Raw genomic sequence first — 105,519 nt, 5'->3', positions numbered from 1 at the left:
ACTTAATACTGATCCTATGCGTGGGTTAACAGTACAGCTGTAAGCTGTTTTATTAAAGATAAAAGCTGTAGCTTTTAAATATCTTAATGTGTTGCTCCACCAAGTTAATATGATCCTTGAATTGTGGTAAGGCCTGAGATCTGATTTTCACCCAGGTGTCATCCACATACCTGAACCAATGACTTGGTGGTGTAGGATAGCACTGACCTTTGTATGTGAAATATGTGGAATGAAGACACAGTTCTAAGAGTAAAACACGCTTGGTAGGTGCTGAGAGAGGTCCTGTTATCCCTCATGAGCTACCTCCACTTCAGTGACTCAAACGCAGGTGAAGAGAAATGTTACATCATACGAGACCATTGTTTCACCTGCCTCCATAATGATGTTCTGGATGTGGTGTTTAGAGCTGCCTACCAATGGACTGAGGATCAAAAGTCAATCAAAAGGATCAAAAGCCAGAAACTTTGAGATGTTATAGGTGACCGAGTTGATCATACAAACAATTGGTCTTAAAGGTACACATTGTTTATATATCTTCGGTGAACCATACTTGATGTAGCTTCCCCTGGGTATATCCTGTGTTATGAGGGCTGGTCAATAACATTGTCTTGTTCTAACTGCTACAGACAATCTATCACCCTCTTCCTGTAACCACAGTGACAGAATTTTCTCATGATAGTCTTTCTGGTTTAGTAAAACCGTGCACCTGCCCTAGCTTCCCGGAAAGATGATAACGCTGTTGTTTTTACTAAGCAATGTGAGTGCCTTCCTCTCCTTCATGCAGATGTTGGATGCTCAGCTGTTCATTGAAAGCTGGTTCTGTGCCTTCTGGAGGACTTTTTTTTAAACAGTATGTTTATTGAGTTTTATATTACAGAACAAGCAAAGAATAATAGTACAGTTAACATAAGATTTATATTAAACATCATAGTCCCCAAAATAAACAAATATAGATTTAAAAAAATAATAATAATAAAATAAAATAAAACCAATGCACAGCATGGGTAAAACAAACAAAGCAAGAAGAGAAGCAACAAAAAACAAACAAACAAAAAAACTCAGCACCAAGTATCATTTTCTAAATTAATTCACTTCATAATGTCTCAGAAACTCAGCTAAAGGTAACCCTATTTCTTCAAAATCTACGCCCTTTCCTCTGACAATATAAGTAAGTCGTTCCAATACAATATATGAAGCCATCTCCTTTACCCACATATGACTTGACGGTACATCAATTTTCTTCCATTACAAAGGTATTAACCACCTGGCTTGCAGGAGTCCAAAGTCAATTAATTTTAGCTGTCTGGAGCTAAAATCACAGTTCTTTGGATATATACCCAACACACACATTTTTGCTTCAACAGGTATATTTACTCCAACAATCTTTGATAGAGTTTGTGTGATTGATTTCCAGTTTTTACTGCAGCTATCTGGGATGACAGGCGACCAGCGATTCAGTTTGACTGGGGTTATGTAACTTCTTATCAACCACTTATATTGGAGGAGTTTCATCGTTGTATTAATTGATTGTCTTTGGGCTTTTAAACATGCAGTGTCTCAGTCCGCCTCCTGTATCTCCTCTTGGATGTCAGCCCTCCATCCATCTCCTTTACCAAACCCGGAGTGCTACTTAAAAAAGGTCAAGAAAGCTGGCATAGAAGAGTTCAGACTGAAGTGAAGAACAAAGACTCTCATACCAAGCGAATTGGGATTGTACAAATTACATTTTTGCTGTCAACGCTGTATTTACATTGACGTTTGCATTGTATTTGTGTCAATAAACTGCTGCACCTATTTCACATTTTACTAGCAAAACCAAAGCATGCCTCGCCTACTCCATGCCTTTACTTCCTTAGAAATAATAATGCATCACGCAAACCTCTCAAATAGAGGTTTTAGTTATAGTTAATCGGAGCATAGTGAAACAAAATAAGTACATTCACAAATAGTATCTACCCCACCTCCCCACCCCCGCCCGAAAAACAACAACAACAACAACAACAAAAACATAAACATTGTGTTATTAACTGAATGAACTGAGGGCTGCATCAGGTCCGATAGACTGTACCAAACAGTAGAGGGCGTCAACCTACGGATCTTGCTTCCCGTTAGCCCGTAAAGCTGCAATAACCAAGCCTTGACATTGCAAAGATGGAGGCTGTTATAGTTTAGACCAGGATATACAGAAAGCACAAACTGCGAGTTTCAGAGCTCTGTTATGACATCATTTCCAGCTGGTCAAGGTAAATGGAAAAAAGTACCTGAGCTATCCGCTTAGTAAACATTAGCGTCCTTGCAAAGTTGGATAGTTAGCTAGCACAAATGACAGCCAGCTAATCTAGCTAATGTCAACGAATAGGCTAGCGTAGTGAGCATTAGCTGAGCTAGCTAGCAAGCAACATCGGATCTACTGCAGTGTAGTTTGGGATAATCGATAAGTTATCGCAAGCGGTTTTTATTACCGTTAGTCTCTTGACTTGTTCATAGAGACAACCCAGTCGTTAATTTCATATAATTTCATCTACAATATGAGGAAGATGTTTTGGTGTCAATGCTAGCCTTCGTTAGCAATCTGCTCGTTTTCAGAACCGTTTCCTGGTTATTCCTCGGCTTGTTATTACCCAGCCGAAGTGTAGGGCACAAATGTTTCGTTCCTGTTGTTAGTTTAAGGCTTCAGTGCAAAACAAAACCCGCATCCAACCTTTGCAATGCTGACCGCAATACTTTTTGTTTTCTCTTACCGGAGAGAACGTAACATTAGCCAAAACATGATATATCTAGGCTGTTTGGATCTTTTTTCCTGTCACGGCACATATCAAGAAGTACTCCTTTTTTTTTTTTTTTAAAGAACTAACCCGCAGTTAGTCCACACTCATTTTACTTTCGCTAATACGTGTTTTGTTGTAGCTAACAAAACATTTAATTACAAATTCCAAAATGTGTGAACTACGCATTTTCATTGGTTGGTCAACTTGTTTGACAAACCAGTCAAACAAGTTAAAGCTGAAAAACTGCTGTGGTGGTCGAGACCTAAACAGTGAAAGAGGTGTGACCATTTCTCTGTTTGCAATGTAACAGCAGTTCACAAGTAGCACGACTGTATCCACTCTGGTATTATAGTTTGGACAAGTAACCGATTGGTAGTGTGCCTAACTTTCCGTATTAAGCTGCCCTCTGGATTTGTGTGTCTGCAGGTGGAGGCAGGAGGTGTGAGTAGAGTGCAGTAGACATCAGCAGCATGTACTCCGAGTGGCGCTCGTTGCAGTTGGTGGTGCAGAGTGACCAGGGCCACCTAAGTGTTTTGCACACCTATCCCCCAAGTGTGGGCACAGAGGTGGCAAATGCTGTGGTCAAACCTCTGGGCACAGCTGTAAGCCCAGTTGCCACAGAGAACATCCTCAAAACAGACAAAGAGGTAAGAAAAGGGTCAACTACGAGCATGTCATTTTAATGCTTTGGTAGTCTGCCATCCTACATCTCTATCACCGTGACATTTTAACTCCAGTTACCAGAGCTAAGTAAACACATGAGTACTTTTAGTGGTATCAGTGTGCTGTTTTGTTTTTTTTGCTGATGATTATTTACGTAGAAAAATAGAAATTAGAACATACTGTGGTCCATATATTTTTGTATGTGTGGCTCTTTAGGAGAGTGTGGGGGAAAACTGGTCTAAGATTATCCACTTAAATATGTAGCACCAACTACATTCATAGGTGATGAAAAGTGTAGTACATGCTAATAAAGTAATTATGGGGTTTGGGTCACCATATTTAATATAAAGGTTCTAAATACATTTTTATATCATTATCAGAATCTGGACTCCCTCTTTTTGTTTTCTTCATCTTCCACTATCATTCTGTTGCTGGTGTTGCTGCACAGTGCTCAGTAAGGGTGTCAGGACTATCTGTTTTGTAGGTACTCTTGCATATGCAGGCCTGACTGATAGTGTTACTTAGATGGTTTCTTCTATCTATTGCTTCTATTAAATGGTTGATGTTTTTGAACACATTAAGTGCACATTATGCAAGAAATGAGAAGAAAGTACTCTGCAAATAGTTTTTATATGACAAACCACCAAAGCACACACAATTAATCCTGTAATGTACAGTATTCGTGACACCTTAAGCTTTTGTGTAGGCTCTAGACACAACTTGACACGGGCCAATTTAAACAGTTAGCTATAAATGTAAACCAGACACAGCTCTGATCTCTTTCTTTGCATGATCCCCATAAACACTGGAACGTCTGCTGACACACACCGCTGTGAGCAAGTTAATGGCAGAGCTCACAGTAAAGCAGCTGCTTCAATTAATGATGTGACAGCGTGTGTCAGGAAGTGATGCGAGTGGAGCTGCGTTGGGTTAAAAATACATCGGCATTACTCAGGTGCACCATGCATCTGAAGTGCTGCTGTGGCTTTGAATGCTGCTTCTTGCTGAGGGTAGAGCATGGATAGGAATACTTAGCCATACTGACCTCTGCAGGATTCTTACACAAAACCATTGTGGGAAATTATGCAAAATATCACTGGAAACTGAGAGCACCTAAGCTGTCTTGTAATCTAGGCTCTTTTTAGTCGCTAAGTATGCAGGTTTATGTTGGGTGGGGGCGGGGGCATATTTTGATTGTATTTGTAGGATACAAGGAGCTTTTCTAAACTTAAACACTGTTGCCATTCTTCCTCTTTCATTAGGATTGGGTGATGTAGCTTCTCTGCAAATATAAGATAATTACTTATAATAAAATATCTAACAATGGTTTGGTTCCCAGGTGAAATGGACTATGGAGGTGCTCTGTTATGGCCTGACCCTCCCCTTAGAGGGGGACACTGTCAAGCTGTGTGTGGACGTGTACACAGACTGGATGATGGCCCTGGTGTCGCCTAGGGACTCGATGCCTCAGCCTGTGGTGAAGGAGCCCAACATGTATGTCCAGACTATTCTAAAGCATCTCTACAACGTCTTTGTACCAAGGTATGTCTAAAAACTTTATTTCCCATTAGCTTGAATTTAAGGATGAATGCATTTTCACTGAAATCTTGGACTGCTTATATTGCTTTCATGTTCCCTCATTTCAAACAAGCTGTTTCTCCCTCCAGGCCTGAGCAGCATAGTCTGAACCACATCAGGCTTTGCCAGCAGGTTCTGACTGCAGTCCAGAAGCTGGCACGAGAGTCCGTTTCCATGGTGAGAGAGACCTGGGAGGTGCTGCTGCTCTTCCTTCTTCGCATCAATGACACCTTGCTCGCACCGCCCACAGTTGGAGGTAAACAAACCTTGCTCTCCTAAACTGTTCCTTCGTTGTCTACTTGGTTATTATTTGTGATGATTAGTTATAATACCCCCCTGTTTTTCCCTTTTTCAGTGGGGGTAGCTGAGAAGCTGGCAGAGAAACTGATGGCAGTGTTGTTTGAGGTGTGGCTGCTGGCGTGTGCCCGCTGCTTTCCCACGCCGCCATATTGGAAGACAGCAAGGGAGATGCTGGCCAATTGGAGACATCATCCTCCTGTTGTAGAGCAGTGGAGCAGAGTAGCCTGTGCTTTGACCTCCAGGTTAGATTGGATTCAGTTCAACCTTTTGTGTTTTCAGTGGTAAAAGATTTTGTTAGAATTATGATATCTATATGTAGTTAGGTCCACAGGTTGTTGGACAGTGACAGTTTTTGGAGAGATTGCCTTCTTCAATGTAAAAGGCAGTCTCTCCATCTCAGACTAATAGAGCATGCTTTGCAGCTACTGAAGGCAAAGAAATTCACAAACAAGCAGCAACTGAAAGTGGCTGCATTAAAAGCCCAGTAGAACATCTCAAGGGATGAAATGTGGTTTGGTTTTTCGAGGTCTCTGTTAATGCAGACTGTGTATTCCTGTCTCATTTCTTCGTTTCAGACTCCTGCGGTTTACTCATGGACCGTCCTTCCCACCTTTTAAAGTTCCCGATGAGGATGCCAATTTGATTCCTTTAGAAATGGACAATGATTGCGTGGCCCAGGCGTGGTACCGCTTTCTACACATGCTCAGGTGCTTATTGCCTCAACTGTATAAAAATGCCTTTGCTTGAAAAAGACATGTTCTTTCCTCTTTCTAAACGACATACATGGTGTTTGTTTGTTTGTTTTATTTAAGGGGAAGTTGAAGTTGCCTATCTGCTCTAGTTCAAGTCTATTCAACTGCATCCAAACTTTCATGTCTGGCTTTTTTTAATGTTATTTCATTTGTCATTCCCTCCTTTATTTCCTTTTACTTCCTTCGTCTACCCAACCTTATGTCACATTTATTCAAGAAAGATTTAGCAACACTTTTAAACATTTGGCTTAATCCATTATTACGTTTGCTTTCCTTTTTGTTTCCAGCAACCCAGTGGACCTGAGCAACCCCGCAGTAGTAAGCACCACTCCAAAGTTTCAGGAACAGTTTCTCAATTCGAGCGGCATACCCCATGAAGTGGTATTGCATCCATGTTTGAAACAACTACCCCAGATCTTCTTCAGGGCCATGAGGGGTGTCAGCTGCTTGGTGGATGCCTTCTTGGGTAAGAGGAATCCTAAGTTAAGACGAAAAGCTCAGTTGAGTGATATTTAAGACATTCAAAATGAGGATATACTTAAGGGATGAATGATAAAGCAACTTCAGCTTGGAGACCATTTTTGCAATCCATTATTTAATGGATTATGTTTAAGAAATATGTTGTTCCTGCTTTTTTGGCAGCTACCTGCTTTAGGAATTTATCCCCATATATTATTGTTGCCAGAAATGATTTCAGAAACTGCTGCAAAAGAAAGCGTTACTTTGACAGAAGTGTAAGCAGCTGGTTTTTATTGTGATCTGTTTGGCAAAAAGTTTAAGTCGCTCTAAATTCAATTTCATCCTGTAATCGTAATCTGTAGAATCTTGTCTTTAACAAACAGTAAAGCCAAACACTTCTGATGGGTTTTATAGCGTAGATGAAAATTTGTGTTATTTGTGATTTATAGAGAGAAAAAGATTTAAAATGTATTTTTTTGCCAGTGTTGTTCTCTTACTACCTCTGAGTAATCTCAAGATGGAGGATGTCAGTCAGCAATACCTGTTTAAAGATTTCAATAGAAACATACCCGTGTGTATTTTTCTCTTTACACTGTAGGTGTCTCTGTTGAAAAGAAAGCTGTACGGGAGAGGGTGTTCACTTTTTGTCCAGTGCCGCTCTCTCATGGTACAGACATCAGCTGATACATGATATAATGTTTTGCTCTGGGCATGTTAGTGGATTGGTCCATTCACTGTTGGTGATGATACTCAGACTCACAAGTGATATATGTCAGATATTCAGACTAAACTGCAAGATCATCAGGGGGACTCCTGCAGGCATGAAAATGGAAAATCAAAGTGGAAATCTGTGATTGGTGATTTGTATCTAACCATTGTCTTGCATGTCTGTGAATCAATGCTGTCTATGATCAACTCACATACTGTCTTAAATAATACTGTAAATGGAAAACTGCTTCAAAATGATTATATTTACCCAAAACATGGTCTGTTCCCTGGGGGGGAAAACAATGGTTGCTGATTTATTTTTTTTACTTTTTCGCTGCCAGGCTAATCAGATGACACCGCCCCACCCCGAGATATCTGAGGAAAATTGGACTATTATACCCCGACTCATTTTACTTTTCTGTCACCAGGCATATCACGTCCCAGGGCTGACAGTGCCCCGCCCACTCCAGTCAACAGAATTAGCATGTCGCCGCCGCCCTCAATCACCAACACCACGCCTCCTCATAGCCGCAAGCAGCGCCACACAGTGGTCACCAAAACTACAAGCAAGAGTTCAGCTGTAAGTTCTGTAACTGCTACAGAGATGCAGAACAATAAGTGTAACTGTTAGATGTTTAGATCTTAGCTTTCTGTTGGTCTGTAGACAGAAAAGAGTTAAATACTTGAACTTGGCACATTATTCTTTCCATGCTGAAGCTGCACTATCTAGAATTTGTAGGCAGTATTTCAGTACACTTGTCCAAATCTTGTGATCTTTTAGTTGAACTAGTCAAGCTGTTTTCAGCCTATTGAGATATCTTCTATTCCCACCGCACCCTGTAGGGCAGTGGTGGTCAGCCAAACAAAACGTCGCAGCAGCAGCAGCAGCAGCAGCAGCAGCAGCAGACTTCGTCCTCCCCGACCCTTCTTTCCAGCCCCAACCAGAGCAGTTGGGAGTCTCGGCCCCTGCCAGCCCCAGCTCGACCGAAGGTCAACAGCATCCTCAACCTCTTTGGCCAGTGGCTTTTCGACGCTGCTCTCGTCCACTGTAAGCTCCACAGCGGCCTCAGCCGAGACCCCAGCATGACGGGTAAGAAGCGACGCGACGTCTCATGCTGTTTAAAATTATGCATGGGCAAGTCGGTGTTCATAAGTTTGTGTTCATATGGAGTTATGTGTTTTTTGGTCTTTATTTTATTTATTTATTTAATTTAATTTTTTGAAAAATTTGTACTCTGTTGTTGGGATATCTTTTTTGTTTTTTCACCATTTTCTCTGAAACTCTGTTGGGCCTTTCTGTGTGTGGAGGGCTTGGTTACAAGTGGCCTCGTATGAGATTTCCATCTGACTCTAATCCATTTGCATCGACCAACAATTTAGACCTGGCTCAAACTACATATAGGCTTTAACCCTATCCTAAGGAATTCATACGGTCATTTAATTGGTACAATCATTACTGGCAGCGGAGCTAAGAGTTAATGACAGCACATACACTTTTTAGCGTTTGCAATTGGCCCTCTTTGGCTCTTCTCACATTTCTCTTTTTGATGTAGTGTCCTGCACGTGTCTATCATGTCTGATTAATGTAAGAAATTTGTAATGGTCAGAAGTCATGAGCAAAAAAGAAAAACCACACAATTCATGCCTGATATGAATTGATCCCAAAATATTGGATCTGCTTTGATTTTTTTTCTCTCTCCACTATTTCTGTTATCTTGCAGCCTCTTTTATCCAAATTCTCCTTTCTTATAAATCTTGTAAGTAGGAATGGCAGCTTTTTTTCCCCCTCACTTGATTTGCGTTTCTTGACAAAATCTTCTTGCTTTTGAGTTGAGTTCCTCATGGTCATCGTCATCATCACCATCGTTTTCTGTTCCAACTCCTCGCCATATATAAAAGTTCACCAGCATTCTTTCAGCGTTTCTCCAGAGGTTGATGGAATGGGTTTCACCAAACTGACCACTTGTCTCGACATTAACGTTGCCAGTTTGTGACAGTACCACCCCATTTAAGTTACCATTTTCTTTTTCCTTTGAGTCACGCTAATCCGTACTATTGTGTTTCAGACTCCCCTCGAGTTTAGCATTGTTTCTTGTATTTTCTTTTTGATGTTGTCAGTTCACTTCAGTTTTGAATTATATATTTTTTTTTTTATTGGTTTAGTGCCTCAATGCATGAAGTGAATGTGACAGTCATATGATTGCAGCATTGAGGGATGCTGACACAGGGATTTTGCTTTATGTTCCTGCAGCAGTGAACGCCTGACACATTTTTAGTACGAGCACACTACAACTTATTCACGCTTTGTGCCGGTGCTAGGCGGAACTTCTATGGCAAACTCTTTGTGTCAGAGTTCCCTTTATTGAATGCTTTTATTAAAGGACGTGACTGTGTGTTTGCAGTTAATAAAGCCCTTCCTTTCTCTTGTTGTGATAGTGAGTTAATATCTGCTTTTTGTTGCTTTTATGTTTTTGAATTTTTACTGTTAACTTTTCGTTCTAGTGTGCATATAGTATATTTTTGTCTGCTTTTGCCTGTTTTGTCATACATGCATGAAAACTGAGGACTGCAATGGAATTCAGGGTTCTTTCATTCTTTTTTTTCACACTTTGTACAGCGATAGCCACTCAAGTGTCCTTGGAGCTGAGGAGGAAGGGTTCCCAAATGTCCACTGACTCCATGGTGAATAACCCAATGTTTGATGCCAATGAGTTCCCAGAGAGCTATGAAGCAGGACGGGCTGAGGCCTGTGGGACTCTGTGTCGCATCTTCTGTAGCAAAAAAACTGGAGAGGAGATTCTACCAGTTTACCTGTCGAGGTATATACTTTTTTTTTTTTTTGCCAAATTAAACTGGTTTTGTTGCCATCTTCTTAACAGTAGGAAAGAAAATGATATGGTTTTCTTATTTCCTTTTCTGCAGGTTCTACATGGTCCTGATTCAGGGTCTGCAGATTTCTGATTTCATCTGTAGACCAGTTTTGGCTTCTATCATTCTCAACTCTTCCTCTCTCTTCTGTACTGACCTAAAGGGCATCAATGTGGTGGTGCCCTACTTCATAGCTGCGCTGGAGACCATTGTGCCAGACAGGTTAGACTGGTAGTTTACTTTCATTTGAGACCATTATTTGTTTTTACTCAGTCATGTAAATGTGTTATGTTAGAAATCAATTATATTACTTAAAGCATGTCTCCATTATTTTTGTTAGGGAACTGTCCAAATTTAAGATGTATGTAAATCCTACTGATCTGAGGAGAGCCTCCATCAACATCCTGCTTGCTATGCTCCCACTGCCACATCACTTTGGCAACATCAAATCAGAGGTAATGACTTTGGCGATGTTTATCTTTAAGCTGATAGTAACAGTCTTGCTTACTGCTGTGTATTGTACACACATTGGTGGCTCTTTCTTCAAATATTAAACTCTTTAAAACCTGTTGATGATTACGTAATCATAAAACAAGCCCTGAAACCTTTTCTTGTTGCAGAGTTTAAAGTTAGTCAAGGTTGCTAACCACACTGACTCTGTGTTCTTTAGGTTCTGTTGGAGGGAAAATTCAACGAGGAAGATGGCTGGCCTCATGACCAGCCTGTGTCTTTCCTTTCACTGAGGCTGCGTCTTGTCAATGTCCTCATAGGAGCTCTGCAGACAGAGACTGACCCCACTAACACACAGCTCATACTGGGTATTTGCTGATAGCTTCATATATTTGATTGCAGTTATTTTAACTCTGTATATTGTTTGTACTTTATGATTGTGTAAAATTGTTGTTGTTTTTTTTTGTTTAATTATTATTTTTATCCCTTTTTTCAGGTGCAATGCTAAATATTGTTCAAGACTCAGCTTTATTAGAGTCCATAGGCGCCCAGACTGAAACAGTAAGCTTGTTTTCTGCTAATTAGTTAATATTTACGGTGCTACAAGCTGGACTGGGCATTAAGATTTCTGTGTTTTTCGGTGGCAGGGGAGCATAGATGGCAGCCACTCAACCCTGAGGAGTCAGGGTCACAGCCGTACCAACAGTGGCATCAGCTTCAACAGTGGAGGCAGCACGGAGGCCACCAGCCCAGACTCTGAACGCCCTGCACAGGCGCTTCTCCGTGACTATGGTAGGACATGCCGCTCCTGAACATACACTAATATTTTTGTGCTTAATGAATTAACACAATAATACTTTATTTGGTCAGATAGCAGGTTTGCTGAAAGATTATTTCTAATGATCCCTGGCTGATTTCTCATTAGCTTCCAACTCCTCTTGACTCGTTTGTGGGTTTTTTTTATAGCTAACGTGGTTAAAGTGGTATGCAGAGTTAAGAAGCGTTGGGTAAAATATCTTTGTAGGTGATGTAAAGTGTTTGCTGTGATGTTGTTTAAGAAGATTTTGGGATTGGGGTGGGTGGAGTTTCTGCTTTGATTTGCATTTTTTTTTTCTCTTAATGATTGGTTGCAACAATGTTGCCTAATCAAATGGATTTCAAATTTAGTATTTACTGTGCAGGGCTGAGTGATGTTTTGTTTTCATTTGATCGTTTTCTTTTTTGCACAAATTTATGTCTGTTTTCAGTGAACAGTGCTTCACATAGGCAGTCGTTTTCCAGCAGGAAACTGGGGGAAGGGATTGCTTGGTTCCTGTGAGACACATCTGTAGGACTATAGCATTGTGTTGTGAGGCTTAGTACAGGAAAAGCAATGCTTTAGAGTGGGTCATCTGTTGGTATAAATGCTGCAGCCATTTCAGTGTTATTTGGGTTTTCTAGTCAGTTTCTGTTCTGGTCCGTTCATTTAATTTCTTAACATTATCTCTTAAAAAAAACACTTGACAGTGCAGAGTTCTTTGTAACAGAGGTTGTAGTAAAAAACGGAAATAAAGAAGATTGTTGTTGTGTCACATACCTCACACAAGGTTGCGTTGCTTCCACTTGTAAAATTTCTTTTCTGGGACAAAGGTGTCCAGATAGTGGACTTTACATTGTTGTTGAAAATCAGTCTTAGGACTCTTTGTTTTCAAAGTTTTTAGCCCCTGTAAAAAGTAGCTCAAACTAGGAAAGTCTTTTGTCAGATGAACTGGAATTTTCCTTCCACTTACATATATTTAATGTAATTGGGTGATAAATGTTAAGTAATTCTTAAAAATTTCAGTGTTCCTCTGTTTTTAAAAAAAATCTCGGAATTATTTGTTAAAATAAAATTTGAAAATGCTATTTTGATGTAAAAATGCTAACATCACTCAGTTCTGTTCCTCAGCAGCTTGTTTACTGCTGTCTCTTTTTTACTCTGCCTGTATTTTGCTCAGGATTGTGTGTGCTTTGCTGTATTCTTTCACCTCTAATGCATGTTGTATGTTAATATAAAGCAATATCTGCTAACACCTGAGCATTCAGAAATGTCTTTCTGTGTGACTTTCTAGCTTTGGTGCTTTAATCCTGCATTGCTCTATTCTTTGCAGTGTTTGGTATTTTGGGGTGTTATATGATCTAGCTCTTCCAGATACTGCGGCAGGCCTGCTGGTGCGCAGCATCCACCTGGTCACTCAGAGGCTCAACTCCCAGTGGAGACATGACATGAGCATTTCACTCGCTGCCCTGGAACTGCTGGCTGGACTGGCCAAGGTAACTTGAACACCATAGAAGCTCAGTGTAAGAATGTGCAGTCATTACTAGCTGGACTAGCTAAGATAACTGTCGTGTTCCAGTACACCAATGTTACTCAGGCCTCAACAGCTTTAGTTACTGTAGTCTTTAGAAAAGAAAAAAAAAAAAAAAACTTTAAAAAATCAATTTAAAAAAAAAAAAGAAGAGTTTTTGAAAGAGCTCTATTCCAGGAACACCCTTAATAAAATGTCTGGGCCTATTATGGGGTCAAGCGAAACCAGCTGCGTTTAGGGTGTGCTAACTTATACCGATAGTTATTACGCCCCATTCCCAAATGACACAGTGCAGCTTCACAGAGGACTTGTGATACATTTGGGTGTTTTTTGCCACCTTCAGTCAGTTAATTTCCTAGCTCAGAATAAGGGAGTTGCCCTCACATTGTACCACAGATTACTGTAAAGAGAGTTTCTCTAACTTGTAATGACTGTGAAGTTTGTGTTTGCAATCACACTGCCAAAATGCAGGAACAATTAATATGTCAATATTCTACTTAATACAGAATTCCGAGTATAGAAAAGACAATATTCTTGTCTTTTGGCACAACCCACTTTCATTGTTGCACTTTTTTTGTTGCACTGTTGTGTCTGCACTGCCTTGTGCTTGTATCATTCTGTTCTGTCTGGTGTTGCACTGTTTTTGCTTTGTTTTGTCTTTTTGTTTTTTGCAACTTTTGCCATTTTTGCACACTTGCACTTTATTTAGTCATGTGTTGATCACCTGTTATATGTAGCACCAGGGTCTTGGAGGAACGTTGTCTCACTTCACTGTGTAATGTACCACTGCACATGATTGAAATTACAATAAAGCGACTTGACTTCATTGTTCCTTTACATACTTTTCTACTCATAATCAAATATGTTGTCATTTTGGAAAAAAAGGGCAACATTTTTAAACCAAATTTTTTCACAGTTGCATAAAACAAACCACTTTTAAAATGTATCTAATATAGAAGATTTTTTTCCTGTGTCTTTGTGTATGTCTTAATCAGGTGAAGGTGGGGGTCGACTCTGCAGACCGTAAACGCGCTGTCAGCTCGATATGTGGTTACATTGTGTTCCAGTGTAGCCGTCCAGCTCCTCTTCAATCCAGAGACCTCCACTCCATGATTGTAGCTGCCTTCCAGTTTCTGTGTGTGTGGCTCACAGAACACCCTGACATGTTGGATGAGAAAGTAAGTCTAAAGACCTTTTTCCCTCTCTCTTTCATGTATGTCGGTAGGTAAGAGAAAATCTATATATTGTTTTGTATTTTCTTTTGCTCCAGGACTGTTTGGTTGAGGTTTTGGAAATTGTGGAGTTGGGAATCTCAGGCAGTAAGTCCCGTCAGGAGCAAGAAGTTCGACATAAAGGGGAGAAGGAGCACAACCCGGCTTCCATGAGAGTGAAGGATGCTGCTGAGGCAACTTTGTCCTGGTGAGACTAAAGCCCCCTTTTTTTCATTAGTACCTACTCCGGTCAGCTTGCCATGCTTATCAGGGTTTTCCATTTGGTCATAGTACCTGGTGCCAGGTACTTTATTTAGCACCTACTCTGCCGGGCTTCCAAGCAATCGTATCCAAAAATGTGACATCAACAGACTGCATGCCACCAGTCAGTGGCATCATGATGAGTCATGAGAGCGTCTCATTCAGGAAAATCCAAACCAAGCAACGAGGGGAACGGCTACAAAAACACAACGCTGTGGTCCCCAAGTCTGACAAAAAAAGCCACAGACCGAGCACCAGGTATATCGTTGCCTCAACGCCCAGCTTTGTTGTAGCATTCATGTCACGCACTAATTACGCCACGGGACGCTCGGCTGCATTGCTATAACCACAACCAGGCACATTAGGTGGTAGTGGATTGTAATAGAATGGGAGTCCGGTCAAGATCAGACTAGGTACTAATGGAAAAAAGGCTTAAGCTCCATTGGCCGTTCAAACATTTTTCATTGTAAAATGGTTACGTTACCATTTCATCACCTGTATAAGTCTTGTGATGTGACCAGCAGTCTGCAGCAAACACCAGATTTCCTACTGTGGGATCTCCTTATCTTTAAACTTAAACACTTGTATTGCACCTTGGCTTTTTGATAAGCTAGTAAAAGTATGTCTACTGTAAATTGTCCTTTGTTTGCTAGATAAGCTAGACAGATTGATATCACCTCCAGTGGCAGTCAATCACACAATAAATTTGTATATAACTTAAATTTAGCTACCTGTGACAAAGCACAGGCACAAAGTCAGCCACAGCCACAGACTGAGAATCTCAGCTGCACACAAAAACAGCTGCGCAATGACTAAACTCTTCCTGTTTATAAAGGTCTATCAGAACTAGGTCCAAAAATGGAGTTTACTGAACAGTTTATAACAAAGTGTAAATAAAATCGCACTATTTTGCCCCAGATATTCATCCAGCAAACCTCTCGGCTGTGAGGGGAAACTCCCCACTCAGCATAGCCGTGGGTTGCGACTTGGCCAGTCAGCCAGAGAAATTCACCCCCATAGTGATGCTGATGACTTTTCCATCATTAGTCTTGGTGATAACACTGAAGTGGATTGTGACTGATTCTTATAAACCAAGTAGGGTTTTTCTTCAAAATCTTTTATGACTGTGCTAAAGTGTTGTTGCTTCTGTTGTTTATTTTTCTGCTTCCTCAGCATCGTAGCTGGCCCACTTTTTTTGCTGAACCTTCATACACATGACTTTTGGATAGTGAAATATGTTGCATTCATTGACCCAGTTTGCTTGTATTTATGTTCTTTCTTATATTTGTGTTTCCCTGGTGCTCCCTAGTATCATGCAGGTGTTGGGGGCCTTCCCGTCTCCCAGTGGGCCTGCGTCTACTTGCAGCTTGCTGAATGAAGATACTTTGATTCGCTATGCCAGACTCAGTGCCACAGGAGCCAGTAACTTCCGTTACTTTGTCCTGGAAAACTCTGTCATCCTTGCAATGCTGGAGCAACCTCTTGGCAATGAGCAAAGTCAGTAGCTTATTGTCTCACTTTTGATATTTTTAGTTAATAAATTTGAATGCTGGGAGAAAACAAAGTGTCTGGTATGCTTTTAATATGGGTCTGTTTTTGTCCTCACAGACCCTAGTCCTTCTGTGACAGTTTTGATCCGGGGAACGGCTGGTCGACATGCCTGGACCATGCAGCTCTTCCATCAACCGAGAGGGGCCAGGGCTAATCAGAGGGTGAGATCGCACTCTAGATTAATACTAATTAAAGTTAACACATTTTAAGCTAACTTTGCTAAAACATATTTTAAAGTTGCACCATTTTGTCAAACTTGTAGCACCACATCTGATAACACATCTCTGTTATATATCTGTTTTCTTCTCCCCTCCCGCAGCAGGTGTTTGTTCCTGAAGGCCGTCCAACACCCAACAATGATGTGGGGATTAAGTACAATGTGAAACAGAGGCCCTTCCCTGAGGAGGTGGATAAGATCCCGCTTGTCAAAGCTGATGTCAGTATCCCTGACCTGGATGACATTGTTAGTAAGGAGGTGAGAGATCAGCTTCCCGTCGAACCCTATAATTAAGCTTCTATCCACATTATGTCTGATAACACAAAAATTAAGTTATTCTCTTACAGGTATCGGGTAAACCATGATTTGTTATATCTTAAAGAGTATTGTTTGTTATTGCACAAACTTAGGTGTCTTGTATGGGCTGGGAGGAAGATTCGAGAGCTTCAGATTCACTGAACAGAATTTGCCCTCGTGTGAGTTGTTGGAAACAGGAGGGCTCATTGGGTGTTGTGTTAAATAGGTCAAATCATCTGGTTTAGTGGTGATCATTTTGTGTGGTTTCTCAATCCTTTGCCGTTTCTCTGTGAAACTACTGGTGCTTCTCTAACACTGTCTCAACAAACTTTTATAAGGGCTGGAGAATGCAAACCAGTACAACAGGCCTTTAATAAACTAAAGGGCTGTGTACTGGATTGCATTTGATGGTATGGGTGATCCATTATTAAATGTTTCCCATGGTTATAAAGTACAGATGACACTGTCATAACGTTTCCTCTCACCTTTGGGGGTCAGTATCTGTTTGGACTGTGAGGGTTCTGCTTCAATTCACGTTGAGCTCATGCAGTCGACGACTGTTCACGAGGCCCTGTTTTAAAGATGTCCCGCCCCCATCTTTTCAGCTGGAAGTTCAGCACGACAAGCTTCGTAATCTGATGACCAAGCAGATAGAGTATGAGAACGCCTTGGAGCGACACAGTGAGGAAATCTGGAAGTCCACTCCTTTTCCTGACCCACAGACAGACTGCAAACCCCCTCCACCCTCACAGGAGTTCCAGACAGCACGTCTCTTCCTCTCCCACTTTGGCTTCTTGTCTCTGGAGGCACTTAAGGTCAGTTACTTTTTAATGTCAGATTACAAACTCTTTGATTGATCGGTATTAAATATACATGCTAATTGGTAGGTTTCCATTGTCTTTCTATTTAAAGCCTTTTTCAGATAAATGATGGGTTGGTTCTTTTTGTTCTTTCTACTATTCCGTAAAAGTTGTGATGGAGATCTTAATATTTCTCATCTTGTAACATTTATGCATCACTTTAAATACGGCACAAGTTTGAGTGTATTTTATCGCATTAATGGATAGTATAGATCTTGAGTTGCTGAGCTAATATGAAGACATGTTTGCAAGAATGTGCTAAACTGCTGTACATGAAAGAAAGATGAACTTCTAAAAGCTCTTTAATTTGAAAAAAGGTCATATTAAAAATGTTGCCTATCTGATCCTGACAAAAAATACTTAAATCTGTGAAATAAAATGTATTTGTTAGAATAATGTTTACATAACCCTTCATAGGAACCCAACAACAGTCGTCTACCTCCTCACCTGATTGCCCTGGAGTCATCCTTGCCAGGATTTTTTGATGACATCAGCTACCTGGACCTGCTTCCCTGCCGACCTTTTGACACGGTCTTTATTTTCTATGTGAAACCTGGACAGAAAAGCAGTCATGAGGTAAGGGAATACAGATTGATTGATTATTGTTTACCTTTACAATGTACTGATGTTAACTTAGTTACTTCTTCCAGTTACTTATTTATTTACACACATAAAGAGGAACAGGAAGAAGAAACTCTTTCATTATCTTGTTCTTGTTGTTGGTGATCAGATCCTAAGGAATGTAGAGTCTTCGGCCAGCGTCCAGCCCCACTTCTTGGAGTTCCTGTTATCCTTGGGCTGGCCTGTGGATGTGGGACGCCACCCAGGCTGGACAGGACACTTGGACACCAGCTGGTCTGTGAATTACTGCTCTGATAGCAATGATGTACAAGCAGGTAAGACACTAAGATGGTCATCGCAATTGTTATTTATCTGTTTATATGTAATTAGTAACTCAATGAATCTTTGTTTGTTTTTCCAGAGGAAGCGGGTACACCGGAGGACACTGGTGGTTCGGTGTTCAACGGAGAGAAGAAAGTTTTGTACTATGCTGATGCTCTGACAGAAATCGCCTTTGTGGTTCCTTCTCTAACAGAACACTCAGGTCAGTATTCACGATCTTCAATATGAATTCAAAGATACTGAAAGCCTCTGTGCTGAATTGGAGTTGCAATTTGCTCTCATTTGGCAGAGGAGTCTTCAGTGCACAGTGACTCCACGGTGGAGGCAGACACCAACTCAGAACTCATGCCCGGTGTGCTCAAACAACCCAATCTCACACTGGAACTGTTCCCCAACCATTCTGAAAGCATGGAGTCCGCTAAAAAGGTAGATTTCAGCTTCTGTGAGTATATGTGGCCTCTAATGTTTGATGTAATGCTTGATCAAAATGAATTTACCTGTTTTATCTAGCTGAGTCCTTTAGTGAAGGCAAAGAGGTCATCGACTGGAAAATCCTTCCCCCAACTGGGGCCTGAAACAAAGGCGTTTGTGGTCTGGGTGGAGCGCTTTGATGATATTGGTAGGTATAAAGTCTCTATTCGGCCCACCACCCCTCCTCTCATACTGTAATTTAAGACTAGCCCCCTTCATAGATTATAGTCAGCCAGCAGGTTTATCCTCACAAAATATTTTAGTATAAAATACTTAATCTCTGCACTGTTAGATGTTGTCTGTAAGAAGGTGTTTGCCAAATTATCAATGTGCATGAAAGTCTTAATTTCTCTGTTTTTTGTTTGTTTTTTTAGAGAACTTCCCTTTGACCGACCTTTTAGCGGAAACCAGCACGGGCTTGGAAGCTAGCATGAGCAACAGCACTTCCTGCAGGTATTCACAAGTTTATGCTTAATGCACTTGCCTGCCAGTATAAAAAAAACATGTGGTTTCTGAATTGGTTTTGGTCAGGTGCAAAAAGGAAGAACGAAAAAAAAAAACAATGCTGCAAAACCCAATGTGCAAAACAGGAAGTGCTATGCAGCGGGCTGAAAAGAGGAACTGTGGCAGAGCAGTGACAGCAGTTGTCAAGTGACTTGAAAGAAAAATGAATTAAAAGCATTTTTGTAAACATTGCTCCTTTGTTCACCGTCAGCAGAATTACACAGTTATTTAAATAGACAGAGTACATGCATTTGAAATGTAGCTTTCTTCTTATCCTATCTTTGCCTCCCTTTTCACTTTATTCGTAATGTTGCAGGTCGGGGTTACTAGAAAAAGACGTTCCTTTGATCTTCATCCACCCTCTGAAGACGGGACTCTTCAGGATCCGCTTGCATGGTGCTGTGGGTAAATTTGGCATGGTGATTCCTCTGGTGGATGGCATGGTGGTCAGCCGCAGAGCTCTTGGTAATTGCTCATTTATCTTCCACTTACTTAACTTGTCCATCCTTACCTTACCACACTTCAGCTTTTTTCATGCATCACAAGGAATCATTTTCTCACTATTAATGCGCATGCATGAGTATTGCACAATGGATGTTTTTACTTGGAAATGCACAGGAAATAAACTCCCATTTAGAAAGTGTGTGGTGTTTCCCTCTGAAGTTCTGGTTTCTAATGTAAAAGTATTGCTCATCTGTGCATCAAGTTGCATCACCAGGCTTTGAAAGAACCCATTTAAGGCATTTATTTAACTTTCCTGTGTTGATGAACAAGTTTAACTTTGGGGGGAAATAAAAAAAAAAGTCTTACTCTGTTGAATGTGCTGCAACTCTTGGCCAGCAGATGGCACAGTTAAGTGTTTTGGTTTCATCTGTGGCTCTACACTTTCACACATAATACTCTTAATCCACGTAACTCACATTGGCTGTGTCACGCGTGAGTACTGATGAGCTTCTGTTTGTGTGTCTGCCTCTCAGGGTTCCTCGTGCGCCAAACGGTCATCAACGTATGCCGACGGAAGCGTCTGGAGAGCGACTTGTACAACCCTCCTCACGTGAGGCGGAAGCAGAAAATAACCGAAATTGTGCAGCGTTACCGCAACAAACAACTGGAGCCCGAGTTTTACACCTCGCTCTTCCATGAGGTGGGGGAGGGAAAGCCTCACCTCTAACCCTCCCCCCCTCTCCCCCGTCTCCTGTCCTAACACTGGCACACAAGCGCACACAACAATACACACATGCACGCACACACCCCCGTTATTCTGTACTCATAAACCACCTACAACTGTGCTTGTACACACACAGACACACACCACACATGCACACACAGAATCTTTATATTTATACTGTATAATTTTGTTATTTATATGAATACATATATCAGCACTGTTTGCCTTTGACTCTTAGATCAAAGTGTCAAAAACCATGCCAAGGTGGGAAAAAACAAACGACATTTCTGTGTTGCGGCTACTCACTGAAGATCTGAACGGCTGAAGTTCAACAGTGAACTTTGCTCCTCGTTTTTAGGTTCACGCTTTGTGGCAAAACAATTTCTGCTTGTCTTTAACCGCAATACAGTAGTTACACTGTTGGCCTTTCTGAACTTGTAAAAAGTTTGTCCGTCGAACCTTGTAATATGAATGAACTTCAAGAGGTTTGGTAATACAGAGTTGTGTCCAAAATCCAGATCTGCTCATCTGTTTTTGTTTCTAACAGATTTATGGTTGGATTATTATTATTATCATTTTTTTTTGCCAAGGAGATAAACATCTTGTATCCACCTTAAAATGTCGTAAACACATATATATGTATATATAGCTTCAATGCAGGTAACTTAAAAGTTGACCCGTCATTGGATCTGACGACAGACTTCCTCGACGTTCACACACATACACACACATGCAGACACACACCCTGCTTTAGTCTTCCTAGTGTGAACGCACACTTGGCCTCCGCAGCAGCTGACTAAGCACATGAGACGTTTATAGTTTTGTATCGTTTTCTTCTGGCTTTTACTGTATGTAGACGTCATTTTTGACACTTGCGCTCTGTGCCAGGCCATCCCATTGCGCAGCTGCCACTACATTTTGTGTGTGCATGTATGAGTAAGAGTGTGTGTGTGTACACAGCAACGTTTGCTTGTCCAGCCAGTCACTTGACACTACAAGGAGTCCGAGACCCCTAAAAGCCCAACACGTTGCATTTAAGGTTGAATCCTGTCACTTTAAGATATACAATTTTGAAAATGCCACGACATACGTCGATCGCGACATTAGATTTTAGTTTACTCTTAATGCTTGGAAACACAAGAGTTTACTAATAGTGAGAGGGGCTACAGAGCTCCTGGAGTTTGCGCTTGATGTTTTCAGGCCTAATTTGAAATCGCCACATTTTTAAGGTTGCAAGTATCTCATTACGAAGCAGAACCAGAGCACAGTTTTTAAGTGTCTCGCTCCTCCAAACAAAATCTATGTGATAGATTCAGAGGCCAAAATACTTGATGTAGCTAACAGGATTATGTGACTTTATTTTGGCTGATCAAAGCTGTATTTTCTTTCTTTTTCTCCTTTTCTTTTCTTTGGAAATGTAAACCCAGGAAGAGATAATATTTAACATGTCAGTTATCTTCAGTTTGGATTGCAGAAATGTGCACTTTTGCCTTCACAAATGTTATGATAATTTTCTTTTTTTTAAAAAAAAAAATACAATTTCACTCTTATTTTTCTCACTGTACTTTTGGTTTTAATTCAAGCCCTCTCACTGTCTGCCTGTAACAATGTGAATTTATTTATCACAGAGATGGAGCAGGGCAAACACCTCTAGTTTCTTTTGTTATATTGGAAAGTCTTAATGCACTGAGCACATTTTTATGTTCATTTTATGTTTATTTTCTATTCTCTTTGGTTACCTTACATGTCCTCTTTTGTACTTTTGTGCATTTTTGGAAGAAAAACCCTGCTGAAGGAAGAGTTTTATCTTGTGAAATATGAATGAAGAGGACACGTTGTGGAGTTTTTAAACCTGTCGTGTCTAATTGTGACTCACTTTTTATGACAGTGCTGTATGCACATGCCTTTTTCGGAAGGAAAGTACATACAATGAAAGACAAACTACATACAATGAGTCACACGTTGTATCCTGTAAGTCCTCTGAGGTTTGAGCATATTTAAGGATTTGCCATGTACAGAAGCAGAGGATAATATGTAAATATGTGATAGATCAAGGCATTTACAGGTTGTTGCATTCCTCATCTGAGATGGCAGAAAAAGATATGTATGTATGCGTTTTTTTTGTGTGTGGGAGGAACGCAATGGGTATTGAATGTAACATGCATCAATTAAAACTATTATTGACATTTTAATTTCCTTCCATTCATAATATTTGACTTTTTCTTCACAGGTTGAAATCTTTTTCCTCTTAATATTTTTTTATATTCTGTTCAGTGAGTTTCTTTCTGAAAGCAGATGTGTTTAGAACCTGTCAGATGAATTAGAATATTAACTGTGAATATTTGCACCACCTGCAGAGTGAACCTGCCCTCTGGCATGGACTGGGTCTGACTGCAAAGATACTTGAGGGATATTATCTGTAACCCAAGGCTGAGATAGTGACAGCCAATAAGCCTGTATGCCCTGAAGCTATTTTAAAATATTTATGTTCTGCAACTGAAAAAAATAAATAAATAAATGATTTGGTTAACAATATTGATAAATCCAGATTATGAAAAACAGCTTAGCCTAGGCTTCTGGGCACAGGTTTGAACCTTTAATTGGCAGCAAGGTGAATGGAGGATTACCATTTGAATTTCTATTGCATCAAAATACACAGCTTTTGTGACCACGTGGGGGGTTTTTTTGGTTTTTTTTTAAAAAGGCAAACGTTAGGAATTGCTGGGGAAATCAATGATGATATTAAAAAGTTTATTTTCTTGTATCAGAGCTTGTAGACCGTTCCTGAAGTCCTCCTGCCCATCCCGGACTTGAAAGTTGTATTTTGGCCTGCAACCACTTGAGGGCGCGTTTCTCTTATTAACGCTCACTGAGACCCCGCGTGGGGATAGCTCCTGTGACAGGCAGGGGGCCTGAATGAGCATTGTTATGGTAAATATTTGACATCAATGAAAGTCAAGACCTTTAATTAAGGTTTTAGGATTACTCTCATATTTCGCATGGTTTCTCACAAGTTGTATGTGTTTAGCTCACTAGTATCGTATTTGACTAAGAAGGAGAAACGCCAGCAAAATTAGGAATACCTGTATGACTTGTACCTGTTAACCGTCTTCTACAAAGGCAGCTTAAAGTTCAGTATTTGTTGTTTTAGGCGAGCTGCGTTTAGGTTATTTATATTTTGTTGCCTTTGGGGCCCCTTTAGTACCATGGGAAATGGGATACTCGGGGAGTTTACTTAATAGTATCAGACTGTAGCGTGTACGCATTTAAAGCTACTGTGTCTGTAGCTCTCGGTGTCCAGAGCAGTACTGGGCTCTCTCTATGTGTCTGGCAGGCAGCGGGTCCCTCCCCCTCCTCCCCTCTCTCCGCTTTGCTGCCTCGCTCGCTCTCAGCTGCTGCTGCTGCTGTGACTGCGCTCACTCCGTCTGGCTCTCTGCTTGTTGTTTGGTACTTTTGGTGAACTTTTCTTCCAGTGTTTCGCAACAGTGCTCTGCGAGGTTTTCGGGAAAAACTTCCTAATGCAAAAATGGACTGAAGCAACGACCCGACAAAGTGCGGATACTTAGGGGGAGAAAAAAAGGAGAGTATTTCTGTAGAGAGCGACCTTTCTGAGGGTTGAGTTACCGTCATGGAAGAGGACGACGGGCATCAGGAGAACTGTATCCCCGCAGCCAAGGACTCGGACCGACAGCAGCGGCTGAGGCTGTGTGTTTTAAATGAAATACTGAACACCGAGAGGGATTATGTTCGGACGTTGCTTTTCCTCCAGTCGGTAAGTTTGACATCCTCTCGCAAGTGTGTCTCCCGTACACTGGCAGAACATGATGCCAAACTCCAGTTACAAATCTGTATATTAGCGGATGTTTTTTATTTGTTTCCGAATGCACGCTCATCTCGTGTGTTCTAGATGTTTTTCCAATCCCCGGACTACTCTTTTTAAATCGGCATACACAGAAAAAGATTAAGAAGCAGCCTTTGCAAGGAAAAAACAAAAGCAAAAAAGCAATCCACCCCAAAGATCTAATCTGATCTAACCTGTCAGATTAAACCACAATAAATTTGCATTCAGTTTGGCGTGATTCTGTGTCCACACGGGCTGCTTGAACCTTTACTTCAGCGCTGTCTGTGAACGCTTCTTCTGTAGGAACGGGCTTGGGACGCGCAGTTGCCGTTTGCTGCTGTTTGCGGGGCTTTTAATTGCGACGCAGACTGACAGCTTTGTAAAAGACCTGCGTGCATCTGAGGCTACTGTTATCAATGAAAACTTTTGAGATGTTAAACCGTGTTTCTTGGGACGTCTGCGGGGACTCATACATATTTAGTGTTTTGTGGAGGGTGGTGGTGTTATTCTCACCTTTCCATTGTGTGTTAAAGCTCAAGCTTGAAACAAACAAAGGAAAGGAGAGCCCAGTTCGCACATGCATTTTTTTTAATACAAATAAATAGGTATTCAGGAATATCACACCCTGCCACGCCTCCTTTTTTCAGACAGCGATAAGAAACCGTTTGCTTATTCGCTCTTTGTACATCGGCTACCTCATGAATGAACGTCCTGGTAATTTTGCATGCTCCATTCAGCCGCCGAGCACAGCGCGAGTATAGATGGCACCCACCTGCAGGGGGACTATTCAATTTGTTACTTCCCCTTGTCATTTTCCGTTGGCCTTTCCTCCCCTCATCCCCGCCTTGTCATCTCTGGTAATTGTACAGTGCAGGTGGCTCCTGCCTCCAGCTGAGACTCATAACCACAGCGTGGTTAACTCCACCTCGCTGCATTTAATGTGATGACTATAATGTGACCTTACTTATTTTTCTTTTATATACAATGGCTTATTTGTCTGCTTCAGGGAAATTCCCACTGTCGTTGCCCCTTGCACATAAAGGTCAGGACAACTACGTCTATCTTTCTTTTGCACCCTGCCGACTCGATGGCAGACTTTGATTCTCATCATTTTCACTTTGCCTTTAAAAACAGTTTATGGTGATATTGCGTTTCCTGGTGGGGTTTTTCTTTTTTCAACATTTCAACATATGACGCATTTTTGCTAAACAATGTCACGGTTCCCTCTTTCCTCTCTGCTGTCACGTGTTGAACTTCCTCAAAGTTCTTGAGGTGACCGGTGCAGAAGGCTCACCGCACCGCCGTGTCATGCCATTCGTGGTGCATGGCATTTTCAGAGTTATACCTACGTAATATAACTTCACTGTTCCGTATCCAGCTCAACAGTGGACTCAATTGAGGCTTATCTTCTGTTGCAAGGTGGCAAAGGGACATTCTTTGACCTCCCTCCACTCTCACCACGCACAATGGTAATGATGAAGTCTCAAAGTGCTTCGTGCCCTTCATCATACCCCGGCCTATCATCACGTGAGCTGGGAGTCTTTTGATTTAAGCCACATGGTGTTTAGCCTGAGGCAAGTGATATGGTCTGGCTTGTGTGATGTAATGTTATTGCCAGGGTCTTTTCATAGAATAGTCTCTATGCCCATTTCATGAGCCAATGAGATTTTGTTTTAAAAGTAAATACTACCATTTGGCAACTACTCAATACAATCCAGCATCTTTAAAAAAAAAACAACATTTTTTAAATGCCAATCATATCCAGCGATGTTCTGTGCTGCAGAAACTGACAGGTTGGTTATTTGTATCATCTTGTTAACAAGTGTTTCTTTGGATCGGAATGCATGTCTGTGAATGCCTTCGTTAACAGTCATCTTCACGTGTGCACTAAAGAGGCCTGATGGCAAAACACACTGCTCCCCATTAACATGTGACACTGTCCACTGAATTTTCACCTGGGGGGTTGGGGGGGTGATGAGGTGCTTACACTGCTAAAGGCAAACATGAGGATCCAGAACAAAACGAGAAAAGAAGCCTCGCTCTCCACCACCTCCTCCATGGCCAATCCTTTGCGAATCCCCCCCTCCACCACCCAGTTTTTTCTGTCCAGGGTCCAGCTCGGCAGAAAACCCTCAGTGAGAACCCTTGCTGGGAGCCAAGGCTATGTCACCATGCAGCTCACTGTGGTGTTGATAAGGAAAAGTCTGGCTGTGGGAGCTCAGAACATATGTTTCAGTAAAGGTGTGGGCAGATAGTTTGGGGATGCGTACGCCCCATAGTGTAAAAAAAAAGAGAAAAAAAAAAGGCTGAGATGGGCAGCCTATTTAAATAAAATGGTAATAAGTAGGGTTTTTGTTCAGCTTCTCAGCTTTTTCTCACCCTTCCTCATTGCTTAGATAACTCCCACATTTCCCAGAATGCAGCTCATTTCACAGTGCATTGAATACTAATGCATTTTGCTGTGTAATGAAAAGTGAATTTTGCCTGTGACTAGAACACAGCACAGTTTACGCTTGAACAGCTTTCAAGTCCAGGCATGCTATTGTCACACCACGTGTATTGAATGCAATTGCCACTTTATTTAGTTTTGATTGTGTGAAACTCGCACTAAGATGCGAATAATCTTAACCCTGTGAAGTCTATCTACCCCCCACCCCTTAACCATATTCCCCTAGAAATAGATTAGTTCCCCTCTGAATGTAGCGTTTGGATTACTTCTCATCATCAGTTATGACTTACTTAATTTTTCAGTGTACTGATTCTTTTTATGCATGTCAGCTTCTCTCTTATCTGTAACCGCTCGCGCTATGATATTGTTTTCTGGTCTTGTTGAGGGTTTGATAGTACAGTAGCTGTTGACCATCTTCATCATCTGCATTGCCTTATCATTGATTTATTTTCCACCTCCCTTTATGCACTTTAAAAACCCAGTGGAAAAAAAGCCCTTAGCAGAGCAGCTTCTCAGCTGCAATGATTGCAATGACACACACACTCACACAAAAAGAGATGGTTATCCGGCTTTGGCACCTCAGCCATTCTGCATGTCACTCATCCCTTGGCAATTACCAGCGCCAACAAGCTCATCCAATGTGCTGTAGGGAAGCGTGTGGGGATAGTGGTGAGGACAAGAGGTGAGAAGGGGGTTGGGGGTGTGTGAAAAGAGGGATTAGAGGATTCATTTTTTCCCCCCTCACTGTTATCGCAGCAAATCTCTAAATCTATTAACTCTTTGAGCAGATCGGAAGCTGTCACATTTAACAAGCTGCTTCCTTTTTACGAAGATTGCTGTGCTCTTCAAGCTTTTGTCGCGATGCGTTCCCTTGTTTGTTTGTGTGAAACAATCACATCCTAGCTCGATAGGTTTATGGGAATTTTCTTCAGGGTATGGTTTAATCTGTGCAGCTGGATTTTCCCAGCCGTGATGCACCAAAATACTAGGCTATCTGTGATAGGAATGTGGTCGGTGGCGTCATACCTGCTAGATGTGAGGGATTTTCCTTGAATGCCATGAATATGATTGGTTGTCATTTAGGACTGTTTTTCTTTTTTGACCAGGCTGACCCATGTCTCGGTGAATCCTGGAAATGAGTGGCCGATAGTTTTTTTTTTTCTTGGCTTGTGACCTTCCTTCGTAATTCGGAAAAGTGAGTGATGGAAAAGAGTCGAGTGACCGCAGAGGTCCTGTCAGTGCTGCGGGATAATAGGAAACATCTGGAAGGACTGTGACCTTTACTTTGGGCCACACACAAGTGAGAGTACTCATCCGATGCTAACCTGCGCTGCCATGAAGAAGTGAAATTGTGTTTTGATGCTAGACTTTTTTTTCTAACACCTCTTTGGCTGTAGCTGAGCAAACAGGATGACATGGGTATACACATCTTAGTGCTCACAAAGGTAAACATGCAGATAGACAGCTCCAAGCTTCCCCCTGCAAGCACAAGCATGTGTCTACCTTTTTCTCCTATATAATGTCCATTCATATTCCTATTCCCCACCTTTTTTTGTCCGGTCCATCTTTCTCTCTCTCGTTCGCTGTCCCTCCTTAGTTGTAAAGACCAGCATCGGATTTCTCTGGGCTTGGGCGTATAAATAGCTTAAGATTCTAGCTCTCGTCGTAGCCACAACGCTGGTGGTTTCAGTTCACTGCAGCCTTTAGCTGAAGTCACACACACTCCACATATATGAGTGAGGGCATTGGGGGGCAGCCTGTGGAGACTGAACAGCAGGTAGAACAGTTACTGTGGCAGACTGCTGGGACTTTTTGAGGGTTTTTAATATTGTTGGGCTTTAAAAGTTAAAAGCCCTGCTGGACAAACTTGGTAGTGTAGACAGTCTTCTTAGAGTCTTCTCATACAGCATGTAACTTGTAGGTTAATCAAACCTGTAAATAGTCCGTGCCTCTGAATGCAGCTGAATAATCGGTACATGCTTTGCCTTTTGTGCTAACTGTACTTCAGTTCATTACATAAGCTGCAAATTTTCATATAAATAAGGTTTCAAGCTGCTGCTGCTGTGCACCCATCAATCACAGTCTGGACAATTGGTACCTTGCAGCGCGGGTACTGTGCCAGACGAAATTATTGCAATGTCGGGGTGGTAAATGTCAGTTTCCAACTTAATCTCTGTGCTTTTTTTAGTCATGTGTTTTGATAAGCTATTTCTTTGAAGCATAAGACTGCAGCAGGAATTTAAAGTATTCAAGTTAACAAGTCTAAACCACTGTAACACCCAGAGGCATGATGCAAAAGCAAAGAAAAGCTTCCTTCTCTTTCCGAGAGATGCTTGCAGATTATCAGAAGAAATCCCTTTTTACTGTGTCCAAGAATTTTCTCTCTTAGTAGTAGCATTTTAAGAAGTGGAGCTATTCAGGAGCGTGTCCTTTCAAATCTGATTTCATCAGTTTGCATATCAATGTGTCCGATATCAGATCATGTAATGTCTGGTGAGAACTTGGACATTCACTGCTTTGTACCGGCTGGAAATGGTAAAACCGCGTATCTGGGGCACTGTGCTTTTTAACAGGCTGATATAAGATACAGCAGATGACATGGGCTGAATAGTAAAAGCAAGGCAATGTGACACCTCCAATGTTCTTCGAGATCACATCGTAGTCTGGACGAAGTTGGCGCATGTACTCTCTTAGGGGAGACACCGGGTGCAGCGACTGTGCAGCGTGTTGAAAAGGTAGCAGGATGGACGGATGTCTGCAGAATGACTTTGCACAAGCTCTCCCTTGAGGGTTTGGTTTACAGAGCGAGGCAGCAGGATTACAATGTTTGTTTGCTTTTTTAAATACTACCAGATGTGGGTCTTCTTTCAGGAGGGGGTTAAAGGTCATTTGCCTAATAGAAAAATGCTGGACTAGTACATCTTCACACAAAACTTATTAAGGGTACTGACTGTGGCAAAGATAATTGGTAAATCATGGACAAGCTTACCAAGCCAGCTAGTTTTAGTTATACAGACTAATATAACAAACTGCCATTTTGCCTCACAGGGCTTTAGAGTCACAGTACACAAAGCTCTGCCTTTTTCATTTTTTATTACTTTCTGATTAACTAGAAATGTTGTGATCTGGCAAACTGAATATTGCTCTGTCCACCTGGTGAATCCCCATCTAAGGGTTATTCCTGTTTAACTTTGAATTGTTTTTAACTCTCCATTAACAATAAGGTTCTTTTTGATTGGCCAAATAGAGTTTACACAGTTATTTCAACCTCACGCCATTTCACCTACCTGGGGAAAGTTTCCATAAGCTACTGAAAACAGCAGCATTATCTTCTTGGTTGTGCAGTCACTACTTAATTTTAAGTCTGTTTCATACTTGTTAGAGACAGATATGCATCGTACAAGAGAGGCTTATAGACAGCTCGTAATGCATATGGTGTCATTGTTATGTAGCTGCTATGTTGTACAACCAGGACTTATTTCATAATGATCATTTTAAACCAGAAGCTTAGACACTGCACTCCTGCTTTCATATAAAGCGGCAGACAGTACAGATTGAGCATGTCAGCTGTATGTGACGGCCTGAGTGTTGGAGTGAACACCCAGAACATCACAAGATTTTCTTTTCCAGCTAAATGCCACAGCTAAAAACAAAGAACATTTTCGCTGTTATCTTAAAATTGTTTTTGACACGACTCACTTAATTAATGAGCTTCGAGATAAACAATTTACCAACCAGCCAACTGGTGAGGCTCTTTGGTGTTTTCTGTTTTCAACCCCCCCGTTAGTCAAAGAAGCTCCGACAATTTTGTGTTAACTGTTCATGACAGCTGCTGACAAAATCTTGGGCATTGTAGCTGAAGGGCTTTTATTTTGGCATTTGTGAGTTGTGGTGACATTTTTGCCAACTCACGTGGCTTTATAAAAGGCTTGAGTCATACATGCGGGTACCGTAAAGTTTTTGTTCTCATGTGCTGACAGGAAACCTTTTAAGAAAAATGTTTTGATATGGCACATTAACACGTTAAGTTTTCAATTTTCTATCCATCCTGCAGGGACTCTTCAGCTTCCAAGAGCTTTTGCATGATAGATAGTGGTTTTTATTTATTTTCTTCTTTTTTTTTTATTCACCAGACCTATTGTCTCTTTATCACAAAATTAAATGTGGCTCACTATTTAACTTGCTCTGCGGCTGAATATGGTGAATCAAAATCGACCTGCAAATATCACTTCTAGAAGTGGAAACTTACCTCGGCGTTTGCTGCATTTGTGGCTGCCAAAACGAGAAGTGAGATAGGATGTAGGTTTGTGCTTTCAGAGACTGAGAAGTACTTTTTTTTCAGACAGGCAGGGCTTTGACTAGCTGCTGTCTGCCTGTTTAATGGCGTCCTCTATCAGGCTGGTAAATGCTGTTTAAGTCAGAACCAGCGAACAGTCTCTGTGATCTTCCCCCTTGCTTTGCCAAAGACCCATTATGGTGTAATGTAAGCCACTAATTTGTGTCTTTGCCACCATTCAATTTCCTCCCTCTCTGTCCCTGTAACCTTGTTTATGTCTGCTCAGCTGCATGTTAGGTGTGGCAATCGTACTTTGGTTTAGCTTGGATGTGTACATGAAGGCAAGCTGCAATGTTCTCTTGGATACACACGTATGAATATCATGGAGTTTAGCTTGAGTGATCACCTGTGCTACATCAATTGGTTAGCCGGCAGCGTCACAGGTCACTGATGGCTCACTCAGCTTCATACTTGCCACACTCTGGTCCAGTCTGTGATACCCGTGTCTGTCGACCCCCCACCCCCCCAAAAAACAAAAAAACCAACCAAGTGTACAAATGTCCAGATGGCCTCTCCAATCTGGTCCATGATGTTATCTACTGATCAACACATGTCACCCCTCTACAGGAAAGCAACTTAGAAAAAAATTGTTGTGGATGTTCCCTTTAAAGACAGAATGTAATTTGAGCCATGTAGGCTACAGGTAGAGACATTTGTAATAGGTTTTGAGACGGCTGTAACATTCAGTGAAACAAATACACAGATGTTTCCATTTCCAGCATGTCGTCCAAGTATATAAGAATATACTGTAGTGAGAGTGGTAGAATTGATATTAAGCCTGAAAAATGTGTCCGATGCTGCCTAACGCATAAAGAACTGCACACATTGCAGTTTTTTTAGTCCACATTGCAGCAGATACATAAAACGAATACAAAAGGAGTCAAACATTTGCTGGTTTCATTTATGAATGATTATTAGGACCACAGGTCTCCTCTTGGAAGTTTTCTCTTTTGTAGTTGGGAGCAGCTTGTAAAACAAAATGTGCAAAGCAACTTTGTGCAATACTGGACAGAAATGTCAGCAAGCTCAGAAATGTAAATTGTAAAATTCTAGCAACTGTGGAACCGTTTGAAAGTATAGTTTTGAAAGCCTAACATGCTTACTGAGACAGTCTCAACAATTTGTCATCTGAGGTGTCCAAAATACGTAGTCCGCATATTCATCGTGTGTCATCCATTCATTTGTACAGCAGGGTTGTGATGAATACCCAGTCTTAGACAGGAAGTATTCGGTCCAGCGCTTTCTGCCTGTCCTCTGTCGCGGAGGCACTGTGTCATCCCCCTGTCGTGTTTAGTTTCCGCCCATGTGAACAGCTCAAAGAGCCCTGAAGTTTAAAGTCCTTCAAAGCGGAAGTGAGCGAGATGGGGAGGGGGGGGGAAAAAACTGGACAAGGCTCAAAGAAGACTTTGTGTTTTGGTGATTGGCGCTGCCAAAAAGGCTTTCTCTTGGAAGACAGCAAGGCACTGGTTGGTGGGTGAAGGGGAGCTGAGGGAGTTTTTGGAGGGTTGGGGAAAGATGTGAATTACGGCCTGAGAGAAAAAGAATTCTCCTAAGGTTTGCTGGGGTCCCTCATTATGGCAACGCCACGGGCCATTCTCTGGCTCTGCTGCACCCGGGCCACAAAGAGGGGATTTCTTCATTTATTTATTCAATTTCATGCCATGTCGACCCCTAAATGGCCCCATTCCCTCTCCAAAATGCCCCGTCTCCCTTTGTGACTAGCCACTCCAATCCTCTTTCCAAAAAAGAGAGATCTTTAATGGGTGCATTGTTTTAAGCTTGTTGTTGTTTTCTCTTGGATGAGAAGGGGTAGAAAGCTTGAGGCTGGTGACCTGAGAACTCGCTTAGAAAACGCCTGAATCTGTGGATCTGTGGTTCTGTTTGAGGTTTGCTTCAGTAGGTGTGGGAACCACAGCGAATTGAAAAGAGGCTCCGAGGGCCTGCTAGAAAAACCTTGACAAGTGTTCAAGCTTGTTCTTGATATACGGGGTCTCTTGTGAGATATCTGAATTGAGTGAGATGGCCCAGCATTGTTGCTGAATGCTGATGTAGCCGTGGGTAGGCAGAAAAAATGCCCTAGTTCTGTTCCCATTAACACTATTGGCCCTTTCATCATGGAGAGAAATAAGGAAAAAAATGTACTCTCAAAGAAGATAATCAAGTTTGATATTTACAGTAAAGCAACAATGTGCTTAGGACAGCACAGTCTGATTGGATTTCTAATAGCAAGTCTAACACACTCCAAACTCTGCTTGTTGAAAGGATTTAATCCAGACAAATGGCTAAGGAAACATTTGACATGTACATTATGTAACCATTATACCACGTTGTTATTGATTTCCTATACATTCATATTTGCACTTGCTGTTATGAGAAATGGGATGCATACATGGTGATGGCAGCAAAACAAATGCTAATATCCCTCGTCACTTCTCACACATATTGCTGTTTATTATGAAACCTGTTAAAGCATTGATGTCATTGTCTAACAGGTCCAAGCTAAGCATGTGTGCTCACTGGGTTTTGTTTAACTACAGAAAACGACCTAAAGTATTTATCCAGCCTTGACGAGAATTCGTTTGACTGACAGCGCTTTACTTTTCTTTTCTTTTCTGTATAAACTTTCACCTCAGCTTCTAATATGGCAGCTGAGATCTACGCGCACAAGTTTGCCGTTCTACGGTCCTTGGTTATTACAGATAACGATTGGCCGCTGCTAAGTGTCGAGCTTGAAAACAACCTCAGCCGCACACTGTGAGTGACCCTTAACATCCTGTGCTCGTGGCTGCTAACTTCGACTCCGTATGCGTGGTCGCCTCCCGTGTTGCAACATGACCTAGTTTGACACTTGTTACATTACTTCTTGATATTTTCATTTTGGCTTCATACATTCATTGGTGAAAGGAAATGTGAAAGGGTAAATAAAATATTGTAGCTTTTTTTTTATATCAGTGGCGTGTTTTATTAGTTTTTTTTTAATATGTAGGATTCTTTGCCAACAAGAAGGCTTTCACCTAAAAACAGATAAATAGGAGATGAGTCATGTTTCATAGTTTGCTTCAGCAGCAGGTAGAAAGCTGCGTTGAGAAGCAGACAAAGCAGACGTGAAGGCAGCAGGCATCTTACTAACTGTCCACTGGAGCGAAAACATAGCCTTCACCAACATATGGTCCATCTGCATCTTCACACCTTACTGTCTGGCCCTTCTTCGCTCTGATAAACCTCAGCATCTAGCAACACCCACCACCCAATCAAACCCACAATGACACTTTGGCTGTCAGTCACAATAAATGCTGCCTTATGCCTTGCATGACAAGAGACATAAGCGTTTGGTATGATTGCACTATTTTGGGTTTAAGGCGATGACAAGCTGTAAACCTGAAGCTTCTGCAGTGGGTGTCCGTTAAAAATGAAAATGACCTAAAGCTTATAGTTTTCCATTTCAGTCCATTCATTTTTATCCACACCAATAAATAACATTAACTTCCATTCGCCTTTGCAGCATAGCTAAAAAAAATCTGCAATTCCTTAGTCTTGAGAGCACGGTGTGATTTATTTCTTTGTTACAGCTTGGTTGCACGCTAGCACAAAGTTGTCAGACTTTACTTAGAACAGCTGAGTTAGTGGCCTTCAAACATGTCGTATACTTCCTTTTCACAAAAGCCACACTTCCTGTCCAGAAATGGCATCTGCTGCTTTTGTGTCGAGAGGAGCTGCTTCATTCTGCCGACGTGTTTGTTTTCCTTTCTCGCCTGACTTGAGCCGCCTATGTTCTCGAGAAGAAAACGAAATTCTTGTCGTCGAATTTGAGCGTCAAAAAAAGACAAAGAAAAGCACTGGCCTTTGTTCTGTGCCATTGCTCTGTTTTCACTTCCTGTTTGCATGTCACACAGTCGCGCAGAGGCATGCGTGTGCACTTCTTCTGTTGCAGTTTGGGATTTTTTAACTTGTCTTCAGTTTTTCTTGCACACACTTTTTTTTCCCAATAAACAGAAAAACAGAAAGAAACGAGTGACTCAGTTTGGTGGGATCCCCCAAACTTACTTCAACCTGCTCACACGCTGCTTGAAAAAGTGGCACATTTGACAGCATTCATGCAATTTGTGGGAGAAAGTGATGCATGTATATCCATGAACTGTACATAAACTGTCTGGCACCATCATATTTTTTTGAGTGATATTGGAGTGATATAGACAGCCACTATGAAGTTGCACTTTCCAGTGCCATCACTGCCATCCACACTAAAGTACCCACTACTGCTGTGTCTAGAAGTGTATTTAAATTTGCACTGACTTGCACACTAATTTTCATATTTTCAGTGGACATGAGGGCAATTTTCTGAGTGACAAGAGGTTTCACGCACAGCATTTGACTGAAAATCTTGCTTATATCATGTACACCAGATAAGTGAATTCAGAGGTGTGGGTGTGGGGTTGGGAAAATGCTAACAAAAAGCTGGTTTGCAATTTTTTAAGCTAGCAGACATATTTCTAGGGGAAAAAAGACTCTTGTCATTGTTATATTTAAAGCTTGCTTTTAAGGTCTTTTTTCTACATGTGAAAAATAAAGGTTTAACAGGCCTCTGTGCAGTGCTTTAAAATACTAAATGTAACCCATGATTTGATAGCTTGTAGATGTGCCTTTAGCAGCGATAACTTGCAATAACAAGCAATCTGCCCTACTTTTCTGTACAAGATTGCTTCACTTGATTGAGGTTTGATGGCATTAATTTATACACAGCTCTCATAGGGTCCTGCCACACAATTTCAGTTGTATATAGTCAACTGCAATGTCCTTATGTCCTGTGGCTGCAAAATCCTCACCCCTCCACCACCGTGCTCGACGCTTGATATGCTTTGTTTGGATTTCATTGCTGTGCATTATGACTTAACATCTCCACTTTGCCCTCATTTGTCCGAAAGACATTGTTCCAGAAGTTTTGTGGTTTGTTTGTTTATTTGTAAACCTAAGCCATGCTGCTATGTTCTTTTTACAGAGAAGTGACTTTCTCCAAGCATGCCATACTTGTTTAGCTGTTTTCTAATTGTACTGTCATTAACTTTCACATTTAATGTGCTGAGGCCTTTAGAGTCTCTTGTTTTATTTTTTTCCGGTTGCTCTGAGCAGTGCACAGTCTGACCTTGAGGTGAATTTGTTGGGATGTCCATTCCTACCACATTGTGGTATTGTGTTAGCACATACCTGAAAGAAGTGCGTTTGTTCAGCAGCACCTGGCAGCTACATTCTCTCTTACTTCCTATGAAAGCAGCAAGGATGTACTTGGGTTTTTCACAAAGTTGCGAAGAGCAATGTGAAAACTTTATCACACGACTGTATTTGGTTTCTCTCGTTGTGCAGCTAATTAAAAAAGCTTTCGTTTGACTCTCACTATTTAAATTCCAAAGCAATAAACATAACTGTCATGCTTGAACTACAGCGGCTCTTTTCGATCCCTGTAAAGAGTCACAGCTAAGAAATTTTAATAATAGCTGACATTTTCCTGTGTATTGCTCTCATCATTGTGAGTTTCAACCCCAGTGAGTTTCTCTAAGTACTTTCAGAAGCAGTGTGGGCTTTTGAGGCCCAATAGGGAGAAAAAACCCCAAAAAGAGTTTTTAATAATGATTGAGCAATAGTAAAGAAAACTTGAGCAAAATAATAAGAGACGCTGCAAAGTTTGCATAACAGCAGTGTGGATTTTTAAATGTCTAACTGCCAAGAATTTCATATATATGTAAAAAAAAAAATCAAAAAAACAAAGATGTGTTCACAGTGTGATGATACACTTTGAGAATGACTTTCAACTACTTCCTGTATGGAGGATGTTGGAGTTTCCAGTATATATCATAATGAAATGTCAGTGGGTACAATGCTGCATCAGTGTGCTTGGCAGCTACTTTGTGGTTTGCCAAGGAGCTTCTGGTTGTGTTACTTGTCTCCTGTGGGATTGCATCACGAGCAGCTTTCCCTTACTGCTGTTCACCCCTGTGGCATCATGTGCAATATCCTCGCTGTGCTCTGTGCTGCAGCTGAGCCCTCCTCCGAGCCAGTCTGACTCATTGTTATGAGTCCAGAAGTATCACAAAACTGAGTCTGTGTCCCATATGACCAACTATTATTAACACACTGATTGATATCGTTGCTATTTTTAGGTATTGAAGCGTAAGAAGGTGCGCCATCTAATCTACACAGGAAAACCAGTGCGGGAGAGGCTACACTGCACTCCCTCTCTTCATCCCCCTACTGTTTTTGATTTGTTGGCGAGCTTTTGAAACACCGTCATGCCCTTTTCCATCTCTATCAAATTCATAGTGAACTGACTGAGATTTCAGACATCTAAACACAGACTTGTCAGCCCGAGCCAGTGCAGGCAGGGTTATTGTTGTTGTTCATCAGTCAAGCAAATATTATTCATCAATGTCTGATCCTCCACTAAACAGGATTACACAGACACACACATGCCTCGCCTTGCTGATGATGACGTGCTGATGTCAGAGGAGAGACAGATAAGGTCACCTGAGATGGAGATGGCGATATGAAAGTAAACAAGGACCATCAGACGCATCTTGCCGTCTCTGAGTTTGGTAATTAAGCAGTAATGAGCACAACAACTGCACACAGTGGTGTAGAGTAGAATTACAGTGTTCGTAAACAACTGGCTTAACTGCGTGCTGTGGAAAGAGCGGGTCTCGTCAATATACGTATTGTATTTCCAGTTTGTGTGCATGTGCGTAATGCTCTGAGATATTGTCCTCTCTATGCAAATCGTGCATGATTTGTAATATGCTGAGGGTCTTCTTAAAGTGCAATCACATCTGCTTATTTTACGGTAGCGCAATAGAAGGAGAAATATTGGATCTTTCACAGTGACAAAGCCAATAACATTCATAACTTGTCATACATCAAGTTATTTCGATTGCAGAGGAAGTTGAAACAAATGATGTCAGAGTATCTCTAACTTCTGCTTGAGCGTGACTGGCAGGAAGTTACAGTCTCTGGTGGTCATTAGTGGAAAGGCCCAATAAATAGTCAAATATGAAAATAAGCCCAGACTGTGGTTTGTCCAATTATGATACTTGGCTGTTTGTGCACAATGAACTGCTGTCCATCAGATGTCAACACATTTCCAATTACACCCATAGTACCTTTCTCTGGGGCAATTTCCTGTTTCTGATTTCAATCACGCACTGAAAAAAATTACTGTACAAACTGCATAAAAGTCTCAGTTTGAGTAAACTTGGACATGCTTGGGGTGCATGCTCAGTTTATACTCTGCACTGTCCTGTATTCTGGCTTCCCTGTAGCCTGCCTTAGTCATGATGGGGGACGAGGAGAGCCAATTTTCTCTCCAAATAAACCTGTCTTCTTTTGTGATGGAACAATGAAGACAGCCAATACAACTCTGGGGGAGACTGTCCTTGTTGGGGTTAGACTTTGACTGAAAGGAATTCTTTGTTCCTTCTTCCTACCATCCTCCCTGCTGATTCCTGTCTCACCACATCTGTGTGGCACATTTGTTAAAGGAGTGATTCCTGCCTGGATGGTAGCTGTCACAGAGGAATACATGAATAACAGATACTTTACACCTCACCGTCTCCTCCACCATTGTCCCCTTGCTCGTTGTTGTTTGTTCTGTTTTCACCCTTTGCCTCCTTGGCTCTTTTCTTCACCCGCCACACCCTCACTCAGCGCTAACCCTGTCTGAAAGCGACTGAGGAAAAGCTCTGTTTCCTGCCTGTCTCGTATCCTCTGCTGGGGAGCAATCACTCACTTGAGTGACTCCTACAGTGTGGACACGGTACAAGCTGCCATATGGGAGATTTAATTAGTGTATGCCTCAAGCACAATCAGCTCCCTCCCAAAAAAACAAAACAAAAAAACAGTCGAGAACATGACAACTACCGCTTCCCTTTAATACTGGTCTTAATTAGCGAGGTCACAGCTCACTGCTGAGGAGCCGTGCTTTCTATTTTTGGTACGACTTACGTAAAAGCTAGTAAAGAGAGGCAGAAACAAGGAAAAAAAAGGCAGAGGAAATTATAAAATTGCTGCCTGACTGCTTGGTTGGCTGGGTTCTGTCTTTAGAGCGAACGTCTGATTAGGAGTGTCAGTCTTTAATTATGGGAAGTGACTTTCTGTAACTGGTGCTATGTGGAACTGCAGGGAGCGTGAAAAGGTTTTCTATAAATGACACACTTCACCTAAATTACAAAAACTGATCCTGTTACTTAACATATGTAGTTATTTAGGCAGTTTGTGTTACAAAGGTGTCATTAGGTTTCATAGGGACTATTTTCTTTAGTGGAGCATGTTCAACCTGACAACTCTAGCGTCGGATTGCACCTAATGCTGAATGTTTAATGCATTTTGAGTACTGAGCATCAAAAGCAGCCCATATTCAGTGCTGGTGGTCAGGTTATTAGAGATTTTATAGGGAAAATCTTTTGTGTCTTTAGTCGATATTTTGCTGTAGCTAAAATATTTTTTTTCCCCTTGATTATGCATTTAGATCGTAGACATATTTTGCTAAGGGGGTGATATTAAAGCAAAGTGTTATAATTCTATACCAGATAAGCTAAAATGCATTTAGCAACCAATCCTCAGTTTAATCCCTGCAAAAGCCAGAGATGCTGTGTTTTCCTCCTCTCTATCTGTGTTTGCTGTCTATCTTTAACCATAACTTTGGATGGAAGAAAGTATTGCTTTGCAACCTGCAATGAAACATTTATTGCATTGGCATTTGGCACTGTTAGTGATAATGTCCTATAACCTTTTTTACTAGAATCATGCATTATTTATTGATCCATTGTGCTCGTGTTGGGGTTGACACTGGATCTCACAACTTGAACCATAAAGCAAACACGTAGAAGCGGCACCTTTTAACATGACATTGTTGGCATGCATAAGGATCATGGTGTCATACTTTTGTACCAAAAGTATCGGGCGAAGGCTTTTCTTTTTTAGAGCAGTAGTCTCACTTAACCCAGGACTTCTTTGTAACGCCCTTGATTCACATGGAAAGCTATCAATTTCTAAATCTGAGGCAATGAAATGCAGGCAGACACAACAGCAGGAGCCGGGTTGATGAAGTAGGTTTCGGGATAGAGTTTTATTCGTCGGTGCGGGGATGCATATCTCCTTTCTGATATCCCAGTATTGGCGTCTGAAGGGCAGTCAGACTGAGGCAGGTTAAGCCTGTCAGACACAGGGCAATAGACAGAGAAATGGGGAAGAGAGAATAAAAGAAACTGTTTGCAGATTCACTTCCCTTCTATTCACCATTTTTTTTCTTTTTTCCCCCAAGTCAGGATCTGATTGGCAGGCACTAACACACACAAAAACTGAGCTGCACACGCAAGCAAAGCTCAACTTGACACGAGCCTTATTATGAGCCATGTTGGTGTAGTGCTGTGCGTAGACACTGCAACAGTGAAACAGTTCATTTTGGAGGATGTCTTACAGTTGAATGCTCAGGCGCTTTAGGATCCATACAGCGAGGCTTTAAGTGTAAAAGGAAAACACGTCTTGTCTTATTAGACCCAAGGGACAATGAAACAGCCCCAAAATGTCTGTTTGGTACCTGAAAAGACATTTTCACGAAGCATGTAAGAGTAAATGTGGTTTTCTGTTCAAAGGCTCGTGTGGTTATGTTAATGCAATGAATCTGTCTGCACTGTATCTGTTTCCTCAAAGCTAAGCTCACCTATATCCTAAATTTAAAACAGTCCCAAGAGGGAAGCTGGACTTCCACTTCCAGACCACTTTTTGCATGCACGAGTGATGGTGCATGATTACCAAAACCTAAAGAGACTAACGATTTCCAGATATTCTCTTCCATTTTTATATATATTCATAGATGTACATTCGGGGTATCAAACATAAGGCCAGGAGGGCAGAATCTGTCTGACGAAGACTGTAAGCTGTTGAACTGGACAGCTTTGGAAAATGTAAAGGAGTGTTTAATTTAAGTTTTGCAACTTTTCCTGTTGATAAAGAACTTTTCTTAGTTTTTCTTAGTAAAGAACGTTTTTTAATAGCTACCCTGGTCTGACCCATTTAAGATCAACGATGTAAAATTATTTTGACATGTCTGATGAACATGCTTTAGCCGTCTGCCTTATTGACAGTAAAGTGTGGCGCATTGTTTTTAAACCCGTTTTGTGTTCGTTTCCTCTTCAGGCATTTCTGCACAGAATCAGACAAACTCCAGACGACCAACAGTGTCTCTCACCTGAACATGTCAAGGTATGGCCAGCTTTTTATTGCAAATATCAAAATGTCAGAAATCGTCCATGTGAAAATGCTAATTGGTCACTAATGTCGTTACTTTTCCCTCATCTCTGTGCTCCTCTGTGGTCTCCTCTTTGCTCTTTTCCTTCCCTTCTTTGCTATGTCCCCTCCCTTTACATCATCCTCTCATTTTATAGATTCTGTTTTCAAATATCGAGGACATCCTTAAGCTGCACCAGGGGGTGTTGTCTGCAGTGGAATACAGCCTGTTGCCTGAACCTCAGCCTCACCATGCACTGGGACATGTGTTCCTCCAGTTTGTAAGTGCAGGACACACAAAAAGATTCTCGTAAAACTGCACACTGTTACAGGCACAAGCTCGTAGGCATGCATATAGGAGAAGTTGGATGCCTGAATGCCTCTTCCATGCAGATACACACACATAAGCTCTTTTCATGGACTGCCCGTAACCACAGATGCAGGGAAAGCGTGCAAAGCCTTGTGTGGAAATACCCTTTAATGCTCTCTTTCTCACATGAAACACCCCTCCCATCTCCTGGACTCCCTATTCACCAATACACATTCTCTACCCCCACCCAACCCGTTGCGTTTTCCGCCTTCACAGAACTGACCTGCATCCTGTCAGGCAAAAACAGTCTGTCTTCCTTCAGTTTCTCTACATCAGTCTTTGCTAACATCTCCTACTTTTTACCAATCCATCCCTCCATATTCTTCTCAACTCTGCAACCCCAGTACACAATCCTGCACCCCACCCACCCCGCTCCACTCAGTTTGAACTCATTTGGCCTGAGGAAACAAACAAAGAAGGGTCTGTGTCCGGGGAGGAAGAGATGGTGTGTCACTCAGAGAGGGGACAATGCTTCTGCTGGTAGCACTCAATCTCAGGCTTCTTCTCTGGGTCTCTGTTTGTGTCTCTCTGATAAACTATCTTGACTTTACTTTCACTGAGGCACTAAATACATCACCTAGGTATTCTATCAGGGCTCTGCTCCACCAGTCTACACGACAGTATCGCCAGAAGCAGAGTGACATTTTTTCCATCCAGCTGCAAAAATCCAGCTGCAGCCAGTATTTGGTGACTTTCCAAAGAGTAAACTCAACAATTAATAAATCCTGCCTTCGCAGCAGATTTTGTGGCTGATAACTGTATTTAGACTCCAGTCTCTGTCCATACAACAGACCAACTGTTTTTGGTGAAATCATCTCACAATCAGATCAGTTCAAAGTTCAACACAAAGTGCTCTGTTGGGGTGATTGGGGGTACTCTGAGGTCTTTGAGATCTGATTATTTGATATTCTATAAGAGGGAGGAGAACGATTTTAAATTTGATTCTGGATTTAACAGGGAGCCAATGAAGAGACGCCAATATGGGAGAAATATGCTCTCTGTCAGTACTCTCACTCCAGCATTTTGGATCAACTGAAGGCTTTTCACTGAGTTTAACCACAACCTGATAATAATTAATTATAATCAGTTGCAATTGATCTGCCACCTGCTTGCAGTGTGGATGACATTTAATAACTTCTGCAGGAAGCTGCTGAAGTGGCTTATCAGAATATGTTCTCACACATGTGTGAGCTGTGACAGTCATTTGGTTTGTCAGATGGAGCGTGAGTGTGGGAAATTGATTAAAGGAGCTTATTGTTCTTTTTTAATTTCTCCATGGGCAGACTGATGTATATGCAGAGACTTTTTTTAGCTCCCTCGGACTGAAGCACAGGAAAGGACAACTTTACCGGGACATCATGATGTTTTGTGGTAACACTTTTCTGGACATTTTCAACACAGGGAGGACTGTAACCATATTTCATATTTGATAGCAAAGGGAATTTTTGCCCATCTGGAAGTTGTGCTAATTGTCTGTAAAGATTTGGACAGATGGGAGCTGCAGCTATACTAGTTGGTGAAGGGGAGTGGATAATTCGTGTTCAATGAAGAGATTAGACAGTTAATCTATAAATACTGGGGGGAAAAACTCACATTTTGAAACGGCTACCTGTTCTGCTCATTTATAGTGTAAGATTATAACATTATACATTATAGAAATACAATGAAACAGGTATGAATAGCTAGAAAATGCACTTATTGAAAACCAGAGTGTTCGCTTCAAAGACGTATAACTCCATGCATTTTCTTGATTGCTAATGAAATCCACAAAGACTAAAGCCAAATGATTACAAAACAAAGATTTGCCCCAAAGTAAAATATGTTTTGAGCATTACTAAGGTATTAGCAAGTGCCTCATTCATCATTTATACAACATTACTCCTCCTAAGTATGCTGCTTATAAATACAGATGTTATTATGATTATTACTGTCAGTGAACTAGTAGCTGTACATAGTTATACCATATATAGCAGTGATATCTGTACCTGGTGCAACAATAGCAGATATCTGGATTTATAAATGGCATACTGAGGAGTACTGAATTACTAATGCTTTGCGTTTTCTTGCTGTTGTTCCCGTTCATCTTTATTTAAACTCTCTGCATGTATTCGTGCGTGATAGTATTTGCCACTCTCTTTGTGTGTGCGTTTCTCTTGAAGCATTGAGCCACCCACACTCCACCTTTTCCTGCTGCATATCCATTACACCTCCCTCACCAAGCCACGACCTTTGTCTCCTTCAGCACTCACACCTCTCAGCCAATCGGCTGGCCCCGTCTGGCACCCTCCAGCCGTGGCCCTTGACCTCGATCAGAGGTCAACACCATGACTGGGATTTTATTAACCCCCCCGCATTGTTCCACAAGGAGGTCTGCCACTCACAGCTAGGGATGAAAAACTGGAAGATTCATTGCTTTTCAAAGTCAGATGTTGCCAAGATGGTTTAGAAGGCTTTAAAAGAAAGAAAAAGAATACTCTTTGATGTCGAATTAAATAAAAAATAAATCTCTTTAACCGAAACACTGATGTCATAAAATTGTGAATGAAATAAAACATTGTGCAGTTCTGACCAACTGTTATTTATCTTACTAACTAGAGGCTAACATGAATGTCTCTTTCCTCTTTGACCAGACACACACACACACACACACACACACACACACACACACACACACACACACACACACACACACACACACACTTGTTAATCCCTTGTTTAAAGATCACGGTATTCTGAGAATTATTTAAACTGTGCAGAGGTGAAAAAGTGACTCATGTCAGAGGAGAAATCAGAGACGTCAATATTTGCTCTATTTCAGGGAATGTATATGCGAGTGCTGTGCAAGAAGCAACAGTCGTGTCATTATGCATGCTCTGACCTCGCTGAACTACACCCATTCTGCTTTGACTCAATGTGATTCCTCAGTGTGTGTGATGCTACTCTCTCATTTAGTCTCCAGAATAACATTCCAGGGATGAAGGATTTGAATAAAGACTTATGTTTATCAAAGGAACACCCAAAATCTTTGCGCTATTCTGGGCACAAGTGATGTTTTTCAGTCTTTTGGAGTAGAAATTAAAGCGTCACATTTTGGCGCTGGTTTAGGCTTATAAGCTACTTTACAGGTACCTGAATCGACTATGTTGTTGTCATCTGAGGAAAGGAAATACCTGAGAGTTTGCCTCAGTTAGAAGCATAGTTGGAGTTGCACAGAGGCATGCAGAAGGGTTGAGCAGAAGGGTTTCATTGCACATAGCAATGAGAGCAAAAATAGTTATATATTGCAAACTGGTATACAGTGGTTTCCCTAACACCACCTTCAGATTGCTAATTATTCTGTTCTATATTCTTTACCTGGCAGCAGACCAGCAGAATTCATATTGTGCTCATGTTACAGGTATTGAAGGAAAGCCTTTGGATGTTTTAAGTTGGTGGTTAGGGTCATGCTGCTACTTTTCCTATGCTTAAACTCTTAAATTTTCTGCTGTTCACGTTTTAATCGGACCATTTATGAAGCCTAACACGAAGTATGTATATTTTTGGAGAACAAAACATTGTTGAACATTTTGAAGAATGCTGAGTTAGTTTTAGGATGTACTCACACAGCGTGTTTAATCCCCCAAATCCAGTTTGTTTGACCGTTGTGGGCTTGAAAAAGCGAGCTAAGGAACAGTTCAGTTGATCTTGTTGGACTTAATGCCCAAGCACAGAACATGAAAGGCCTCTTCAGCACAGCCCAACTGAAAATCAGTGTATCAGATAACTGATAAATCTACAAGGCAAGAAAGATTTGCCAAATAGTAAGCCGCAAAGCAAACAGAATCACGAATTCCCATTGTGCTGCGCAAAGCGATTCGATTTTGATTCAACAAAAATCATCACATTGTGAAGAAATTCATGTGAGAGTGAGGATGGGAGGGACGATGCTCATATGCTCAGATTTGACAGAGTGTAGTTGTTGTGGGGGGGCAGGCTCTGCAAGCAAATGGGCACAGTCTTATAGTTTTATGATGATGTGAGTTCGGACTTTGATACTGTTTTAATGCCACAGCTGCTTCCTGTTTAAAAGGCAGGGGGTTGTCTGATTGGGGTTTTCTCTCTATTATTGATTACTTCTCTGTATTAAAGCACCTTGAGGAGACTTTTATAATGATCTGGCTCTGTATAAATAACATTGAATTGAATTTGCATAGAGGTTGGAGTTAGGATGTACATCCCAAGCAGCTCAGAAGCTATAACCGTACGTTATCCACAAGATGCAGTGACTCTACGATGCTCTGATCACTGCTTTATAGCAATCTAGAACACATCTAGTTATCTGAGTAACTAAAGGAAAAAAAAAACATTGAGAAGGCCAAAACAGGAGTAAATTCAGTCACTGCTCTGTGGTGTATGAGTGTTTATCATTACTGTTGTGCTGTTTCAGTGTTAATTCAGTTAATTAACTCGAGGCATTGCTTTCCCCGTGGGCTTTTTGTACAACCCAGTTGATTTTAATTCTATCCTGTCATGATTAGAACTCTTGGCATGTGTAGTAGAGTTAGTAGCAATAGTAATAGCCCTTGTTACTGTGCCACTGTTGAATACAGTATGTGTGAACAAGCACACCAAAAGGATTTCTTGAGCTGCGTGCTGTATTAAGTCAGTTTGACAGAATCTGGGGTTTCACACCATATGCCAACCCAGCTGCTGCTCCCAGTAGTACAGTTCTCCCCTGCCAAAAGTGGCTTTGGGTGTGTTTGTGGTCCTCCCTGTGTGGTTAAAAGATCCCCACCGTTTACACTGTGCAGCCTACTTGTGGTAAACATCTACAAAAGAGTTTCAGCTCCCTGGTCAAAGGGAATAAGATGGAGTAGAGAGGGGTTCTATAAAAAGAGCTGTTAGCTTTGTTTGGCTGGTGCTGTCTGTCACCGCCAGTGGTTTTGTTTTGTTTTTTTTTGTTTTTTTTAGGGGGGGTGGAGGGTGTAAAAACAGGCACATGCACACTGAGTGGCGAGCTGTGTATGTGTGTGGGAGCAAAACCACGTGCATGGGTGTATTGCACATCCGCATCTACAGGAAGTTGGTTTTGCAGGCCTTTGTTATCTGAAAGGTGCCATCAGTGACTGAGTATTGTTTATTCTTTTGCTGCATTGTAGCCTGGCCAGATGTGAATGCGAACACCTTCAGGCAACTGCACGTCAGTTAAGGCTGAAAGTGGTGTCCACACACCTGCAGTTTTGGATTTCACTTACAAGACTGTTTCAAGTGACGGTTTCACTCACTAGACCTCAACATCAGGCCCCACCGTGCACAAAGTTTCACATCCCAATTACTACAACACTCCCAAGAATACATGAGATGTTTATAAGCTACAGGGTGTAAGTTTGACTTCAGCTGTGATGCAGTGTGTATGCTGCTGTCTACAGTGTGTTGCATAAATAATGCAGTTCACAGGACACTGTGTATCCACCAGCCCAAGTGTTGAATTACGTATTGTAAAGAAAAGAACATGGCAACCCGACAGAAGCTTCTGCATTAGGGTGTGTGTTTGCATTGCTACACAGTGATGCTATAATCTTAAAAAAAAAAAGAGGAACTGTTATATCTTGTATGTAGTTTATTTATTAATTTCCCCTATGACGCATGCTACTTTTGAAAAGAGAAGTGTGACAAAGGATGTCGATGAATGCTTTTGCTTAACGAGTGAAATAGTTCTGAAAGTATTTCTGCAGTAGTCGTTTGGTCCCTTTGCAATCCATGTCATCTGCGCTTAATTACAAACCACCTACATTTAATTGAAGTCATCTCAGAAGACAATATTTCCAGTTTGCGTTTGTTGATGTGTCTCTTTTTACCAGTCTGTCTACTCTCAAATCATATGTGTGTAATTCATGATAAGAGATTTTGTACTTGTTTAAATACAGGACACTATGGTCCATAAAGAGAATTTTATTTACATTCTTTTCTTGTGGTTTACTACGTTACATTATGTTATAATGATTTACAAATTCTGTTGAATCGGCGGGGCTTGTACCGTGTATGTTGCACCCAACTGGAAAGACTTATTCCACTCCCCTTTAAACTTGAAATCGAATATATTTGTAAATAAAAAATAGGTTGATTTTTAAATGCAGAGTCATTCTCCTGTAATAATAATAATTAAACATTTTTCATATGCATTGTTTACTCTTCACTTTTCATCAGGGTAACGACACAAAGCATAACGAACAGAATAATGACGGCCCTTATGGCTGCAGAGACACACGCCATTAGCTCCAATATTTACATTACAACAGAAAAAAGTGGTTCTAAAGCGTGTTGTTCTCCGTATGTGTGCACGCGCTATTAAACTAATTGGTTTTATCACAACAAAACCTCATGCTGCTTTCTGAGAGTTCTCAGCATGACTCGATGATGTACTGACAGCTGAGCTGCGTGCCCTCGGCATTGTTGTCTGCCTAAATACTAGCCCTGTTTTAAAGCCTGGAGGAAAGAGCAGTGAGGGGTAAATGCTCTGCTAAATTTCCTTGTTGTGTAGCTTCAGTTATTGATGTGATATAAACAGTGTGTTGACACATTACTACTAAAGCATCAACTGAAGGCCCAGTTTCTGCTGTCAAGTGTCTTTGTCTTGGTAGATTGATCATGTGTGCAGTAGTTAGTCAGATTGGCTACAAAGTCCCTGGCATACAACCCTGAACCTGTTATTTTATTTTATTTTTTTGCAGAGGGACAGTTTCTCAGTATACGGCGAGTACTGCAGTAACCATGAAAAGGCGTTGAGGCTTCTCATGGAGCTGAACAAGATCCCCGACATAAGGACCTTCCTACTGGTAAGACACCAGTGCTCCTCTCCTCTGACTTGTCCTGTCCTTGCACGCTCCTCGAGTCATCAAATCTGCCTTGCTTCTAAAATTTAATTGCCTTCCTTCCCTTTCTCGTTATGACTCTAACTTCTTTCCTCATAATTATTAATAATGAAAAAATAAAATCTTCCAAAAAAAAGTTTCCATTATTGTATGCCTCATGAGTTTCATGCATCCTTTTTTGGTCCCATAATACATCCTATTTTCTTGCTGGTATATTTCCCTGCCTTCTTCCGTTGCCCTACATTTCTTTCCTCCCAAGAGCCTCATCTTGCTTATTTCTTTATCATCCGCCCCTTTTTTTTTCTCCTTCATTCATATCACCTCCACTTCCATGTTAACACTTGAATAAAGGGCAGAAACCGAAATGAGGTCAAATGTTTCCTCCTGTGCGGACAGGATGCGACCAGCATCAAGGTCACTTTAATGCATTGTTGGTCTCGTAGTGTTTCCACTGCCAGCTGTTTCCGTGTTTTGACACTCAAACCTTTGGGCCCTGGACAATCAACTTTAGAATGGGGAAAAGGGGGGAAGGCCTTTGAGCTGGGGTCCAGCCACTGAAATCATGTGCAGATCCTGGGCCAGCCAGCTGTGGAGAGTTGGCAGCCTTTCTGGGATTGGCCAAGAGATCTGAAGCCCCACGTTTGTCACTGCCTGATGGTTTGCTTCCATGGTTTTATTCTGAGCCACAGGAGTGGGAAAAAGTAGGATCACTGTTGCTGTGCTGCGCTGCACCCCCCCACCCCCACGCCACTGCCCCCCACATCCTCCTCCTGGCCGTGTCATGCTACAATTGATTGGTTGGGTCTAGCGCCACAATAACGAATCCAAAATAAAATCACTGCACAACATCTGCTTTTGTATTAAAGTGGTTGTCAGACCTGCTTTGTCATCTCAAATTGTCGGATGAGCTCACATGTTTGGTGTAGCAACAACCAGCAAAACAGAAACGACACGGAGTCACTGAGATTCGAACGTGCATGAGGTACCGGCGTAGAAAATATGGGAAGCTTTTAAAATTATATTTAGAAGAGACTCAAGTTTTGCATCTACATTTGTCAGTTTGTTATTTTGTTAACTGCTACAAATCATTTTCATGGTAATTTAAAGGCAGTATAATATGTATTGCCATTAGCTTTTTCCCCCAGCTGTTTAATCCCATTGGATTTTTTTTTTCTGGATTACACAGTTTCCATCCAAATTTAATCACACAACTGAGAGAGCTTCTGAAATTGTACCCAGAAACTGCAAGTGCTAATTGCACTGGAAGACTACAGAGAAAAGTGAAGTGAAAGCAAGAAGGAGGTCAGAATGAAGAGCAGAGGGAATTCTGGCTTTTAAGCAGGCAGATTACAAATAAGCAAAAGATAAGAGGGAATGAAAGCATGAGAAAGTCTGTATAGGAGCGGCGGTGTGGGCGAGAAGTGGCGAGGGGCAAGTGTTTAACACATTAGGAATTTGTGGAATTCCAAAGTTGCACATTTTCCCATCAAAAATGCTACTGGAAAAAGCCTAACCCTCCGCACCGACTCCTCCTGCTAGAAGGGTATTACGAGGAGATTATTTAGCTCTAAACTGATCTCTTACATTTCTACCCACCGATAAACACTAGTGGTTTATCGGCATGGCTGCTTTTGATCTCTCTTCCCATCCTGACAGGATGCACTCTAGCAAAAAAATATCAAGCATAGAGAAACCACGACTGTAACTGTAACTGCTTTTTTTCCCTTTTACTCTTAAAGAAAACACCTATATTCAGCTGCTTAGGGGGTCTTTTTTTCAAAGCCCAAATATTCTGTGGAATGAGGTGACGTTACGGAGGTTTCAAAGTGATCCTTGGTGAAAAGAGGGGATGTTTTTGAGGGTGTTTCCACTAGTGAAGCAGAAGAAATGTAGCAACATTTCAACCTTGCTTTCCTCTGAGTGAAGCAAAACCAGACGGATGTTTAACTTTGCACAAAACCACCTCCCAAAAAAACAAAACATAAGTTTAAAATAGAAAAAATGAAGAGAAGCATGTTTTGTTTTTGCTTTACACCAAGATTTTTCAACCTGATGTTTAGACACATAATCATTTATACAACAATGTGCATTAACATGTATTGTTTTTTTGGTGGGGGAGGTTATTAATAATCTTTATTTTCCTTTCTTCTTAAGCACTGTATGTTGCTCGGAGGGAAGAAAAGCACAGATATTCCCCTGGAGGGCTACCTCCTCACTCCCATTCAGAGGATTTGCAAGTACCCCCTGCTGCTGAAGGTACTGTGCACCTGCTACAATAAGAAACTTGACCCTGACATCAAATAATAATAATCAGAAACAGGTCTGTGATGAGACCAGCATCTCTTATTTTTAAAACCTCCATCTTCCTCGTCTTAGGAGCTACTAAAGAGGACTCCCAAGAAGCATCCAGATTATCCGGCGGTGGAGGAGGCTCTGCAGGCCATGAAGGCCGTCTGCTCCAACATCAATGAGACTAAAAGGCAGATGGAGAAACTGGAGGCCCTGGAACAGCTGCAGTCCCACATCGAAGGATGGGAGGTAAGGAGAAAGACATGTTCATCGACATGTTTGAGAAAGACCTCAACCTCTGCTATCCTCATCTATCTTAACAGTTAAACTCCGCTGTAGCCAAATCACTGCTTTAAGCACAGGGGCCACAGACAGGGCTTGAGAGCCGTGTGAAGGGTCCAGTGAATTTTTCACGCCTCCCTCACCCACCACAACAGAGGCCTTGTCTTAGCGGGCACCACTGGGACAATCCACCCACACAGGGTGCCGAGGGGGATGCCAGAGGGCTTGCTGCCCAATCAGAAGAGACCTAAGCAGCAGGGCTTCAGTCTCACATGTACTGGGATGGTGATTTGGTAGGGCCTTTTGGAGGAGAGAAAAGACAAAACTGAGGGATGGAACCAGAGAAGGGGCCCCACTGGGACATCCCACTATCTGCTTGCCAAAACCTGCCATTCTCTCTGAAAGAAGTTGCAGTTTGACTCTGATATGATAGCTGTGCCTCTGGAAAAATAGAAAGAAAAACAACAAATGGTTTTTCAGCTTATCAGTTATGTTTTTCACTGTTAAGCTTTAACCACTCTAATGCCCCACGTCCTTTATAGACCTCAGGAAGTGGTGCTGATGTAGTTAGCCAATCAGGATGGCAGAAGATGCTGAGAAATTATTCAGTGAGTTTCGTGAACTCTCAAATGTACAGAAGTAGTTTGCATTAAGGTTTAAAATATTTTAAACGATACAACTTTCAGTTTTGTGCCGTTGGTTAAATGAGTCAGTCTGCTATTGAAACATGCAAGAAACATTTTCACTAGTTTTTTTACATTATCGATGTAGGATAATGTATAATTTAAATGATTTCTAGTTTAATTCCTAAATATAATAATTGTCCCCTGTGTTAGATTGTTCTGATTTAAATTTTTTCTTTTCCTCTAAACACAAAAAGGAGTCATGGAAAGGCACTTTACTCTGACCTTGCCCCCTGTAGAGCCTTCAGCCTAACAGCATTAGTCTTGCTCTTTTTTCCTCTCTCCAGCCACTCTCAAAGGCTAATCACCTCCAGCCCTAATGGTAGAGGCCGCTGGTTGTAGCAACGCATTACTGGTTGGATTCACTACGCACGTGCACGCATGTGTACCCTTTGCATACTGAGTCATGCATCATGTGGCCGTAAACACAGGTCCAGCCTTTCTCTGCACCTATTCCCAGCAAACCCCAGACTGGTGCAGTTTAACTTGAGCGTGAAACATGATCTCCTCCCCCAAGCCCAGTCACAAGAAAAGCTCAAAAAAATCATTTTTCTCTCTATGAACTTTGGAGATATACACATCTATTACAGATATGTAATCATGAGAATCGATTATGAATGCTTAAGAGTTGGTGTGGCCCACTGTGGGGGTTTCCACAAGTCTCTGGTAGACTGGAGTTAGAAACTTCAAAGATGACACTAAAGCCCAGATCTGTTGGCTGACGTGACAGAGGGTGATGGGTATCCTGCAGGCTAAAGGGAGTAAGGTGTCCACACATGGGTGTGTTTAGTTCCAGATGATTTGGAGTGGAACGATCTGTTGAACAATGAGTAATGAGTTGTCTTTTAGAGTTATTATTATATTACTTGGTAGCCTTGTTTTGACAGCTTTAGCGAGCTGTGTGTGACCTCAGGCCTTCTCTATAGAACGTTATCCGGGCTAAGTTCAATCAATTAATGTTTCACATTTGGTCATTCGTGTCTTGTGCAGGAAGTGTAATCTAAAATCTTGTGTTTAACACACAGATTGTCGGTTCAGTGCATAACGTTTGTGTCACTGTTTTAAGAGAAACAGTCGTTTCAGTCTTAATGCGCTGTGGTCCATTTGATAGCTGACGAGAAACGGCTTTTTATGTAAGAGCTGATCACACCCTGTGAAAGTGGTTGGCGGTAGAGTAACACATTACATCTTATTGTTTAAGTGCATTGTGATGGGCTGGGCTTCTGAAAACGGTTTTTAAACCTCGCTCGGCATGATTGCCGTACACAGATTTGTGCCAGATTCCCTGCACAAATTCCCTTCTATCCATATATTATCTACCTATATCTATATAGGTGTGTTTTTATATGTAGGGATGTATTTTTAGCTGTTTGTGTGCAAACATTTGCATCCTGAAAGGAGAATAAATTATTAAAATTTGTTTTGTTTTTTGTTTTTTCCCCCCATCACAAGTTCAGTGACTAACCAGTGTGAGGCTAATTGTCCCAGCTTGGATCAGCACACAGTTCATATTTTTATATTTTTGAACTGCAGAAATGTAAAAATGAAGATGAGCGGAGGGGGGTGGAGCAGCTGTGTTCAGTCTTTCCTATCATTGAGGAAGGAATGAAAACAAACTGGTCAGAGTGTGAAAGTTGAATTTTATATTGTTTCAATGAGGTTGTGAACTCTTTAAGTTTTGATGCAGGCAGAGGTGTTTTCTTTGCAGCTGTCAGTTCTGCTGTACTGGGAGTACTAAAAGTTTCCATGCTCTCCTCTAATAAAATAAACAGCCACTGAAGCACATGACCAATCTTCCGTTTTAATCTTGTGTTTCTTCTTCTTCTTTCTTCTTCAGGGAACCAACTTGACAGATATCTGCACAGAGCTCCTGCTTCATGGAAATCTTCTGAAAATTTCAGCAGGCAACATCCAAGAACGTGTCTTCTTCCTGTTCGATAACCTTTTGGTTTACTGCAAAAGGAAGTCCAGGTAAGGGAGGCCTTCAAAACCGTGGGCCAAGAGCAGTGAGAACAAGAAATCATTCAGACCTTTTTTATTTTTATTAGCAGACCAGCGTAAGGAAGCCAGACGTGGAAAATTAGAGCAAATGCCCACATTCTTGCTAATGTAGACGCATCTTTAGCATGCAAGCAAAACAAAAACACCTACGTGTGTCTGCTGGCTCCAATACCTGCAACTTTATGAATATGAATGTCCTCCAGACACACGGCACTGGCATCAGCAGATGTTTTCCCTGCCGACTGTAACCACGGTGTTTGTCCCTTTTCCCAGGGTTTCTGGAAAGAAGTCCACCAAGAGGACCAAGTCTATCAACGGGCCTCTCTATGTGTTCAGGGGCCGAATTAACACAGAGGTGATGGAGGTGGAAAATGTGGAGGATGGAACAGGTTTGTGTTTGCCCAGCAGCGTCACCTTGCGAGACCGTCTATATGCTGTCAGTCATTTAAGTCTTCCAGAGTATTTATTGAACCATTTCTCACGAGGTTCTTGTTATTTATGAGGCAACTCAGTCTCTCTATCTGTTCCCTTTTTCTTTTCTTTTGTTGTAAATAATCAAGCCAGTGTAGAAAATTTCAACGGTAGAGGTGCTATTTGCATACACTGCTCGCTTTTGATTTCAGGTCTTTGTTCATAAAGCCGTGCCTTTTAAAAACTTCAGGTCTTTGTTCATAAAGCCGTGCCTTTTAAAAACTGTCGATTGGAAATGAATCAGGTACTTTGTTGACAGTTAGGGTGGAGTATCATATGTGTGTGCCTAGTTTCAAACAGGATGTAGCTCACAAACTCATATACCACCTTTTTGATGTCAACAACGCAGGAATCGGTTTAGGTGTCGATAAAAATCTCAAGTGCAAAAACACAATCCTGAGCTAGGTGATAAAATTATTGTGCTCTCATTCAGGGTGAGATATCAAACCATCGCGCGACTCATCTGCAGTCTTGGAGTGATACGGTCACCCTTGTGCTTTGCTCTTGTGGTTTAGTTGCGAGGCACCATGCTGGGTTGGTACTCGCTGTCCCCTGATGAAGAAACGCTCGGTCCTTCCGCTCACGTTTCCTCTTTTTTTTTTCCGTCTCTCTCTTCTATGCTGGCAATTTATTTTGCAAGCTCACATGACCTTTTTCTGCATGTTAGCTGTCACATTTAGATAGCTGAGAGGGAAACCACAAAGAAAAACAGGCCTTATTCGTAGAACTTAGGGCTACCTCATTGGAAATGCATACATGTGTGAAGTCTCAGAACACAGATTATCTGATTATCTAATGCTGACAGCTTTGATGGAGTGGAATTAACCAGCATCAAGTGACCTGAAACCTTTCACCACACAGTTATATAAAGGGGACTTAAATTTGATTCATTTAGGTAATTTGTTGTAAAATTAGGGCAAAAGTCTTCACATTTGCAAAAATTAAGAGATAAAAGAACCGCTTCACTTGCAATCTGTAGCTGTCCCAATAGGTCTACTGCATATACTTAAATCATTTTTCCTAGAATCCCTCTTTTCCGTCTGAGTGGCTGAAAAGGGTCTCGGCACAGTATGGGAGTGTGTTTCAACACTCGAACTCCCATGGAACAGCAGGCTCTGCTCCCTGTGATCTGTAGTATCTGATCTATTTTTATGACCTTTGAGCACGAAGCTAATGCACTCCATTACCAGCGGCCATTCATTATTCAGTAGCTGTTCACCTGCAGCTAAATGGATGATAAAATTAGAAAGGGGTACGAGGAGCGATTTTTGTCGAGTCGGTGAAAAAACGGTCCTTTCACTACTCTTAGTGTGCATTCTGTGTCATCTTAATTGGCTTGTAAATCATCCCGTGAGGTTGTAAATCCTCTGTAAAGATAGCTTTAATGCTAACTTTACACATGTGACTTGATTGCAGTAACTACTTTCTTTACTTACCTTTGAGGTTCCTGTTACAGGTAAACATTTGAATTGTTTTTGAGCCTTAAAGAAAACTGCGAGGTCACCTTAGCCTAACAGTCTTCCATCTTTTTGCTTCCCAGCGGACTATCACAGCAACAACTACACAGTGACCAATGGCTGGAAGATCCACAACACAGCAAAAAACAAGTGGTTTGTCTGCATGGCCAAAAACGCCGAGGACAAGCAGAAGTGGCTGGATGCCATCTTGAGGGAACGGGAGCAAAGAGAGAGTAAGTGGCATTTTTCTAAAAGGCCATTTCTACTGTGTAGTTTGTGGGGGACATGGCGACAAACCAGAATCCTTTTATTTTGTAATCGTGCTTTTGCAAGAAAGTCTGCGTATGAGAGCGACTCTGTTTTCCCTTTGTTGGCGTGTTTCACTGTGTTTGTATGTATTGCCTTCTGCTCTCAGTCACAAGCTGAAAGTCTTGCTTTTCTTGATCTGCAAGATTCCGTTTTTCTTTTACTCGTTATCTTTCATGTCGCATTCTTTACTTTCATTCCAAGACTAGATGTAAATCGGAAATACACAGGTGGAGTTAATGTTACTTAATACATTCCAGTATGCAGGATCAAAGATTCAGCGTGTCCAGTACCATGACTGTTTTTAGTGGAATGCAGTTATCACTTTTGTTAGACACGTGTTTTTTCTGAATGCTCTAGGAATCGTTTGTCAGTTCAATAGCATGCCCGATACTTTGAAGTCTCTGTGTGGGAGCTTGTTTTGGCTTTTGCTTTTCCTGATTTTTAGCTGTAACCATCCTGTTTGGCAGCTTCTGCTGCTGGCTGGTAAGCTGCCCTACATGTCGGCGTCACTCTATATACCCAAACTATCAAAGCACCTCAGCTGGCACCCACTAATGACTGTGGATGTGCTTCTGACCTGGATACGATGTTCACATCCCGCAGCCATGTCCCACCTTGAATGAGCTGCCTGCCTTTGTTTGTAAAACAGAGGCTTAGGTGACATGACATTTGGGAGGTTACCTGGTTGACCCTTGTGGTAGAAGCTGCGAGAGGAAGAAAGAGAAATTAGTGACAGCGGCACATTTGGCAAATCAGAGCATTTACCGTCAACAAAAACATCTTCATTGACAAAGAGGATAAAAAAGGCATCCTGGTCAAATGCTTAAAATAGAAAAGCTTTCACTTTTCAAAGAAAGTGAAACAGTTCTGTGAAACAAGTGTGTTTTAATGAATCTGCATCTATTTTTACTGTGGTAAAACTTTTGATATGCATTTTTGGCAACCCTTGAAGTGTCACGAGGAAGTGATCGTGGCATATATTTGCATTAATGTGCAGAGAGTCAAATGCACTTAGTGTTCATTCATTAATAGAAAATAGAAACCCCAGCACCACTTCTACTCATTTTGTAATTAGCAATGAAAAGCGATCATCTTGTTTCCTTTCAACTTCTGACTCTTTTGCCTCCAAATGTGTCCCCACCTGTTCAGCTCCAGCCATCTGTCTCTGCTATGTTCGCCGAATTAGACGGTGTAAAAGGCTTTGACTGGTTTTGCTGGGACACAAAACGGGCCACCTGATAACGTTGATGGCTAAAACCCAAAAGCAGTCGGACAATGATTTGGCTGAATCCAAATGAATGAAGATTTAGCTGTGTCTGCTGTTTAACGGAGGACAATTACTCGATTTAACCTTAGTCGTTTTTTAAACTTACATCTGCAATTTCGGACCCCATTGAAGGGTTTGGAGCAGAGTTTGACGTTATCGGCATCCGATTCTGTGATGAAAGGGTTTCAGAAAAGGAACGAGTATGAAGGAGTGTGCTGCAGCCTGTGGTGTTGAGTTTCAACCCGGCGGAAATCGACCTGAGGCGAACAGATGCCAGATCAGTCACAGTTCCCAATTTTCCCTACTCTCTCCCCTTCTGTTACCCTCGCTGCCGTACACTTTGCTTTCACTGTGCTTACCTTTCTTCCAAGCTCTTTACCCGTCTAGACAGCAGCATGTTTTACTGTAATAAATCCTGGCAGCGATCCTTTTCACATCTCTCCCTGCATGCATTATTAGTTTTCTTGACATGGCTTACTTGTTGTAGCTTTTTTTTCTCCTTTTTTGCTCCAGTCCTTTACCTTGTTAGACATATGACTCCCTTTAAAGCCCCCCAAACCCCCAAAAGGACTTTCATTGTTCAACAACTGCCAGCTGGAAGCGGTGTTCTCGTATCAGTGTTTTTGTGGAAGTTTAAGAGAAAACGGACGTCGGATACCGTGATATGGTTTTATCTCGTGCCAGTGAGCATGGGAAGATGAGGAGTAGTACAAGACAAGCTCTGACAGCTGGAGCAGAATCTGGGGGGGGGGCGTCTCCGCTGGACAGGTCCCGTCTGTTGTTCAATGACACTCATTGTTTAAGTCTACTCCAGCTGCTGCCAAATGTAATATAACCCCACCTCCATCACAGCCAGTGGAGATCTCCGAAGAATCAAAGGAGAAAATTGGATTCTAGAAATAAGCTGTGCAACTTTTCGCATTGTTCGCCCCACCTCCCCTCTTTTCAGTGGGTCACAATCCTACACCATCACTCAAGTTCCTGCCTTTTTAAATGGTTTGACTTGAATAATGCATTTTAAAGGGTATAAGTTTTCAGCATCATTGCATAGTTTATCCCAAACACCACAGACATCTATAAAGTATTAATAATGCTGAAAATATATAATATAAAGTATACTTGGGCACAAGGCATTAAAAAAATGGAAAAACAAAAGTGAGGTCAGAGGTCGAATGTGACACGATATTTTGAATCCCCACATACCAGTATCATTTCCTAAATGTTGCCAGTATAAACAAAGTTAGTGATATTTTAAGCACAGTTTTAAAGAAAGGACATTTTATCAAAGTGTGACCTCATTAGACCTTGAAAACAAGTACAAAGTAACACGAAAAAAAGAATCACTCCCTATATGACTATATGTTGTCAATGCAAATCATTGCAGTCAGAAAATGCATAGTTTTATATCTATATAGCATTACTAGCACATTAGCAGATCAAACTATTGACCTTGAAGAAGAGGTGAGGTCTCAAATGTGACACATATTTTAAACATCTATATGGTACTTTCCATATGTTGATAATACACACGACACATGTGAGAATCATAGTTTTTAAGTTATAAGACTTTTAAAAGGCAATTTTCGACCAATAAATCATTAAGTTGACCTTGAAGACCTTGATGGGTGTAAGCTAAATTTGAACGGATTGTAAACATGACCCCGCTCTACACCCTTACAAAGTTTGATCTGAATTCATTTTGATGAATGACACACAACGCAAACATAACCCTCTTGGCTGAGGTAATAAAATGAATTATTTGAGAGAATTAGCAGAAAAAATTAATTGCTAATACACTTGGTAATATTTTAGTACAAAAGCTGCTGTAAAACGTTTTAAAATAGCAAAAGATATAGTAAAAAGGTCAAATGTTGATCATTGCATTTTACCCTGTGAACTGTAGTGGTGCCCCATGTGTGTCGCTTTTGAAATATAGCACTTTGCCGTTTGGGAGCCCGATGTGCCTCTCCGTAGAGTCCAGCAGATTAGGGAGTCACAGTTGGAGCAGAGTCGAGTTGCTTGAGTCCAAAAGTCTCACTTTGCAGTCCAGAAGTTCATCAAGGCCCTGAACAACTTTAAGCAGCACAAACGGTATACTTACTGAAGACTGGAGTGGCAGGCTTAACAATGCTTTATTCCGTTTTATAATAAAGGAATAATGTTTAACAAACGGACACAGGAACGAGATCAAGATCACGCTGACCTCTTGAACTTGACTTACTCTAAAACAGCTCGTCTAGGGGAGATTAACATCTGGGTTTGTGGCAGACCCAAGCCGGCATGGCTTCATTCCATCTGTACAACAACAGACTGCAAACACGCAGTCCAGGCTAGCAGCACCGTGACGTGTTTTTGCCTCTTTGCTTTTATGTAGATAGCCGTGCAGTGCAAGTCTGTCCTGTAGTGGTTCGGCTATATTTTTCTTGGCTGAAATCTTGTTTGTTCATTGATTTCTGCTCCCAAATTTTTTCATAGTCTTACTCTGTCGAAGGTCCTCGTATTAAATACAGTGAATCCTCGCAGCTCTAACTTGCTTCATGTTTGGTTTTTGTTGTTTTTAGGTCTCAAACTGGGAATGGAGCGGGATGCCTATGTGATGATTGCAGAAAAGGGCGAGAAGCTCTACCACATGATGATGACCAAGAGTCGACACCTGATTAAGGACAGGAGAAAGAAGCTCAGCATTGTGCCCAAGTGCTTCATGGGAAAGTGAGTTTCTTGGCTTCCTGAGTATGGGGGTCTCTGTAGGTTTCAAGAATGTGACTGCAGTGCCACGCTGTTCACATGAGGGTCTTTACAAATTGTTCTTACGTAAGATCAGCAGGCTTTCAAAGGCGCTGGTATCCAGTCTCCCCAAGTCCTGGCAAAATGCCTAAACTGCTTTATCCCTGCATCCCCTTGACTGTAATGAGTCCCCCTCACAGTCTGCTCTCATGGGTTATAGAAAGGGCCACGTTGCTGCCTACTCCCCCCCCCCCCCCCCCCCCCACGCCATATCATTGAGCACACACTGACACAGAGACTTTCATTAGCAAAGGGCCTTTAGCTGCTTCAACAGGCCATTCCACTTTATGTCCCCTTGATGTCTCCGTGCAGTGAGAAGAAAATAAGAGACTTGCTTCTACTTCCCTCGTTTCCTCTGCATGCACATCAGTTTTTGTGAGATCCTGAGCAGCAATTAAAATTCTTTCTGGCACCATCTCGAGGAAACAAAACATAAAAACTAGGCAACGCTTACGATGGAGACTGATGGCTGCTCTTGTAAAGAGAAATCAGGGAGCAAGCATTAACGTCTGCAACACTGCCAAAGCGGCCTCTCAGTATATCAGAGATTATAAAATGCGTACCTCACGCAAAAGTGTTTTTTAAAAATGTATTTTTTATGCATGAGTAAATGTAGTGGACGATAACAGAGGAATCACACCAGTGATGGTGCCCAGAAGTGAATTCATAAGACTTTAAAAATATGCAGTGGTGTTTATTAGAGTCAAGTTAACTCTTCCATGTTTTCAAATCAGTTTCTGTTTCTGCTAGGAATTATAGTTTGCCATACTATGTGTCCGTATCTGTGCAAGTTTGTGTGTGTGTGTGTAAGCTTTCATAGTCAGAGCATATTCCCTTTTTATCATCTTCTCTGGAAGGCAATGATTCATCACCAAATACTTTCAGTTCAGGTCACTATCAGAACAGTAGCTTTCGATCGTTTTCCAATTTGAGTGTTTCTGCTTTTGCCCGCCCCCATAAATGCATTTTTAAATTTCTTACTCTCTCATCTCTTTACACTCACTGTCATATCATTCTACCATCTCCCCCTTTCCTCACTTTATCACTCGTTCATTTCCTGCCAGTAAGTGCAACCACGCGATCTGATATTGTCGTGTTGGTGTTGTTCCCAGATCATCATACTAAATGTTGTTCCAGGATCAGCATTGCAAGTGACCAATCAGAATGTTGTGATGTCATACTTTTGCGACTTCGGGAAAAACTGCCGTAAAACAAAAAACTGTACTTAAGCTGTGAGAAACCGCTTCTGTCCGCCGATCAACGGACCCTGACCCTAACCGTAACCCTTTAATAAACGATAAGTAGAACTGATATTGTCCTTGCAACATTGGAATTTCATAAATGCACAATGGCTTGGCGCGCAAAAGAATAACATCAGAACAATGTGATTGGTCACTTGCAATGTTGATCCTGGAACAACATTTTCATGATGATCTGGGAACCACACCAACACGACGATATCAGATCATCTTTGCATTTATTTTTCTGATGAAATTAGCAACGGTCATAGATTTAGTGCTTATTGCATTAAACGGAGATGCTGACTCCGGTTTGATAGGACTCTGTTGTGTTGATAGCCTAATTCCATCAAGTCACTGTTGTGGAAAATTGCCGGTGTTAACACATTTTTTTTTCCCTTACTAGCTTAATTTTGGTTGTGCCCATCTTTCCATTATAAGACCTCTGGCTAGGAAGAGCACCTCAAGTGTTCAGCTCCATTCCAATCTGCTTCTGCTCCACTATTCTTTGTGCAAGGGCATGGTTAAAGGGGGGTTGGGATGGCACCACTGGCTATATGTAAAGTTTTAGCCATTGTGCTGTTTTGAAACCAGCAATACAATTTACTAAATTATGCGGAAGACATGTCTTATACACTGCCTTATTGACTCTGATGAAACCGTAATTTTCAGTCCTAATGGGTGACACATGGACACATTGCCTCACAGCAATAAGGTCCTGGGTTTGAATCCACCATCTGGCTAGAGCCTTTCTATGTGGTTTGCATGGTCTCCCCGTGTTTATATGGGTTCTGTCCGGGTACTGTGAATTCTTCACACAGTCCAAAGACATGCAGTTAGTGGGGTTAGGTTAATTGGCAATTCTAATTGCCCATAGGTGTGAATGGTCGTCTGTCTCTTTTTGTTAGCCCTGCGACACACTGCTGAACTGTCCAGGTGTACCCTACTTCTCCCCCTATCGTAGCTGGTATTGGCCCCGCTCCTCTGTCACTCTGAAAATGATGATGAAATGATGAAAATGAAGTGCAAGGTAATGAATGGATGGGCATAATGATCAGATCTGAAATTAGCAGTTGAGATCATATACTTATTAGGAAACTATTTACTGAGTTCATAAATTAAGTAAACAAGAGGAGACTTTTATTCAATAAGACTTCTTTTTGCATGTTTGGAAGTTGTAGGCACTCAAATCAGACCACGATTAGATTCAGTGAGCTTTTTAAAATGACTCTTTAAAAAAACAAACAAGTGTTGGTGAAGACAGACCGCATCAGTAGGTGCTTGATTAAACGCATCTGTGGATGAAACTGAAAACACCCAAATTTAAGTTTAAAGAGATGCGGCCAAACAGGCTTAACAAGGTTGTCCAGTGTATATTTGTAACAATAACTATATGATTTTGAAACAATATTTATTGATAGAAGATTTGCTAATAGTAGCTCCATAACAATACATTTTTAAGGTGTAAAACACTACATCTGTAATGGACATTTATGTGGTAAAATATATTTTCAGGCTCTGGTGCAGTATACTTTATATTATACACTATACTAATGCAATGCACAAAAACACAGAAAATCCAGCTGTCTTTTTATGTCTTTCTATTTATGTCTTGCAGAATTTACAGGCTTTTATGGTTCTTTGCCTCTGCTTCTGTTGGGTGTAAAACTAACCTGCGTGTCATTTTCACGATGCATGTTAACTCTAGGCAAGATTTAATTAAGCATGTGGCGTCATAAAAGCCACAAAATTTTAAACTCAAGTAAAAGGTCAAAGGTTCTGACCCACAGTGTCATGCAAATGGAATAGATTATGAATGATGTTTTCAGGAAAAAAGTCTCAAACAAAACAAAACACAAAAGTTTGGAAAATTACATTTTTTAAAATCTTGATGAGGTGTTGTTAGTGTGCATTTAGAAGTAAAATCTGTTGGTTTCTTAAATTTTACTGTATTACTCTGTATATCTTTGTGTTCATTTCCATAACAGCTCTGTGTCCCAAAATTAACCTGACTCTTACATAACACCCACATACCCATACCTAGTGTCCCATTCACTTGAGTCCCCTGTCATTGTCACTTAACAGCCAAAGAACATAAATGGAGACAATGAACACACACTCACAAATATTACAATCATGAAATCATGTTTTATTCTCAGTTTGAGGGAGAAAAGGAAACTCGGGACTTGCTCATGCACATATACAGCTCTACATGTTAGAGCACTCACTTGGCATGCTCTTTTCTCTTCAAAGATTTCTATATAATCATGCATACAATGTGAGCATATGGTTATGTGTTGACTTCATACATACACATGCACACATTATGCGCTTGACATTTACACATTCTTCTCATACACTAGGCTAATAAATCTATTGCATGACTGCCTGGAAGCAAATCCACACATAAGGACAGATTTCACACATACAGCTTTCAGAATTATTACCATGCTGGCGTGCTCAATCCCAGAATTAATGAACATGCACGGACACAAACATGCACCAGCTCTCTCCAGTTCACGGTTCGTCATTATCTGGGCAAGCGATTTCACTCAGCAGCATGAAAGGCAAAGAAGGGGAGAATGTAATTTTCTCCTTCAAACATTTGTTCTGCGCACACTGGGTGTGAAGACAAGTGAGCAGAGCTTAGAAGTGCTTACATTTGAATGGTTAATGCTTGTATTCAAGCAGCTGTGAGGGATATCTGGAGGAAAAGATAAACTATTCATTTTTGTGGAATTTGTGCCATTTATAACTTTGCTCTAGTTTAAAGGACCCCCCCCCAAACAAAAACCAACAAAATAACCCCAAAACAAACTGCAATACATTTTATCCTTAAAAAGCCTTACCATAGTATGAACATACTAGATTGCATAAGAGTGCCATATGACAGTGAAGCTGTTCTGTAGCTAGGATATATTTCGCTAGCTGTATGGTGTGAGCATACTAGAAAAAAAGATGGCTCTGGTATAAGACATATGGCCTAACAACAATACTTATATCAGTGGAATAGAGTGCAGAAAAACAAACATTATAAACTGCTTTTCTTGCAGTTAAATAGGGTTTAAAAAATTATTTAAAGGTAGAACGCTGTATTAGCTCTGCTAACTAGCAATGATTAGCATTGTGGCTCTAACTGCTAAATGTGGCATTAGCCACATTTAGCAGTTAGAGCCACAATCTGCAATATAAGGCAGTGCTTGCTTACATACAGACACAATATTAGTTTGAAAAATCACTTCCTCAGACACGACCTAACCTCTTTGTAGGATTTGACATGACTAATGATGTCAGTAACTAAACTTCAGGTTGTTGCATTAACTCAGTATTGATCTGCGTAGTCATTCAATAGCGCTCCGTACATTCACATTCAAAATAAATTTTATCAAACCAAAAATGCCACTTTTCACTGCAGACCGAACTGTAATGAAATCTGCCTTTTAAGTTAAATATATAAAAGTTTTGGCACCATTATGACCAAATCAGCCAATGCTTTTCAGAGTTTCTTAACTGACATGGTTGTTTAAGTACTTTAGCTATGAAGAGCAGTCATAGATATCTCTCCATTTTTGTCTTGTCAGTGAATTCGTGTCATGGCTCATAGAGAGCGGAGAGATCAGTAAACCTGAAGAAGGAGTCAACCTGGGACAAGCCTTACTTGAAAATGGCATCATCCATCATGGTGAGACAAATTAATGTAGTTATTTCTCCAACTCTTTACTCCTCTGTCATCTTCTAATCCTCTATAACGTTTGCATTTTAGAGCTCTGTAGCTCTCCTTGTCATTTTTCCCCCTGTTTGGTCCTTCTCTGTCTTCAGGCCTGTTTCTAATGGCTCCTTTTCTCTGATTCTCACTCTCTTTCTGTAATTGGTTGACTCATTCATATAACTCACAAATCCTCTGTGTTTTATGGTTGTCCCACAACGATCTGAAATTATTGTCTGGTATTGTCTCTTGCCCGAGGGACACTCATAGGTTTACTTACATGAATTATACATTTAGAAATGAAACAAAATACTCACACTCACTTGGACAGACACTATTATAGAGAGTGTGTATGAATACAACTGCTGCTGTTGCTGACAGGGCTCTTGTATGTAAGTGCAGGCCACTGTAAGTATTTCTACATGCCACACTCTCAGGAGAAATCTGCTGAGACCTAGTGTTCATATTCTTTAATACCTGTGAAAAATCCCAAGAAATCCTCCCTCACATTTACCATATAACCATAGAGAGACACAATGATGACATGCTGGGCTCTGTGGAACAGCTGTGAGGCTTTGTGGGTAAATTGAAGAGGTTTGAGCCCTGCAGGCAAAATGTAGGTGTCACAGTTATCCAGTGAAAAGAAATCAGAGAGAGGTAATGTAACAGATTGGGAGACCCACAGGAGTAAAAGTAAATCCATGTATTTTACAGTTCTTATCCAATTAGATGTACATGGTTGGTTTGAGGCACTTCCATCCTCCAGTTTACACCTGAATTTGAGCAATTTTGAGATCTTCTTTTTCCCTCCACAATAATTCAGCCATCATTTTATGTACTTTGAATCCCACAACACTTTACAATGACTGATTTGGTGGTGCATTCCTTTGGTTTTATGAGGGTATTTTAAGTCTAGACTGAGAAAACCAGCAGCTTGTTTGATTCAATGCCAGCTTGTTGTGGTGGAACCAAACTGCCTCTCATTGGCAGATTTCACGGTTAGCTTTGTGACTATCGTCTGTTTCTGTGTGTCAGTCATTTTTCCATTTTCCGTATTGGATTAATTCTAAATAAGTCATTCTGGAACTTTTTTATTAGTGCAAGCTGGGACGTTTTTTTGGGACTGGTATTTGTCTGCTGTTAACGTCATTTATATCACTCCACCCAATGCCCCCAGGAAATATAGTTCTTGCCTATTACCTTTTTTCTGTAATTATAGCAATACTATCAACAGATGCATCAAAAAGTGGCACATCAACATTAAAATCTTAAAGGTCTCTATTCCAATGTCAAAAAGCAGTGTTGCAGTAAATTTGTTGCCGCAGTGCATCACTAGCTCATCATAACTGGTAAACCTCTTCAGCCTATTATGTGTGAATACAGCAATATTAACACTGGCATTGTATTAGATATGTCATCCAGTTACAGTTGAAAATCAGTAGCATATATGTCCATAACCTTAAGTCCATTTTTGAAGAGTAGATATTCGCAAAGGGAATATGTAAAGCAGAGAGTTTTCTTTGGCTTTGATGTTCCACATTTCACAAAAAACACCTATGTTACAAACTCTAAATCATCTGATATTCAGCCTGGAGCAGAGCTGAGGTGACGGTTCCTTCTTTTGCTCTTGTTTTAGTGTCAGACAAACACCAGTTCAAGAATGAGCAGGTGATGTACCGTTTTCGTTATGACGATGGAACCTACAAGGCCCGCAGTGAGATGGAGGACATCATGTCGAAGGTAACGAGAGTTCTGCTTCTGGATCTTTTCATTGGTGCGACAGAACAAAGAGCAACAGGATAACGACAGTTGTAACGAATGAGCTGTAAATGTTTGCAATGGCTTTATATTAACTTTGAGGTAAAATAAGAATTCATTGACTTGTTTAAAGGGTCTGCCTCTGCAGATTTCTTCACTTTCATACCCAACAGCACAGCAAAAGTCAGCTAACATTTCTTTCCTCACATGCTTTTGCATGTTTTCATGGGTTCTCCTTCTCTATTTCAGCTTCCTCCCACAGTCCAAAAACATGCAAGGGTTAGGTTAATCGGTCGTCCTGAATTGGCAGTAGGTCTGAATGTGAGCAAGAATGGTTGTATGTCTCTGTGTGTCACCCCTGTGACCCACAGGCGACCTGTTCAGGGCATTTCTTGCTTCTTGTGACCCTGAACTGGATAAGCAAAAGAAGACGGATGGACAGATTGATAAAAACTCTAAATGATTCTTGCACTGTCATGCTAAAGCTTAAAAAATACAATTCAGACCCACTATCTTCTTCCAGAAATTGAGAAAAAAATCAGCTTTTATTTTCTTTCTGCCGCTTTCATCTACTATCATTACAGCTCGATCCTCTCATCACATGTGGATCCTGCCGTATGGTGCAGTTGGCTGTTGTTCCATAAAAAAAAATATTGTTCCTCCAAAACTGTCCACCTTTGACAAACTTTATACAATATAATTTGGACATTTTACAGTTTTAGATACGCTCCAGATACAATCTCACATCTCTCATAGACGAGTGAGGCAGAAGCTCAACTTGACAAAAACGATGAACCTTTTTTTGGTCTCCATTTGTTCTCAGATCTGACTGTTGTCAGGGTTTGATATAAAAAAACAAACATTTTTTTGTCCTTAATTCATAGCCTTAGGGTAGCTCTTTTCAGTTGTTCTGAAGCCATGTTCATACCTGTTTACCCAAGGCGTGTATGATCTATGAGTCAGCAGCTCCATTTTTCTATCGTTACAGGGCGTCAGGCTTTACTGCCGGCTTCACAGCCTCCACACACCTATCATCAAGTAAGTACCTGCCCTTCTCCCTCTTTTCTTTCTCCTTCTTCATTCTTTATTCTCCGCTCTTAACATCCCTGCTCTCCAGGTGCAAACATGCATATTCATGAAGGGTTCACATTCGCCCCGAGTCACCCTTTCTGTGATGACTGAACAAATGGTATCCCTGCCAGGAATGACAACCCTCAAACCCTTTTCCCTTCCAAACTGGAGTCCAAGCCATCCGTGAGCTGCTGTAGGTTTATGCTTTCAGGATTCAGTTTTTCATGGCTGGAGGCTTATATAAGCATGCTCTTAGAGGATTAAGGAGAGCCACTTACTGTGAGCATTTGTCTCTTTATCTTTACAGTATTGAGCGTTGAACTCTCTATTTCATACACAAATGCTCACACACACAGTCACTTTACCGCTGAGTGCACCTACTTAGAAAACTAATTACTACAGTGTGTAGTATATACATACACATAAACACACACTTTGTTAGCCTCACTATATGTTAATGTACATATGTAGCTAAACTAGGGTCGTTTAAATTATGGTTTACCTACTAATTACATACTAATCCTAAAATAATCCCATAAGGTGGCATGGAGTTATCTCACTTTACAAAAATCTAAATTTAAACAGAAACAGGAACCATGGGAAACTCACAATGTTCCTGTGTGATAAGCCCTCAAGGACACACACTGTACACACATTCTCTCTCTGCTCCTGTCCCTCCTTTCATACTATTCCCTGCTCATCTCTCTATCTTTCCCTCCATCACTCACCCGCTGATTGAAGTGGCCGGAGTTGCCATTGGTGCAAACAAAGAGCCTTTGGTCTGGGGACAAATCCTATTAACATACAAAGGCAATCCTTCTGCCTGCCAGGCACTTATTATGTAAGATGGCCTTGCTTTTTATTTATTTATTTATTTGTTTTTAATTGTAAGCAGACACCATTAATTAAAATGTCTGAGTGATGGATGTGTTGCATTTATGAATAATAAATAATCATAAAACCGTGCCACTGTTTTATTAAACTTTGTCTGGTGACAGAGCCTCCAATGATTTCCTAATGATAGAATGCCTTGGAAAAAAGTAACTACATGATAAAATGCACATAAAACTAATAGAATTAACATCGATGATGTCATGGGTATACTATGTTGTTAAAACAGAAAGTCGCTGATCATAAAACGATACTGGGAAGTTATCCACTTTCACGGTTGTTTCACTGCATTGTCAGCAGTGTCATTTGTGCCCACATCATCATTTAATATATAGGGCGCTTGTTTAATCTGAATATAGTATACTGAGTATGGCTGTTAGTGGCATATGTATCACAGTCTATTTCTGTGATACAACTCGCACAACCGAGAAATTGCACGTCGAAAAACACATCCTCTGTAGCATTTCCTGTTTTACGTTTTACTTGTCGAGCAGGCTGGTGCATTGTGGCTGAGCGAGCTGTGGTTGTTCTCAAATCGTAAGCTTACAGAGTGAGAAGTTAAAGGGACAGCAAGTGCACAGTGCTTGTCTCACGGTCTGTACTGTGAAACCAGGGACTGATCAGCTTGACGTCAAAAAAAGGAAGAATAAAAGATGAATTCCCAAGTTAATGACTGGATCTCATGCAGATGACTTCAGCATAACTGACCACTAGCTGAGTTCAGCATAAGCTAAGCGATGCATCTGAATAGTAACACCAAACACCAATGAGATAGCATGCACAGCTAGGTGTTAAAGCAGCTAACCACAAAGAGGTTTTGCTACACTTGTAACTCTGTTTCTTTTTGTTTTTTTATTAAAGTTTGCACTGAACAATAAAGCTGATCTAATTCAATCTTTTGTTGCTCCTTATAGGGACAGAGACCACCATCTGAAAACCTTTAAATCAGTAGTGCCTGCTAGCAAACTGGTGGACTGGCTACTCTCACAGGTAAAATAAGAAAATATTACACCGATGCACACTCACGTGAATCCACAGAAGCCACCAAGGGTGCATTCAGTAATGATGTCTCTTATTACTGTAAATGAATGAATTGCTGCAGTGCATTGTGGTTGTTGTGTAAAACAACCACAATGCATTGAAATTGAACAGTGAAACGCAACTAGTGGCTCAAAAATGTATTAATTTTAGGGTTGCATTTGGGTAAAAGGTGGATTTTCACTTTTTAGACTTTTGTGACTGTCACATAAACATGTACTGTCAATGCTACCATCCTGAGTTTCCTCCAAAATGTAAATGTGCACCCTTGTCTCAGTACAGACCTTCAGGATGATGTAGCATGTGTTTTCTAGCTATAAGCACTTTTTAATGAAACATTAGAATTCAGAAATTTAGAGTTATCATTATAATTTTGAAAAAGTTGCCTTTTATTATAGGTACGGTTTCAATGCAGTTTTAACATTTTCTACTGTCTTTACTGAAACTGAGGGACAAGTAACCCAGTAGTGTCCTAATCTCTCCCTCTCACTTGTTCTTAGACACATAGATATTAACCTGTGCTGATTAAATTGTACAGTTTTTAATGTCACAAAGTGAAGCAGCATGCTGCATATGAGCAGGTGTAAACACGCATTGTGAATGACCCTGTGTGCGTCATTGACTTGGTTTCCCAGGGAGACTGCTCGAACCGAGAGGATGCCGTGACGCTGGGAGTGGGGCTCTGTAACAGCGGCTTCATGCACCATGGTCAGTTAAACTCACTCTCAAGCACTTTTGACAGATTCTAATCATTCATATTGTTTCGATTTCCCACAGCTTTGGCTTAAATTTGAATAGTGTTGTGTTTGTGGCACTTTCTCTTCAGTTCTTATTCTCTCCCCGGTCTTTCTGTGCTTTTCGATTACATCATCTTTCCCCTTCTCTCAACCCCACAAAAATGTTGTATTGGCCACTCTCTCTTGCATGCCATCATAGGCTTAAAAAAGGGGGCATCCTAAACTTGTATACCCAGTCTAAATTTTTAAAACCTCACTCACCACATTGTAGTTGGAGCTGCTTTGGTCCCAGTCCAGCATGTTGAACATAAACAGTTTTAGGAGTGTAGCCTAACCAGAGTTGTTTGGCTTTGCTACATGGCTGTCTGGGTCACTCCACTGAACCGTGAACGCTGTTTAATGCATAAAATTGAATCTGTCGTCAGCAGACACATGTATTTTGGGTAAAGTGGGAAGCACTTAAAAGAAGTAGTGTGGAAAGGCTGAAGAAGTGACAAGTTAACAGCACTTCCTGGTTTCCTGAAGGATATAGAGAAGTATGCAAGATTGTAATACTTGGACGCACTCTAATCGGGGAGACCTGCAGATTAATTTAAATGTTAAAGTTTTGAATCCTTATCAAAGTCTCTTTAAGACAATTTAACAACAGCTCTGGAGTCTCATGTGCAGTATATGTACATTATAATGTGCATAAATATATACAGGATTATTTTTTTCAGTCCTGCATCTGCCATCTGTAAAAAGTGACTATAGAGTGACTTTTGTTTTTTTGCTTGCTTAGCTTGCACCAGCTTTCACTACCATCTGTTTGAAGTTGTCACCTGTTCTCCTTTTACTCTGCCCTTCTTCGGGGTGAGGAACTCTCTCTTCTCAGCCTGTCTGCCCACCGCGCTTCACAAGTCACTCTCTTTAGTTCTTAGTCAGCACATCTGCTGCTCTTGACCCCGGTTCCTTTTGAACTCCTCTTCTTTTTGTCTCTCTCCATTTTTTAAACTATCCTCACCTTCTTCATTCGTGTCTCTGTTTGACGGTTACGAGGTTGTAAAACACTTCATCCGTGGGATGATAATGGGTAGCAAAGTTAATATAATTAAGCTCACCGTCATGGACACCTGCAAGTATTGTAACTTACAGAGGCCGATAATAATTTACATGACCACACGTTTCCCTCCCACCACAACTCAATCTGCAGCAAGTATAGATCCATAAATCAATACTGAAGCCATAAAAATTATTGTTTGATCATTTATCTTTATCGCCTCTAGAGCAAATTGTCTTGTGGAAATCCATTTTGCACTTTATATCAACACTTTGCATTTAAAGGTGCGGCTGTACCCAGATAAAGCAAAAGAATACTGTGCTGAAAGTGCTTTATCATGTATCATGACATGTTTTCTCAAATTCCTGCATCAGTGCATTGTAGATTCACAAAAATCAGTTTTTAAAAACTCTGTTCCAAAGATCCTTAAAAAATTGATGTTGATTGTTAGATAATGTTGTCAGTTCAGGGTGTTTAAATGATGATTTAGCAGTGTGTGAGTAACTGTGCATGCATTATGTGTGACAGTTTCCGTAGCGGCACTCCCCCACCAGCTGAATAGGAGTAAAAGTCTTATATGGCCACAGCCTATGTGAGTCAGAGGAAATAACTCACATTTGTGCTTCGTTTTAGTTGGTGCAAGGCCAGTCTGAGTAGGTGTGACCTCACCTGTGTGTGTGTGTGTGTGTGTGTGTGTAATGAGTTTGTGAACACTTTTGTTGCTCATCAAATCTCTGAGCAGCTGGGTACCTTTGGCCCTCGGTGTTGCCCGTACAAGCCTCATTTTACAGTGGCCTCAGAGAGTCATGCATCTGCACAGACACGGCAGATTAGGTAACATCCTCGGATGCATTTTTTGTGTCAGGGAAATGTTTGTGCCTCATGTCACAAATTCCAAATCCTCCTAAGACGCAAACCAGATGGACTTTTTCTTTGGTCTGTTTCTCTGGAAACAGACGTGACAGAACGCATCGTGACTTTTTAGTGCAAACTTCAAAAAGCTGCGGCAAGGCAATGCAGTTAAAAGACATACTGTACGGTACAATAGTGTGTGTCCTGTAATTGTAGCCGTGCTTACTGATGTGCACTTGGGCTTCAGCTTAATGACTTAACTGCTGTTAGTACTGCATAATTATTGAGACAGAATAAGTTAGCCTCTCCCTTTAATTCTGTTGCCTCAGGCCTGTAACAAAATAAAAATAAAGGGAGATCTTTCAAAACATTGAAAAAGAAAAGTTTTGGGTATTTTCTTCACAATTACTGTGATTGGACAAAGCGACCATAATATGGTTCTCACCTGTTTGCAGTGCCCCATGTGTTGAAGTGAACCTCAGTACATCGGTGGGATTTACACACACACACACACACACACACACACACACACACACAATTCCTTGTGTCCTCCTGAGAGTCTTCCCAACCTTGGTTTGGAAGACTTGTGTTGGCTGCAGTCCAGATGTGGTCTTGCTCCAGATGCTCTCACTAAAATCATCAGCTAATGAGCTAATTAACTGTTAGCTTGTTTGTGTAGAAGACTCCCAAAGATGAAAGCTTCTATAAACACATGTATCTTTCTAGATTTTTTTTTTTTGGAAGTTGGGTCAAAGCTTTATTTAAAAAAAAGCCTTTTTTTAATCTTTCTGCTCTTTTACTTTTCACTGATCTTGCAAGACCGATACTGTGACATTCTGCTATTTCTCTTTGTTATCTCCTATGGCTGCATTCTGCACACATTTACCACATTTTTTGTGTTTTTAAAAAAACATTTACTTCAGTTTTGGAGAAGAGCGAGTTTAAAGACGAGTCCCAGTTCTTCCGTTTCTACGCGGACGAGGAAACCGAGGGGACCGGCACCAAGAGCAAGCAGCTCCAGCGAAATGACTTCAAACTCATTGAAAACATCTTAGTCAAATCCCTTGTGGTGAGCAACACTCATATACACACTTTCACATTCTCCCACATCTATACATGGATACGCAGATATTGCCAGAATCTGGGAAAAAAAACCACTTCTAGCATCGTCATTTTCCCACGAGAAAAATGTGCTAATAATTAAAAGGTTTGCGAACATCATTCCGATGCTATAAACATGGCACAAAGATGTTTTGATTACCTTGCACAGCATTAACCACCCCAAAGACAAAACAAAAGCATGATGGGAAACAATGAGCCACTGTACTGTAGACTGATGCAAAAATAACAAAAACAAGGTTTTTCAAGTTATCCTGTTACGCTGTCGGGCATAAACATGCATTTTGACTGTAGAACCCTGCATACATATATACCTGTGTGCCTTCTTCTGATCTACACATCTAACTTTTATTAACACCACTATACACAGCCCGAGTAGCTTTGATGACAACAAGCACATTTGAAATCGCTCTGATCACTATGCATCTGAGTGTTTTGCTCTGAATATAATTGTAATGTAATCAGCTGTATCGGCCGGGATGAATCTCTGTTGCGCTGCTGCTGATACAAAAGATAACTGTGAGAGATGACTGAAACGAACGGCAGCCGATGAATATTCTTGAAATACATTTGAAAATGTGAGCTGATGATTGATGACTGTAGTGCAGTTAAAAGCAGGACAAGACCTTTTCCTTCTGTAGTGCTTGATCTGCTTTAAAGACCTTTTAAGATGCGTCAGTCAACATTGTGTAGCCATTTCTTTTTTTAGCAGCAGAAAAAGGTAAGATTCAAATAAACAGTAACTTAGTTTCAACTCTTATAAGGTGTAATTTGCAGCAAACATGTCCATAATCACTCCAGAACTGAGCGTCCAGTTTAACACTATTAAATATTCTTGGTAGGAAGAGGAGGGGCTGCTTAGGGGAATATGGTATGTGCACTGCCCAGATATTGGGTCACTTAGGTTTTCACTTGCAATCACATCTGTGGCGTGACTCCTGTTAATATCATTATCCTACAATAAAAGCACATAATATTTTTTTACACATACAGTAAAAGTCAGTCTGCACAACACTGGGTCAAGTGTTCGGGGGTTTCCACAAACTCACACAGAAAGTCAACTGTTTATTTGAGTCCATTATCTTCAGGGAAACCTAGAAGCATCATCAGCATCCCTTTTCATATCATAGTGAGAAGTAGGCACGCCATCTGGCTTTCCACAAGAAGGGGAAAAGGCCCTTTTCCTTGATTAGCGGAACTAATCCCCCCCAATGCCTATTATTGAAGTGAAGTGCAGGAACTCTTTATTTTCCACGGTCATCTCCTCTGATATAACAGCAGAGATCCCCATCTTATCAGGACTGTGCAGCAGGAAGATGGCCCCAGCAGCTTAACTAATGGACGCCGCTAATGTGTTTGGTGACGACAGCGTTTAACTTTAAGCCTCAACCCCAAGTGGGAATACAATATGGAGAGCAGAGAGCAACATCAGGCAAAGGCACCTGAGACGGAATGAAAGTCACAAATGGCTAATGAAACTGTGATTATGTGTGAATAGTTTGCATGTGAGACCACCCAGAAAAAGTGCCGTAAATCACCTTTTTTTTTTTCTTTAAAGCTTCAGTGATTTCTCAGACAAACCAGGTCACTGCCATGAAGACAAGTTGCCGTTTTATAGCCAGAGCCTACAGTTGCACAGAATTACAGCAGCAGAACCAAGGGAGACAGAAAGATGATGAATATGTGTGCATCTAAAATTATTTTCCTGTTTGCTTACTTGTGATACTAAATCAGTTCAAGACATTTTAAGCCTGACAGTCAGCGGTGAAAATGTGGAAGTAATTAGTCGATTTTCTCTGTGCTAGATTCACCCCGAGGAGGAAGGCTACGGCTTTGAGATTGAGGAGAAGAACAAGGCCATCGTTGTGAAATCTGTCACCAGGGGCTCACACGCTGAGGTAAACACACACACACACACACTTCTTCCAGCCTCGGGGTGTCAGTTCCACTAGGTAATGGCTGTCTACTCTCCGGACGGCTGCTGTCACTCTGTCTCTCTCCCTTTTTCGAGAACTCTGCTCTGATTGGCTGCAGAGCCATTTGCAGATATATTTTTATGTTTAGGAGGGAGCAGCTTCCATATTGGTATTTGTCCCGTCCGTGCCATTGTGTCAGCCTTCACTGATGATGGGGAGGGGAATAACAGTGACAGCTCAATGGCTATAATACAAGATGGACGAGCCAATGTTTTCCTGTCTTATTGATCATTCATCCTCTTTTTATGTCCTCTTACTCGCCTTAGACAGGTGACATACTTTACTTCTGGCCTGTCCGTCTCACAGCCCAGCCTGTATACTGTTAATCGTTGCAATGTTGTCATGAACACACATGATGGTGCCCTGGTTGTTTTTCCTCCACAGCCTGACTATAACTGTCATGCTCCCCACTATTTCCACATTTGTATCCTCATTTCTCCCGTGCCCCTGTGCTGCTCTGCAGCTCTCGATAATCTTCATTTTTATGCACTGCCCAACTACCACACTAAACCTTTGCTTCTCTGTTCCTTATTACTCCTTTTTTCCTTAATTTCGAACCCCCTCTCACTCTATTATTCATTCCCCCGTGCCCTCCACCCCCCACAGTGGGGCGAGGATTGCTAGTTGTGACACAGCCCGTGTGCCAGCGCAGTGAATGAAGCTCAGCTGATTCCCATGGGGCTGTGAAAAGGGCTGAGAGGCACACACTCACACACTGAGCTCTTTCACTATATGATACTATTATAGAAAGTCACGTGCAGACTGGCACCCATGCTGTGTAATCACACACACATATACATGCACCCCTCTGCATTCAAATAGCTCTGGCTCCTCCCAGTCGTTCCTACATCCACGCTGGGCCTTCAAACAGAGTCGAGGCCTGGCTTAACCAAGGCCATCCCACCGGATCTTTGCCCAGGACACTGGACTCACACAGTGAGTGCACAGAGGCTGTATTCTTCTCACAACGTGACTGAAGATGACTGCATTTAAATGCATGCTGCAGGCTGATTTGCTGTATGTCTGTCATTTGTAAAGAGATTTCAGAAGCTGAAATCCGACTGAAAAGCTTGAAAATGTTTGTTTCTTTGGGAGCAGGTATACTGGTTTGTGCAGCTGCAACGCGCCGTGACTGAAGAGATTGTATATTAGCTAAAGGAATCTGGCAAGATCCGACAAAGCATCAGAGGTCGCAGGCAGAGCAACTGGCAACATTTGGAAAAAAATTATAAAGTGACGCCCTTCAGTCTGGAAGTGCGTGCAAATCTAACACAAAGCAAGCATGACACTCAGGTCTAGCAATCATGCATTTTTATCATATCCAGTGGCCAATCTTTATACGCACTCACTGCATACAACTTCAGTCAAATGCTGGAAAATACACGACAAGACAGAACAGGCTGTGGGAATTTGGAGCAGCAAACAATGCTTTTCGTCTTATCGCTTGTTTGTTTGTTTTCTTCTTTGCTCCTTGGAGGCACATTATCATATACCAGCACTTGATTGTGAGTAATTCACGTTAGACAGGGGAATTGTACACAGTCTCTGTCTCACTCCGGTACTTGCTCGTAATTTTAAATTGAATTGCAGTCCCCCGACCTGAAACTCTTACTGTGCGGATGTTGCCTTTGGGAGGGGGTTCAGGCTGAAGCAAGCTGCCACCTATAAATAACCACATTCTGTCTCCTGTCTGTCCGTCTGTCCGTGCAGATGGCTGGCCTGCAGGTGGGCAGGAAGATCTACACCATCAACGAGGACCTGCTTTTCCTCAGGCCTTTCTCGGAGGTTGAAACCATGATTAGCCAGTCCTTCTGCATACGACGCTCCCTGCGGCTGCTGGTTGGCACCAAGGCCAAGGAGTGAGGGCTCATGCATATGTGCTGAAATACACAATGTCCACTCATATAGACCGCACTGGTCTGATTGGTATTTTCTTTTTCTTTTTTTCCAGGATCGTAAAAATCCCTGACAACCCAGACAGTCTCTCCTTCAGACTGAGTGGCTCTGTTCCTCCTCATGTCCACGCTGTGAGGAAAGGTAACTGACTTCTGTAGCCACAACAATCAGCAGAAATATGCATTTTTTTCAGAGATAGCAGAAGAATTTCATTATTACTCCTTCTGTCATGAACACTCAGAGAATAACACGTAGGACGAAAGCACGGTACCAGAGTTTAATAAGTAGGCTACAATTTTTTTTATTACCCCAGATCGAAAATGTAATTTATAACAGCGTTGCTGTATCGTTAATATATGGTTTCTGTCACATGGCGAAATGGCAGAAATAGTGTGCAGTTTTGTATTTAAAGGTAAAATAAGACCGTGGCTTTGTACGTGTAATGGAAAAATAATCAGTTGAGCACTTTACAGCTCCCGGGGAAGTGTAGTTAAATTATTATTTCTTGAATGTAGTTATAAGTGACCCATATTTTGCTTATGAGCCAACAGTGGAGATCCGTGAACAGATTTGTAAGATGTTGACCTTGTTATTTCTGCACCAGTGCCAGTAAATGCATTAAAAGTGTTTACGGTGTCAGAAAGACAAATAATTCCGAGGGAATTCAAAGGAAAGATGAGGTAACCCTAGCCTCTAACCACCTGTTACATTCTGCTCTTAGTGAGCCTCTATTAGGTTTTTATGGCCACCTGTCAGCCAGACAGCCCACGGTCAGGGTTCAAACCCTTAATAGAGCAAACTACTTTTCAAACACACACAATGTTCTGTGATCACAGCTAAAACTGTAATGGGTAACTGAAAAGACAGCTACTTCTGTTTCCCCTTTTCGTTTCTCCTACTTTTCTTTAAGACCTCCTTACTATACAGCCTGTTTGTCGGTTTCTAAATAGAAAAATCAGCAGTGTGTTTAGAAGTTAAATGAGGGATGAATCCCAATTTGTAACCTAGCAGCAGTAAGGCGAGGATACACACATGCACCCTAATAAAAAAAGACCAGCCAAGAAATTTGGTCCCTTGGTTTTATTGTCTTTCCTCCACTTTCTCTCCCTCTTAAACCCACCTCCTCCTTCTTCCCTACATGTTCCTTTTCTCACTTTCCTAACATCCTCAATTACTTAGGACTCAGTATGACGTATGTTTCATTTGAATTCAGTGGCTAGTAATTTTTACCCCATTGTTTTTAAATGACTTTCTCTGGGAGATTTTCATTCATGGGTCAAGTAGTCTCCTTAATGTGGTTACTGCTGGCACCCTGGGTGGAAATGATGCCATTGCTGGTATTTTTAGATTGGGCAGGAAGGTTAATCGAGGTGTTGATTGGACTTCCAGGCTGTAAAGCCATTAGTAGCTTGAGACAGCATGTTATAGCACTCCACAGAGTGATTTCCCATTTTCCTGTAGAAACAATAGAGGAAATGTTTTGTTGAGAACTGTGGGAATTGAATCCAAAAGTAAATTTTTTTTAATGAGTTCACTATGTTATGCTTAATTCAGTCATCCTGAAGATGTTTCCCAGTTTATGTGTGGTGTTGTAAATGGTTTTTGCCTTTGTGCGAACTCATGATCCTGTGTGGAAATATTACAGGCTGGGAGGCAGCAGCGTCTGGTCTTCAGCCGGGCCAGGTCGTCCTGAAAGTCAATGGCAACAGTGTCAATCACAGCGACTACCAAGAGGTCCTGGAGCATTTCACAGCCCAGCGCACTCACCAAGAACCTCTCCAAGCGGTGAGCTAACACAGGCCAACAAAAAACAAACTATTCTGTAACATTAGAGCAGGTTTTCTAGCGTTAAGTCTCTTCTATTTAGCCCATATTATAATTGAAAGTTAAATCCCAACAAACCACATCATCCTGCTCAGTACGGTGCATGGTGTTCTGTGAGGTTTTACAGTCCTTGTGTGTTGTTATGGCTCTAACTGTAAGGGAAATCCCTGAGCGCTTTATTTAGCAGACAGTAAACCAAGTAATGCCACAAGACAGCATGAATAGTGTCAGTGGTAGTTTTGGAAGTTAATATGTCAGATCATTTACTAATGGGGGAAAGCTCAATAAAAACCACATTTGACAAGCTAACAGCCCAAAGAATAGAGGTCAGCCAGACATTCCTGAGATGGTTCAGAAAAACAGCATTTGCATTAGTTGACTGTTTGCTCATTTCATCTGCATTTTTGGCTGGAATGGTAGGTTTCTTAGTGAGATCCAAAGTGAATTACAAGCTGTCACTATGTCGCTACAGGTTATATAACTCAAAATACACTCCTGCCTGGAGTGAAACAGTATCCACAGTGTTCATTCAGCCCCACTGCCAAAACTGCATGAGTTAAATTCTTTATTAAAGTAACATTAGTGAATTGTTTTGGGGTTGTTGTTTTTTTTTTTTTTTCAAACTGAGCCATGACTAAATAACAAGTGTTTATACTGAATACTAGATGGCCAATGTCAAAACTACAAACTCCTCTTTGGTTGTTTTGACATTCCTGCAGAAGCAACTCATGTCTCTAGGCAGTATTTCAAAAGGCTGCAGACAGAGCAGAGCAAGGTGTCCTCCATACGATGTTTTGTTTTGTTTTGTCTTATTTTATTTAGCTGATCATTTAACCAGTTTGTTGCCGGTGGTTGAGTGCATTGCATTGTTCATTTAGGTGGAATCAGTCTTTATTGCATTGTCAGGGTAAAAGCTTCTCTATCCATACTTTAGCTTCTTCCCTCTAAAATACGTGTCTAAAGCCCTCTCATATTTACACATCTTGATGTTGATGTTTCTGTTTTTCATCATGTTCTCATCCACATTAAAATTCCAACAAATAGTCTACCAAACACTGCAGCCATGCTGACGGCTGGTAAAACTAATATCGGATGGGTCTGTCTAGATGAACTGGTGAGAGAGAGGGGGCCCAGACAGCAGGCGCCCCGGCGACTGATTTTTTTTGAGCTTTAATCTTCTTCCCACAGTGTCACTGGGTGTATCGAGCATTCGAGGATGTGGAAGAGCTACAAAGAGAGAGGGGTGCAGATGAGGAGGAGGACAGCCCTTTCAAGCCTTACCCAGTGGAGAATGGCTCTGACCACGAAGAGGACAAAAGCACCAATGGAACAGGTGAAACGTGTTGCTGTGAAATTGTTTGCAGTCTTTTGTTTTGCCTGGATTTAAAGTTTTATCAGTGTGTATGTCTTTGATTTCTGTATGAAGCTTTCAATCCCCAATTCCTTTGCGGTTTTTCCGCTCATGTCAGCTAGTTTCATTTCAGTCAGCAAAATGTATCTGAGCGAAATTAGTGCTGCTTTGGCAGCTTTTTGCCTTGTGTGTGAATCCAGATTGATTGCAGGCTTCATGCTAAAAACATGTGACCCTGCCAAAAACATTACATCAAAACATTATGTTCCATCTACAATGCTTTTTTGTTTTTTGTTTTTTTCATTTGACTTCTGACTTGGGTCATATTCACCGTGCCGCTAAAAGTGGCTTCAGCAGTAGGTAATTTGCTCTGGATATAGAAAATTCGCAGTTTGAAAATGACACTTCCGCACGCTACAGTCATAGGATGCCATTAAGTAATATTCAGTGTACACTTAGTGGCCAATTTTCCCACAGTGCTGGCAGGGTAAGCACACTTGACAGATGTGCAGCACACTGTGTACCTTTACATGTGTCATTACTAAAATGACTTAAAATGATATTGTGTTTTTTCCTCAGAGATTTTTATACGCACTACATTTTTGTTTTTTCATGATTTTGAAGTGATTTGAGGTTTTTTTTTAAACATGCACATATCATTTGATTTTTTCGGTTATTGTATTTTAGTTGGTTATTTACTTTGAATGTATGTCAAGTATTTAATTGAAATCTGTGATCCACAGACTGCAAGCTGGGCAGACTCTCCCTGTGTGATCTGCCTCTGGTCAGTCTGACAGTTGATAACGTCCACTTGGAGCATGGCGTGGTGTATGAATATGTGAGCACTGCTGGCATCAAGAGCCACGTCCTGGAGAAGACAGTGGAACCCAAAGGCTGCTTCAGCCTCACTGCGAAAGTGAGTTTTGTCAAGATGAGAAGTTTGTTCAGCTAAAGCCTGAACAAACTATGCATTGCTATGCAACTATGCAAAAAACTATGCAAAATATGCATTTATTGTTAGACTGGTGGATAGTCATGCTAAATATTGCTTAAGTTTCAAACAGTAAAGTCAGCTTATTATTTTGTTTTTGCTTCTGGTTTCACTTACTGGAACTGGAAAGCAGAAAGTTTAGCTGAGGTAAAACTCAGCTGCCTTATTTCGCTGCTACAGCTAGAAATGCTAATTTGCCAGTGATTGAAATGGACTAAATCGGGTTCCTAAACTGTTATTGTCAAGGTGATCCATCCTCAGCAATTGTTCTTGTCTTTACAGATCCTGGAGGCGTTTTCTGGCGATGACAGCCGCTTCGTTCATAACTGCAGCCAGCTCATCTACCAGAACGACCGAGTCGTTACCATGCCTCAGTACGAGTTCAGACAAATCTGCGACACCAAGCTGGAGAATATCAGGAGGCGTATCAGCAGCTATCAGCAGGTATTGAGACATTCTTGTGTTTTCCCTTGAGCATAGATGTGAACACAGGAATGTTCCGGTATTCAGTCATATTAGTTTACTAAACACACTTTATTTTGTGACATGTGACTAAACGGTTCAGTGGAACATCCTTTTCTATAGCAATAAATTCACATTTTTGCTCCCCCCAAAAAAGACATGGCAATTTTTTTTTTACACTACTCCTATTGCATTAAATGCGTTTTGAGCAGCTTGGTGAAAGTGTGTTAAGAGTCTCACAAAATGCTTTTTCAAGACAGTTGTGTTTGTCGTGTAGACCACATGCCACTACCTGGTAAACACATTTTGATATTTGTCTTATTTTTTCCTGACATATTACACAGACTGTAAAAGAAATCATATAAAATCCAAACCCATTGAATTATTAAAAATAGCATCGCATCTAAGAAACATCCAGGAGCTTCATTCTGATAAGAAAGCTAATATCTACAATAATTAAATGCAAACTTTAATTAACTCAGTCGCTCACATACCAGAACCCTTATCAGAAGCTTTACGATATCATGAAGATGCAACAGTTGTAGTCATATCATTTTTTAATTCACTAAACTCATTACCTTCTTCTTCATGGCTTCTCCCATTTTGTTTCTCTTTTTCACACAGTTTGCTCTGGAACTGAGGAACAAGGTGTGGCCCTCTGTCAGGCAGGCTGGGGTTCGCCCTCACCCACTGGGCTGCATGGACTTTGTTCCCACCAACTGCCACATCAACTTGATGCAGGTCTCCTACCCCAAAAGCACTACCTCTGCCGGCAGGACTTTCAGCATCCGTTTTGGTCGTAAAAACTCCATCTTTGGCCTGGACCCCGACCAAGGTAGGAGCTGCGCACAGTCCTCTAACCAAGAAGATTAGAACAATCTCAACAGTGTCACATTTTCACTGTTGAGTGAAAACAGTGAAAACTGCAAAATAAGAGTTGCAGGGATTTATCCCTCTCATGGTAATATAGCTCACTAGCTCAGTGATCATTTTGATGCTTTGATGCATTTGATGCTGTGACTGGACCAACCCCAGCCTCCCAGTGTAATCAAAAAGGCCCAACAAGGATTCTCATGGTAAAATTAGATGAGTAGGTTGCTATTAAGACTCCATTAGCCCTCGGCCATTATATTCAAGTTACTGACATGAGAAGTGAGTGAATGATATAGGAAAAGACCTCAGTGCAGAGCAGGAATGTGTTCACTCTGTGGTGCGTTAGAGGTCACAGAGCAGAGGAAAAAAGTGAGAGATTTAGTTGAAATGGAAAGTAGAAGATGCTCAAGGAGAGAATAAAGTTTGGAAATACTTTTAAAATTTGATTTTCAATAGGAATTTTAGAGGTTAACATGTGAACTTCTACTCTCAGCAAAGATGAAAAGGCAGTACAGCTGTCTAGACAGCAGACAGTCAGCATTGTTCCAAGATGCTCGGCCCCATCTTTCCTCTGAACACCAGCTGCCGGTCAGACATCTGCCAAGCACTTGTACTGATGAGATGTTGCTGTGGCTCTTTTTTGAAAGCTGTCGTTAGAGTTTGAACTGTCTTAGATCACCACGAGTATTAAATCTGTTTTCAGTTTTTGGATATGTCAGGTTATTACAGCTTAGCTTGGCATTCAACCCGGATAAACAGACTTCCTTTTACTGTGTTTATTAGCTGAACGATGGTCTTTTTAAGACTTTGTTTTTCATCAACACCAAATTAAGAACAGATAAGAGTATTGCTTCATAGCTTTTGAACATCTGGCACAGATGTAATTGTCAGAGCGTGAAGTCCTTTTCATTCAATCACCCTTAACATCTCTCCTCTCCTTTAGCACAACTGAACCCCATGTCCCACACTCAACATTGCATGACCAGCATGGGAGCTCCGTCCTGGAGCTGCTCTGGTTTGGATGGGGATGAAGCGGATGGCAGCGGGGAAGTGAATGTCGATGGAGGGGAGGGCTTGAATGACAGTCGCCACGGAGAAGGCGGTTTGAGTTTCCTGCTCAAACAGGAAGACACCGAGACACAGGACGCCTACATTTACTTGTACAGTCGTTTGGACGTTGCTGTGAGGGAAATGAAGCAGTATGTTGCTCAAATAGATGTGTAAGTATTACAGCTCGTATTCATCACGTTTAATTTAACAGCACTGAACCTTATTTTCACATAAATGTTTTCTTATCTTTTGAAGGTTATGCCTATTCTGCAGATGTTTTCTTCAATCACGTGTGCCACATATTAGAAAAAAGAAAACTTTTACTCACATCCATTCAGAAATTAGTCCCAGCATTACCGACCTTCTGCTGTTATCAGATATTTCCATTCCACTACTGTTTTTGAGTCGGCTATTTTCGTAACCTTCTCGCTGACATTCAGAGATCTCTGCGTGAAACGCTGTTATCCCCACAGCAGCCTGTCTTTGTCTGTCCTCCCTCTGCCTTGTTTAAAGCTGTGGATTTACAAAAGGAACATTCTTCAGGCCCAAAATATTTATGGGCCAGGCCCAGTACAGGAACAGGGAGTGAGGCCAGGATAACATCAAGAGAAAGAGACACATATTGTGTGTCTGTGCTGAGGAAGGGGTGTGACAATTTGAATGAATACATGTGTATGTTTTAGTTATGGGGGAGCCCATGCATTGTGTATTGTATTAGAAATGTAAGCATAACAGTGTCTTGACATGAAGACTTTAATTTGAATATAAATGATCAAGTTCTATAAAAGCTTTGAATATTCTAAAAACATAACACAAAATTATGGCATGTATGTTATATAAATTATGATATATGCTCTGTATCATATGCTAAAGATATGTAGATAATGTCTCCAAGGTAAAGGGCAATATCTATATTTTGTTGTTTTCAGATATATTTGTTTATATTTTTTTCTCTAGGCTGTTGTCATCCATCACCGAGCCTACACAGCTCCAAGGAGAGGGCGGAGAGCCTCCAATCGATGAGGAAAATCAGCCGCCCGCCCTGGTCCCCTGTGAGGATGGATGTGACCAGGACAAAGTGGAGCAGGGCGGCACTAAACGAGTCTGCTTCAAAGTGAACGAGGAGGACCAGGAGGACTCCGGCCACGACACAATGAGCTACAGGGACTCCTACAGGTAAGTGCTTACTGAATATGCAGCTACAGGTTACAGTGTAACCTGGCATGGAAGCCTTAAACACACATTATTCAAAAAGCACCTGAAAAGGTAATAACAAGGCGCTGATAAGACACATTAGCTAAAGCTTCAAATAAACAGGCTTAGGTTGAAGACCCCCGGAAAACCATGAAAATATGAATTTCATTGGCCTGGAGTTGGTAACTAGGGGCACTTCAGCAAAATCATCTTAAAATGAAAGAAATTCCCAATGTTCAGGACAATGCCTAAGATGATGGTGATGAAGAAGAAGGCCTTGGTGGCTTGTTAGCCTATGGAAACAGGATATGCTGGATATGCTTAGAGAGCAAACTGCACTGTCTATCAAAGATGCTGGGGAAAATGGGATTTACTTCCATATTGGAAAACACAACTGGACTATATTCTAAATTTTTTTTATCTTGCTCTTGATTTCAAATTGGCATATTAGAGCATACTTTCACCTTTTCTGTATATTTCTATTGCAAGTCGGCATGATATCATTTAAAGTGGTATTTACCTCATGGTTTTCCGGGGGCCTTCAAGGTATTTACCTCTCAACTTATATTTTCTACAATTTGAGACCTAAGTAGCTTATATATAACTCCAATATATAACTTGAAACACTTTGACCTTAATTATTTAAAGTAATATTTTCATTTCATTGTTTATTCATTCATCTGTTATAGCAGCATCACAGGTTAAAAACAACTCCTTAAAAACAAAAACAGCGCTCTGAGACTCCCACTTTACTCCACAAACCTATAATGCTTCTCATTTCCCCCCTTTGGAGGCTATAATTCATTCCAGATGTTGCCATTTTAACTGAGATGCAGGGCTAAAAATGACTTCAAAATACTCTGGTTGAATCTGGTTATGTCATTTGCTTGTTGCAAGTTCATTCAGATGATTTTTTTTTTTGAGAAGGAGTGTGTGTGTTCACTGAACAGAGAGCCACTGAGCCCCACCCTCCACCACCCACTAAGATATAGTTATTGGTTGTCAGTGCGGTGGGCTGGTGTATAATAAAGCGAAATGTTTGGGGCGCGGCCTCCTCACCCGCTCTGTCATTAAAGCCTGGCCACGTCGTGTGAAATGCAGCTACCTCATCGTAATAAAATGTATAGCAAAATGTCGGCTCTTCTGTGTGTGGTATAAACGCACGCTCATGCACTCACACTTGCACACAGAACTGTTTACTCAGGGTTTTTTGAGGCCAAGTAGGAAAAAAGTACTCTGGTCAAGGTAGCTGTACAAAGCTGCCTAGTGAATGTGGATGAATCATCCCACTTGTAAAATTTTGCATGTGATGAAAAGTGCTTATGTGTTTCATGTGTGGGTGGTGCTTTTTTTTTTAAAGTTTTTGTCCAGCTGAGAGAATCAGGCAGTAAAGCCTGAGGTGGTGACAGACCACAGTAGATCTCAACAGCTGGAGGTCAGTGGCCAAGCGCAGCCTGTGACAGATGCAATGTTAGAGGAAGGACAGGGGAGAATGACTTTTACGCACACACACACACACACACACGGTCAACAAAAAAAATGCAAAGGGGACTGGGGTGAAAAAATACACAAAGAAAATAGTGTTTGTTCCAAACTCTGCTATATTGTGTCTCCCATAAATCACTGCTTCTTTAGTGTGTGTGTGTGCATGTGTGTGGTGTTGTTCGTGCTGCTACATGTTGCTTACATGTGATGATGGTGGTGTAGAGAGCTGTAGGTGAGCATTTAGACTGAGATGTGGTAATCCACAGTGAGCGCTGTGTGGATGAGAGCGTCATCCATCAGTAGTGGATGTCTGATCGCAGGATAAAGTGTAATGATCTGCACTAGACCTTCTCATTAATGGGGAGAAGTGAACCCAGACACACACTAGCAAAATACTCATCTAAACCACTGAATCCCTTCCCTGTCTGAGTCCAGATTTTATTTTTTCTATCTAAAATGTCTCCAATCTACTTTTTCCAGGAAGCTCAGAGATTGTATCACCATTTTTTTCTTGTCCTTGCTTGCCTAATATGTAAATAAGCCTAAAAATCACCTATAATATGTATCTTTTCTAGGAAAATGTGCTAAAAATATATTAAGTGTCTATTTGATTATGGAAGAATATAATCATTCAAGCTGTTTTAGTGAATATGCTGACATTATTAGCATATTTTAAACCTTTTTTTTTTTTTAAATTGCATTGAATAGCACATAAATAGCGTATAACAAATGGCTACAGTTTAAGTAGGAATGTCAGAAGTTGCTAATGAGTTGTTCACTATCACCCCGCCTGTATTAACAATTAAAAAGATATCATCTTGTATATAATTTAATGTAAGTGAGACCATGAGAGCTGTGTGCAGAGGTGTGTTTGCTCTCCATTACTGCGGACAGGTTAATTATCACAGTCGTACTCACACTGTTGGCAGGAGATGTGTGAAGCTAAATTGGATGTCACCTTCTCTATCCATGTGTGTGTGTTTGTGTGTATGTGTGTTTGTGTGTGTGAGACAAAGGCAGAAGCCAAGTTTGTGTGCATGCCTCTGAATTCAGTGAGGAAATGCAGCTCCCTATAATGAATCAGATAGAAAAAGGGAATAATACAGTATAAAGAGAGGAACCTATATCATTTTACTGTAAGTATGTGATATTGTTTTTGCACACATTTATGAGAAGCCAGTGGAGCATTCAAGCCAAGTTATCATTGTAGCACCTCTACGGTAGCCACCCCCACCATCCCAACAGTACAAATTTACATACATTGGACACCACAGAATAACCCAGCAGGTGATATCCAGGCTCCACTCCCCCCACTTTGTCACCCTGCCAGCCCAGATAATAGTAAAGCAACACAAAGCCAGTGATGGTGTTTTGTAGGTTGTAGTCGCTTGTAGGCCATTTGTCATGGTAATTCAGCTTGTGAATCATTCTGAGCTTCTCTGAGGGGGATTGCAAGCGTGCTCACTTAAAGCCATGTATAATTTGAGCCACATAAATCTTCCACTTGCTCCCGGTAATCATGGTGAATCACATCGATGTATGACTATAAATACCAGCCCCGCTAAGGCTGAAATTGTCTCCGCACACCAGCAAAGGAAGAAAGGAATACAGTCCCAACTAAACGTGAAAACTAGGAAAAGAAGTTGTTCATAAAAGCGTCTTTGTAAAGTGGAGAGCTCCATTTTATGCACACGCGATTTATATCCGATTTATTTGGGAATCTGATATAGCTACAGTTTTACTGAATGCAGCTCTGTGTAAGGCAGCAGCAGTTGTTGTTGTTGTGAGAAGCGTTTAATTGCCTTTGGTTTCATATACTGTAAATCAGAAAAGGCATTTACAATCACAAGGATTATTTGGCAGCATAATTACTAGATGCAGCTTTCCAAATCCTCTCTGTGGTTTAAGAACGGAATGAGCCCTTTTTTCCCTAATGCTTTTTAACTGGGTGCTCTTGTGTGTGTGTGTGTGTGTGTGTGTGTGTGTGTGTGTGTGTGTGTGTGTGTGTCTGTGTGTTGTGTGTGTGTGTGTGTGTGTGTGTGTGTGTGTGTGTGTGTGTGTTGTGTGTGTGTGTGCGTGTGTGTGTGTGTGCTCATTGTTACAGTGAATGCAACAGCAACAGAGACTCCGTCCTGTCCTACACCAGTGTGCGAAGTAACAGCTCTTACCTGGGGAGTGATGAGATGGGATCAGGTAATAAACGGCTTTAAGTTGATCTGTGCATGTGTAAATAAGCAAGGTGTATTTAATGTTTTGGCTCTCCTCCACATTGGATTTTACACCACACACTGATCGGATCAGATCCGATGTTGGAATGAAAAGCCAGCTCAAAGGAAAAAAGAAGGATCTCTGTTCCAAAGTTAATTGGATGTAAATAATATAAGCTAGGCTTATGCAAACATACACTTCTGGATGCTTAAAAACAAGAAATAAAGGATATTTCCGTAAGAATAAATCTGTGTGAGCCGTCTCATGATTTACTCTGTGCTACCTTGTTTTTTCCCAAGACACAGAAATCCTCTAGATATAGCTTGGAGGTGACTGTGGCTGGATATTATAGAAGCTGCATTTCATTTAAAGCCACAATAATGTGCAGCGAGCCAAGTATGTGTCCACTGCTATTTATTGCTTTGTTTTTTATCAGCGTTAAGTCATGAACAGCTCACGCCGAGATGTTGCGTTGTAATAGTTTATTAGCCTTCATTCGGTCTAATATGATGCTCAGGTCAGATTTTGCAGTGACAGATGGAGAGAAGTGTGTTTTAATAAGCCCAGATGGTCGAATAAAAATTAATACTTGTTGTAGAAAGTGTGATTATTGCCTCTCATCAGCTATTTGTTTTTACTCTCAACTAGGGGACGAGCTGCCGTGCGACATGAGGATTCCCTCTGACAAACAGGACAAGCTGCACGGCTGCCTCGAGCACCTTTTCAACCAGGTTAGTTCCACCGTTGAGTTCGGAATAAGTAATTCCTGATTAACTTGGAATTTTTTGCTGTATTTCCCCAAAGTGCTTTGCCTAAGCCCAGGCCTAAGTCTAACCCTAGTTTTTAAACAGACTTTAAACTCAGCCACTAGATGTAGAAGTTAAAGATGAAGAAACAGGGAACACACATGTCAGCATTAACCATTTGGAACAGATCACTGTGATGGTAATCAGTCGGCATCTGGGCTGAGTTACCTCATGCGGCTTGCTGTCCTCTGTTCGGGATTCTGGCTTTCTCTCTCATCTCATGACTTCCTTTCTTTCTCTGTTCTCCACTCTGTCTCCTTGAACACGCACAAGCTTTCACTGATGCACGGACTAAGTTGAAGACATGCGTCCGTCGTTTCATCTCTTCTCCATGTCCTTTGATTCCCTGCTGGTAGAGTTGGGGGGTGATAGGGGCACAGCTACTTTGGCTGCAGTAGTTCTTTGCACATGTAAACAGCAGCTCAGGGGGCCTGCTAACACAAGCCTTGTTGTTGTTAATTCTGGAAAACCTTTGCCAGAAGTTACTGCAAAGTTCTGTGTGTGAGCTTGTGTGTTTGCGCTTGAGCGGCGCAGAAATAAAAGCGGTAGTTAGAAAAGAATGAAAGGTGCGTGGAGTCTGAGGCAGTGAACTAGAAGAAAAACTAGCTTCATTAACTGAGTGTGTGCATGCTTTTATTCCTGCACGCAGGTTGACTCAATCAACAGTCTGCTCAAAGGACCCGTCATGACCAAGGCCTGCGAGGAGACCAAGCACTTTTATTCTGACCACAGCCAGCCAGGTACAGATTTGTTTGTGTGTGTAAGCACTGTCGAAAGGTGTCACTACGGTTCTGTCAGAGAGCTGGCGCACAGGCTTACAAGTTCTCTGGTTTAACATGAACAGAGTTTCGCCAAACCGAAGACTGGACTGTTCGCTGTCGTTACGTTATCCATAAGAACATCCAGGAAGACCCTTGGAACCTGCCCACCTCTATCAAAACCCTGGTGGAGAGCCTACAGAGATTTGTGGATGGTTAGTAGAAAACGCATACGTGCATGCATGCCACGTGTTCATATACAGTTACAATCTCTCACTCCATCTTGTTTTTTCTTCTTTCTTTATAGATGGAAAGAATCAGATCCTCCTGGCTCTGCTCAAGTGCACAGGTAGAGCAGCGTGTCACTGGTAGAAGAGAAAATCAGTTTATATTCAGATCAGCTCAGCAGCAGATAATCAGACTAGGTTCAATCCAGTTCTAATTTTCCATAAAATTAACAGAAGAGGTGGACCGTGCAGTCGCCCAGCAGAACTCAGGTCTTAAGCAGCCAGAAAGGTCTCAAAACAGGAGCATTTAAAATTATTCTAACAGCTCTTTGCATATGAGGTCATCCATCATATGAACTTACAGCCAATTTCACATCAGGAATTCTGCAAATCTTTAAAACCTCATTTTAAGGATCCCATACATACACATGTATATTTATGTAGGTTTATTTAGAAAGTAATGAAGACATTTCCAGTGCAATCAAATCATACAAATCATTAAATCAAAGTTTTAGCATCATTTTTGTCAAAAAGGTCATAATCAGATGTGTGACTATGTGCTGGAATGAAGATTGGTTTCAGAGCACAACATACTCCAGTCTGAACTTTCTCCAGTGACATATGGCATTAGTCAATGGCAGATATCCTCTCATGGTATTCAAGCCAATAGAATCAACTGTAAGCATTAGAGCAAGTTCAGGATATGTAATAAGAGAGGTTACAGTAAGACTGGGATACCTTACCCTCTCCTCCACAGTGAACTTCCTTTTTCTGCTGCAGATGTTGTTTTATGTTGTCCTCTTTGGTTTCATTGCTTTTTTTCACCCACTTCAACTCCTCATAAGTCCCTAGTCGTCGCGTGCCCCCTGAACTCTCTGTGTCACTGGCGCTATCATTCCTTTCTTTCTCCCCTACCAATACCAGACACATCTCTGCAGCTGCGAAGGGACGTGATCTTCTGCCAGGCGGCGACGGCTGCTCTGTGCACGCTAGCCGAACAGGTGCTGACTGCACTGCGTTCTCGCTTCAACAATGCCGGCGAGTACCAAGAAGACGGCAAGGAAACCAGCCGCAAGTGGCTAGAGCAGATATCCGCCATTGGTATTTTGCTGCACTTCCAGTCCACGCTGGCTCCACACCTGGTGAGGACAAGTTTTGTATTTTTGTTTGGTTCTTAGAAAGTTGGCTACGTAGCGTTGTAGTTTGCAAATTTGCCTACAAAACCCAAAGATGCTCAATTGGAGCCTGGGAAGAGGCACGAATCCCTTGGGGGACTGCCTCAGTGAGGGCATCTGATGTAAAAACCTGCTTAATCAAATATGCAGCGCTTCCTGCTGAGGTGAGTGCTCATGAATGAGGAAGCAGCCGAAAGTAGCTTTATTTACCTATTAGGGGAAAAAAACAACAAGGTTCATAGTTTGGCGTAAATTTTAAATAATAACTTTCCTGTTGCAGCTTTTTCTTATTGTGTGTGTGTCTTTCTGAATCAAATACTCTGAAGTCTGTATGACTTTGTAGCCGCACAGCTGTCACCACAACTACCCAAACTCTTACTCTGGTGCAACTTCTGAGCTTTCTTTCTCTCCTCGGGCAGAAAGAGGAGCGGACCATGCTGGAGGACACCAAGGCGGCCCTGTCGGATTTGGACAAAGTCACTGTGTTCTTCAGGCAACTGGAGGATGAGTGTCTAGTAGCAAGTAAGAGACTCCCATCAACAAAGACTGACTTGCCTCATTCAAAGCGCACTGGCGTTAATGAGCAGCTGTATGGTTTCACCAATTCTGAATGAACTTCTATTGTGTGGATGCGTGGTCGCTGCTTAGGGTGAAATTGCCATTATGCCACTGCAGATTTCATTTTCTTTTCCATGAAGAGCCGCTGAAAAGGAACTCAGACAGATCTGTGGTGACTCCATAAATCACCTTAAACAAGGGCAGAGCATTTCAGATATCAAGGTCGCCTCTTTTAATCTTTATTGCTGCTGAGAGACACTTGACATATGTCACATAAGCACCCCTATAATATAAAAACAATATTGAAGTACTTAAGAACACAAATTGCAGTATGCGGTATATTGGAGTAATATTTCTTTGAAGCATGATAATAGTAAGCTTTCTCCTGCCAATTCACCAAAGGGTCCAAGCATTTATTATAGTGCAGTGCTGTAGTTTCAGCTGAGGATGCAACCAGGTTGTTCAGAGTGGGCTTTGTGGACATCTTTACATAACTGGGTGCATTTGTGGCTTTAATAAGCTTGGTATCTGCATTCACTAAAGGTGCTCTGGGTTACCGGAAACCCTTAAAGTCAAAGATACAAAGGATGACTGCATCGTGAATCGCTCCTCTTTTCAACAGCCTCAAAGTGGCCAGCAGAGATTGCTGCTCAAAGGAAAAGCGCAACGTGCACTTCCCATTTTAAAAGGCAAATCTGTGGATGAAGCAGGAATTTGCTATTTTGTGTTCATGCTTGGCTGGAGAAAATATTTTGTGCACATTTGCATATATTTTACACAAAAACATCACTCAGTGCATGCACTAACGTATTGCTATCGGTCATTAGTATTGTATTCCTTACGTATGGCAGGTATGTGGGGATAGATATACTTTACAGGTCCAGTCTGGTACAGTTTGCTATTAAAAAATGTTAATGTTAACCAAGCTTCTTTGCTGACATCAGCTCAGACTGCTGCAGTGCAGGTAGATGGTTTTTGGCGTCACAGTCCATTGGACACTATTGATTTGCTAACAGCATTTTCAGAGGGATGAGAGGTATATGTAAGGTACAGACGTTTAAGCACCACAGAGTCTGAAGGACCTTGAAAGGATCACAGCCAATTCCACAAGGTTATTGCTTGGTAGGTTCTCTAGAAAAAAGGATTGACCCCAGAGGTCACGCAGCAAAGGTCATTTTTTTTCCATTTTCTGACAAGTGCTCATGTATCACTGCTAGAAAAGGTTAGGAGAATTGAGCACAAGTCAGCTTCAGATTTATAAATGATTACTTATCTTATATTTTTTTATAGATTCATCACAATTTCTTTCAAACTTACAATTTCTAAAAATGTGCCAGATATTGATGCAATTTAAAGGGTTATTACAGAAATCAGGTGCCTCTGTTTATTTGTCCTGCACATGGATCTGGCAGTCTGTCTGTGTTTATAAATTAGAATGCAGTTATTTGCAAACCTCCACTCATCTGTGATTGCAGCCAGTGTGAGTCAGACTGCAACTGGTCGGAGACCCGTTGCCTCCCACCTCGCTGTGCAGCTGCCTTGTGATCAAAAGTGGTCGCCCAGAGGTTGACAGTGTTAGCAGCTAGCTGCCATGAGAACTTGGAATCAGTCACCAAATGAAAAAACCCTGAAAATAAATCAAATAATTCAATAAATTCAATCTTCAGTGAGGTTACTGTCCTAAGTTTTTCTTTTAGCTTTTGATTTAACACCCAGCTATTAATGAACTCTGAATATGTGTTTGCTAGACATATGCAGCATTACATTTTAGTACACAATATCTAAATGTATTAAAATGTAATGCAACACGCTTTGCATGTTTTCATTTTCAAGAAGGGCATGCCTACACCTTTTTTGTTTCTTGTTTTTTTTAACTTCTCCCTCATCTCTATATGTGTGTTGCAGACACACCAGTGTGTTACCAGGTGGAAGGCACCAGGCATGCCCTGAGGGTCACCCTTTACCTGGACAGCTGTCACTTCAATGAGCTCCCCAGTCGGCTGCAGAATGGAGGCAGCCTCAAACTGCACACTGTCCTGTTCACCAGAGGTAAGAAAGGCAAAGAACATAATTCCAGGGTGTAGTTCAGCTAGTAAAACATGACGTAGCGCTGGCAAGTAGAGCCGAGTATCTACTCAAAACCTTTTACTGTGGAACAAGCAACAAATCATACAATGCATCAGGCACAAATTCACTTATATACATTACACATATAGCCTTGGATCATTAAAACACTCAATGCACCATGCAGCCTTTCAGCCTCTTACACATGTGCGTTTCCTTAGAACTTTATTTGATTTTATTAAGTTAGACTGAAGCCTTGTATTGACCATTTAAAACACTCACTTTAGCGCTCCCTGAGTCTTTGTCAGCCTAGTATGAAAGTAAAGCATTATACCAGTCTGCCAGTTAGCTGCTAATTTTCCATGCACAAGTCCTCATCGGATCATTAATCTCATGAGAGACCCCATATTGTTTACCGTGTATTTCCGAATACACCAGTGCTCCAAAACATTTAGTAGTGCAGATTTGCAGATAAACATCGCCACCTACTGGAAAAGAGTCTTGACTGCAGCCTATGGGGAAGCACAGTGATATATATATATATATAATGTGGATATATTTTTGTCACATATATGCACACTCACACACGCAAACGTTACATAAAGTTAAAGTCATAGGCCAGGGGTCAGCAACCTTTAACACCCAAAGAGCCATTTGGACCCGGTTTCCACGCAAAAGAAAACACTGGGAGCCGCAAATACTTTTTGACATCTAAAATGAAGATAACACTGTATATATTGTTTTTTACCTTTATGCTTTGTGTGAACAACTAAGGTGTGTTGCTTATGAAATCCATGAAGTGCTACAGAGAAAATTACATTTTATTTATGTAATTAACACATTTTGAACTCTTAAAGAAATATAACAAAAGGAAAGACACCCAGCTGAACTAAAATGATCCAGCAAACAAAAACTGTTGTGAGCCGCCACCCTTATATCGCCTTTGGGCTTTTGGAGCCTTGACCTGACTTTTAAAAAAGAAAAAAAGCACTATGCTGCTAAAAGATGAAAAATAGATATTTGCAAAATTCTGCCTAAATATGTATTTTACCTGGTTAATGTGTGTGGCGGGGCGTGGTCTGCAGCGCTCGCTGCAGGGGAGGCGGACGCACGCTGAGCGGCACCTGCAATCACGCCTCGCCGCCTTAACTCTGTGCTATCTATGCTGTTGTGTTGGTGTGTGTCGGGCTGTGAGCTGAAAAGCTACAGCCGGCTGTATGCGTACAGCAACCGTGTGTGAAAAGTGGTCAATAAAGAGAAGCTGTAAAGCATGTTCATGGAAACATCGTCGGGTCTGCCGACGATGCTCTAACACCAAAAAATAAATAAATAAAAACCATTTATCCAGTTATTAAATACAGTCCTTATCTTTAAAATTGTTAGTTAACCCAGTTACTTTTGAGCCTGAAAATGAGAGACTGTATAAAAGGGCTGCAATTCCTAAAACGAATCCCTTGAATTATAGTTGGAAGTCTACACTTGAGTCATATGTGGACTGTTTGGTTTGAGTTCTACTGTGGTGGTGCACAGAGGCAGTGTTATAAAACGTGTGTCATTCTCTAAATATTCATAGATCTAACTATGTGGCTTCTATTTTTCCAGCTTTGGAGCGTCCAGAGGGAGCGTCCCAGCAGGACTGCGTTGCCATGGAGGACTTCCAGCAGCGCACTAATGCCGTTTCACTGGAGAAAGTCAAGGCCTACTACCGCAGGCTCAGGTACCTGTTTTACTCTTCACTACCGCTCTTCACTGGCTTTCCTGGCACTGAAGATGTGTTTCACCTCAAGGGGAGAGTTCACCCTTTGGTGTTGCATAACAAGCAGAAACTGCACTTTGTATATTACATATGTGAAAGTCAAGCTTTCAAGGTCAGAACTTAATCATGTATCCAGAGGAGTCCTTGAGCAGTTCCCACATGAACGAACAGGATTTAGCTACATATACAGCAAAATGACTGTGGTACTGTTTCTCAAGTAGTAACGTGTTGAACGATATAAATATTAACTCTTGAAGTTTTAATGGTTTATGATCGAAGATGTGCTACATCTATTATATAGCAGTGTTTTTACATCGTGTGTGGTCACTGATATGTGCACCCTAATTCCCAGAAAGTGATTCAACAATGCGGCGTTAATAAATGATGAAATACTCAGTTTAGCAGTTACAAAATCTGTAGATACTAGATGAGTCAGCTCTCCAACAAAAGTGAGTCACAGGATGCAAATCAGTAATTTTTCCAACCCGATGAAGAGTTTAAAAAACTGAGAACGTAATTTTTCAGGTAATTTTTGTTTTTTGTTTTGTGCACTTTATGTTCAATATATGTATTTTGTTGTGCCTGAAATGAATAAAAAAAAAAATCCTTCTCTCCCCACAGAGCTTTCTATTTGGAGAAGTCAAATCTCCCTACAGACTCCAACACCACAGCAATGAAGATAGACCAGGTAAATATATACTGTTTTTAACCTTGATGAGTTTATAGTAGTCTGTATGGTCTTTTCATATGTAGCATCTGTCTTGTTATTGTAACATAAGTCAATTTTTTATATATATATATATTGTTGTGACTGAATATAAATGCAAGCACAGATACTGGGCCTTGAAGTTAGAGACCTTCAACCAAGCATTTCCAAAGTAAGATGAACTGGTGTGTCATTCCCTCCACCGGAAACTCCTCCATAGCTTGTCAAGACCCTCCCTGTTAACTCCAACTAACCCCAGCAATTATAGATGGTGTCCATTTGAACTTCTAGTGTCCCACACTGACTGTAGTTGAAATAGATTGCAGTAATTAAAACTGAATAGATCATAGTTTTAATATAGAAAGAGAAAAACTGCAGATTTAGACTTTCTTGTGTTGTATTTGATGGTTGTTTTCTCCCCATTTCTGTTCTCCATCTTACAAGTCAGTTACTCTACTAGTCCCATGTTTTAAAATATTTCACATGAATATAATTATATTATTTTGGAGTGTTCTGTTCACTTCAATGCATTTTTTTTGTCTTGGTAATGAGAGACTTTTTAATTTGCTTGGTTTGAAAGCGATTTAAAAAGTCAACAGTAGTCTAAGCGGCTTGTTAAGGTGACGTCTTTTGTGATGTGTTATTGAATCATCTTGTTAGCAGTGCATTTAACGGCTAACCTTCCCTGACCTTTACTTCCTCCCGCCTCCCTGTAGCTGCTGAGACCCCTCAACACGCTGGACGACCTTTGTCGGCTAATGCAGTCGTACATCAACATGCGCCCGATTGCCCAAGGCCACCAGTCAGGTGTCAGCGTGCTGTGTGTGTCCTCTGAGCTGTGTAACCGCCTGGGAGCCTGCCACATCACCATGTGTGGCACAGGGATGCAGAGGTCAGTGTGGCACCACACCACAGAATTATTATGCTGCTTTTTGTTGTGTCACTGGACTGTCAGACTGCATAAAAATAACACAGTGCAGAGTCAATGACATGCCCCATTGGAACCTCACAAACTCATCCTAACCTCGCCATTCAAATTCATTTTACTTCATTTTTGTGTTTATTGCAGAGGAACACACACTATTAATCACTGGCCTTCATGTTCTTTGCAGATGTACTCTGACTGTGACACTGGAGCAGGCAATGATCCTAGCCAGGAACCATGGCCTCATACCGCGCTGCATCATGCAGACCATGGACATAATGCGTAAACAGGTAAACCTTTAAGAAGATCTCAGTCCTGTTAAAATCAAGACTATAAAATATGAGTCAACTATTTTATTATATAAAACAAGAAACACTTGGAGAGCACAATCCTTCGACAGGGCAGCGCACTCTCTGGGCACTATTTACTTTTAAGGAAACAGTGTTGTATTTTTTTGTATCTTGTTTTTATTGTTCTCTTTATACTTTAAGAAGTTTGTTGGACAGTAGCGTGACAGGTGTTTGTTTGGATTACAAAAGCACAACGTAGGAGTACGTAAGGCATAATAGGTACTGATTTGTAAATATCTGGACATGAATAACCTGAGCTTCTTAGATAATATTTTACTACAGTATATTTTTAACCAACTAGGCAGCTATTTTTTTCTCTTGACAACACTTTCTCTAAAGATATAACATACTTTGGGGCCAACCTGAAAGAAAGGCAGAGTAGTGAAATGTAAAGGTGAGCTCAGAGGTCAAATGTGGCATGATATTTGGATGTCATACTTACAATGTGATGCTGAGAATCAAAGTTTGACCTTGTTTGAGCTTGAGGAAAAGGTCAGAGGTCCAAAGTAACGTGATATTTGGAATCCCCATATACACTATATTGCCAAAAGTATTAACTCACCCATCCAAATCATTGAATTCGGGTGTTCCAATCGCTTCCATGGCCACAGGTGTATAAAATCATGCAGGTAGACACGCAGACTACTTCTACAAAAGTAGAGCTATGAAGTTGTAGGCCTTGTAACATCACAGAGCGGGGTCAGCGGATGCTGAGGAAAATATTGTGAACACGTCACCAACTTTCTGCAAATTTTCTGCAGACCTCCAAACTTCATGTGGCCTTAAGATTAGCACAAGAATAGTGCATAGAGAGCTTCATGTAATGGGTTTCCATGGACAAGGAGCTGCATCCAAGCCCTACATCACATAGCGTAATGCAAAGCATCAGATCCAGTCAGATCCATGTAAAGTACGCTGCTACTGGACTCTAGAGCAGTGGAGATGTGATGAATCACGCTTCTGTATCTGGCGATCTGATGGACAAGCCTAAGTTTGGCGGTTGCCAGGAGGATCGTACATGACTGCATTGTGCAAGTGTAGTTTGGTGGAGGGGGGATAATGGTGTGAGGTTGTTTTTCAGGAGTTGGGCTAAGCGCCAGTTCCAGTTAGTTAGTTTAAGGTGAACAAAGTTCTGACATGGTAACAAAAGACTGGCAAAGACATTTAACGCTAAAAAGCACAACTACAACAGCCCAGTAACATAAACGAGTACAACTGAGTATCTAAGAAAAGCAGAGTGGTTGAGAATTAACGATAGGGAGAGGTTCTTTGCATCAATTTTGTTAAAGAGAACAGGGACCACTCAGTGGTGTTAGTGCACAAATACAAATAGCCTGCCGCCATGATGATAAGTGAACGTGTCATGTGTAAAGGCGCTATTAAAGCTGAAACAAACATGCACATCATAGAAAAATCTCTGCTGACATTCAGGCAAGGTCTTATATTGAGCAACATTCTGCACACATTACAGATGCATGGCACCACATTAATTGCATTTACTGGCATTTAAAAATTGTTTTCAATATTTTTCCAGTGAAAGGAACTTTTAATGGTCATCAATCTAATTATACAAACAACCAAACAAGAAATATGTATAGATTATTTTGTTAGTTTGAAATGCAATCTTTTAGGACTTATTTAAATAGACAGCAAAGTTCAACTTAATTGAGTTGATGCGTGAACACACTGGATCAGAAATCCTATGTAGCTCCCTTTGCTGGACATTTAAGAGCGTGTTGTAGTATATTATAGAACAGTAATGAGCAGTTCTAAACCCAACTTTTCATTATTTGTCAGCAATTAGCACTTCTGTTTTTCATATTTTACTGTTATTAATTTTTCATATTGCATTTCGTTTGTTTCTTTCCATGCCTCTGTCATAAAATATGAGCACACGGAGAGCTTTCTGTGTTTAATCTGTTAATGGCAGTCAAGCTGTCTGTTATGTTGAGCTTTTAGCTTATATATTTTCTCTCTTATAAGGGGGCAAGAGTTGAGCTGTCTGCTAAAAATCTCAAGGTAATGGACCAGATGCCTCCATCAGCTCCAAGGTACTGAATGAAACCATTTCTAGGCACCTTAAGCCATGCCTTTCAGATAATTGCACTGTTCATATGTAATCTGGGTGGATTCCCCTCATTTGAAGTTTTGCTTCTTTCTTTTTAAAACAGGCTCTTCAAGCTATGTTTGCCACCCTCAGATGGAGACCTCTAAGGATACTGTCACTTCAGCAAAGTCATCACAGAGAGGGTGAATGAGGAACTGATGATGACAGGAGCATAGAGACACTGGCAGTAGAAAACCTTTGCCTCTCCCCATTGCCCCGCTTACACAGGGATCATTCCGGCGTGGATACCACTAGAGTCTTCAGAGCACCTACAGTGAGACTGATGCAACCTGAGTCTCAGGACTAGTTATGTATTATTTTACTGGAGCTAACCATATAGCAGCATTATTCTGTTGGCTCTCTTTCCAAACCATGTCGGCTTAACAACCGGTTCAAAATATTCACAACAATACGAAAAATGAGGAGGCCCCATAAAGACAATGTCCACAGTGGTTATTCTCACAGTTGAGCTTGTATTATTAACTGGATTAACCAAACTACCTGTAGCTGACTGTCATCCTAAATGCAGACATTTCATTTTGCCTTAGACTGCAAAATCCAGAGAGTTGCGTGTTTCTCTGTTCAGGCTGGCGTTCCCCAGGGCTCAATGTGTGGACCCCGAGTGAAGTAGAATACTTGAATGCCCTGTAATTCATATAAGATGCAGAAAGTTAAAGATTAGACAGAGAAATGGAAGTAGGGATTGAGGGGCAGATGAAGATGGCATGGGGTGGGGTGGGATTGCTGCATGTGGTTTCTGTGCAATTACTGTAGGTTTAGTGTGAGTACTGTATTACTGCACTATATGAAGGATAGTTATTTATTGTGTCCAAGAAGGAGCGTTTTATCGCCTACTTATACTATATCGGGTATTAAAAGAATCTAAAAGCATTCCAGCCTACGTATTGAACAGTATTTAAAGGACCAATGGCATGCCGTCTTTTGGATGTAACTGCTCTGGTGTATTTCATTTTATTTATGTGTTACATTAATCTTCAGGGAGTGCAAGGGATGGATGTACTGAAGCTAGCTAATCAGAATCAGGACAAAGGAAGAAACTATACAAGGTTGTTTCTCATCAAGCAGCCAAGTTATCAGGATACTGTTAAATTATTAATATATTAATTCAAGTCTTCTAGTTGAAGGATAACCTTCACTTAACTAAGACACCTTTTGATTTTTTGTTTTTTTCAATTGGCTTTTATGTTGTCTTGAAACGATTGTGTTAACTTTAGGTATTAAAAGAAGCACAAAAATTGGTCCATTCAGTGTTAGAAAAAAAGTACTGTATGCAGTTTGCTGGTGATGTGAACAAAGGGACTGTTTGATGACTGAAAAAACCCAGTAACATTAGTTTACTGACCATTTTATTATTATTAGTTTGTACATACAAGCTGTAGCAGTGCCAGAGGGAGGGGGAGTGAGGTCGTGTAGAGAATTAAAGCAGAGAGTTGCTATAAATTAAACTGGATGATATTTTATGGAAATAATATAGTATATAAAACCTTTTTGTATGTTTAACTGTGCATTTAAAGAGAACCTGATTCTCTTTTTTAACGGTAACCTCACTGACAACTTGTTTCTGACTGTTAAAAAAGGTTTGACATGGATTTCAAGGACCTCACTTGACATTACAGCAGGTCATGTGATCTTTTTATTTTTTATTTGGTTCATGTTGGAATAGTCCCTACACATCCCTTGGCAGTAGCATTACCAACACAAATTGACATCCATCAGTTGGCATATAAAACCCATGGCTATTTGCATTGTTTTAGTTTTCTTTATCAAACGTTGCTCTTAACTCGAGCACTGTAAATATGATAAAACTCCCAGTGCAGCGTTAGTTATCATAACCTGGTCTTAACTGTGCTACCGGTTCAAATTAGCTAATGATTGCAGCATGTCGGTGTAGCAGGACATACATGTCACTGATTACACATGTACTTACATTATTCTAATGTTTCAAATTGTATATACTTTACCTGCAATTTTTTGTTGCTTGCAAATAACTGTAAAAAGGATTTTTGTTGTTGTTGTTGAAACTTTCTAAAAATTATCATTGTAAATGGAATCTTAACAAGCTAGTGAATAAAATGTTCTCAGTACGACAAACTTTTCAGCGCAGCAGTATTGTTGGCTGATCCAGTGGCGGCTGGGATGTCCTTCGGGATATTTTATTTTCATTTTGATGTTTGTTTGTTTCTTTAACCCTTTCTTCTTTACAGTGGACCCTATGTATGCTCATGTATGTGCTCCGTGTAAGTTTGCATGAGTCAAAAAGATGATTACATCTTTATGCTTTCACACCATGACAGCAGGCTGTGACTAAGTAATACCAGGAGTGACCATTGTGATGGTTTCTTTTTTCATCTTACTCATTCTCATATTTGTGCTTGATGTCATAGTGCATATAATCTGGTGTCATTTGAATTAAAACAAAAGATCCAGTAATCTGCTAATCATTTAACTCTTATAGTTAACTGAAAACAACAGCGACAAAATAAGAAATGCTTGAGCTGGAAAAAGTTCTGACATGGTAACAAAAGACCTGCAAGGCCGTTTAATGCTAAAAAGCACAACTACAACAGCCCAGTAACATAAACGAGTACAACTGAGTATCTCAGAAAAGCAGTGGTTGAGAATTAACGATAGGGAGAGGTTCTTTGCATCAATTCCGTTAAAGAGCACAGGGACCACTCAGCGATGTTAGCGCACAGTTTGAAAGCCTGCAGCCATGATGATAAGTGGACGTGTCATGTGTAAAGGCGCTATTAAAGCTGAAACAAACATGCAGGTCATAGAAAAAACTGCTGACATTCAGGCAAGGTCTTATATTGAGCAACATTCTGCACACATTGCAGCTGCATGACACCGCATTAATTGCATTTACTGACATTTAAAAATGGTTGTTTTCAATATTGTGCACCTTTTTAAATTGTATATAGGCTTTGCATTATTTTGAAACTGTTGCCGTTCTGCTACTCTCATCACTGTGTGCGCGTCATTCACTTTCAGGTGGATGCAAACTGGTCTACATTGTTTCACGCTGGAGTGTGCGCAAAGCAGGCTGGGATGCTCCATTTCTTTGTCTGCTGTCTTGGCTGTTGTTGATACCGTCTCAGGCTGCATGTGTATTCCTGTCGAGGGAACACAAACCTCGAGGCATAGCTTGACATAGTTTTCAGTGTCCATTATCCCGAGTGAAAAAGCTTCACGCATGAATATTACATGAGAGTGCATAATCCAGTTAAACCCTTTCCTGCAGTTCCTCCCGTGTTGGAGTTAAGTGGTGAAGATGGCAGGTTGTCTTACGCCGGATTCTTAAAACTAACACGATTCTTTCGGACATATAGTAATGGACTTCCCCACCCTCCCAAGTTAGTTTAAACCCTAGGATTGTTTAAAGAGAGCACTGGAAGAAAGCTGGCGCTTGAACTTGGCCTTAATTCATTATTGTAATTCGATTAAGAGCATTTCTGGCAATACGATGATTGAAGAACGCTTTTAAATCCTTGGTCACCAACGAAATAAATTTCGCATTTCGCTCCTTGCTGTGTGTCAGATGGCCGGAAGGGGCTAAGGTAAAAGCATACACGGTGCAGTCTCGCATGCTTATTGCAATTGGTTTTTCTAGAGGGACCGACATCAACTGCATTCACCACCAGCACACACCCCTCAGCACCGGTGATGCATCCCCGCTGCAAGGGCACTGACAACTCCTCCTCAGAGTCTCGACTTTAGAATGGTGCAGAAATCTCTCAATGGCGGGGTTTACCCAACTCAAGCCGGAGAGAAGAAGCACAAAGTCGGGTTTGTGGGTTTGGACCCGGGAGCTCCGGAATCCAGCAGGGATGGGGCACTGCTCATTGCGGGCTCGGAAAGCACCAAGCGGAGCAGCATCCTCTGCAGACCGAGGTCCAGCATCTCCGCAGGAAGACCCAGACCGTCGAAGAAAAACGCCAGCTATCGGAAACTACAGAATTTTCTCTACAATGCGCTGGAAAGACCGCGGGGATGGGCGTTCATCTACCACGCTTATGTGTAAGTGCAGTTTTGGGCTTCTGCCACAGTTGCCGTGCCTTGGATTAGGAAAGATGCTGTGGAGTTTTGCAGATCGGGTGTCTCGTTCTGCATTACTGATAATGATCGTGCGACGCAATAAAGGGTTAAATGCGGTCCTGCTGCCGAACTGCTAGAGCCTTATCACAGGAGAGGAGTCACTTCACCTCCATAACTCCTTCTCCAACTCTTTATTGTTGGCTTTTGCAACTCATGCTTACGTCAGAGTGTCATTTTGGAAGACTTTAACATGTCCACGATGCTTGTTAGTGTTTAACATGTGCCCACGTCCACATACGGTTGGTCTTCATTGACTGGAGTTACCATACGTTGCGGCAGCTTTCAGCACCGTGCTCCGTGGACAGCTCCTAGTAGACGCTGCAGTCTGACTCCGCACAGTGATGTGGACTCTGCTAACATGCATGTGTGTGCGAGCGTTGAGGGAGAGCTCAGACAGTCTGTTGAGTTCTTGCAGCTGGAACATGGTGCTTTGCTGTTGTTTCCCTTGTCTGTTAGGTTAAGTGAGGTTTGGGTCGAAAATAAAGAGTTAATGTCAGACCCCCAGAGATGCCATCATCGATATGAGGCCTCACGATCTGTAATCTCTAGTGAGCATGAAATCACAAAGGATAACAGTGTTTTAGGGTACGATCACATGATTCTTTCATGCTGAAGTGGTGCTGCAGCGGTTTCTGTCTGCCAACCTGGAAGATGAAAGATTGAAAAAAAAAAACAGTCAGAATCTATTCAGTAGACTCGCAGGATGCCCAGTCTCTGATCTTACATTTCTCATTTATTCATCGCCTCCCTGCCTCATAATCGCATGAAGTCCATGTCATGATGCGGACTTCCTGTTTAATACAGCAGACATTAGTCAAATGCTTTTCTGCGTGGACCCACTCCAGTGTGTTATGTATAACATACTAATGAGATGAAATGGTTACAGTATGTTCCCTTCACAAACACATTCTTCAAATGAAAAGGTGTGTCACCTGTGTTTGGAAGACCCCTCTTCCAGCTTCGTCTGACTCCTTCCAGTTCAGTGATGCTGCATGCTTAGTAGTTAGGAGATGAAGTAGCCACAGCATTGAGGAATTCACTGTGCACAGCATATCGAATCCCCAGACACAGCTGGATGCCCAGAAGTAAGCCTGTGCTCTAATGTGAAACCACACGCACTCACACAGGGCCCTCTGGGTACTTCTGAAATATTAACCGAATACTACAGCAGCCGAGTCTCCATTTGTTATGCCTTTTTTTAAAAGATGCTCTTCATTGCTGCTCTTAGGAAGCA

At 41.2% G+C, this 105,519-nt stretch overlaps 2 protein-coding genes across 15 annotated transcripts; both read left to right on the top strand.

The window, feature by feature from the left end:
• Positions 1-2,087: 2,087 nt before the first annotated feature.
• On the top strand, positions 2,088-22,508 carry ralgapb (Ral GTPase activating protein non-catalytic subunit beta). 13 transcript variants are annotated; one of them, XM_042228145.1, is made up of 33 exons: positions 2,088-2,243; positions 3,195-3,415; positions 4,771-4,973; positions 5,099-5,265; positions 5,365-5,551; positions 5,885-6,016; positions 6,349-6,527; positions 7,119-7,187; positions 7,657-7,808; positions 8,072-8,318; positions 8,950-8,985; positions 9,846-10,047; positions 10,151-10,318; positions 10,437-10,551; positions 10,767-10,914; positions 11,043-11,107; positions 11,194-11,338; positions 12,717-12,838; positions 13,869-14,051; positions 14,144-14,292; positions 15,655-15,842; positions 15,954-16,057; positions 16,216-16,371; positions 16,524-16,589; positions 17,016-17,225; positions 17,688-17,846; positions 18,001-18,166; positions 18,253-18,375; positions 18,463-18,599; positions 18,684-18,792; positions 19,019-19,097; positions 19,465-19,613; positions 20,126-22,508. In XM_042228145.1, the coding sequence occupies exons 2-33, from the start codon at positions 3,239-3,241 to the stop codon at positions 20,317-20,319; spliced, it is 4,686 nt and encodes a 1,561-aa protein (XP_042084079.1). In that variant the 5' UTR covers positions 2,088-2,243; positions 3,195-3,238; the 3' UTR covers positions 20,320-22,508. The 13 variants fall into 13 exon arrangements, with proteins under 13 accessions (XP_042084079.1, XP_042084078.1, XP_042084076.1 ...); XM_042228144.1 differs by having other exon boundaries at positions 12,708-12,838; positions 16,219-16,371; XM_042228142.1 differs by having other exon boundaries at positions 12,708-12,838.
• A 1,140-nt stretch (positions 22,509-23,648) lies between these two features.
• Positions 23,649-102,349, top strand: prex1 (phosphatidylinositol-3,4,5-trisphosphate-dependent Rac exchange factor 1). Of its 2 annotated transcripts, XM_042228140.1 has the most exons (41): positions 23,649-24,088; positions 41,122-41,187; positions 41,370-41,492; positions 48,292-48,396; positions 50,587-50,688; positions 50,809-50,970; positions 53,524-53,657; positions 53,961-54,076; positions 55,699-55,848; positions 59,753-59,900; positions 64,795-64,895; positions 66,556-66,659; positions 67,666-67,715; positions 69,554-69,629; positions 70,313-70,385; positions 73,229-73,374; positions 75,230-75,322; positions 77,111-77,259; positions 77,352-77,437; positions 78,942-79,081; positions 80,309-80,453; positions 81,215-81,387; positions 81,745-81,906; positions 82,549-82,759; positions 83,741-84,017; positions 84,805-85,023; positions 88,631-88,719; positions 89,383-89,465; positions 90,190-90,280; positions 90,385-90,513; positions 90,606-90,647; positions 91,450-91,667; positions 92,120-92,222; positions 94,164-94,307; positions 95,925-96,039; positions 96,700-96,766; positions 96,912-96,956; positions 97,501-97,676; positions 97,897-97,999; positions 100,043-100,110; positions 100,231-102,349. In XM_042228140.1, exons 1-41 carry the CDS (start codon positions 23,945-23,947, stop codon positions 100,271-100,273), a joined length of 4,971 nt encoding a protein of 1,656 aa, XP_042084074.1. In that variant the 5' UTR covers positions 23,649-23,944; the 3' UTR covers positions 100,274-102,349. The 2 variants fall into 2 exon arrangements, with proteins under 2 accessions (XP_042084074.1, XP_042084075.1); XM_042228141.1 differs by lacking the exon at positions 96,912-96,956 and having other exon boundaries at positions 23,651-24,088.
• Positions 102,350-105,519: the final 3,170 nt, after the last annotated feature.

Source organism: Haplochromis burtoni, unplaced genomic scaffold (assembly GCF_018398535.1).
Source record: "Haplochromis burtoni strain Fernald_Lab_line unplaced genomic scaffold, NCSU_Asbu1 Contig_307, whole genome shotgun sequence".
In the NCBI taxonomy this organism is placed as follows: domain Eukaryota; kingdom Metazoa; phylum Chordata; class Actinopteri; order Cichliformes; family Cichlidae; genus Haplochromis; species Haplochromis burtoni.
The sequence above is the reverse complement of the archived record's forward strand: the minus strand, read 5'-3'. Positions and strand labels throughout refer to the sequence as shown.

Coding starts and splice junctions, on each gene's coding strand:
- ralgapb (XM_042228142.1), top strand. CDS start 3,239: ATGTACTCCGAGTGGCGCTCGTTGCAGTTGGTGGTGCAGAGTGACCAG. Junction 6,528..7,118: donor CTTGGTGGATGCCTTCTTGG/GTAAGAGGAATC, acceptor TTTACACTGTAG/GTGTCTCTGTTGAAAAGAAA. Junction 16,058..16,215: donor GGGCCAGGGCTAATCAGAGG/GTGAGATCGCAC, acceptor CCCCTCCCGCAG/CAGGTGTTTGTTCCTGAAGG.
- prex1 (XM_042228140.1), top strand. CDS start 23,945: ATGGAAGAGGACGACGGGCATCAGGAGAACTGTATCCCCGCAGCCAAG. Junction 88,720..89,382: donor GAGTGATGAGATGGGATCAG/GTAATAAACGGC, acceptor ACTCTCAACTAG/GGGACGAGCTGCCGTGCGAC. Junction 94,308..95,924: donor CACTGTCCTGTTCACCAGAG/GTAAGAAAGGCA, acceptor CTATTTTTCCAG/CTTTGGAGCGTCCAGAGGGA.